The sequence below is a fragment of the Silurus meridionalis genome, chromosome 27 (assembly GCF_014805685.1).
Source record: "Silurus meridionalis isolate SWU-2019-XX chromosome 27, ASM1480568v1, whole genome shotgun sequence".
NCBI lineage: Eukaryota > Metazoa > Chordata > Actinopteri > Siluriformes > Siluridae > Silurus > Silurus meridionalis.
Window position 1 is genome coordinate 15,443,936 of NC_060910.1, and position 120,818 is coordinate 15,564,753.

General features: G+C 39.5%; 5 protein-coding genes and 1 long non-coding RNA gene across 13 annotated transcripts; 4 read left to right on the forward strand and 2 right to left on the reverse strand.

Moving 5' to 3' along the window:
- Positions 1-5,854: 5,854 nt before the first annotated feature.
- Positions 5,855-12,579, forward strand: sra1 (steroid receptor RNA activator 1). The gene is made up of 5 exons (XM_046841138.1): positions 5,855-5,969; positions 6,328-6,453; positions 7,211-7,452; positions 10,733-10,841; positions 11,872-12,579. Exons 1-5 carry the CDS (start codon positions 5,945-5,947, stop codon positions 12,060-12,062), a joined length of 693 nt encoding a protein of 230 aa, XP_046697094.1. The 5' UTR covers positions 5,855-5,944; the 3' UTR covers positions 12,063-12,579.
- Positions 12,580-15,999: 3,420 nt separating this feature from the next.
- LOC124380336 (phosphoserine aminotransferase-like) lies at positions 16,000-24,977 on the forward strand. Of its 4 annotated transcripts, none has more exons than XM_046841210.1 (10): positions 16,000-16,082; positions 16,189-16,255; positions 19,420-19,480; positions 20,071-20,140; positions 20,440-20,645; positions 20,768-20,940; positions 21,030-21,199; positions 22,784-22,912; positions 23,184-23,321; positions 24,839-24,977. In XM_046841210.1, the coding sequence occupies exons 2-10, from the start codon at positions 16,199-16,201 to the stop codon at positions 24,924-24,926; spliced, it is 1,092 nt and encodes a 363-aa protein (XP_046697166.1). In that variant the 5' UTR covers positions 16,000-16,082; positions 16,189-16,198; the 3' UTR covers positions 24,927-24,977. The 4 variants fall into 4 exon arrangements, with proteins under 4 accessions (XP_046697166.1, XP_046697168.1, XP_046697167.1 ...); XM_046841212.1 differs by having other exon boundaries at positions 16,040-16,073; XM_046841211.1 differs by having other exon boundaries at positions 16,044-16,078.
- Positions 24,978-26,743: 1,766 nt separating this feature from the next.
- Positions 26,744-49,351, forward strand: svopa (SV2 related protein a). Of its 3 annotated transcripts, XM_046841519.1 has the most exons (16): positions 26,744-26,925; positions 33,820-33,980; positions 35,661-35,746; positions 36,625-36,723; positions 37,581-37,652; positions 38,442-38,566; positions 38,809-38,872; positions 39,436-39,561; positions 39,649-39,777; positions 41,611-41,684; positions 43,799-43,875; positions 43,982-44,086; positions 44,263-44,374; positions 45,553-45,634; positions 46,025-46,114; positions 47,296-49,351. In XM_046841519.1, exons 1-16 carry the CDS (start codon positions 26,891-26,893, stop codon positions 47,494-47,496), a joined length of 1,638 nt encoding a protein of 545 aa, XP_046697475.1. In that variant the 5' UTR covers positions 26,744-26,890; the 3' UTR covers positions 47,497-49,351. The 3 variants fall into 3 exon arrangements, with proteins under 3 accessions (XP_046697475.1, XP_046697476.1, XP_046697477.1); XM_046841520.1 differs by lacking the exons at positions 26,744-26,925; positions 33,820-33,980 and adding an exon at positions 34,436-34,624; XM_046841521.1 differs by lacking the exons at positions 26,744-26,925; positions 33,820-33,980 and adding an exon at positions 34,665-34,792.
- On the reverse strand, positions 33,226-34,417 carry LOC124380482. The gene is made up of 2 exons (XR_006924681.1): positions 34,096-34,417; positions 33,226-33,974 (listed from the first exon to the last, which is right to left on the reverse strand). It is a non-coding gene; the product is annotated as an uncharacterized LOC124380482 (long non-coding RNA).
- A 2,288-nt stretch (positions 49,352-51,639) lies between the features above and the next one.
- Positions 51,640-65,262, reverse strand: LOC124380481 (D-amino-acid oxidase-like). 2 transcript variants are annotated; one of them, XM_046841523.1, is made up of 11 exons: positions 65,106-65,262; positions 60,469-60,664; positions 59,859-59,973; positions 57,969-58,045; positions 56,640-56,705; positions 56,452-56,506; positions 54,519-54,623; positions 54,341-54,423; positions 53,436-53,553; positions 53,050-53,148; positions 51,640-52,267 (listed from the first exon to the last, which is right to left on the reverse strand). In XM_046841523.1, exons 2-11 carry the CDS (start codon positions 60,660-60,662, stop codon positions 52,145-52,147), a joined length of 1,035 nt encoding a protein of 344 aa, XP_046697479.1. In that variant the 5' UTR covers positions 60,663-60,664; positions 65,106-65,262; the 3' UTR covers positions 51,640-52,144. The 2 variants fall into 2 exon arrangements, with proteins under 2 accessions (XP_046697479.1, XP_046697478.1); XM_046841522.1 differs by lacking the exon at positions 65,106-65,262 and adding an exon at positions 62,794-62,910.
- A 5,254-nt stretch (positions 65,263-70,516) lies between these two features.
- On the forward strand, positions 70,517-111,930 carry ssh1a (slingshot protein phosphatase 1a). 2 transcript variants are annotated; one of them, XM_046841672.1, is made up of 15 exons: positions 70,517-70,932; positions 77,836-77,873; positions 93,205-93,305; positions 97,047-97,111; positions 98,105-98,226; positions 102,003-102,065; positions 102,525-102,590; positions 104,178-104,372; positions 104,765-104,858; positions 105,105-105,233; positions 105,337-105,383; positions 106,307-106,453; positions 107,134-107,334; positions 107,511-108,138; positions 108,342-111,930. In XM_046841672.1, the coding sequence occupies exons 1-15, from the start codon at positions 70,861-70,863 to the stop codon at positions 109,386-109,388; spliced, it is 3,015 nt and encodes a 1,004-aa protein (XP_046697628.1). In that variant the 5' UTR covers positions 70,517-70,860; the 3' UTR covers positions 109,389-111,930. The 2 variants fall into 2 exon arrangements, with proteins under 2 accessions (XP_046697628.1, XP_046697629.1); XM_046841673.1 differs by lacking the exons at positions 70,517-70,932; positions 77,836-77,873 and adding an exon at positions 87,214-88,014.
- Positions 111,931-120,818: the final 8,888 nt, after the last annotated feature.

A 120,818-nucleotide genomic window follows, 5' to 3' on the forward strand; every position in this document is an offset into this window, starting at 1 on the left:
CCAGACTTCAGGCTGTAATTGACTGTAAAGTATTTGCAACCAAGTAATAAAAAAGTGAAAGTTTGATTTATGATTATTATTCTGTCCCATTACTTTTGGTCCCTTAAAAAAGTGGGAGGCACATATGCAAACTGTTGTAATTCCTGCACCAGTCACCTGATTTGGATGTAAATGCCCTCAAATTAAAGCTGACAGTCTGCAGTTAAAGTACAACTTGTTAGTTTAATTTCAATCCATTGTGGTGGTGTATAGAGCCAAAAATGTTAATGCAAATTCATTTAATTCAAATTTCATTTATATTCGCGATCAATCAATTCTCCTTGACCATTTTTATCAAAAATATAAATAAATAAAAAAGAGGCAAAATCAAAACCTTTAATGCAACACACATGTATTCACAACGTTCTTTCTTTACTCAGATTAGAAAATAAATAAATTATAAACTCCCTAAAAAAATTTTTAATCACAAAACATTTGTTTTACTGATGTGTTTTCAGCACACATCCGGCAATTAAAACCGTCTGTGTGGAAGCATAGCAAAATTTCCGTTTGGTGTCCTGATGATTTAAAACACAATACTTACTTTAAAACATTTATGAGAATATTTTGTCTTTATGCTCTAAGTTTAGTTTGGTTGTACTAATAATAAACATACATTGCATAAAGCATACATAGAGCAAAACTCTCTGACCTTTATAAGAAAATCAAGCCATATATCAGGTCAATCTTATGGAAAAATTAGGAAAAAGCTAAATCGAAGAACATGAACTTGGAGTATGACGAGATACAGATTTAAAAAGGCGAATTCCTGTTACAGATTAGTATATGTATGTATTAAGAAATCTGTTTTAAAAATAGTAACATGAGCAAGAACTTTTTGCAGAACAAAACAAAGGAAAAAGGGCATTTCCAGTGATATCAGTGACACATCATAGCATCAGAAAGATTTTGTCTTTTCTCACAAGAAATCCTCGATGGGTTTTACACTATTATGATGATTAACCGATCACTCATAAAAGTAGAATTTCCAGTTAAATAAAATGTTATTTCTCTCATACACTAAAGCTCTGAATACATTTTTTTCTAACATTGTTTGGCTGTGTAATTAAAAAAACAGGCCATAATCTTGCTTGAATTGGCTTTTTAGGTGATGTGGAATTTCTTCCACTTTTCTGCAGGTTCACCAAAACACTAAATGCCCATAAACCCTCCAGAATTGCACTTGCACCTAAGAAAAAAGAAAATAAAAAACGCTATTTAGCAAAAACCCTGACCAAACAAATATTCAGGCAAGTCAATTCAGTCAAGACTTGAAGACTGAACCCGTGTCCTGAACAATAATTTGAAGACTGTTCCATAACTGTGGGACTTCTTTCGGAAAATATTTGCCCTCTGCTGAAGCCTTCACTTTTCAAGGTCCTAACAAAGAGCCTGCACCTTTTGATAACAGCAGACATGGTGGATCGTAACAGGCCCAAAATTTCACTTCAGTACTTCATAGTTTCAACACATTTCATACAACAGCAGTAATATGTTCAAATCTAGTAAAGTCATCATAAATGAAAATTGTGTTATTATTACATATCATTATAATTACATCCTACAGTAACTCCTGAAGAGTAATTACATTCATATTGACAGCTTAATGGCAGATGCCCTCATTCAAGGCGATTTATATTAATCTTACTGAACAACTGAACAGGGTTAAGGGTTAAGGGTGCTTAAGGTCACAACAGTAGCTAAAATTCAAACTCACGACCACCTGATCCAAAATATAACACTTTACACTAATATAACACTGAGCTAAAACTAATAAAGTTCCCAAAAGAAAGAATGGAGCTGCCATCAAGGAGCACTAACTCAACCGGCTCAATAAACATCCGGTAAATTTCCTCCTTCTGTAAAATCTATATAATATAGTCATTCCCGGCAGATTATTGATAAAACTCGCTGCTGTAGCTGACGTGAATGTACGCTGAATACGGAAACGTGGCGAGGTACTAATGCAACGACTGAGGCAGATTTAAAAGAGATGAGGTAATGGTCTGAAATAGCTTCAGACTTTGGAATTATGACTAAACATTTTATTTTGAATCCAAATGTTCAACAAATCAAGAGTGTGTCCACCACTATGAGTGGGTCCTATAACATTGTGGTTCATTCCAACTGAATCTAGAATGGACACAACTGCTGCTCTTAAGGAGTCTTCCTGATTATCAAAACAAATATTAAAGTCACCAACAATTAATGCTTTGTCTAAAGAAGTAGTTAAATTTGTGATGAAATCTGCAATTTCTATGAGAATAGCAGAGTAGGGCCCTGGGGGTCTATAAATAATAATTAATAGAATTGTCTGACTAGACCTACTTTTGGAGGTCGAGTCAGAATAAAATAATCACACTTCCTATTGTACAATCTTTTAATGGAAACTCTTAATCAACTACAAATTTAATACTGTCATACTCATCGTATGAGTATGTCATGCTGGGGAAAACACTGGCAATTCAGCAGACGAGCTTTCTATCTTGGAAAATCTTAAAATGACTTTTAGGTCTGCTACGAAAGTCACTATCGAGGCCCAATTTGTTCCTCTTTTACTCATGAAATCCTTTGTGGAAGTGTGTGATGCAATGCCAAGCACAAGATCCGTAAAACTTTTGCTTATCATCATTTCCGGCTGCTAAACTTTTATTTGTTGAATCGCTTGTGTAAACCGATTGAATAAATAGTCTTGTAGTATGAGAAGTTCATTCAATCCAATATGAATGGGGTTGTAATGAAAAGAGTGTATTGCTAGGAAGTAAACGGATTGTTTGTAAATGGACAGAGGAAGCCATGACAGTGTATTTACTAATATTACGTCCCTAAAATCACAAGTACATTCAGATTTACATTATTTTGTAATACATTAACAAATACTTACAAAAGTGTTGGGACACCTGTCGTCCGCCCACCGCCCCAAAAAAAAAAAAAAAACCTCTTACCACAAATTTGGAGGCACGCGTTTAGATAGGTTACCTTTGGATGAGGTACCAGAAATGTTTCCCTTCCTTTGAACTAGGAGACCCAAAGTTGTGCACAAAGTCAGCTCTGTAAGATATGGGATGGATTGGAAAATCTTAAGTGGCCTGCTATAGAGCTCTGACCTCAAACCCATTGAACACCTTTGGGAACAATTGGTACCCCATTGGTACCCCCAAGGGGTACAGTACCCCTGTTCACCTCACCTACATCAGTACCTGATTTTACTAACTCTCTTGTGGCTGAATGAGCACAAATTTTCACACTCCAAAATCTAGTGAAACATCTTAGGAGAGTGGATTTTCAAAAAGCACATACAAAATACATGATCGAACATTTGAGTCCTTCACAGCCAATTCTGCACTTAGTATAATAATACACAAAATCCTGGTTCATCCTAAAATAAATGATTAATGTATACACTGTGATAGGATTACAAAATATTTTTTGTTGTCAGGATGCCTGCCGCAGCCGACCTCTGCATGACCTGCTTAGCACGCAGAGCATCAATGGATTGTGTTTCGCAACATTCTCAGAGGAAGCAGAGCAGTAGATTGACCCAGCCCTGTGTAATCCTAGCGCAAATATGAACAGAAATGTTACTGCCTCTTTTGTTGAGTAGTAGAAGCATACCCCTTTAATAACATAGGGATTACATGTAGGTCAACAAACACTGCTTTGTCAAATAATTCAGAACATTCTTGGCATGAAGATTCCGGACAGGAAAATAACCAAGGTAGCTGGCATGCCATTCTTTCTTTCGGCTTCTCCCATTAGGGGTCGCCACAGCGGATCATCCACATGTTTGATTTGGCACATGTTTTTACGCTGGATGTCCTTCCTAACGCAACCCTCCCCAGTTATCTGGGCTTGGGACCGGCACAAAGGCTTGTAAGACCCTAATGTCTGGGGTTGGTTCCCTGACCAGGGATCGAACCCAGGCCGCAGCGGTGAGAGCACCACGTCCTAACCACTAGACCACCAGGGAACCTGTAACTGGCATGCCATTAAACTACAAAACAACAACATCAAGAAGAACAAATTAAACACACTATTCGCAAAATGTTTGAACTGTATAAACAGCCCTTGGAAGCCGAATGTACATTTTCAAAAGTAAACCTTTTTTTTCTCAAGGAGAATATTATCATCAGTGGTATGAAAAGCTGCAAGCAATTTGACCTTAGTATGCATTTCTTGTGTATTTCTAGAATCTTGGAGATAAACAAAAGGTTTGATTTTGTCCTATAGTTTGGATATCTGACAGGGATGATTTCGGTATATAATCAGTGATAAGGGAAGAATAGATCACTCTTAGATGTTGCTTTCTTGGAAACAAAAAAACCAAATCTTTTGTTATGACTTGAGCTGAATTAGAAAAAGCTGTACAACAAGTACAACGCTAACACAATATACAGGAAATTCACACCCTCCATTAGGCCAGGTTTCTGTTTCAATAATTTCAGCCTTATTTATTTTTAATAAGCGATATAATTAAATAATTCCAGTAAAACTAGTTTGTACGGTAAGTCCTGATTGACTCTGGGTAGCTCCTGGCAGTCTGACAAATTAAAGTTGTTATTAGTGATATTTAGGGAGGAGTCAAGTCCTCCTCTGTTCCTGTTTGATCACCATCACCACACATCTCAACAACGTTTAGCTGTAATAAATGGACATTCTGTGCCACCCAGGTGAGGATGGGTTCCCTCTTGAGTCTGGTTTCTTTCAAGGTTTCTTTCACATGCCGTCTCGGGGAGATTTTCCTTCGTCACAGTTGCCACCATCAGGGACAAACTTACACATAAGAATCGTATTCATTCTTTATCTTTATCTGTGTAACGCTGCTTAAAGACAATGTCATATATATATATATATATATATAAATAAAACAATGAACATTGTCTCAATGTGTGTGTTTGTGTGTGTGTTTACACAATTGTACCATCATAGGTGTGTGTGAGTTTTTAGGTGTGTGAGTTTTTACACAATCATAGGTGTGTGTGTGTGTGTGTGTGTGTGTGTGTGTGTGTGTGTGTTGACTAATATCCTGATTTGTGAATTGTTTTCCACTATCTTGTCAAGATTTCAGATGTGTTTTACAAAGCACATGCATATATAAATATATATATATGCATGTGCTTTGTAAAACATGATTTGGTCTGATCAATCAAATCCAATCCATCCAAAATCAAACAAATCCATTAAATTCGTCTTATCCATCCAAATGAATCAAATCCAAATTCAAAACTGATCCAAATTCATCCAATATCTGACCAAATCCAAAATCTATCAAATTCATTCACTCCAAAATCTATTAAAATCCATCAAATCCATCAAATCTGAAATCTTGACAAAATGGTGGAAAACAATTCACAAATCAGGATATTAGTCAACATACACACACACACACACACACACACACACACACACACCTATGATTGTGTAAAACTCACACACCTAAAAACTCACCACACACACACCTATGATGGTCCACTTGTGTAAACACACACACACACACACACACACACACACACACACACACACACACACACACACACACACACACACACACACACACCTATGATGGTCCAATTGTGTAAACACACACACACACACACACACACACCTATGGTTGTGTAGAAACTCACACACCTAAAAACTCACACATAGCTATGGTGGTCCTATTTTGTAAAACAAACACACACACACACACACACACACACACACACACCTATGCTGGTCCTATTGTGTAAACACACACACACACACACACACAGCCCTATGATGGTCATTTTCCTGAGCATGTCGGATTGTGACTCTTATTCTGAAAAGCAGACACACCGGATGTTTCCGGATGTTCTCACTTTCAGGGGCTTGTGACGGAATCCGCTTCTCGTCCTGTCTTATGTTTTTGTGATCAGCGGCTATGAGCGACTTTTATATTAAACCAGGTAAAATATATTTTAGGTTGATTGTACTCGAAGCGGGAAAACGCCTTGTAGAAGTGTATATTAAAGCAGTGCGGTTCTTATTTGCTGTTATCAGGTGTTTATAAATTAGCAGTCCACGTAGCGTGTTTTTTCACTTTCTGAGAAATACGCTGTGATTGGGTTATAGTGTTCCCGCCCCTGGGTTCTGATTGGCTGCTGTTCGGTGTTGGGCCCTAAGATTGGCTGTTGGTCCCGTGTACATGTTGCCTGAAGGCGGAAGTGGTTCCATTCAGAAGGAAAAAAGTGCACGGGGTTTAATGAAGTAAACAGTAATTGATTAGTTGTATTTGTTTTTGTTTTTTTTGTGATGGTTGTGTAGGGAACCAGGAGAGAGGATGGAATGACCCTCCGCAGTTTTCATACGGCTTGCAGACCAACACCACCGGGGGACAGAAGCGGAATCTTCTCAACAAGAGAGTTCCTCCACCTCAACTCTCAGCTCAGAGTCAGTCACAGTCAGCACACTCATCCCATTGATCACAGTCAGCAAACTTATCATATTTATCACATTCATCACAGCCCATTCATCCCATATATCACAGTTATCACACTCATCACATTGATCACATCATCACATTTATCACATTGATCACAACCCATTAAACCCATATATCACAGCTCATTCGTCCTATATATCAGTTATCACATTTATCACAGTCCATTCATCCTATATATCAGTTATCACATTTATTAGATTTATCACAGCTCATTCATTCTATATATCAGTTATCACACTCATCACATTTATCACAGCCTATTCATCACATTTATCACATTTATTATAGCTCATTCAGCCTATATCACATTTATCACATCCCATTCATTCTATTTATCACATTTATTACACTCAACACATTTATCACATTTATCACAGCCCATTCATCCCATATATCACATTTATCACAGACTATATCATCCCATTTTTTCATACTTTTCCCTCCCTCTGTCCTTACTTTTGTACAACCACCCTCCTTTCTTCCTTCTTTTTTCCTTTCCTTCCCATCCTTTCTTCCTTCTTTCATTTCCATTTACTTCCATGTTTCCTTATTTCTTTAGCACCTTTCAGCTTTCTTTTTTTCCTGCTGATGTACTTACTAGCCCTAATCTAACACACAGCTATTCCCTTTATTCAATGCTTATTGCTTATCCTGATTGGTAAACTCTTCCAGTACAGTAGATCAGGTCCTGACTTTTGTTTCCAGGTCCCGATTTGGCGTTACCTTCCTCTTCGGCCTCTAATTCAATTCCTCCGAGTCATTCAGCGCCTCCTCCTGTGGCCGGATTCACTCCACCTCCTAAGGGTCACGTTTCTTCCTGCGGTGTAGAGGACTTGCCTTCAAAGTCCCACCCTGACTCGACTGTACAACCGGAGAACGAACCCAACCTTAGCGACGTTCAAGAACCACTTGCCTGGTCGCTGAGTGCGTGTCGGCAAACTGTAAAGGTAACCGCGGAAAATAAAAACGAGCCGTAAAAATTTAGCAAAAAACGCACAATAGCAACGTTGAGCCAAACAAAGACCATTGTAAACATGAGCATTGTACAGTTATGGCATTTGGCAGACGCCAGATTTATCTCATTTATCTCACTTATAAAGGCCCAGCAGTGGCATTGTGGTGGTGCTGGAATATGAACTCATGACCTTCCGATCAGAAGTCCAACATCTTATTCACTAAACTACCACTTCCCTATTTTATCTCTTATCTATATTTTACAGTTTGGTATGCAAAAAAAAAAAAAAAAAAAAAAGACAAAATAATTGGAATTAAAGCAGAGATGTTAAAGCAGTGGTAACCAAACTTGGGGGTACGCATGGTGATGTAGGGGGTATCCGAACAAAAGTCTGAAATGCACCATTAAATTAGTTATACTGCATTTTTATACAATCTCACTTGCAAAAAAAAATTGGTACAATGTGCAAAAAGTAAATAAAATCAGCATGCGCCGATTTGTAAATCGCATAAATACAACAACAACAAAAAATCCCCATAAATGTTTCAACTGAGAATTGATACCATTTGAAGGAAAAAAAAAATAAGGTACACGTACACGTTTACCACTGTGTAGCCTTCGTAGTCTTCTATCCGTATAGAGGATACTAGATTTGAGCTGCTCAGCAGTTCTGGGTGTCCTTTGTCATGACATGACAGACGTGTTTCATGTGTGTTCACAATTCAGTCAAATTCTAAATGTGCTTTTTCCACCCCCTTAAAATAGTACATCTCAGTTTGAACATTTGATATGTTTTCAATGCTTTATTGTGAACAAAATATGGGTTTTATGGAATTTGCTAATCATTGCATTGTTTTTATTTAAATTTTTTCAGTGTCCCAATTTTTTCTGAATTAGGGTACGTCACATTCAACCTGAGCATGGATTTCTCACAAGCACAATATATAGTGTTTATAAATAGTGTGTTCTCTTTGGTGTATAAACAGCAAAATGGTAGTGCAGTAGAAGGTCAAATCCATGACATTCAATCAAATTACCCCAAAACGTGGACGTGTAATGCTGTGCCATTTATCGACAGCAGCACACAGCTGGGGAAACGAAGCAAAACAAGTATTAAAACTTTCGTTTAGTTTAATTCGGGTTTTTTTGGATAGCACATTTAACAATGAACATTGTCCCAAAGCAGCTTTACACAGATAATGTGGTGATTAAAAGTAAATATTTTCTTTATAAGTAAGTTTGTCCCTGATAAGCGAGCCGGTGGCGACTGTGGAGAGGAAAAACTCTCCACAGCATGCCAAAGATGGCATAAGGAAGAAACCTTGAGAGGAACCAGACTCAAGAGGGAACCCATCCTCATCTGGGTTGCACCAAATGTCCATTTATAGCAGATATACGATGTTGCAGGGTACAGTGATGACGATCAGAAGCGAAATGTAGTGGCCTCCAGTCGAAGAGAACACTATCCAGAGGCAGACCTGGACGAAGTGGGAAGATCCACAGAGGGGAGAGGGGCAGGAACAGTGGTCACTGGAACCTCAGGCTGTCACTTGACTGAGAGAGAGAGAGAGAGGTAGAGAGAAGAGGGTGACAGGATATGATGAAGGATATGGATTATTAAGTGTCCCTATTGGTGTATGAAAGTTAATGTCACTGTGCAGTTTGGACTCGGGCAAGGCTCGCTATGGCAGCATAACTAAAAGGGAGAACCAGAAGGTAACACAGACATGAGGGATCTCTGGGATAAGAGACGACCCCCCACACCACCGTCAACAAACCTGAGTGAACGTGTAAATGTGAGGGGACGACAGCATACAAATATACCAGTTCACCAAACACTCTATATCCATGCTCCCTCCAGATCTGCGCCTTTACCTAAAAAAAAACTCCAGATAAAAGACTTGACTAAATAAATATGTTTTTAACCTCGACTTGAACACTGAGACTGTGTCTGAGTCCCGAACACTGATTGGAAGGTTATTCTATAACGGTGGGGCTTTATGAGAGAAAGATCTGCCCCATGCTGTAGTCTTCATTATTTGAGGTAACAACAAATAGCCTGCACCGTTTGATCTAAGTAGGCATGGGAGATCATACTCGTAATTAGTGGTAAGAGTAGGGAGCAGGTTGAGAAGAGCCTGGAGAGGTGGAGGTATGCGCTGGAGAAAAGGGGAACATGTGTGTGAATGAGAGGAAGAGCAGTGGAGGGGTACGTTCAGTTCAGGTACCTGGGGTCAACAGTGCAAAGTAATGGAGAGAGTGTTTGTGAAGTGAAGAAAAGAGTGCAGGCAGGGTGGAGTGGGTGGAGAAGAGTGATAGCAGGAGTGATTTGTGATAGAAGAGTATCTGTTAGAGTGAAAGGGAAAGTTTATAGGACTGTGGTGAGACCTGAGATGATGTATGGTTTAGAGACAGTGGCATTGAGTAAAAGACAGGAGGTGAAGCTGAAGGTAGCAGAGCTGAAGATGTTGAGATGTTTGTTGGGAGTGACGACGATGGACGTTGCATTTAGGACGTTTTGGAGACAAGTTGAGGGAGGTGAGATTAAAATGGTTTGGACATGTGCAGAGGAGGGACATGGGTTGTGGACACCTGACCATAAGATTGGTATGTAATTATTTTGAACATCCTATTCCACATTTAGTCCCCATTTCCTGTTAGAAAAAACTTCACTCTTCTGGTAAGATGGTCTAGATCCCGGAGTGTGTTTTTGGAGATCTGTAAGATTTCATCCAGCCACAAGGGTGTTAGTAAAGTCAGTTCCTGATGTGGGTGAGGTGAGGAGGCATGGGGTGCGATCAGCGTGGAAAAATTCATCCCAAAGTTCAATAAGGTTCAAAGCTCTATCGCAGACTATTCAAGAACTTCCTCCCCTACCCCATGTAAAGTGTGTCTGTTGTAATGTTGTAATTTCACTGCAGTTCTTTGTCTTTTTCTTCTGTTTTTCCTTTTTTTTTTGGGGGGGGGGGGGGGGGGGGTATTTATAAAAAGAAAACTCATGGATCTGGCTTTGTGCGCAGCGGCATTGTCATGTTGGAACAGGTTTGGGTCTTGTAGTTCTAGTGAGAAGAAAAATATATGATAGATCCAAAGATGTCATGTACAACTGCGTGCCTCCAAGTTTGCGGTTGAGGTTGCTCATGTATGTTATACTCTTCCATATCTCCTGCTCCTGAATACTACAGTACAATATTTCTGGATGTTTCTGATTTTTAAAGAGTGAAACTCAAGCCGTATGAAATTCAGCAGCGTTGAATGCTATCGTGTTACAGAAGCAGGTGTGTGATGACGTTGAGAGGCGACTGAAGATATTTGAAGAAATGTGGAGAAGTGGGAAACTCTCTGTGCCGGTTAAATGTCGGATGCACGGACTTTCTCAAGGTGAGTTGTGCCTGAAAAAAAATAAAAAAATAAAAATTTTATTTATATATATATATATATATATATATATATATATATATATATATATATATATATATATATATATATATATATACCATTTATTTCTATCCAACGAACCTGCTGCTGAGCCAAAATCTTTATAATTACACCAGAGAATTAAATAGAATAAAAATATCAAGTTAGTGTTATTATTAAGTCCCTTTAAGTTTGTCCCTAATGAGCAAGGCCACTCTCTGAGATGATATGAGGAAGAAACCTTGAGAGGAACCAGACTCAAAATTAACCATCCCATTTTGCCGTATATATATATATATATATATATATATATATATATATATATATCTCTATATCTCTGTATATATCTGTATATATACAGTATATAATCCTAGTGTACATTCTTGACAGCTTCTGCACATTTATACTGCCTGTAGCCTTTATATTTAGTTGCTGTTCACATAGATAGCTGTTCACAATCACAACATCCCTCCCTCCATCCATCCATCCATCCATCCACAAATCTATCCATTTATACGTCGCTCCAACCATCTATTTGTCTCTCCAGAAATCTATTCATCCACCCTCATATCCCACCCACCTTCCCATCTGTCCACCCATCCACCCTTCTATTCAATACATTCACTTATCCACCCACTTACTCACTAACTCATCTGTCCACTGACCCATCCATCCATCCATCCATCCATCCATCCGTCCATCCACCGTTCCACAATATCCACATATAGTTTCATCATTGAGGTGATCACTGATGGACATTTGAATCGGAAACTGTTCATGGCAGTCGCATCCCTAAACCATTGTAGCCAATTGTTTTTATTTATTACAGTCCAAATCCATCCTCATGATAAAAAGGTTAAACCAACATCAAACCAGAAAGCTTTCTAAAGGAAAAAAATATGTAGTATTGAAGAATAGAAAAATTTGCTCGGAGTTTTTTATATATACGTATGTGTGTGTGTGTGTGTGTGTGTGTGTGTTTTTGTTCTTAAAGAGCTAAGCAATAAGAATTGGGACAAAGCGGATGAGATTCACAGAGCCCTGATGGTCGACTACGTTAATGAAGTGAGCCAGTGGATGGTGGGCATTAAACGTCTTATTGCGGAAACTCGCAACCTGAGTCCAGAGCTGCTGCACACGGAGGCGACGGCTGAAGGGGAAGCCGCCGCCGATCCCACGCAATGAGGCGGTGGTTTTTCCGAGCCGTTCGCATTACAGGACACTACTGGTTAAACACTTTAATTAGTTTTTTTCCAGAGCTGCTTTTGGTTACGGGAGGGAGAACTTGTGTTCATGCTGCAACACTGCAGAGCTCTTTATACTGTAATAATAGTGTTTAATCTTTTTTTTTTTGCTTTTTTTTTTATATTAGTGATTATATGGGCAGGTAGAGAAAAAAAAAAGGACTGAATTAGGGTATCAAATGTGAAGGTTGTTATGGATTTTACAGATATAGCATTATTGTGTAAGTCCAAGCAACCTTTTTGCAATACAGCATTACGAGACAAATGATGAGAAGTTTACCTTTATTTCTATGCAACCATTTCTTTCAACATTTTCCGTTTTTTTTTTTTCTTAAATGTAATTTTACGTTACATTCCCTAACCTGAGTGTTGGGGTGGCACGACTGTTCCTTCAGCATATTTAATCCTTTAATCAACTCGCTGGTTATGTAATATATAATTAAATAACTACACAAAAAGCTGGAGTTCCTGTTTCTCCTTTTGTTTGGGTAAAAAGTATTCTAAATTGATGTGTAAAATCCTATTTGTTTCTAAACCGATGAGCTGACCTGGAAGAAACTATATGGGACATACGAAGAAAAATCTGTGAGAGAAACAAGACTCCCTCTCGAGCAACTCGCCTATCGCAATTGTGTAAGCAGAAAATTCATTAGCGTTTTATATCGAAGTGTCTTTTGTTGAAGGTATCAGGAGGCCACTGATCTTCCGAAGCCATGATAATCTCATGTATCTCACAGTTATCTCATTTATTTTCAATATACTGTTCATGTGGACGTTTCTAGTTGATGAGAACTCCATCCAGAAGGAATGGATCTCAAGAATATACAGTGCATACGGAAAGTATTTACATCACTTCACTTTTGTCATTAATTTCCTCAAAATTCCACAAATACCTCATAATGACAATGTGAAAGAGCCTTCGCTTAATACTTTGTTGAAGCTCCTTTGGCAACAATTACAGCCTCAAGTCTTTTTGAGTACGATGCTACAAGCTTGACACACCGCAGTTTTGACCCCCATTCTTCTTTGCAGAACCTCCATTAGGTTGGATGCACAGCCATTTTTTAGATCTCTCCAGAGATGTTCAATCAGGTTTAAGTCTGGACTCAGACTGGGCCACTCAAGGACATTCACAGAGTCATCCCATAGCCACTCCTTTTGTTATCTTGGCTGTGTGCTTAGGGTCATTGACCAGTTGGAAGATGAACTGTTGCCCCAGTCAGAGGTCCGCTCTGGAGATGGTTTTTATCAAGGATGTCTCTGCAAAGTAATGGAGAGTGTGTTAGAGAAGTGAATATATAGAAGAGTATCTGCGAAAGTAAAAGGAAAAGTTTATAGGACTGTGGTGAGACCTGAGATGTTGTATGGTTTAGAGACAGTGGCATTGAGTAAAAGCAGGAGGCAGAGCTGGAGAGATGGACAGAATTAGAAATGAGTTTATTAGAGGGACAGCGCATGTAGGACGTTTTGGAGACAAGGTGAGGGAGGTGAGATTGAGATGGTTTGGACATGTACAGAGGAGAGACATGAATTATATTGGTAGGAAAATGCTGAGGATGGAGCCACCAGGAAGGAGGAAAAGAGGAAGGCCAAGGAGGAGGTTCATGGATGTGTTGAGGGAAGACATGCAGATAGTTGATGTGAAAGAGGCAGATGTGGAGGACAGGGTGGTATGGAGACGGATGATCCGCTGTGGCAACCCCTAATGGGAGAAGCCGAAAGAAGAAGAAGGACATGTTTTCTTTACTGCCAATAATTAATGCCAATAATTTGACCCTTTTGAATCCACAGGACATGTCTTCCGACATGGTTGTTTAAGAAACAAGAAGCTACTCACTGCATCTGTTAGGGTTCAATAACTTGTTGCCAGCTGAAACATAATCACCCATGCAGTAATTATCTAATGGGAGGCTCTTACACATTTGTTTTGTTAAATCCAGGTGGTGTAGACATGCATATACAATGTCTGTCTTTACACTTTCTTTTATAGTTTTTGAGACACATGCATGTTCCTTTTCTTTTATATCCAGCACAAAGTGTGCAGGAGTGTTTTCTATCATGCAATTGCCTGCCAAGTCACCCCACCTAATTCCTATTAAACTGTGCATCACAAATAAGGATGAACTGGTTCACAAGGTCTGAAAAACAATCACCAACCAGTGAAAAACACGTCCTGCAGGTTCGACAAGAAACATTGCAAATTTTCAAGCTGAATGTTTGAGAATAAACGAAGTGCCTGAAGGCAGAGTGTGTAAAGCAGTTGTTTCAAATAAAAGTTCAATAAAACATCTGTACACTTTGACTTAAAAAAAAATATATATATATATATCTTTTTTTTTATACTGTTAAATGACCTAGTTTGTTGGAACATACAGTACATGTGTCCCTGAAAAACTATAAATGACTGAATACAGTGGGGCAAAAAAGTATTTAGTCAGCCATTAATTGTGCAAGTTCTCCCACTTAAAAAGATGAGAGAGGCCTGTAATTTTCATCATAGGTACACTTCAACTATAAGAGACAAATGAGAAAAAAAAAAATCCAGAAAATCACATTGTCTGATTTTTATTTGCAAATTATGGTGGAAAATAAGTATTTGGTCACCTGGTTACCTGTATTAATGGCACCTGTTTGAACTCGTTATCAGTAAAAAAGACACCTGTCCACAACCTCAAACAGCCAGACTCCAAACTCCACTATGGCCAAGACCAAAGAGCTGTCAAAGCACACCAGAAACAAAATTGTAGACCTGCACCAGGCTGGAAAGACTGAATCTGCAATAGGTAAGCAGCTTGGTGTGAAGAAATCAACTGTGAGAGCAATTATTAGAAAATGAAAGACATACAAGGCCACTGATGATCTTCCTCGATCTGGGGCTCCACTCAAGATCTCACCCCGGGAACCACACAGGGGGATCTAGTGAATGACCTGCAGAGAGCTAGGACCAAAGTAACAAAGGCTACCATCAGTAACACACTACGCCGCCAGGAACTCAAATCCTGCAGTGCCAGACGTGTCGCCCTGCTTAAGTGAGTACATGTCCGGGCCTGTCTGAAGTTTGCTAGAGATCATTTGGATGATTCAGAAGAGGATTGGGAGAATGTCATATGGTCGGATGAAAACAAAATAGAACTTTTTGGTAAAAACTCAACTTGTGTTTAGTCGAGAAAGAATGCTGAGTTGCATCCAAAGAACACCATACCTACTCTGAAGCATGGGGGTGGAAACATCATGCTTTGGGGCTGTTTTTCTGCAAAGGGACCAGGATGAATGATCCGTGGAAAGGAAAGAATGAATGGGGCCATGTATGTTGCCCAGGGACAGCCCCAAAACATTACTGCTCTAGAGGAGATCTGCATGGAGGAATGGGCCAAACTACCAGCAACAGTGTGTAAAAAACCTTGTGGAGACTTACAGAAAATGTTTGATCTCTGTCATTGCCAACAAAGGGTATATAACGAAGTATTGAGATGAACTTTTGTTATTGACCAAATACTTATTTTCCACCATAATTTGCAAATAAAATCTTTAAAAATTAGACAGTGTGATTTTCTGCACAATTGGTGGTTGACTAAATACTTTTTTGCCCCACTCTATATGTAAATGACTATATATTTGTGTATGTATGATTTCTGATTTAACATTAAAAGTGTTTCCTAAATCAAACTGAATTGTAATTACAGGAGTTTTTCCAGGGAGAAAAAATAAATAAATCTTTACAATTTTCAAGATTAATGTTTCTTCATAAGTTATACTGGTAAGACATTTTAAAAGCAAAAACTTGTTAAATAGATCCAAGCAGCTTAGACAGTACATTTTTATCATTTTATGCAAATGACTTGGGATGGTCCCTTTAAAGCAATGACGTAGCAGTGGCATTTATAATTGCCGTGCACATCATTCCACACAGCTCAGTCAGGACGACCAGGGTTCACCTTTTCTACAGCTAATTGTAAGGCAGGTAGTAAATCAAATACTCCAGTGTTCTTTAATCAAGCATACAACAAACAAAGCCACAAATGCATTTAAATCGATGTTAAAATATCTTGAATTCATTTTTTACTCAGATTGCACAGAATGGAAACGAAGAAGGTTCTGTATTTTGCTCCAGGACCAGCGAAACTCGCACGACAGGTAGGTTTCACTCTATGTAGGATTATTTCACATGATTGGGGGAGTTTCGAACTTTGAAACTTGCTGCTGGAATATAAATCCAATTCCAAGTTTGGCATGAAACAAAGTCAAAACATGGAATGGAATTTTTGACATGCATGTGAGAAATACTTTTACAAAAAATGTTCCATAATTGTTACAAGGTAACTTAGAGGTAATCGATACTATTACTAAAAATGGATATATGCAGTATAACATACAAATCTACTGCTTGTTCTTACACTGGTGTGTATACAGAGCCTTCCAAAAGCATGATGAATTGAGGACTTAAGTTATACAATATAGATATAGTTACATTTATAGATTTTCATGCCACACTGATATATTGTTACTATCTTTTGATATTTAAGAAGATTGTACCACTAGTGGGGCTGAATAGTTCAACCTTTGAGAATTTTATTCGATTCTATTCTATTGTACAATTCGCATTGTCCCAAAGCAGCATCACAAAAATATATACCACTACTACGACCATCACAAATTCATCCCTATAAGTTCATTCCTTATGAGCGAGCCAGTAAAAAAAACTTTGTGAGATGGTATGTGGAAAAAACTTTGGGCAGAAACTGATTTAAAAGGAACCCATCATCATCTGAAATTTGATTTGATCTGGGTGGCACTGAATCTATTCATTATAGGGTGGATCTAAAAAAGAGAGTACACACCCTTTTGAAATTAAATAAAAGCATGAAGTAAGAAGAATGTGACCTTAAATGTGATCTTTCCAGGAACAAAAAATAAATATTGAATAATTAGGAACATTTTAAATAACAATAGATAAAACCTACAACATCCTGATTGCACCAGTCTAAAAACCCACCCGAATAATACTCAGTGCAAATCCTTTTTATATTTATTACAGCATCAAGTCTTTGTGAATGAGTCTCTATTGACAAACGTATTTGATACCTGGCTTTTCCAGCCATACGTGATTCTTTCCCAAACTGCTACCACTAACTTGGAGGCACTTTTGAAAGGGTGAAATTTCCCTTCTCTTGAACCCGGAGGCCTAAACCTGTTCCAGCATGATAATCCACATGAAAACAAAGCCAGTTCCACGAAAATATGGTTTAGAAATTCAAATTAAAATGTTATTCTTTGCATACACATAGATACAGAGTACGACATGCAGTGACATTAACTAAACAGTATAAACAATAGAAATATATGAAACTATATGTATTTATATATATAGGAGTATAGTGGTTATTGACAAAGTACAAATTAAAGTGATTTAGTATAATTGTCCTTAAAGTGTCCATGTGCAGTGTGGTGTGATATAAAGTGACACTGTGCTGTGCAAGTCCAGAGTTAAGGTGTCATAGTGCAAAAATGAGAATGCAGAAATGAGTGAAGATGGAAAGAGAGGTCTAGCACTAGATCCTGGGTGTTTCCTGGCTTAGACAACGAATGGCCTGCAGGAAGAAGCTCCTCCTCACTCTTTCTGTGTTTGCTTTCAAGGAGCGGAAGTGCTTCCCTGAACGCAACAGAGAAAAGAGTCCATTGTTGGGATGGCTGAGGTCCTTCACAATCTTCCTGGCCCTGGTCCGGCACCGCGTGCTGTAGATGTCCTGCAGGTTAGGGAGCGGATGGTACGTTCAGCCAAACATGGGTTGGAGTGGAAGATCTCCTGCTATAGAGCTCTGAAATCAAACATATACCATCCACACCTTACCTGACATTATGCACACCCCTGTGACTGAATGAAATCTCACAAATCTCCATAAGCACAGTCCAAGAACACCTTCCCAGAAGAGTGGAGGATATTATATTAAATAGGGACCAAGTGTGACCAAATAGGGATGACCAAAAAGCACTTACCATGCTTATATTCAGATGCTCACAATCTTTAGTATAGAACAAGGGTGGCCAACCCGCGGCTCTTTGGCTGGTTTCATGCGGCTCTTACGTTCATATCGATTTTTGTGTGTTTGATTTTTAATGTGCGTGTTCGCTTTGCTTACGTTCTATACGGTATTTTTAGGACTTAAATGAGCTTGCCCCTACTGGGAAACTTTGCGGTATATCAGACCTTGGCATGAGGCCAATTATAAATTACAGGGATGCACCGAGAATTTTCGGAAAGACCTAAATCACCGAAACAACACGGCAGAAACACAATTGTAATGACGCAATAAAAAAGCGCAGCAGCACACGGTTATCTGGATAAGAGCAACATGTGTGCGGAGAGCGGTTTGCAAAACATGCAATGCTGAAATTTCAAGAGGGGGTGTATCTGCAAGGAGTTTGCTTTTAGATCGTATGTTTCTTTGTATGAATGGTTCATGTATTGCATGTTGCACTCTAGGTGTAAATGTAAGTATGTGTGGTTCAAGTCTCTTGTGCAAAGGTTGTCGGATAACCGTCCACATGCCTCAAAAAAAGGCAGAGATTGACTATAATGCTGCAAGAAGCTTTTAACAAAATTGTGGTCTAAGTATGCAATTATTTAATTGGTCCTGTCTCCTGTATATTGCAGGCTGTGAGAATCTCCCATTTACCTCATAGTCAGTATAAATTGCAGTGGTGTAAACCAGTGGTCCCCAACCCCCGGGCCACAGACCGGCACCGGTCCAGGGGTCAATTGGTACCGGGCCACACAGAAAGAATACATAACTTACATTATTTCTGTTTTATTTATTATCTGATTCTGAATGATGTTTTATTTTGGAAAATTACCGGATTCTCTTACTCTTGATGCATGTCAAGATGCATGTCAAGATCTAACTCGAGTCATATCGGAATTGGTGACATTGAACTTGTAATGGACTTCTATTTCTTTCGCCTTCTCCCATTAGAGGTCGCCACAGCAGATCATCCGTCTCCATACCCCCCCTGTCCTCTAAATCTGCCTCTTTCAACCTAACTACCTGCATGACTTCCCTCACCACAAACCTCCATAAACCTCCTCCTTGGTCTTCCTCTTTTCCTCCTTCCTGGCGGCTCCATCCTCAGCATTCTCCTACCGATATATACGTTTATTATATGAGTTATCTATAAATTGATTCATATATGATCTTCAGGTACATGTTACACCTCTTGAATATTTTATAGTTTCAGCAAGAAATATCTTTATACAGGAGGTAGTGGACTAGTTAATGAAAATTATTTTCACTTTCCTTTAGGTTTTGATGCAAGCCCAGAAGGAACTGCTGGATTACAATGGTCTTGGGATTAGTGTTCTTGGTAGGTAGTGTTTTTGTACCCTGGTTTATGAAAAATGATATTGCTTTTATATATACATATACAGCAATCAGGCATAACATTATGACCACATGCCTAATATTGTGTTGGTCCTCTTTAGCTGCTAAAACAGTCCTGACCCATCGATCATTAACAACATTAACTTCTTAAGCTATTTGAGCTACAGGAGCTCGTCTGTTGGATCAGACCACACGGACCAGACTTCGCTCCCCACATGCATTAATGATCCTCGGCCGCCCATGACCCTGTCACCAGTTCACCATTTCCTTCCTTGGACCACTTTTGATAGATACTGACCACTGCAGACAGGGAACATCCCACAGGAGCTGCAGTTTTGGAGATGCTCTGACTGCGTCTAGCCGCCACAATTTGTCGCTCAAATCCTTCCGCTTGCGCATTTTTCCTGCTTCTAACACATCATCTTTGAGAACAAAATGTTTACTTGCTGCCTAATAAATAAATCCACCCACGAACAAGCGGCATGACGAAGAGATAATCAAAAGTTTTTTACTTCAGTGTTCTTTAATTCACCACTCGTAATGTTATAATGTCATCATTTTTGTTTATCCTAGAAATGAGCCACAGATCACCAGATTTCTTGAAGATAATCAAGTCAACTGAAACTCTACTTCGTCAAATCATGTAAGTCCTTAAACTTTAAGAAATGTCCATTTAGTACATGTGAAATTATCCACATATGCCACAAATAAAGATATTTAACATGCACAAATTCTTGAAAGTCAGCGTATTGACTGATTGCTGAATTGGGTTTTGTTGCATTTAGAGCTGATTTACTGACTTGTTAAAACTTTCCTATACCAGACATGTGATGTATTTTATTTAAATGGGAAATATTTTGAAAGCATTAAGAGTAAATGCTGATTGCAGAGTAACGATACACGAGTTCTAACACCCACAATTATCTTGAACTTTGTGTACAGGAATATTCCTGAAAACTACAAGGTTTTGTTTTTACAAGGCGGTGGTATGGGCCAGTTCAGTGCCATTCCTCTTAATCTGCTCAGTCTGAAGAAAGACAGATGTGCGGATTATATTGTAACAGGTAGCTGGTCTGCAGCAGCTGCCAAAGAGGCTGAGAATTACGGCAAAGTGAATGTGGTGAATCCACAACTGGACGGATACACTGGTAAACAACAGTACCTAGAGCAGCATGTCCTGCACTAACCAATAAGGTTTATTGGAAAATTTAGGTGTCGCTCTCAGCTTTTATTATTGTCAAAATAAAAGAATGTTTTTGCATCATGCTAGGCATCCCGGACAGCAGCAGTTGGTCACTGAACCCTTCAGCGTCCTACGTTTACTTCTGCTGGAACGAAACAATCCACGGCATTGAGTTCGACTTCATTCCTGACACCAAGGATGTGATTCTCATCAGCGATATGTCCTCAAATTTCTTATCGAAACCTGTTGACGTATCGAAGGTGGGAGATGATTTGACACTGTTTCAATTTGAAATATTGCCAGGTTTGTTTTGTCTTCTAAATTTGTATTTGTTTTGTCTTGTTCCAAGTTCGGGCTCATATTTGCAGGTGCACATAAGAATGCAGGGTGTGCAGGAGTCACTATTGTGATTGTCCGCGAGGATCTGTTGGGAAAAGCTTTGAAGGAGTGCCCTTCGATATTAAATTACCAAGTGCAAGCGGAACACAGTTCCCTATACAACACCCCACCTACGTACAGGTAAAACCATCCAGCATTGCTTTGGGACTCCAGCCACATTTTACAAGCTTAACATTTCTCAATGGACCACATTTCTCTAGATTTCTTTAGATTCCTCAAAGCAACCACATCAAAACAATGATTCCTGTCTACAGTGTTCCCAGAATACAGGCTTTAGTTCAAGGCTAGAATCTTCTGCTCTGTTCCAAGCAGTTATTGTTGACAAAGATACAGTAGAGGTACCCCAATACCCAGTAGACACTCTGCTCATCATATATGTATTTCTTAATTCTGAAAAACTTTGTCTGAAGTTTGGTTCATGACAAGGTCACAATGTGGAAGTGTTCAAGTTTTTTTTTTCTTTAATGGAAAAGCAGATTTTGAGATGAATATATCACCTGATCGCAAGCAGTATAAGAATAGTGCATTGGCTTTTATACATAAGCCCAAATATTAAAAACAATTGCCCAGCATTGTTTGTTTCCTGCTGGCAGCATTGAACTCAAAAAGACCTTTGTAAGTGTGCTAACACCAAAATATTATTCATCAACCGCTAATTAATTATTAATTATAGCCAAACAGATTTACTGTCCTCTGAAAATAACTTTTGTCTAAATGAATAGCAAAAAAAGTGAACACAGCCTAAGTGAACATGTCAAAACTGTGTCCAAAGTGTGAATATTTTGTGAGCACCATTGTTATCTAGCACTGCTTTAATCCTCCTGGTCATGGAATTCACCAGAGCTGCATAGGTTGTTGCTGAGATCCTCTTCCACTCCTCCATAATCTCATCACAGAACTGCTGCATGTTAGACACATGCCGCTTTTTTACCTTCCGCTTGAGGTTGCCTAACAGGTGATCAATAGGGTTTAGGTCTAGAGACATACTTGGCCACTCCATGACCTTTTAGCTTCCTCAACAAGGCAGTTGTCATCTTGGCGGTGTGTTTGGGGTCATTATTATATAGGAAAAATGCCGTTTGGTTCAGTTTCTGAAGGGAGGGCATCATGTTCTCAATGTCAGAGTTCATGTTGGAATCCATGTTTCCATCAATGAACCGCAGCTCCCCAGGTACCATCAGCACTCATGCAGCCCCAGACCATGATGCTACCACCATGCTTGTGTATTGCTGCAGGCAAGACAAAATTTTCTTGGTCCTCCTCACCAGGGTGTCACCACACATGCTGGACACCATCTGAGCCAAACAAGTTTATCTTAGTCTCATCAGAGCACAGGATCATGTAATTCATGCTCTTGGACAGAACGTCTTCAGCAAACTGTTTGCAGGCTTACTTGTGAGCAGCTTTAGAAGAGGCTTCCTTCTGGGACGACAGCCTGCAAACCGACTTGTTGCATTGTGCGGCGTACAGTCTGAACACTGACAAGTAGACCTTCCGCTTCTGCAACATCTTAAGCAATGCTGCAGCACTCATGAGTCTGTTTTTTCGTATGGTCGTGTCAAGCAGATAAAAACATGAACATGATAATCAGGATATGTGGCTTTGCATGGTTACATGATGTACAGCTGTTTCTATACATATATAAAGTTGCTACTTGTCCTTCTTTTCCCTTATTAAGCATCTTCTTTTATGTTTCTTTTACAGCATCTACATTACAAACCTGGTTCTTGAGTGGATGAAGAATAATGGGGGTATAGACGGCATGGATAAACTGAGTACGCAGAAATCTGCTTTGATTTACAACATCATCGACAACTCCAATGGATTTTACATGTAAGTAAAACATCATCAAAAAAGTTATTGTGTTTTTCAGGTATCATCGATTATACACAATTGCTGAAAGGTAACACATATAAACCGCCAGTGAACTGACTTGAAATTGCCATGTGTAAATGCTTGGAGATATTTTTTCTTTTATATGGAGCATTAAAAAAATATAATTTTTGAAATTCTTGTAAATAGTATCTAATTTCTATTGCGTCTGAAACACTCAAGCATTCTGATAAAAAGAGAGATCGCATGGCTACTGCATTTCTTTCCACAGATCCTCTGTTGATATACAGTGCCGGAGTCGCATGAACATTCCGTTCCATATTGGAAGCAGCACAGGAGACGAAATGCTGGAGAAATGCTTTCTGGAAGGTGCTTCCAAACTCAGAATGAATTCATTAGAAGGACACAGGTATTATACCACATCCTCTAATGTAATGTAATGTATATTTTAGTGTGTTTATTTAAAAGTTTTTAATTATTAGAATAGATTTAATTGGGGGAAATTATGGGTAAAATTAGTAATCGACTACTTTGTACTACTAATTGATATTTGTATTATATGAAATGCTGACAAGATTGATATAGTATAGAGTTATAGATATATGTCTATGCCTTAGTATTTCTCCAATTTGTTCTTGGATTTCAATTTATATTTCCCACCTGGCCTATTTTTACTGTTCATAGTATTTGCTTGAGCTATTTCTGTTCTCTGATCAAGAGTTTCACCTACGCTTTCGGATTTGTTGGCCACGGATTTATAAAAGACTGGTTTACCTGCATTTGTATCGTTGGTCAGGGATTTTGGAGGATCAGATTCACGTGTTAACCAATTATTCCAAGCAGGTGCTAATAATCATCAATTATTTATGACGGCTGAAACATGGTCATTAACTGAAACAGAAACATCTATGTAGGAGCTTCAGACTGGGTAAGAAACAGCAAAACTTTGCAACTATTATAAGGTTGTGGAAGACAGTTTCATGTCACAGGTCATACAACATTGCAAGACTGAACACAGGCAAAGATTTCTAAGGGTTTCAAGATGTCCTGTTTATTAAAGAAGCATGAAGAAATGTTAAGGACTGTAGATAAAGTGGGGGCCAAGGAAACTGTAGCAAATGAAAGACACATCATGCTTACAGGTACAACCATTATCTGTCTGAAGAAGTCTGGCAAGAAATGAAGGAATTGTGGCCAAAAAGCCAGACTTCCAACATGGAAACCAGGCGAAGCAACTTAACTTTGCACAGAAACATAGGAACTGCTTGCAGAAAATGACAACAGGTTCTCTGGACTGATGTGTCAAAATCTGAAATATATATAATATTTATCTGTAAGAGGAGACAAGTTGTTTGCTGAATTGTTGGAGAGTGGTACAATGAGTGTCTACAGGCAACAGTGGATCATGGTGGAGGTTGCTTGCAGGTTTGAGGCTGCATTTCTGCCAATGGAGTTGGAGATTTACATTGCTGAGGACTACAGATAGATACTTATCCATCATGCAATACCATCAGAAAGGCATCTATTAGGTGTCAAATTTATTCTGCAGCAGGACAATGACCCCAAACATTACATCCAATGGTATTAAGAACTATCTTCAGTGTAGAGGAGAACAATATGTCCTGGAAATGATAGTTTGGCCCCACAGAGTCTTGACCTCAACATCTGTAATTAAATGAAGAGACAGAAGGATTCGAGGCAGCCTGCATCCTCAAAAGATCTGTGCTTATTTCTTAAAGATGTCTGGAATGACCTATCTGCCAAGTTCCTTCAAAAACTCTGAAGGTCCACTGGCTCATATGCTTTTGTGCAATACAGCATAATCACTGCTGTGTTAGATAATCAATCTCTTTCCAATAATCCTTCAAGTCGGGTCATAAATCCCTGACACGCCTTTTAATTGTGTTTGCCTTCTGTTTCTCACAGATTTGTTGGTGGATTACGAGTTTCTCTCTACAACGCCGTGAGTCTGGAAGATACTCAAGCTCTTGCTGCCTACATGAAAGACTTCTGAAGCAGCATTCTTCTAATAATGTGCATCAATAAACTACAAGTAAAATCCTAAGAGTCCTTTTACTCAATTTTCCAAAACATCACGCATTTTGTTTTCTCATAACTGTTTTTTTTTTTTGGGGGGGGGGTTTTTTGTAAAATTTTCATGTCCAAAATTGTATAGATTGCATATTTGAACTGGATTTTTGAAATGAAATCGACTTGCAAAATGTATTTACCGGGTGTGAACTATTTATTCTTTTCATAAATCATTAATGTGCATTATAGGGAAAATCATGTAGGAGCTGATATCAAAATGCTTCAAAACTAGCTCTGTTTACAAGAAAGTATTATCTACATTCACACACTATCACCTTCAAAATAGTCCCCTTGCACATAGCAATAGAGTGCTCCCAGAATTTCAGCACCTTCTGGAATGTGTCCTGGAGGAAACTCATATGTGAGGAGAGCTCGGATGGTCAGAAAATCTGTCTGTCAGTGCTCCCTGTGACTGTGCGTGCAGCCATGTGCTGCCATCTGTAGGTGTGTTACAAAACTAGTCTCAAAACCTTTTGATATCACCTCGTTGGATGTTAAACGACATGTCGAAGTCAGGAGCCAAACATCCCTTTCAAATATTTCAAAATTTGGAACAGGCATGAGGTTGAGTAAAAGTCATGACCAATCTATTCTTTGAAAATGATTTAGAGTGCAATCTGCCTGGTGGCAGCATGTCAAATATGGTATTTGTTTTACAGTAAATAGTTATTGGTATGTTTTCCTGGTAGTTGTCCATGGTGCTAAGAAATATTTTCGCTTCTCCAAATTTTCAAAGAGCTGGTGATTTTAGACAAAACCTTTTAGAGGTCAAAGATTTGCTGAGGTTTGGTCAGCAAACCTCATATCCTCTTGGCTGTCCAACTATATTTTTTTTGATCATGGACGATCTGGCCTACAGTGTTCTCTATGGAATCCAGAATTAACCAAAGAATTTTAAGGCTCACCAGTCCTGTATTTAGTCTGTGCCTTTTAAGGTCCATGTACTGCTTTATGGATTTAAATAAGATTCATTTTCCCTGATGTTTTTAATGCGCATGACACTACATCATAGATTATTTTTCATGATTATATCTTAAGAAGGTGTTTTTTATTGAATATAATTATTTAGCAAAGATTATTCCACTTATTTGGAAAGACTGAGAAAACATCTATAGATGCAGCTAGACATTTGATGATGACTAAATTCTTACATAGGATATATATACACCTAGATCCCTAGATCCCTAGATCCCCCTATATAAACCTAGATCCAGAGTTTTCGAAGATAAAAATTAGAAATTAGACCCAAAAAACAAATTGCGACACTCATTTATATTCACGTGTGTGCTATTTACACTCACCTTATGTCCCGCCCTGTAAGCATTCTGATTGGTCTACTTTTTCTTGACGTATTATAGACGACCTCTGATTGGATATTTCAGTAAAGGTGTCCTGATATATTGCCCGAACATACTGGGAATGATTAAAACTGAAAATGATTTTTTTGATACGTGTTGGTATATACATTTGAGGACAACCTTAGGAGAAAGGGAAGTGTGTTTTCACACGGTTCACAGCTTGTGTGGGTATTGATGTGGAGGAAAATATGTGTTTTTATAATATATTATTGGTTTGATGAGTCCTGCGTATTCGTAGTAATGTTGGGATCTTTTTCTACTTAATTAAACAGAGCTACGATTTAAATAGAAAAAAAAAATAACACAATCAAAACAACACAATAAAAACACCTTAACTCCGCCCAACTCAGCGTTATGGTCCCGCCTCCTTCGTCGCTCCGCCCCCTGTAGTCTGGGTTTTCGTGTAAGCGTTTGCGTGTGTATGTGTGTCGCTGTCCGCCAGCTCGTGGTTCTGAAATCACGGCGCAGCAACAAAAAATATCCCAAAACCATGTAACGGCGATGAAAGACTCAAGCGGACATCTAAATCATGGATGATGATCTGTTCCAACTGAGGCAGCTTCCGTGAGTGTTAAATAAAACATGCATTTCAATTTTATAGTCGTGTTTATTATGAAACCCGGGCCATGCTCCAGGCTACACAGCCTTCTCGCCCTTCGCAGTGTCTTTCTCCATTATGTACGTGGAGCTTCACAATGCTAAATGTAAATGCTAGAGCATAATATGCTTTTATGCTTTTATCATCTTGGTATATGTTTGCCTTTATTTCTATTGAACGACGCAGAGGCGCGTGCGCGTGTGCGCGCGTGTGTGTGTGCGTGCGTGCGTGCGTGTGTACGAAAGCCTGTCCTACACTCCTTTACAGTGTGCATGTGTAAAAAAGAATCCCAACAACAGCCCAGGTTGTTAGGATAGCTGGAGTGAGAGCACAAGTTCAGACTTGATAGTGCCCTCTAATGCAAGGGTTAAAGGCCTTGCTTAAGGGCCACACAGTGCTGGGGTTTGATCCCTGACTTCCCAGTGAATAACCCAATGCCTTAAACATTGAACTATTAAGGCATATATTTTTAACCATAAAATTGCATATATTTTTGGAGTACACTGTAATATGGATGGTATGGATCTTTAGACTTAAGTGTCCTTAAATAATTATTGGCTCAATTGACCTTATGTCATATTGAAGAAAGAATTAAAAAGTTTAAGGTGCCTAATGAATCCAAGGACCACTGCTGTAGGATCTAATCAAATGTATACCACTAGAATGTCCCTTCAAAAGAAACAAACCCCATTGATAGTGGCACAACACTATAATGCTTGGTGTAGAGCTTGTTTCCTCTGTGTGTGTGTGTGTGTGTGTGTGTGTGTGTGTGTGTGTGTGTGTGTGTGTGTGTGTGTGTTTGTGTGTGTGTGTTCTCATCAGGGAAGGGTTACAAGACATTTCCAAGGCATGACATATACCACATAGCTTAGAGACAGAATGATCAACAAGTCACATTACTCAGTACAGAATGTCCCTCAAAGAATATGGGATTCAGTAATATCAGGTACTGATGTAGGTGAGGAAGGAGGTCTGGAGTGCAGTCAGCATCCCAAAGAAGTTCAAAAGGGTTGAGTTCAGAGCTCTATTGCAGGTCTTGCAAAATCTTTTACACACATTCAACCGATGTATATCATCTCTTCATGGAGTTGGCTTTGTGCACAAGGGGCATTGCCATGCTGGAACAGGTTTGGGTCTTCTAGTTCAAGTGAAGGGTAAATTTCAATATAGAGGAATATCATATGGATGGAAAAGTCACTTTCGTGCATCCGAATGCAGATCTTTATTAGTCTTTCCTTCCTATCACTTCTTCTTATTTTATTGCTGAGAGTTTTAAATTCTAATCCTGACAAAGTTATTGTCACTAAAAAAAAAAGACAAGCAGAAACACAAAGTTGGACAAAGCTTTAAAAAAATAATAGGCAAAATGCAGTCGAAATACAGCTTATTTTTTTTAGGCAGATAGTCGCAGTCCTGTCAAACAGCTCATATAAATCCCTTTTATTTGATTAAAGCTACATGTTACTGTTATTATTGATAAAATTATTGCTGATATTTTGGCTTTTAGTCATTCGTTCGAAAAATTGTCAGATATCATCTAGTATTATCATTCCCTACAGCATGTTATACACACAGTTTTTACTTCAACACAAGAGCCATTAGAATTGGCCATTGGATTGGATCTGGATTGAGGCTTGGTTACCCTGGGCACAAGGTGGGACAAATCCTGCCAAATGGAACACTGCTACATTGCTGGGCTCTGTTACAGGTTTATACACACTAAATGGTTTTGGGATGAAATGGGATGAAACAGGAGAACAATGAAATGAAACCAAAGAATTACTACTCAAAATGTTGGTGTTAATGTCTAGGGTAAGGTGATGCATTATGGCAGGTGACAGGTGATACATTAGTGATCACTTTCTTATGCTATGGGGAGGGTGGTGACTTAAAGGTTAAGGCTCTGGGTTACTGAGCAGGAGGTGGGGGTTTCAAGCACTAGTACTGCCAAGCTGACACTATTGGGCCACTGAACTAGGCCCTTACTCTTCTTTGTTCCAAAGCCTGTTATATCATTACTGACCCTCCACTCTAAAAGAAAGAATTTCACTGTGCTGTATTGCATATGTGACAAGAATAAGGCCCGTTCAATGGCAGGGCCATTTCATCTGACTGATCCATTATTATTTTCTAGCATTACACTGCCACTATGAACAGGGCCACACTGGGGACTCACTGGAATAGTATCGTATGCCATGGGCAAATTGGAAGCATGCATTTTACAGATAATCTATATCAGGGAGAAGAGAAGCTGTTGTATTTTCATTTTAGATATAAATATTCCAACTACTTTCACATAACATTGGACACCCCACAGGGTGTTATGTAATAAGATTAGCTTTTGTCAGAGTTCCGGTCAAAGCAGCCATTTTCTTTTTTTTCCAAATGCATAAGCATAGCTAATGTACATGTGGCATTAAAAATTACCCAAAGATCAACAGGAATGTCATGCTTTCAGCTTAGCAATATCTGTAATGCAGGGACAGTGAGAAACTCATTCTTGCTTTTTGTGACAACTAATATAAATGAATGTATTTCTGTCTTATCTGGTCTTATCTAAGAGCCTTAAACTTCTTGAACCCTTTGACAGGCTAATACCATATATTTTTCTCTGATAAAGGTTTTGGAACACCTGAATTTTCCATCCAAACACAACTGTATAGAATGCTTTCGGATGCACTGGCATGAAATTTTCCTTTCACTTGAACTAGGAAACTGAATCCTGTTCCAGCATGACAATGACCCCTTGGAGCTCGATGAAGAAATGTTTTGCATGGGTTGGCATGGAAGGTCTTGAGTGGCCTGGTTTGGAGCTCTGACCTCAACCCTACTGAACAATTGACATACTGACTGCACCCCAGGCCTCCTCACCCCACATTAACATTTGACTTTTCTAACACCCTTGTGGCTGAATGAGCACAGATCTTCACAAACATACATAAAATTGAGTGGAACATCTTCCCAGAAGAGTGAAGGTTATTCTAACAGTAAATGGGGACAACAAATGCCAGAGATTTTTGGTTTGGCTTTATCTTTTGTCTCATTGTGGAACTTAGTTTAATTGGACAAAGTCTGCATGGTTCATCTATTTTCTCCTCCATAAAAAAAATTGTTAAATGAGAAACAAAGAAAATTCATACCTCATTCCTGGTTCCACTACCCCATGAATGCTGTTTCTTACTCCAGTCTTGTTTTGGGCTGTACTGAGATCATTGCTGAAGCTGTATTACAGGGCTGATGAAGGCTTCTGCTTAATTACACTGGCTGTCTCTGCACAAGCTTTTTATTCATCCCTGATAAGCATGAGAGTCTTGATTACAGTAATTAGAAACACTGGTGCTTCCCAGTACTCTCTCTTTGTCTAACAGCTCTCAGATCAGTGCTCGGCAAACTGAGGCCTCATGCTTCACAATGCTGAGTTACAGAAAATAACACCCAGGCCGTCATTTCTTATTCTCAAACAGAGAAACAGAGGATCTGCTTTTTGCAGATCCAGATCTAGAACAGAACAAATGATGAAGATTTTTTTCCCCTGGATATTTCACTTATTTCCATCCCTCTTTATCATGCTCTCTCTGTGTTCACATTTTCTGGGACTTGCATAACATAATGATATGCCAGGTGATCTTGTTATGTGCATTTGGAAAGAATGTCAGCACATAAAGGGGTGACAAAACATGGACTTGCACCCCAAGACATTTCTATTCGTACTCCAGAGACATCCCTACCCACATCTGGACAGAGCAGTTAAAGGTTAACCTTGCTCAGGGTGCCAGTATTGGCATCTTGGTGACACGAGGGCCACATACAGAATGGGCCACACCCAGACTGAGCAGTTAAAAGTGTCACTGGTAGTTTGCTGGCCAGTGGGCCACACCAAGACTGGGCCACATTCAGACTGTGCAGTTAAAGGTTAAGGACCTTGCTCAATGGCCCAGCAATGGCAGTTTGGTGGCAAGTGGGTCACATTTAGACTGGGCCACATCCAGACTGAACAGTTGAAAATGAATGGCCTTGCTCAAGGGCTAGCATTGGCAACTTGGTGGTCAATGGGTCATGTCCAGACTGGAACACATCAAGACTGAGCAATTGAATGCATCATTGGCAGCTTGGTGGCCAGCAGGTCACATCCAGACTGGGCTACATCCAGATTGAGCAATTAAAAATAAGGGCCTTGCTCAAAAATGCAGTTTTGGCAGCTGGGTGGAACACAATCAAACCTGACCACATTCAGATGGAGCAGTTGAAGGTTAAGGACCTTGCTCATGGTCCTAGAATTGGCAGCTTGGTGGACAGTTGGTCACATGCATACTGGAGCACATCCAACAGTTGAAAGTTTCATTGGTAGTTTGTTGGCCAGTGGGCCACATCTAGACTAGACCACATCCAGACTGTTACAGATACCTTTGACCACAAGGGTGATAAAGGACCCCTTTTAAGCTACATTTTCAGGGATCTTAAAATGAGTGTTAAGGTAGCTGTCTCTCTGCACTCTCTTTTTAACACAGTTAAAAAATCCCATTGACCTGTTTTTTTTTACACCAGTGGCATGTGAATTGAACTAGTTGCATTTCAGTGTGTCCCTAAGTGCTTAAATAAGGCAAATTAGACAACGTAAAGTCTTGTGGAAAAATTGCTGACAGAAGCAAAAGCATAACTGTCAATGGAACATTGTGGGTTTTTTTTGGTTTTTTTTATGAATTTTTGGCTCCTGTTCGACAATGGGCTGCTGGCTTCAACCCGGATTTGCATGCAGTGCTGCCTATTTTAAAGCCTACTTGGCACAGCTGCACTCTTAATGATACATGCAGAACACAAGAGACACCGCTGTGAAACTGCAAAGCAAATAGTCAACAAAAGCAGGGCTCAGGCTCTAGCATAGAGTGCTGCTGTCATAAGCGTAGGTATGGGAAGAGTGTGTAGGAGGAACCATGCTGATCTTAAGCAATTTCGGGGCAGCCCACACGGGGAGGAGCCATCTCAGCCTAGGAATACAAGGTGGTATCAAAAAGTTTTGAGCCTAGCTCTTTTTTTTTTTTTTAAGTACCTTATTTATTATTTATCCACATTAACACACTATCACCTTCAAAATAGTCCCCTTGCACAGCAATACAGTGCTCCCAGCGATCCTGCCACTTCTGAAATGTGTCCTGAAACTCTAATTTTTGAAGTGTGTCAAGCACCTTCTGCGAGTCGTGTTGAATCTCTGCACTCGGGTCAAAACGGTGACCTTTGAGCTGGATCTTCATCTTCAGAAAGAGGAGCCAAATCTGACGAGTAGGGTGGTTGTGGTAGTGAGATCGTGTGGATTGTTCTTCAGCGATCATTTTTGCACAAGTTGACAAATGGTTTAGACATTTTTGTGGGTTGAGCTTGTTAAAGGTCTTCCTGATCTCTCATCACCTTCCAGTGATGTTCTTCCGTTCTTGAAGGGCGCATGCCACTCATAAAACCTCAAATGACTCATTGCAGCATCGTTGCATGTCGGACTTATGTTATGTCACACGTCACTGTGGCAGATTTGTCCAATTTTATGCAGAATTTCATGTTTGCTCTTTGTTATAACTTGCTGTCAATGAAAAATTATTTTATAATACCACCTTGTACAGCCATAGGCTAAAATCACCAATCCCTCATCATTATGATGTCTGTAATGAGTGATACTCAAGACCAGACTGAAGAAGGTGTTACTGACTGTGTGGTGTAGCGTTTCCAGAGTCCCCTGGAAGAACCCAGACATGATGTTCTTCACAGCTGGCTCAGTACAGATTCTAAATAGAAGCAAACATATCCAATAGCATATCTGTTCATCTGATAGGGTAGTTCAGGGATTGCGGTCTTCACCCCATTGACCTCTCAGAGTCTTAATGCACAAAGGTCTTTCCACCCCATTAACTGTCATGGTGTGAGCTTCCAGCTTGACCAGTTGGTTGAACCTAGTGATGGGCACATGATCTCCGAAATGCAGAAGGACCTTAAAGTAATTCTCTTGCTTTTGCTACAGAAAAAAGTATCCTGCAACTTCTCTGATGTCTCATTTGCAACCATTAAAACATCTAATAATGCTCCTGATAATGTTCAGCAGGTACGGTTTACACTGCAGCACAAGTACTCCTACAATTGAGCTCTGGTCCTTGATGAGGAACCAGAATGAAAACCAGGAGTCTGGAGTAAAAGTGGTTCCTGAGACATTTTGGCATATTTGACAGAACATGGTCTAACAGTTTTCTTCACGATGGTGGAATTGAAGGTCTAAAATAAACTGCTTTGGTGTAAAAGAAAAGTTTTATTTCTCATAACAGAGTTGCCCAATCTTTTTTCCTATGAAGGGCCAGAAATCATCTATCATGACTATTAAGTGTGGCCTTTGATTTGTTGAAATGAAAACCTGCACCCAGCCCTTATATAGCAAAATTATATTGCAACTTTAGGGTACTTTAGGGTGGTACCAGTGACTCTAATTTGTTTTAGGTTACATCATAACCTTTTGTTGATTATTTTAACCAACTAGAACACCCCCTCCCAAATGTACTTTCAAAATTCATTTCTCTATAACAATTTACTCTTGATTTTAAACAATCTTTTCTTTCTCCTGTTGTCTTGGTAACCCACTAATGACCAGTTCTAAAAGACTTCTGTTGTTTTAGTATTAGGTTTTGTCTGGTCAGCTCGATCCTGCTTGCAGCAAGCGATGACTCATCATCGAACACTGCAGTAATTCTCCCCCAAACAGTGAAAAAAAATAGCAGCCTTATTGTACCCAACATCATCATACTGTCAAGAACTGACTTGAAACCTAATACGTCAGTGTCTACAGTAATATATATATCTGTGTGCGTGGATGTCCTTCTGTCCCACAGCGTAGTGAAGTTCCGGCGTACAGGCGACAGCGCGTATTCGGAGTATGAGTGCGGGACGAGGGATCAGATGGTGCAGGTCGAAGGCGGGAACGCCGACTCAGGGTCTGTGGCTCTGTCTGACGGCGCTCCGGTACCACAAGAGTTTGCCAACCCGACTGACGGTACCACAGTACACACGCCATACATGAAATTAAATACAAAGAGTGCAAAGTGCAAATATATTCAATAGAGTCAGATTTACATAAAAGAGCTTTTGGATAATATTTGAATACTTACTAATAAACCAAGCACCAATAGGGACATCAGACAGCAGTTTATTATCTGCATAGTGATTTTCACAATCTAAAAATCCACTAGTCTGACTCCTGAATTCTGGAGTCCCATTTGTCCATAAACTGTACATTTTTAGATAAGCACAGGGCAGGTTTACATCCTTAAGCACATGTCAACAGTATCCATGTGAGATTATATCCACTGATGCATGGAAAGATTGTACTTGATCCATATGGATCTAACACAAGTCCAACAACATGTGTACATGAGCAATAAAACAAACCGTGAAACACATTCAAGACCTCAGTGAAAAGAAAACAAGAGCTGAGAAGCAAACAAGCCACAGGTGAGACAATTTCAAGGTGCTAATAATAATCAGTGGGCATGACAAAGCAGCAATGAGTCAGCTCCAGCAGGAAGATTGCATTTATCTTCAATATAGAGACTGCTAAACCCAAGATTGTAATTTCATTCTAGTTTAAAAGGATGAAAGTCAAGAATCACTCCGATGGGAACATGTGCTCATCTAAAAGTAACCAATTAGTTCATTCTACCAATCAAGCTATGTTTGGTGTGTTTTTGAAGTACTGCATTATATCTAACATAATGGAGACACTTGAGTGAGAAACTCCATGTCTAAGCTGTCAAGCTCAGCACCCTCGAGTTGTTCTTGGTTGCTTGGGACCTTAAACAGACTTGTGTATGTTTGGAAAAAAATTGACAGAAATGCTAAAAGTCATATAGAAGCAGAGATTTTGAAACTAAATTGTTTGAACCCCAGTGCAAAACTGTGGAAACACTGAGTTTTTTATGGTTTTCTATTTTCTATTTGTTGCTATGTAACAAAGTAAGTGGAAGGCAAAAACACAGAAGAATATGGACAGATGAGTCTAAATTTGACCTTTCTGGTTTTATCAGAAGAACGTCTGTAAGATGGAAAACAGGAGAGTAGATGTTAACAGACTACTCACCCACAGTCAAACATGGAGGTGGAAGCTTGGATACTTATATATACCAACATTGCAACCATACCATACTTCAACACCATGCAATTCTGACTGGACTGTGGCTAATTGGAACCGACTTTACCATACAAGACAATGAGCAAAAGTATTATTTAGAGAGCAAACTGTTGTCTGGAGTGTTATCTATCATGAAAAGACCTGCCTGGCCGCTGCACCTAAATTATAATGAACTGCTTTGGGATGAAGAGGATTACAAGGTCAAAGAGAAATCTCCAACTAGTGAAGAACAGCTTTGGCAAGTCTTACAAGAGGCACAGCAAAGTATTTCAGCTGAATGGATGTAGGGAGGGACGACATGCAGGTAGGCTTGAAAGAGGCTGATGTCGAAGACCGGGTGGTATGGAAACAGCTGATCAGCTGTGGTGACCCCTGATTTATACAGTAGTCGGAACATGCAGGTGTCTCTCAAAAATGCTAAAAGGCTAGGTGTTTTCATACAGTGGGACATTATGGGATCATCATTAATTCTTTATATATTGAGAGACCACAGGTTTTACATTTGCTGGCTGTAGGCTCATTCTTTCTCTCTTTACCTGACTGTAGATACCTTCATGGTGGAAGATGCTGTGGAGGCCATCGGCTTTGGTCAGTTTCAGTGGAAGCTCTCCATCCTTACAGGCCTTTCCTGGGTAAGACTGGCATCCATGGTGCTTTTATGATGTGTACTGTTGAAAATTCTTTCTTACTATTAAAAAAAAATGTACAAACTTATTCTGTTGCAATTCTAGGGCTAACTGTAGTGGGTTGTGTGTAGTCACACAAGGATGTTGTATTTGCCACATTGATTGCAAACATGGTGAACGGACCCTGCTGTTCACTCTCTGTAGGTAGATTAGGCAAGGGTTCATCATGCATACTATTTATCCATCTTTCATCTGTTCAACAATACATCCATCCAGCATCTGTCTAACTATTCATCCTTCCATTCATCCATCCATCTCTATCTAGCTATCTACCTATTGAGGCTGTCTAATAATGTTAAAATTGATACAGAGGAGAAATTTGCTCCAAAGAAAAAAGATTTTATATACGGAAATTCAAAACACTGCTCTAAAACCCTTTAAAACTACATTTAACTCAATGCAGAAATAAATCGCAACTCTAAAAAGTTAAAACTCTCTAGAAAAAATGTTTGGAGTAGTAATAAGTTGATAAGCTGTTTCAAATGGCTCTTTCCTCCTAAAAAGGAATTTTCATTTGAACAGGTGGAGACCTCAAAGTTCTCACTTGGTCATGAAGATCCACTTAGCTTGTAGCTGAACGGTATTGTGGGTAATATTGGAAGCCCTCAGTCAAAGTGAAAATAGCCCAACATCAAGAGAAACTTGCCAGTGAAGAAGAACCTGCGGTGTTTTTTCATCAGTGTTGCTATGGTTACCAAGTGTTAGTGATTGGCAAACAGCCAATTACGTTGCAGCAGCATGAAATCAAGTAGATGCACATCAATAGCTTAATTGAATGCATCAGAATGAGGGATAAATGTCCTTCATGATCTTTGTGTGTGTAGATGGCTGATGCCATGGAGATGATGATCCTCAGTATCTTGGCCCCCCAGCTGCACTGTGAGTGGAGGCTCCCCAACTGGCAGGTGGCGCTGCTCACTTCGGTAATGTTTTATTTCCTTCTATGTACATTTAATTTAGTGGTGGGCCGTGCATTTCACACCAAGGCCTTCAGTGTCCCACTGTACCTAAATTAATCCACCTCTTAATACCATCAAGACACCACGGCTATAGAAATCATCAATATTATAATGGAACGCGGTAAAACAGAGCGCTGCATCACAGACAGGAATCTCATACAGTAATAATTAAGGCCATTACTAAACCAAGAAACCCAACAAACACAATTCAGCAAATCTCCTTTCACTTGTGTGTGTTTGTACAAATTCTACGGGAGGAAAAAAACCCTGCAAATGATAATTGGTTCATTAAAACTGTTATGAACTGTTTTGCCCAAATCTCTCAAAGTCTGTTTTGTAAATGTCCTTGTATTTGTATCTGCCAATAAATCAATTTCTTCTCCTGTCAGTCATTTTTTAATGAAAAAAAAACCCTCTATTAAATCCACACGAATATATTTGAGTTTGTGCAGTTTGCTACAGATGCGGGTTGCGAGCTCTGAATAGTGCCCCCTCTGACCATCCGATTAAAGTACATGAAAATGGCGGTGTGTTTAAATGCCTGCTAGAGGGCCGCAGAGTGACCGGATGGCAATCTGATTGTTAAAAGCAACGGTTTACATAGATTTGGAAAGCCTGCAGTGCCCACAGTGCTGGCCTTATGGCAATACGTGATGTGACTGCTGAAATCTGATTGGATACTTATTAGGTATATATGATGTACGTTGCATACTGCACCAAGGAGCAATGCACCAGAGGGAAACACTATGAAATACAGAGAATAAACAATAAGCAAATCATTTAATATGTATTAAATCTACTTTGCATCTGTCTCTGCCTAGATGGTGTTTATTGGCATGATGATCAGCTCTTCATTATGGGGCAACATATCTGATAAATACGGGCGAAAAACAGTGAGTATGACAAAATCAAAATAATACATTTCTGTTTCAGTGATTATCATCCTCGATTCACAATCAGGTTCTGGGTTCACAGTGATGTCGCCTCGAAGTCGTTGGTATTCGTTTCTTCATGCCTTTGTCCATTTTATGCTTCTAATTTAATTTGGAGCTGAAATCTGGAAGGACAGATTTCTTAGTTGTTGAGTAGCTGCGTGTCAGTCTGGCCGTTGTGTGGTCAAAGTGGTTTAGTCGTGCTGGGTTTGAAGTGTCTAAGGAATTTTTGATTCTCATTAAAGTCATTTCTGAAAAACTGGGATTGAAAAAAATCATGTGAAATTACACATGACGGAGGTTACGGGTTTATACCCGTGTCAGCTGTTGGGAACTGTTTCTTTGCTATTTTGACCCACAGTTAGTAGAGTAAACTGTAAAATTGACCTAAATTCTTCTGAGATCAAGGTGCAAGACAAGAAAACATGGTCACTTAGGAAAACTATGCTGACCCACACAAAATATAAACTATATGGACAAATGTAATGGAACACCAGCCATATGTGGTTCTTACACAAATTGCTACCACAAAGTTAGAGGCAAACAATTGTATAGGATGCATTTAAATTTTACCATCACTTGAACTTGGAGACCTAAACCCGCTCCAGCAGTGGTCCAATGTTCGCCAATAAAGATATGGTTTACATGGGTTGGAATGGAGAATCTCTTGTCAGTTAGATTTCCTATAAAATGATTTGTATATATTTTTATTTTTATATGTCATGAATGAATCTATTTGTGTGTTTTCAGGGTTTGAAGATGAGCGTTCTATGGACTCTGTTCTACGGCATCCTCAGCGCCTTTGCCCCTATTTATGGCTGGATCTTGTTCATCCGAGCTCTGGTCGGTTTCGGTATTGGAGGAGCTCCTCAGTCGTAAGTTTCCATCACACTCATGATGTCAGAACACCTGTGATGCAGCAGCTGGCTTCATAAGGAAGTGCATGCTAGCTTTCACCCTGTTTGATTGTTGGCTTATTCTATTTTTAGAATTGGAAGTACTTGAAAACATTTTGTTCGTATCTAATTCACTTACCAATTTTTGTATCATTTCTTTTTCACTGCTATTATTAATATTTAGAGCAATATAACATTCCTTTTGTGTGTCTCGTTTCCAGGGTGACGCTGTATGCCGAGTTCCTCCCCATGCGCTCCAGAGCTACATGCATTCTACTGATTGAGGTGTCGTTTTATACCGCCCTTATTGTCCCATTAGGATTATTAAATACGTTGTTGACAAATATTTGTGGACACCTGACCATAAGATTTGTTTGTGCTTTTTTCACACACCATTCCACATTTAGTCTCCGTTTCCTGTTATAATATCTCTTCTGGGAAGATGTTTCACCAGATTTTGGAGCGTTCTTGTGGAAATTTCTGCTCATTTAGCCACAAAGGTGTTAGTAAAGTTAGATACTGATATAGGTGTGATGAGGACTCCTGGGGTGCAGTCCTTATCTTCATGTGACTTCATGGAGTTTGCTTTGTGTACAGGAGCATTGTCATGCTGGGACAGGTTTGGATCTCCTAGTTTAAGTGAAGGGAACATGTTATGCTACTGTATCCAGAGACGTCCTTTCCAATTGTGTGCCTCCAACTTTGTGGTCATTGTTTGGTAGAAAAACCACATATGACTGTATCGGTCAGGTGTCCAAATACCTTTGCTCGAATAATGTATGTTATGTGCATTATTTCAAAACTTCAGTATTTGAATTTAAAGTGTGTGTGTATATGTGTGTGTTCAGGTGTTCTGGGCTCTGGGCACAGTGTTTGAGGTGCTGTTGGCGATCCTGGTCATGCCAACATTGGGATGGCGCTGGCTACTCGCTCTGTCCACAATCCCACTCTTCATCTTCGCCATCCTCTGCTTTGTATGTTCTGCTTCAGCGCTACCAAAAACCCACCATTAGGGTTACATCAGGCACCTTATTGTGTGTATGTGTGTGTGTGATCTGCAGTGGCTGCCTGAGAGTGCCCGTTATGATGTTCTATCTGGAAACCAGGAGAAAGCTCTGAACACACTCAAACGCATTGCTGCGGAGAACAAAGTGCCCATGCCCCTGGGCAAACTCATAGTTGCACGCCAGGTAACCAAAATAAATAATTATAAAATTCTACTGTATTCTGGAAAAAATTCTATACCTTTACGATTCTATACCTTTTCTTTTTTTTGTAGTTTTCAGTGTCATGTCCAGTTCTATAAGTCTGTCTTGTTCAATTCAATACTACCATGTCACGTTCAGTTTACAATGCCCTGTTATGTTCAATTCCATTCTGCTTCGTTGCTTTCCACCCGTCATGTTCAGTTCTATATTTGTCATGTTCAATTCTACACTTTCCTGTCATATTCAATACTACACTGCCCTGTTTTTGTTCAATTCCATACTGCTTTGTTGTGTTCAATTCTATGCTGCCCAGTCATGTTCAATTATATCCCCCCTGTCATGTTCAGGTCCAGATTTCTGTCATATTCAATGCTACACTGCCCAGTGATGTTTAATTCCATACTGCTTTGCTGTGTCCAATTCTATACTGTCTCTTATGTTTAATTCTGTATTTCTGGTATGTTAAATTTACACTGCCCTGTCACGTACAATTTTTTTCCATAGTGCAATTTGAAAAATATACTTTTGTCATGTTCAATTCTATAATCCCCCTCATGTTCACATACACTCTTTCCAAGTAACACTGCTCGTATACATTCATTTGAATGGTGTTATAAAGGGGTTTAAACATGTACAGAGAATCCCAGCAAGTATGTACCCAACTTTTTGTGACTACAGCATAATTTCCAAATGTGCTGGTCTGGTCAGTAATGTTTAAAGTTGTTTACTGCCCTGTCATGTTCAATTTTATGCTGCCATTGAATTTCCAATTCTACACTATACTTTCATGGGAAATTCAATTGCATACTGTTTTGTATTCCAGTTCTGCACCATTTACATATATCCAGGTCTGCTCAGTAATGTTTTAAGTTCTTTACTGCCCTGTCATGTTCAATTCTATACTACTCTCAATTCCAATTCTACACTATCCTTTCATCGTAAACTCTATACTGCCCTGTCATCTTTAGTTCTATACTTTCCTGTCATGTGCAATTCTATACTGCCCGCCATGTTCAATTCCATACTGCTCTGTATTTCAATTCACCATTATTTCCATATGTGCTGGTCTGGTCAGTATTGTTTCAAGTTTTATACTGCTCTATCATGTTCAATTCTATGCAGTTCTGCTATTTCCAATTCTACACCATCCTTTTATGTGATATTCTATACCGCCTTGTCATGTTCAGTTGCATACTGTTCTGTATTTCAATTCACAATCATTACTATATGTGCAGGTCTGCTCAGTTATGTTTTAAATTCTATACTACTCTCAATTCCAATTCTACGCTATCCTTTCATTTTAGTTCTTTACTTTCCTGTCATGTTCAATTCCATACTGCCCAGTAATGTTAAATTCTATACTTTCTGTAATGTATGTATAGAAATGAACTGTAATGTTCAGTTCTATATTTCTGTCATGTGCAATTCTATTCTGCCCTGTCATGTTCAATTGCATACTGTTTTGTATTTTAATTCTGCACCATTTCCATATATCCAGGTCTGCTCAGTAATGTTTGAGGTTCTGTACTGCCCTGTCATGTTCAATTCTGTACTGTCCTCCAATTTTCAATTCTACAATGGACTGTCATGTTCAATTCTATACTTTCCAGCCATTTTCTGTTCTATTGTTTTACCTTGTTCAATTCCATAATGTTTGTATTTCAATTCAGCATCATTTCCATATTGAAATGTTTTAAATTCATGTCCGTTTCTTACACTTCCTATTACTTCGTTCTCTGATGTGTGCATGCAGGTGTTTCTGTGCTTCCTCTGTTGTAGATTTGCTTTTTAACCTCCCCTCTCTCTTCTTTTCAGGAGGAAAGGGGGAAGATTAAGGATCTATTCCTGCCTCATTTCCGCTGGACTACAGTTCTTCTCTGGTTCATATGGTATGAAACACAGTGACACACACCTTCACACTAGTTTAATTAGAGTATCAAAGACTCCTTCTCTACAACCAGTCCCTGTATACTTACTGTGATTTCTGTGTTAAGACACTCACTGTCTTTTATTGTTCTTTTCTAAGACAACTAAAGTAAAACTACCATAGTAAGACTGAGGGAGGGGAATCTGAGAAATCATGCACATGGAATTTATTTAGATTTATTTATGTATAATTGCTGTTAAAGCTCATTCTTTTCATTCTAATCATTAAATATTTAGTCATGTTCAATTCAGATTATTTGTAGAGCACTGTTTATCAATGGACTTTTGTCTCAAAGCAAAGAGACCAAGAGATAGAGGTTAAAAGGTTGTATAAATGTAGTGCCTATATGTATGTTTGTTATAAATTATAAGTTGATCCCTAATGAGTGAGCCAGTGGCGACTGTGGCAAGGAAAAACTCTCTAAAATGGCATGACGGAGAAACCTTGAGAGGATCCAGATGCCTTATCTGGGTGGCACACTTCAATCATTGTTAAGGTGTACTGTTCAGTAATGGGTGCTTAAATGCAGAACTGGTCATGAGCCATCGTAGCACACTGCTGATATGAATTCCAGTCCATATCCATCCTCAAAGTTCTTGAGTCGCTCAGGAATTTCATGGCTCCTTTAGGCTTTTCATGTGGAACCAGCCTCAGCTGCACAGAGTGGTCTCCAATTAAAGAGAACTCCATCCAGAGGTCGGGATAAAGAGAGGAAAGGGACAGCAACTGGCACCTAAGGACCATGATTAACTCAAAGGAGAGAGAGAGAGACCCACACCAATCTATTAGTAGAATATTATAATATAGTATAATATCAAACACTGATCTATTAAATTTATCATGAGCCCCAAACCTTTTCAACTACTTGGAAAAAAAATCATGCAAATAAGGTCACGTGATTGACAAGTTCAGTTTTTTTCCATTTATAAATAAAAAGGAACGACTGATTTAGTAAAATGTTGAGTAAAAAGAAAAATAGTCCCCCCCCCTCCATAATTTGTGGTATCGAACTCGTGGTTCAGAAAATTAGCAGGTTCGCATTTAAAGCCTTACTAACAGCAAATTGTGGATTATCTTGAAATTCGTGGGAATCTGCTGAATGGTCAGGAACGTTAGGAATAACATTTTAAACTATGTATTGGTCAAATAGTGTACACTATTATGTTTATAAAGTGACAGAATGTCTAGATAAATTCAATAAGGTACCAAAGGGGCTGCTGGGGCACGTCCAAAATAAGCTGATTTTGGAACGGAACCGCCGCGAGTTCCGGGGACCACTGTATTTGATTTCGAAATGTAGTTAAGTTAAAGTCTTCCCAAAATGGAAATACTTCAGTGAAGTACGGATACGGGAAAAGCTACTTAGAATAACGTTTGCTTCGTTACTGTCCACCATTGGTTCTGGTACATGCATTATTTGAAAAGCCTTTATACAGTATATCGATACTAGGACCATAATTGGCAATGGTGCGATTGGCTGGTCAATGATACAATGGCCAAAGAGCATATTTTATCATTTGCTGTAGAAGATTGTAGGACATTCATCATAATCACACACTCCAATGCTCATGATATCTTTCTCTCTCCGGTGTAATGGTTTAATGATTTTTACAATCACACTCTTGGTGTCCCCTGAATGAGAACAGGATTTCCCTATTAAGTCTGGTTCCTCTGAAGGTTTCTTCCTCTAAGCGAGTGTTCCTTGCCACCAATTGCCCTTCTTGCTCATCGGAAATAAATATACATTTAAATAAGATACGATGGATCTTGATTTATTCCGGATTTTGCAACAGACTGCTTCGGAGTACAAGAAACACAAATATACTTGAAAAATAATGGAATTACACTTGGGCTTTGAGGCAATGTCTATTGTATAAACTGCTATAGAAATTGAATTGAATTTTAATTACTGTGGCAGAACCAGGGTTATTGCGTGATTTTTAGGAAGACGTTGAAAACCTTATTAAAACACCAAAGAACACCTCGATATTTGTAGAAACAATGAGACAGGACTGGCAGAAGGTTTCTGAACCAAAAAAATGGTGTACCCCATTTTTTATTTTTAATATATCTCAGGTTCTCGAATGCATTCTCATACTACGGCCTCGTCCTACTGACCACAGAGCTTTTCCAGGAGGGCGGCGCCTGTGGACGTGAGTCCTGCTTCCTCACGATTGACAGCTTGACAAATACCTTCATATTGTTAAAACTTTGCTAATCCATCAAGCAAAAACAAACTGATCTCTCATCTTCACCTAGGGACTAATGGCAGTAAAACAGAGCCGAACTGTAATCTGGAGTGCAAGTACCTGAACTCGGATGATTACAAAGATTTGCTGTGGACGACGCTTTCAGAATTCCCAGGTTATTTCGCAAATCTCCAGCTGGAATTCATTTATCATTTCTTTCTTTCTGAAACATTTCTCGCCATTTATGATAAACCCTTGTAGTGTCCATGAAAACAGTAGTATATGGCATTGAAGTCATGGTTTCTACCATAGTGCTGTGGTATTCTCTATTCCAACTCTGATATGCTGTAGGTCTACTGGTGACTTTGTGGGCGATCGATAGGCTGGGAAGGAGGAAGACCATGGCTCTGTGTTTCCTCGTCTTTTCGCTCTGCATCGTACCACTCTATGCCTGCGTGGGCAGGTAGATACTGCATGTGTTAATTATATATATATTTTTTTATTTTAGTTTGAAGGATCTCACGCCACGACCCATTACTGGGTTGTAAAGAAATTTCTACCAGGTCACAAAAAGTTCTTGGGACATTTTTTATGTAAATTAAATGGTAAATTGGCAACTGAGCGATTGTTCTGATCGGATTTGATATAATGCATTTCATTCTAATTGTAACCGACTACAACGTACAACAAGACAATGACCCAAAACGTACGTCCAAGCTCCGTAAGCGTATGCCCAGTCACCGCACCTAAATCCTATTGAACTGCTCTGGAATGAACTGGATCACAAGGTCAGAAGGACATCTTCAACTAGTGAAGAACAGCTTTGCCAATTTTTATTTTTTATTTGTATTTTTTTTACAAGAGGCACGGCAAAGTATTTCAGCTGAATGTCAAGGATGCCAAGAGTGTGTAAAGCTGTTATTCATGCTTAGGGAGGATTTTTAAATGAAAATAATGTGAAACATCTGTACATTTTTGTTTGGTCAAAGTCTTCCTACCATTGAATGACCTAGTTTGTTGCAGAGAAACAAAAGAAACATGCATTTGTTTCTGAAAAAAAAGTGTTTCCAAAACTTGGTGTCTCTGATTGGATTGACAAAGATTTGCAATTACAGCCAACAAAGAAATATGTTGTCTGTATAATTAAATGTAAATGGCAGCTGCTAATTTGTTCAATCTCGTATTTGTAAATATTAAATAACAGCCAAAGTTTATCAAAAACACCCTGAATGTATGATCACTCTTTTTTTAATGCCAAGAGTACAACTGAAAATAACTTGCATCATAACCTGGCCAATAAAGGAGGTTTCGTTACTGTACATATTTTACATTTTATTACCAAATTTGACAGGAAATTCAGGAAATTGGCTATTATCACTAAGCTTCTGTGCAGATTTGAAGATATAGTTATACTGCAAAACTGCATGAAATGATGTAAGGGAAGTTTCGCAAGGAACCAGTACCAACAGGAACCATACAGTCTTCTGTGTGTGTTTTCAGATTTCTAGTTGAGAAAATGTAACCAATTTTAGTTGTTTTAATGTAAGTAAACTACATTCTACATACTACAGGACATGCTGTCACAACATTATTGTGTGTGTGTGTGTGTGTGTGTGTGTGTGTGTGTGTGTGTCTCTGCAGGACATCTTTAACAGTGCTGATCTTTATTGCGAGGGCGTTTATTGCCGGAGGTTTCCAAGCAGCTTACGTTTACACACCTGAGGTATGTTTGTCACGTACATACATGCTCACTGACCTTTACTCTGGTTGGGGTGCGCTCAGCTCCGCTGTAAAAGCAGACCGGTTTGAATATGAGTGCAATCCGGCTTTTACAACTACAGACTTTATCAAAGTATAGTAGTTGCAAAAATGGTAAAATCAAAGGTACGATCTAATGAGAGAAACAAAAGCTGTATCCTATCAGACTTAAGATTCTTCTGAGATATGATGGATGCAATACTACTCTATAGGTACTCAAGATTCACATAGGTTTGGCCAAAACTCTGTGATATGTCCACTTTAATATTAATAAATAAATTTGACATGCTGCTAATAACATCATGTTAGACAGTAATGGAAATCAATCTCTTTCTTTTTCTCTTTTTATCTGCAGGTGTATCCAACAGCTACGCGGGCTTTAGGTCTGGGCACGAGCAGTGGCATGGCCCGTGTTGGGGCTCTCATCACACCCTTTGTGGCTCAGGTGCCTTACTATAGTCTCATTTTTCACACAGAGTCAAAATGGTCATAATGCACTATATGGACAAAAGTATTGGAACACCTCACATTCCTATTCAAATGTTGGGTCATGAGGTTCCTCCACCATGGAGGTGTAATTCCAGCTCATCTTCTGCTATAGACTATGCAACTATTGCACCCAAACCTGCTCCAGCATGACAATGCCCCTGTGCACAAAGCCAGCTCCATGAAAATATGCTTTGCTTGAGTGGTAAGTGTGTGGAAGATCTTGAGTGGCTACAGAACAAGGAACCCTATTGGGATGAATTGGAACACTGACTGCAACCCGGGTCTCCTCACCTCACATCAGTACCTGACACCCTTGTGGCTGATAAACACAAATGTCCCCAAGCACACAAATCTAGTGGAACATCTTCCCAGAAGAGTTGTTTTAAGCAAAATGAGGATTACATGTGGAACTAGATGTTCTAAAAGCACATACCAATCTCATGGAAATATTTTTGCCATATATCTCTGATTCAGACGGATTTCTAGCACTTGGCTTAATTTCTGAAGGTGTCCAATCAGGCGAATCAATAATAGTTACAGCATCAGTGCTGTACATACAGTGGTGTGAAAGTGTTTGCCACCTTCCTTTCTTATTTTTTTGGGGATGTGGAAATGCTGTGTAGCAGCAGATGAGCTGGTGTTACATCTACATGCTTGATAAACCCGATAAAATGGCCTGAAATTAGTGAGTATTTGATTATGATAAAAGGCTGCATGCACAGTCACAGGAAGCACTGACCTTCATATGTCAGTGTGCCAAAAAAATCATCCTGTGTACAAAGAGATCTGTGCAACCAGTGCTATCATGTCCAAGTACATTACAACGTCTGCTTTTATGACCACGTGCGTTTCCATTTCTGCTATACTGTCACTAAGCTTTCCTCAGACGTTAGTTTCTCACCAGAAACATGATCTTACTTCCGCACTCACCCTATTTGCCAGATTTGGCTCCTGCGGATTCGCCCTCTTCCCATAGATCAAGATCCAATTAGCCATTTTTGACACCATTGTGAAATTTTTTTAACTCAGATATCACATTCATTTAGAAAATATTTTGTCAATTGTAAAACCTAGAACTGGATAATGTTAGAAAGATGGCTATATAGGGGAGTTAATGTTGTATGTGTGTGTGTTTAGGTAATGCTGGAGTGGTCAGTATATCTGACTCTGTCGGTCTACTGTTGCTGCTGCCTGCTGGCCGCCGTGGCAGCGTGCGCGTTACCCATTGAGACGACGGGTCGAGGCCTCCAGGAGTCCAGCCACAGAGAGTGGGGCCAGGAGATGAAAGGCCGAGACTCCATCCCTCGCTCGAACTCTTCATCCATTTCCCAGCAGTGAGCGAGAAGGACCATGGGTAGGACAGAGGAAGGGAATGAAAAGTGAGATGGAGGAGAAAATCGAGACAGATGATGGAAAAAAAAAAAAAAAGGGGGTGTCATACATAGTGTCAGTTGTACGATTTGAGAGACGGAAATGATCGGGGAAAAGAAATTAGGTTTGGTTTATGATTTCTGTGGTCCCATGTGACTACATTATTGATTCAGTCAGACAAATGCTTGTTGGATGGGCAAAAAAAGGACAGTCTGTATTTGCATTATATACTGGACCAGTGTGTATCCCAGCTGCAAAAAGCAGAGACACACACACACACACACACACACTCATGCACACGCACATCAGGAGCTGGTAAATGACTGTGATCCCACTAATCACCACTGTATTAATTATCTCAGTCTAATTTTTGATAAATTTCACTGTGGATGAGGATCTTTTATTTATTTCAGCTATGAACACTTAGCACTGCTAAGAAATGGTGGCCAGGAGGAGAGCCTATAAGCATGGCACAGACATGGTAATGCTAACAGATCTCTGCTATTTGCTTTTTCTTGGTGATTTCATTAGACTTTGATATTAAAGAGCTTGTATGAGACAAAAAACTAAGTTTCGAAGCAAAAATGAGACCTATTTTCCGAGAGTTGCCTGTTGGCTAAGACGCTAGTTTCGCGCTTGGGCTGGGAGGTTAACGTAGCTAACGAGTAATTGAAGCGTTGAGCTCGTAGTACTGTGTAAAATCACCCTTTCACTCTGCGTCCATAATAGCATGGATAAATATATAATTTATTATTATTTACGATTATATTTATTGAGTCAAAGAAAGTTCTCTTTTCAATCCTTTATAGAAAAATGCTGTTTTGGATATTTTAGTAGTCTAGATCTCTGGTTTTCAAATTGCGCCCAAAAAAAAAAAAAAAATAATTCAACTAGACTTCAATTAATAGAAATAAGTTAATATCGTGGCAACTAATTCTAGCAAAAATATACTATTTAAAGACATCCCTATTAGTTACACTTATATGGGGGAGATAGAATTTGAGTGTCTCCATCAATAAATTCATTCTGATGCTGGTTCATTAGGACACGGACTAAGAATATTATTATTATTCATTTAAGACCCTCTGAAACAAGAAGGTCTTTTAGAAGTGATTTGAAGACTGCTTGTTTTGACATAAAGTGGAGATTCATACCACCTAGGTGCCAGAACAGAGAAGTCTTAAAGCGTGTCTTTTTTGTACATTGAGAGACATTAGGTCAAGCAGTGGTTGGAAATCAGCATTGAGGGGTGAGGCAGAGGGGTGTTGTTACGGTACATTTGAGTAATCTAATGCAGCTGGTGGTGGGAGCTTAGCAGGTGATGTGGTGGTGGGAGAACCTCAGAAACAAGGATTGTGGGGTTGTATAGTGTATCAGTTGCAGAAATTGAATGTCTTTCAGAGGCAGACCTGCCAGATGCAGTAGTGCAATCTTGATATGATGAGGGACCTGTGTGGACACAAATTGACCAATTCCCATGGTGATGATTTAGAAGAAAACCCAATTAGCAGGTTATATTTGCAATGTGAGACGAGAATGAGAGTTGATTGGCAGTGGTTACATCTCAAGGTTGTGCATAGTCGCAGAGTTCCTAAAATTTCAAGAAGGTTTCATTCAGGTTGCCCTCATCTTGGGATTAGACTTGGGGTGACCTCCAGATTTAGTAGCCAGTTTATATGCCCTCATTTGCTTAGAACTACTCATGACAATGGAATTCACTGGTAACCAAGTTTTATTTAAAAATATATTTTGGCATTTGTGTTTCCAGGGCTTGCTTTTTTTGTACTCTATTCGAGGAAATAAAATCTAATTTAAAACCCCATTAATTGGCTTTATCTAGACTTCATCTCAATAATCAGCAGTTCACCCACATGATTGTACTAGTCTTACTATAATTATCATTAACTTATTCATTTGATTTAGCACATTTGGCAGACACCCTTATCCAGAGTGACTCACAACTGTGCAGTTGAGGGTTAAGGGCCTTGCTCAAGGGCCCACTAGTGATAGTTTGGTTGTTCTGGGAATTGATCTTCAGATGCAGAGTCCAATACCTTAACCACTGAGCTACCACCACCAGCATAAGGACGTCAGAGCGCTAAAACACTCCCAACAGCAACCATTTTGAATCAAATTCACAGCAGATTTTAGAAGCCGTGGTTTCAAGAAGGCCGAACGGAAACATTCCAAAAGATGAAATAGGGCTGGATAAAGGCTTGATTTTGTATGCCATATTTTTACCAAGTGTTCATGCACATTACGTTGACAAAGAATTTGCACAGAGCTGAACCGAGCTCCGTTTCCAACAATTCCAAGACGGCAATCCATTTGACAACGGACTGATTAGAATTCTGACACCTGGGAAAAATTATATGCTTTGCTTTTGGCCTTGATGAGCAAATCTATTGGCTCCTTTTCCAAGTCAAAATCACTTTTACAGGCAGAGTGCTTCTAGGGTGGTAATATGTGTAAAAAATTGACACCCAGGAAGTTTCAAAACGGGTCAACAATTGGGTGAAATGAAAACTAGTGACTGGGAAGTGAATGAGTGGTATTATGGAGTCTAACGGCAGCAGTGGATTCTTGTGCGTGTGTGTGTTTAGAGTAAATTAAATGTTATCAATACCCAAAAGAAGGAATTGTGGAGTTTATTTTTTACTATAAAACCCAATGTTTACAGCACTGATCTCTCCACAAAAAAAAAAAAAAAAAAAAAAAGAAATCCCACTTACTCTTCCATTGGTGGTGAAGCAGACAGCAGGGTCCCACACCTCGTTCACAACCAATCATTTTGTGGAGTGGAAATGTGTTGTGCACAGCAAAGGTGGTGGTGTGTTTGTTCTTTTGTTTGGAGTTTAAATGTAAACGTCATGCCATTTGCTGGCATTTTAGAGATTTGCACACACAACACTGTTACTTCAATAATGTAACAGAGAGGATCGCACACAGCTTACGCACAAATAAACCTTTATTAGTCGATTGTACCGTAGGAAATATGGCCTACCTAAACACAGGCAACGGTAAGAACAGCAAAAAAAATTTCAATTATATTTATATGATTTATTTGCATAATATGGACAAAAGTTTGTGGAAACCTGACCACAAAATTTCATATGTGCAAATTTAGTCCCCTTATCAACAACTAATTATTTTGGTAAGATAGAGTTTGGAATGTACTTGTGGAGGTTTGTGCTCATTCATTCATTCATTCATTCATTCATCCATATTAATATCCATTTAAAACTTTCTTTCGGCTTCTTCCATTAGGGGTCGCCACAGCGGATCCTCCGCATGTTTGATTTGGCACGTTTTTATGCTGGATGCCCTTCCTAATGCAACCCTCCCCATTTATCCGGCCTTGGGACCGGCACTGAAAGTGGCAGGGGTTGGGTCCCTGACCGGGGATTTGAACCCGGGCAGCAGCGGTGAGAGCGCGGCATCCTGACCACCAGGGGGCCCATATTAATATCCATATAATGTTAGTAAAATCAGGTACTGATGTAGGTGAGGTAAGGAGGCCTGGGGTGCGGTCAATGTTGCAATTCATCTCAATAGAGTTAAGGTCAGAGTTCAATAGGAGGCCAATCCAACCCATGCGAAGCAAATCTTCATGTTGCTGGGACGTTTGGTTTTCCTAGTTCAAGGGAAAATGTTATACTAGCACATCCAGAGACATCCAAAACAATCGTGTGTCTCCAACTTTCTGGTAACAGGTAGAAGAACCACAACATCTTTCGGCTGGGTCTCCACAGCGGATCATCCATCTCCATATCGCTCAGTCCTCAACATCCGACTCTTTCAAACCAGACGACCTCAGCATTCTTCTACCGATATACCCCATGTCCCTCATTTGCATATGACCAAACCATCTCAATCGCGCCTCCCTCGACTAGTCTCCAAAATGTCCTAGCTGCATGGATGAAAATCGCAGCATCTTTGACTTCAGCTCGGTTTCCTGTCTTTTTGTCAATGCTGTTGTGGAAGAATCACGTATGGCTGGAAAAGTCAGGTGTCCCAATACTTTTGTCCATATAGTGTGTGTGAGAAAAATGTATTTTGAAACAGGAAAGGTGAAAACACACACAGACCAAAATACAACAAAATTAATGCTCTGTTTAATTTGTGTTTTTTTATTATTATAACTTCTTGTTATTTCTATTGTAAGTATTTTGCAAAGAAACTTTGGAGTTGCGTTCCATCTGCGACAAGCTTTATCAGGAGCTTCTCACCTGTACGGTGAAATAAAACGTTTGCGTTCACTGCAATTTAGTTTTGTGCGTGCGTGAGTGTGTGTGTATGCAGATATCCTACAGCACACTGGATCTTTATGTGTATCTACATTAAACACTATTTGAAATAGCCTGTGTGTGTGTGTGTATACATATGTGTGTAATTGTATTCAAAAACTCGTCATATGGTGACATAAATGGTGTTTATGGACAAATAGGTGACCAATGGAGTTTCTTCTTATAGATTAAAGTGACTTCCTGATGATTCACATTGCTTTGAGATCATGATGCAAATTTCCTGAGCAGATTCATATTCCTGATTATAGATCGCTGATTATGCATTAAGTTGCTAGAATGGACACTCGCTCGAACACAGCAGTCGACAATTAGAGGCGGGATTTAGCTCTCGTTTGCCGCTTCAGGACCTCACCGAAGAGACGGGCGGCTTCTTCAGCACAGCCACGGTGGATCGTCAGGCCGTAGCCTCCGTGACCGTAGTTATGGATTACCTGTGAAAGACATCATACGCATCAGGTTGCTTTTTTTTTTTTTTTGAAAATCACGAAATCAGACCCAATATCAACCTAAGGTTCAGCAGTGGATTTACTCAAATAAAATAAAGAACTATATTTTAGTCATTAATGAGTCATATTTGTTTTATCGATTGAGTTATATTTAACGACTGCTATGGAATGCCTTCAAGTCATGTGACTTCCTGGTCAGTTATTCAGCTACAGATAAACGTTTTTTCTGTCTCAAGTTTTTGTGGGGGTTAAAACACAAAATGACTGTTAGACAATGTGTGTGTGTGTATATATATATATATATATATATATATATATATATATATATATATATATATATATATATATATATATAGTACAGACCAAAAGTTTAGACACACCTTCTCATTCAAAGAGTTTTCTTTATTTTCATGACTCTGAAAATTGTAGATTCACACTGAAGGCATCAAAACTATGAATTAACACATGTGGAATTATATACTACATAAAAAAGTGTGAAACAACTGAAAATATGTCATATTGTAGGTTCTTCAAAGTATCCACCTTTTGCTTTGATTACTGCTTTGCACACTCTTGGCATTCTCTTGATGAGCTTCAAGAGGTAGTCACCTGAAATGGTCTTCCAACAGTCTTGAAGGAGTTCCCAGAGATGCTTAGCACTTGTTGGCCCTTTTGCCTTCACTCTGCGGTCCAGCTTACCCCAAACCAATCCAAGTACTTTTCACTATTTCTGCCTCCCAGGTCTAACAGGTGTTATAAAAGCTCACCTCGATCATGTGGGCTCCAGAGCGGATGGTCTCTCTTTCCAGCCTGACTTTGCTGCGGACTGGTCTGAGACCCGTCCAGTCCTCCACTATACGAGCATGCTGACATTAGGGGGAAAAAAGCGTACATAATGGTGTATTAATCCGCTTATTATTCAAATGGTTTTATCATTGTTCAGTTTGAGCTAATGCTTTGAAACTAAACATTTATATCAGAATTTATTGGAATTTGGAAGCAAACTGATTTAAAAAATCTTTACATGGGTTTAAAAATTTGTTTCAAATGTGTCAGTTGGTTATCGAGTCCGGATATGGTGAAATTGCATTAGGATTCGATCTATTTAGAATGTGATAAATGGATAATGATTGTCATAGTATAATTCTCTTACTTTTAAGCTGGGCTCCAGGGCACAGGCTCTCTCCCAAATGCCCTTGTGGTCGAAGGAAGTGTTCTTATCATTCCAGTTTCCCACTTGGAATATCCCCCCAACGGTCACCAGACGACTCCTGAAGAAGTAGGAAGCAGGCTTACATTCAGATGAGTGGACATGGTTAATAAAGTTAAAAATTCTGCTTGATGTGGGCCCAAGAAAAAATGTAGTAGGATCGGATATTTATTAGAAGAAAAGACAAGTACGATCTCAGTTTAGAAATAATTTAGCAACAAAAAGACAAAGAGAACCAATTATATACCTATAAATAGCATAAATATATACTATATATCCGATCAGAGCAATCGTTCATTTATTATTTTCTGTTTGTCTCTCAATGCTGGCTGGAAGATGCCAAAGCAATGTTGAGGGCTTAATTAACTCCAAATATTACACACATGGGGTTTGGAGCATGTTTACTGGGAAGGTTGTAGTTTAGTGGTTAAGGCGTTTGCCTTTGGGTCCAAGGGTCTTGAGTTCAAATCCCAGTCACACCAATCTGCCACTCCTAGGCCCCTGAAAACGAGCCCCTTAACCCAATAGCTGCTCAGTTGTATTAATCAGATGAATGTCAGTCACTCTGGATAAAGATGTCTGCCAAATGCTCAATGTAAATGAGACTCAGGAGGGTGGTTGACCCCCTATTATATTATATATTAGACTTGCAAAGAGAAGTGGTGCTCAGAAGCAGAGTATTTTATTTATTTCTTGTGAACACACAACACAGTTGTTCATGGTTATAGGACATTTTGTTATGGGAGACATAAGTTAGACAACTAGCACTGTGAAAGGTCAATTGCAAAATATCATGCAAAAATATCTCAGTACGTTCCCATGTCAATCCCATTAGATCACTTACTCACCCTGGGATGATATACGGAGTACTGTAAGCCCCTGATGTGAAATTGTGCGTCAGGATGAAGTGCTTGATCCAAGGAGCGTCCACCTAATGGAGCGAAACAGGGCCACATTTTAAATCACAGTTATCAAGACTATATACACAGTTACTCATGAATACTTGCTCAACTATTGACATCTGACCTTGATTATCTGTCCTCGGCCTGGAGTAAGCTCCGGATCGGGTTGGAGGTCACCCGATCGAACGCCTGAGCAGTTGACGATAACGTCGGCTCCACTCTCTGCCAGCTACGACACGTCACAAATATCCAAACCCAGAAGCAAAAAAGCCTTTTTTTTACAAATTACATTCCAGGCAGATGGTATAAGGACAACGCTGATATGCTCAGATGCGCAAAAGATAATACATTACATATAATGCAGAGCAATAAAACCCTCAGCACCAACACACTGAACACCTCAGGCCTGAGCTGACTTATGACTCTGATACAAAGTCCAGGTCAAATCGAAATGATTTATGAGTTATTGTATGGACAGGAAGCGGAGTGGCTCGCAAGATGGTGTTGAGACAATCATCTCAGTGGACCTGAGTCTCAGAGGACTGAAATTTCACCAGTGCACATCAACAAAACAACTGTGCTGAGAGTCTTCTTAGGTTCTTGGCTCCTCTGTCCTCTTACAAAACCTAAAGACATCCGAACTCCCCCCTCCATCCTTACAATCTTCTATAGATGGACAATATAGAAGATTGCGACCAGCTGTCTCATTACCCTGACCCCAAAAGATCACCAGGGTCTCTTGACCAAACATTGACACCTCCTATAACAACCGCTGCACAACACACCTTTCACCTCTATCATAGACCTTGATGGACATTTGGCAAGAGAAAGAGGAGCATCTGAGCCACCACAACCAACAGCACTTTCTCTGACACAGTCAGAATACTGAACACCCCTCTGCATTGTAATGCTTACCTAGTTAAATGCCCAACCTTCTATGACCTAACTTTATTTAGGCACTTTATAGAATGCTGACCCTATTGCTATAATTTACAGTATACAACCCATTTCCTGTGTATTGTTGTATTTTGTCCTGCACTCTTTTACCATGGTCCTGGAGAAAAGATATTTCATTCCAAGCTATACAGAGGAACGCACTTTTTAATGACTTAATTGTCTTGACCTCTGAACAAAAATTGTGTTGAATAAGCAGGGAGGGGTCCTGAATGGGAAATTGAGCTAAAACATATACACTATTTAAGCAAAAGTACTGGGACACCTAACCTTTCCAGCTATATGTGGTCCAGCTCCAAACTGTTACTGCAATGTGGGAGGAACACAATTGTGTAAGATGTCTTTGGATGTGCTTATTATTAGCTTAAGGATACCCAAACATGTTCCCCTAAACACAAAGCCAGCTCCAATACGATCGGGTTTACATGGAATGGTGTGGAAGATCTTGAGTGGCCTGTGATGGAGCTCTGACCCTCAACCCTACTGAGATGAATTAGAACACAGCACACTAGGCTCCCTAACCTGCATCAGTACTTGCCTTTACTAATGCATTTGTGCTAAATGATCAGAACAATCCCACAAGAACACAAAAACCATAAGGGGAGGTGGTAGCTCAGCAGTTAAGGCATTGGATAAGGAAGTCTGCCAAATGCCATAAATGTAAATGTAAAATCTAGTGAAACGTGTTCCCGGAAGAGTGGAAGTTTTTATAACAAATCGGTGTGCCAATCAGAAGGGGAGGTGGTAGCCTAGTAGTTAAGGTATGGACTTTGGATCTGGGGGTTCGGTTTGAGTCTTAGCAATACCAGGCTGCCACCCTTGGACCCTTGAGCAAGGCCATTAACCCCCCATGGGTGCTCAGTTGTGGAAATAGTTAAAGTATTCTGCCATGGACAGTTCCAAGCCCGGCTACAAAAGGAGGAGGGTGGGCATTGGGCTAGCAACAAAACTGCTAGGAAAATGGCAAGTAGGCCATCAGGCCCTTGTCGTCCAATGCGCCTTATGACATGGGAGAACTTAAAAAAAAGAAAAAAAACAAAAACAAGCTGTAACATGTGAAGACATTAAACTATATACATATATAATTATGAAATCAGTCTGACCTCTTGGAATGAGTGGATCTTTTTGTGATGAAACTTCACACCTCTTTGCATCAACCTGAAAAACAAAAGAAAGAATTAAACTCCTTGTTGCTCATGGCTTGTGCCTAGCTGAATAAAAGGGAAACATCGGTGTCAACCTGGTAAAACATTCATTAAGGACATCTCTGAGAATAAGCCTAAGCTCTCACCAGTTCATGAGCCAGGGCAGATACGTCTTCCCTTCCAGCATTATAGCGGTGTTAAACCAACCCATGCTGAGAACAACATAATAGAGAAAATGACATTATGGTGAGCATGGAGAACAGTAAAAGAATACTAAGCACAAAATGCTGAGGGAATAACATATCCATGCATATAAATTAATACTAATATGTAATGATTTTATTTGGAATAATTACTTATGAATATAATGGTAGGTAGGTATATAAAGTAATTACACATCAATTTGTATGAGAATAAAAACAGCTTACTATTGATGCCATTTGGCAGATGCCCTTTTCCAGGGCAACCTTTAGCTATCTCATGTATCCAACTGAGTAGTTGAGGGTTAAATGCCTTGATCAAGGGCCCAGCAGTGGTAGCTTGGGATTTGAACTCATGACCTTGTGAACACAAGTCCAACATTTTAACCACTGAGCTACCACTTGTCAGGTGCTGTAACAGTGTGGGGAAAGGTTTTCTGGGCACAGGATTGAGATCATATAATATACTCATATAATTCAATTAAACCACATCCCAAAGGATTTAGATCTGGTGACTGGTGAGGCTACTGTTGAGCACACATTGTCATGTTCATTAAGCCACGTGAATTTTGCTTTGTATCATGCCAGAATTAATCATTAGACGATGATAAATTGTCGTCAGGAAGGTATGCACATAAACAGCTACAATGTTCCAATAGTTTGTAGCCTTGAATTGATAATTGATTGCTATTAACTTGGTCAAACTGTCCCCCCCAAATAAAATCCCTATAGCATTACCCCACCCCCACCAGCCTGGATTGTTCATACAATGTGGGCACCAAATTCTATGCTGAAATTGAGATTTGTTCAACCAGTTTATTTTCTTTACTAAATTGTCCAGTTTTACTGCTCCTGTGTCCACTGCAGCCTCATCTTTCTCCTCTGGGTTGAAAGTAGAACCTTAAGTAGTCATCTGAGATGCTTTTCTACACACCACTCTTGTTATACACAGTGGTTATCTGATTTGCTGTAGCCTGTTGAACAGCTTTAACCTACTGCTCTCATTGCATTTCTTTAATGCACCATTTTAGACAGTGTTTTAGATGGAAAAAATCCCATGAAATCAGCAGTTATAGAGATACTCAAACCAGCCCTTCAGGTACCAACAATCATGCCATGGGTTGAAACACGGGGATCACATTTTTTAAGAGCACCAAGGTTAACAATGCAGTCAACAATGAGAACAGCAACAGAAGCAGATCAATTATTCAGATCGACGCTTCCAGATTTTAGCGTTTATTTGACTTTTGTAATGTCTTAAAATAATGTGTGTACCTGTATCCAGGAAACATATCGAGCTCACGCTGGGTGAGTTCCCGAAACCCCAACACTATATCCCTAAATGAAGGCTCCTGCAGAGGAAGAGACACTCACATTATTATTCACTTTTGACATACAGTGTATTGGGTAAGTAATTAGACTGTGATTCATTGTTTGTTGTTCCTGTTTGCCAGAATATTGGATATTCAGCGAAACAAAGCCAGTAAAGCTGAAGTACTTTCCGCTTTGTTAATGGTATTAACATCTCTATTAATAGAAGTGTACAGTATATACAGTATAATCCTACCATCTGATGTCACCTAGAAGAGGATGAACTCCCTTTAAGTCTGGTTCATATCAGGATGTATTCCTCATATTGTGTCAGGGAGAAATTATTTCCCATCCACCAGCTCATCAGGGATCTAAATCTACATCTGGACTATGGATTAAAAACATTTTCTACTTGGTAGCTCATACACTATTTTGGACAAATGTTTGTGGACACCAAGATTGGTATGGGGTTTTTGAACATACCATTCCACGTTTGGTCCCCATTTGCTATTATAATATCCTCCACATGTCTGGGAGGATTTTCTAGATTTTGGAGTGTGCTTGTAAAGATTTGTGCTTATTCAGCCACAAGGGTGGTAGTAAAGTCAGGTACTGATGTAGGTCAGTTAAAGAGGCCTGGGGTGCAATCTGCATTCCAATTCATCCCAATGGTGTTCAATAGGGATGCAGTCATAGCTCTTACAATCGTACACACATTTTTAACCCATGTAAAGCAGATTTTCATGGAGCTGACTTTGTGCACAGGGGCATTGTCAAGCTGGAACAAATTTTAGTCTCCTAGTTCAATTCTAAGACAGCCAATACATTTGTGAGCCTCCAAGTTTGCGGTAACAGCTGGAAAAGTCAGGTGTCCCAATACTTTTAATTCATTTTAATAGTGTTCAAGTTATATACATTTCGTGGACACCTGACCTATACTCCAAACCACCAATAATATAGGTCTGGACTCCTAACACCCCCACATTTGCTTCTATATCACCCTCTAATATTCTGGAAAGGATTCTTATAGGATTTTATAATGTGGCTGTAAGGATTTGTAGGTGCATCATTTAAAAAAAAAACCAGCTCCAAACAGCAATGATGCGTGTTGTGGAACGAAGCGGGCACCTGGGCACTTCTTTTTTTAAAGCGCTTTTAAATGAGCAGACGGGGCACAGTCATGAGGTTCTAACTGGTAATGACACTGACATTACCTTTCTTATACCATTCTTGTAGAAGGCTTTTATGAATGGAGTCGTCAACTCTGAGTTCCACAATTTTCTGTTTGACTGTGCCACAGTGTATAAAGTTAGTAAATTACATAACAGTATTGGCACTAATGTGGAACTGATTAGATCTATTAATCAGCCTAAAAACTATACAGCAATATTTACACAGAATGTCCACAGATTTTAAACAGGCCAAGAGCAGGAGGGCAGGTTAACATGCTAAAAATTACATTGATGCATTTTAGAAAGCCAGGAAACAAGTTTTGCATTGAAATGCCTGGAACAATATTAACTGTATTAATATGTGACACGTCTTCTCCAGTTAGAGGGTTTGGGCAAAATTTTATTTTATATTAATATTAAGAATTATCTTATAGATATTTGGCTGAATATTATACATTCATGAAGTTAATATCGGTGTATTTGTTTCCCAATCCAAATGTATAAGTTAGTAAGTTACACTACTGCATATGGACAATAATTGGTGGAAACCTAAGAATTATTTTTGTATGTGAAATTTAAAAAGTTTGAACTTAGATTTATCAATGCTATTTTTATTTTTTATAATTGAACTATTATATCTCTATCTCACAAATAAACAAACAACAGAAAAAAGGTGTTTTACCGGGGCTTGTCGGGTGCACAGGTTGTAGCCAGACTGCAGGAATATTCCCATTTGCACACAGTCAGGAGAGTTGAGGAAACTCAGAAGGTAATCAAATGTTTCTTTGTTCCATTTTCTGGAAGAAAAAAAAAACGGAAGCAAAGAGAATGACATCAAGAGGCTGCATCGCTCGTGAGCACTCACACACTGGGGAAAAATGCTGGAGAAGATACTCCAAAGATGCAAAAAGTGTTGGGAATTGTTTTGATGGAATTGAAAATTGGGTTGGGACTTGATCTGTATGGCAAATATAGTGGACTGTAATTGGCAAAAAAATTGGAGAGGGGGATATAGAAGTAGAAATGGCCCAATTATTATGTATATTTGCTGGTCATAGAACCAAAAATAGAAATAAATAATGACAACTATAAATAAAAAAAAAAAATGCTTTGCGTTTGTTGCTTCTTGGAAGTACCTATTGTTCTTAAGGCTTAATGCTAGTCTGAAACGCTATTCTAAGGACACTAAATGACCATTATCACCTGGAATAAGGTTATTAGATATCTAGCTGAGCAGAAGCTGAGTGTTCAGCCCCCTGCCACATAAAATTTGGTTCATTTCCCGCCCTTACGTCTCCTGGATGTTGCCTTTGTCATATAGGTACGGCTGCCACAGTCCTGCTGCTCCGTCGCTGGTGGTCAGAGGAGTGAAGACGTCAGCGTAGACATCGATATTCAAGGGCCGGGCTTTGTCGTGGTAATGCTCGTAAATGCTCTGGGCTGTGGAAAGGCCGATGACCCCGGCTCCGATGATTGCTACTCGCATGGCTGCAAAGAGACAATATTAAAGCAACATTCGGCTGTATTTCCGTGCATCAGTTTACAAATGTGTGACAATTTATGGATTATAATTTCTTGTAGCATATTTGCTTCCTTTGCAGATTTCACAGTGAGCTATTGTGGTAGGGAGAGTTGCCTCAGCCTTTTAAAAAGGTTGTAATAAATTTATGAGTCACTAAAGAGGTCTATCTATTTGTTGTGCAATGGCAAGCTAAAATGACTGCCACAAACACCTTTCACGGATCCGACCAATGGTACACACTTTTTCACTGAATAGCATACATCACCTGACTGCTTGCTCAATTCATGCTAAGGGGCAAGACCTATTGGCACAATAGAGTTGGCTGATGGAGTCAAATCTCTCCATTCGTTTGGAATAAAGCAAGAAATACACCAGGAATTACGAGCAAAAGCAGCATGGGAAATCAAAGCCTATCTCTTAGCCAGAATGGGGCCCATGTGGCGTTGTTGCTCAATTCTGTACAACGTTGGAAAAATCAGTGGCAGAGGAGTAAACACATATGCTAGGTGATGCGTCCTGTTCTAGTCGACTGACAGGCTCTGCCAGAGAAAACCTCAGCCAGTCACCGAGCCACTTTATACGTTGTGCATGGAAATTAATGCTGACCAGATTTACTGACTCAGTCCTGCATCTGCATGGCCTGCATTACCTCTGACACCCCCCAAAAAGGGGAGGGTCTTAAAGAACCCTGTCAAAGTCTAAAGTTGAACAAAAAACGCTGATGTAGTTGCTGTTCAATGTGCAAAGTTTTAATCCGTAAAACATTTCAGAGTTGTGATCTGCTGGCTCGTTGCTGGTTTGGGGAAGAAGAAATGTACAGTAGAACCACGAAGGGTCTGCACAGCAGGGTCTTAGGGCGTGACTCTCCCTGATTACCTTTAGTGCGAGGCATATGAAGCTGATTTAGTATTCATTCTCCAAAATTCAGAAAACAGTCAATAAATTACGAGTCGGCATGAACAAATAACAGTAAACAACTTGTTTAACCAAATATACAGTTTTTGGCCCAACAACTCACTGTTTGTGACCACTGTGTATGGGATATTCAAGTTTGCCACAGAACCTACATTACACTGGTTAGATGATTATACATTAAACTTTTTGAAAATACAGTACTGTACTGTAAATAGAAAATTGAAAAAAGAAAAAAAAAGAAACAGAAAAAAGAAAGTTCATCAAATCTAATCAAATCAAATTTTATTTGTCACATACACATACATACAAATTTGATTTGATTTGATTAACTTTCTTTTTTCCGTTTTCTATAAGTTCATACAGGTTATACCATAAAAATCTCACTCTGGCAACCCAACTCGTGCCATGTTCACAGCTGGTGGATTTCTCTTACATTAAATCATACAATAAATGAGATAACCCACATAAAAACACCAGATGACCAGTTGCAAGCGAATAAGGGTTAAAACAGCACAGAAAAGTTAATAACTTTCAACTATTCTCTTTTAAACATCTGAAACAAGATGGCAATAAATATAAAATATTTATTTGTTTGATTTTTTCAAAGGGGATTTTTTTTTTTTTTTTTTTACATATCTAATAAATCGCTCTATCTATTCTTTACAGACTCTGTTTTAAATGGACCTTAGCCTCTTGCACTTTTATTACTCATTATATGACACCATAACAGCCATCATGCATTGTGTATTGTTATAACTCACACAAATACAAAGGACCTGCTACAAGCTTATGAATATATATTGAATATTGCATTTATCCTTAAAATACATAGAGCTGTGCAAAACATATATGTTTGATATGACTTCACACACTCATGACACTGAGCAACTGCTTTATGTAACATGGAATATATCCTCAGTTCTGTATTGGTTTTGCTTGTGAAGAATGCGTAATGCTGGCCAATGCAAAACAATGCCAGCTTGATATTAATATTATTATGAATTATTAGTATAATTATTTTGTTGCGCACAAAACCAGAAGTGCATTGTTTCCTAGCACATTTTGAAATGTATGACACAGCCTATTGTCTTCCTCGAAGTTTTTCTTTTCATTTCTCCATGTAAGATAGATTTTATAAGATGTTAAGTTTGCGGTTTAAATTTAAAAGAAATAGACTTACCAGAGCTCGGTTGCGCTTCTTCCTGCAGACGAACTTACAAGCTGCAGCAGTGTTATGTAACACTGTACAAAGTAACACAGTGCTGTGTTGAAAAGCTCCAACCTCTAAACTACACTCCAAATGAACTTTATTGTAATTCCCTAGGCCTGGGCCTAGGGTGCAGTCAGTGTTTCAATTCACTGCAAAGGTTTATTCAAATTTCTATGGAATGAGACTCAAGATCTTCCATTTCAACCCATGCAAACCAAATCTTCATGAAGCTGAATTCAAGTTCAAGTAAAGTGAAAATTTTATTAAATATATTACTTATATACAAATATATTACTTTTTACTCAGCTACCTTTTGTGAAATCAGTCATTCTTAAAAAGTGAGTACACCCCTTACATTTCAGCAACCATTTTAGTATATCTTCTCAAGGGACAATACAATAGAAATAAAACTTGGATATACTGTAGAGCAGTAGTGGGCCGTCAGGGCCAGCAAGGCCTTCTCTGCTGGCCTATACACATCAGAAGCACTGACCTATATTTACAACCTAAATTCTAATATTTGCTCCTTGAAATTGTATTAATTTATTCCCAACAGTTTATTCTCTTCATTTTGTAACATTTCTCTTGGCTGTACTGCTTCCAGTCAGGTATGTGTACGTTAGATATTTGTCCAATCAGATTTCAGCTACTATGTCCTGCCATGTCAATCTAATCTGCCCAGGGCCTTCACAATCAGTAATGCTGGCCATTGTACCTTAGTACCCATATTATAAATTGCTAAAGAAAATAGTTTCTTTAAGCAATCAGATTTAAAATTTGCCTCACAGGGCCAGAATAGCGTCAGCAGTTTTCCGTCCTCTGATTGGTTGGTCAGAGGGAAACCGTTACAGCCAAGTTTGACTGGCAAATCACGTGGGTAGCTCTGCACACATTAATACATCAGAGTTAGACTTTTTATGCCCACAATGGCTGACGGAGAAAGAGAAATTGATTTGGTCTCGAACATTCTTAAAAATCTATTTTTAAGAAAAAGCTAGACATCGTGAGGAGAGGTCGGTCAATCCCGAAGCTAGCTAGCTTGTCTCAGCCCAGGAAGTGGTACCACTGGCTTACAGTTTCTGAGGAGCACTGCAGATTATGAGTCTGCATCTTTGTTGAGTAGGTTGTATTTCATTTTTTTATGTTTTTGTTAAGTTATTAGACAAATGTTGATTCTGAATTGCTCCAGATGATGTAGGTGCACAGTTGCGGCTGTAGTGTAGAGGTTTGGAACTTGCTTTAGTAAAATGGTATTCACCCTCCATATGTAAAATGCCACGCTTTGTTATATTGCCTTTTTGTATTGTTTTGTTGGTTTTTATAATTGCGATGTGACAGTGGTGGTATTAAGGGGTGGATTAAGTCGGGTAAGTCCCCACTGAAGGCCCAGGTTCCAAATGCACGGCCCGCCACCACTTTAGTGCAGTCAATGTACAGCTTGTATGGCAGTACAGATTTACTACTTCTTCACTCGAGTAGACTCTGGCACTGAGTACTTGAAAGTATTGCTTGAGGATGTCCCACAGGTGCTCAATAGGGTTCTGGTCTGGAGACATACTCCATCACCATCAACTTTAGCTTCCTTAGCAAGGCAGTTGTCATCTTGGCAGTGTGTTTGGGGTCATTATTATGTTGGAAAACCACTGTTTAGTCACGTTTCTGAAGGGAGGGCATCATGTTCTGCTTCAGAATGTCACAGTACATGTTGGAAACCATGTTTTCCTTAATTAATCACAACTCTCCAGTACCATTAACACTCATGCAGCCCCAGACCATGATGCTTGCAGACCAGCACAATGCTTGACTGTAGGCAAGACACAATTTTCTTGGTTCTCCTCACCACGGTGTCGCCACACATCTGAGCCAACAAGTATATCTTAGTCTTATAAGAGCACAGGACATAGTTCCAGAAATTCATGGTCTTGGACAGGTCATCTTCAGCAAACTGTTTGTAGGCTTTCTTGTAAGTCAACTTCAAAAGAGGCTTCCTTCTGAGCCATGGCCATGTAAACCGAGTTGTCCCTATGGTCAGCATGACGCTACACACACACACACACACACACACACACACACACACACACACACACACACATTACACTTTCACTTTTCCTCCGTTCTCGCTACAGCGCTGTGGGTGCACACACACGCCAGGTAGCACGCCGCTCGCACTCGCGCGCGCGCGCACACACACACACACGCGAAATGACTTCCTAATTCTTTGTGTACATGTTATTTATGTTTCCTTTTGTTTGTTGTTTGTTGTTTAAGTTCTATGTACTCACCTGTTTGTTGCGTCGGTCTTCCGGGTGAGCTTGAACGGCAGCCAACCGGAGCGCTGAATAGTTAAACCGAAAGTCGGCAAGTTTATTTTGATAGGACATTTTTTTTGTGATTATTATTATTATTGGTATTGTTATAATGTTGTTATTATTATTGTTATTATGTTTATTATTTATTATGATATATATAATGTTATTACGCCATTCTATGACTGGCTACCAAATACCAAACCCCTTTGGGTGAAATGGTTGAGTCCAAGGGGAGGGGCTTACACTATATAAACCAGTCTCCCACTTCAATTTCGGGTGGGAGTTGTAGGAGTGTTGTTTTGTGGAGTTGGAGAGCGGTTGTAATGAATGCACATGAGCAGGTGCTCCTACTTTGTATATAGGTTTCTTAATGTTCCTCAGATTTTCTTTATTTTTGGTTTTTTCCCACTTGTTTTTTTTCTGTGGAGTTGTATATATTTTGGACTTTGCACTTGAGCATGCTGTAAATAAACACCACTTTACACGGACCATCACAGCGAGTATTGCCATAATTTGGGTAGAAGGCGAACCCGTAAGGCCGCTCTACCACAACTGACAAACGAATCTTTCGCTTCTGCAACCTTTAAAGCAATGCTGAAGCACTCGTGTATCCGTTTTTTTAAGCAGTTTCTGCACCTGATGCACAGTACGAGACCTCAACTTCACCGATGGACCCTTGCGAGGTCTGTTCTAAATGAAACCCATCTTGGGAAAGCCTCTTTATGACCCTGGCTACTGTACTGTAACTCAGTTTCAGGATGTTACTGATCTTCTTATAGCCTAGGCCATGTTTGTGGAGAGCAACAATTCTAATCCTGTCCATCGTTGTCACTCCCAATGGAAAACCTCTACATCCTCAGCTCTGCTACCTCCAGCTCCATCTCCTGTCTTTTAGTCAATGCCACTGTCTCTAAACCGTACAACATTGCAGGTCTCACCACAGTCCTATACACTTTTCCTTTAACTCTTGCAGATTCTCTTCTATCACAAATCACTCCTGCCACTCTTCTCCACCCACTCCCCTCTGCCTGCACTCTTTTCTTCACTTCTCTAACACACTCTCCATTACTTTGCACTGTTTATCCCAGGTACCTGAACTCCTCCACCTTCTCCACCTTTTCTCCCTGCAACCGCACCACACCACTGCCCTCCCTCTCATTTACACACCTGTACTCTGTTTTACCCCCACTGGCTTTCCTTCCCCTTCTCCCCAGCGCATATCTCCACCTCTCTAGGCTGCTCCCTACTCTCACCACAAATAACAATATCATCCGCAAACATCATGGTCCATGAAGACTCCTGTTTGACCTCGTCCATCAACCTGTCCATCACCACTGCAAACAGGAAAGGGCTCAGACCCGATCCTTAATGCAATCCAACTACACCTTAAACCAGTCTGTTGTTCCTACTGCACACTTCACTGCTGTCACACTGTCCTCGTACATGTCCTGTACCATCCTCACATACTTCTCTGACACACCTGACTTTCTCATACAGTACCACAACTCCTTTCTCGGCACTCTATCATACGCTTTCTCTAAATCCACAAACACACAATGCAACTCCTTCTGACCTTCTCAGTACTTCTCCATCAACATTCTCAAAGCAAATAATGCGTCTGTGGTGCTCTTCCTCGGCATGAGACCATACTGCTGCTCACAGATAGTCACCTCTTCTCTCAGCCTGGCTTCCATTACTCTTTTTCATAAATTCATGGTGTGACTGATTAACTTTATATCCCTGTAGTTACTGCAGGTCTGCACATCTCCCTTATTCTTAAAGATCGATACCAGAACAATTCTTCTCCATTCCTCAGGCATCCTCTCACCTTCCAAAATCCTGTTAAACAATCTTGTTAAAAACTCCACTGCCATCTCTCCTAAACATTGTCACATGTCATAACAATGTCATCCGGTCCTACCGACTTTCCACTCTTCATCCTCTTAATCACTTCTTAATCATGCCAACTCACTTCCTCCATACTAATCCTATCCACTTCCTGCTTCACCGTCTCCACACCATCCAACCTTCTCGCTCTCATTTTCCACATTCATCAGCTGCTCAAAATACTCCCTCCATCTTCTTAACGCACTCTCCTCACTAGTCAACACATTTCCAATCTCCATCCTTTATTGCTCTAACTTGCAGCACATCCTTCCCAGCTCGGTCCCTCTGCCTGGCCAATCGGTACAAATCCTTTTCTCCTCCCTTAGTGTCCAACTTCTCATACAGCTCCTCATATGCCTTTTCCTTGGTTTTCTCCACATCCATCTTTACCTGCTACCGCATCTCCATGCACTCCTGCCAACTTTTCTCATCACTCTGTCGATCCCAATTCTGTTTCTCCAACCTCTTTCTTCTTATGCTGTCCTGCACTTCCTCAATCCACCACCACGACTCTTTGTCTTCCTTTCTATTTCGAGATGTCAGACAAAGTACCTTTCTAGCTGTCTCCCTTATCACTTCTGCAGTAGTTGCCCAATCATCCAGCACCTCTCTACCACCACCACCATCCCTGAATCTCACACTACAGTCTTCCTCCTTCAGTTTCCACCATCTAATTCTTTTTTCAGTCCTCACTTTCCTCTTCTTCTTCACTTGCAAATCCATCCTACAGACCACCATCCAATGCGGTCTAGCTACATTTTCCCCTGCCAACACCTTACAGTCTCCAATCTCTTTCAGGTTGCATCTCCTGCATAGAACATCCTCCACTCTTATACGTCACCCTATAATCCTCCTTCTTCTTAAAATAAGTACTCACCACTGCCATTTCCATCCTTTTAGCAAAATCTACCACCATCGTCCCTTCCACATTCTTCTCCTTAAAGCCATACCTACCCATCACCTCTGTTCCCTTCTCCTACATGCCCATTAAAGTCTGCCCCAATCACCAATCTCTCTTTCCTAGGTACACCTTCTACCACTCCATCTAACTAACTCCAGAATTTTTCCTTCTTCTCCATCTCACAACCCACTCATGGAGCATAAGCACTGATGACATTTATCATCACCCCTTCAACTTCCAGCTTCATGTTCATCACACTATCAGAAACTCTCTTTACCTCCACTACACTCTTACTGTACTCTTCCTTCAGAATCACCCCTGCACCATTTCTCTTTCCATCCACACCATGATAGAACAGTTTAAACCCCCCCTCCAATTCTCCTGGCTTCCTCCATTTCCACTTGGTCTCCTGAACACACAACATGTCTACCTTTCTCCTTTTCATCATATCAGATACCGCTCTCCATTTACCAGTCATAGTACTAACATTTAATGTACCAACCCTAACCTCCACTTCTCCATTTTCTGCTGTCTCTGTAGACGTCTTCCTCCTCTCCTTCTCCTCCTTTAGCCAACAGTAGCCCAATTTCCACCAGTACCCTGTTGGCTAACAATACCTGTGGCGGTCATTGGTAACCTGGGCCTCGACCGATCCGGTATGAAATTCTGATTCCTAAACCGCATATTTGATTTGCCACGTTTTAAGCTGGATGCCCTTCCTAACGCAACCCTCCCCATTTGTCTGGGCTTGGGGCCGTCACTAAGAGTGCACTGGCATGTGCAACCCTAATGGCTGGGTTGATGTTTTGAGAGCATATGCAGGTCAAATGCAGGTCAATAGCTAAAATTTCACCTGTGAAGAGGTTGGGCCAAATTTTTTAAGTCAGACAACTGGGTTAGACCATCTTTAAAACAGCTGTTAATTTTGGTGGTGTTCCTGATATGCAGTGGTTAGTACCTTTAAATCTAATCTACTCTACTCTAAACTAATCTAATCTAATCTAATCTAGTCTAATCTAAAAGTCGTAGGTTCATTGAACTAACAAAAGGGTCATGGGTGCCAAAGGCTTAATGGTGCAATGAAAGTAGGTAGCCTGGTCTAAGGAATCACATTTTATTTAACAGCATGTAGATGGCAGGGGTGTGTGCACATCACTTAGCAAAAGACATGGCACCGAAGTGTTTTGGTGCCAGGACAGATCCTCAGAGATGTGAACTCCCAAGAACTAAAACTGGAGACCCTCTCTACCTCAGTTCCTTTGATGTAGACTGGGGGTGTCTCCTGCTGTTAGATTTCCAAAAGTCCACAATTAGCTTTTTAGTCTTAATGGCATTGAGGGTCAGGCTGTTGGTGCCACATCATGCTGATTCGTTGTTGTTGCTGATCTGGCCGATCACGATGGTGACATCTGCATACTTAAAGAAAATATTGGCTTATGGTGAACAAGGAGCAGAGTAGTGGTCTTAGAAGATAGCCCTGTGGGATGCCAGTGTTCAGAACGAGGGTTGAGGATACCTTCCATCTGCATGTGGATGTGCAGGTACGCAGGTAAATATACAGTTAGTTGGAGTTGTGGAAACAGGAGCTCCTGAAAAACTCATAAATTATCTCAAGATCATTATGGACTTAACACCAACACCAACTTCAATAATCTGCAGTTGATCAGATGTGTTATGTGTATGCCTGGCTGGAGTGGTATGTCTTTAATCCACATTTAAACTGAGTGTGTCTGAGTCCCCAAATACTGTCAGGAAGGCTATTCAAAAGTTTAGGAGCTAAATGGAAGAATGCTCTACCACATTTAGTTGACTTTGCTATTCTATGAACTACTTGAAGTCTGTAATTTTGAGATTGCAAAAAGCATAATGGATTGCATGTTAGAAGACTGGATGAATAGATAGGAGCCAAACCTTGTAGGGCCTTGTGTGTAATAAGCATTAGTTTGTAGTAGATTTTAAATTTAAAAGGTAGCCGCTGTAGGGATTATAAAAATGAAGGACATTGTGAGGTGACATTTTGGACTAACTGGGAGTTCAAGGTGTTTATGTGGCCTCCAGGTGGTAATCTGGATCGAGTTTAGGGAATGGATAAAGCTATAAGATTGTAAAACGTTTGCCTTAATCAGCCATTGGATTTGATGGGAAGCAGCTCAGTGCCACTTTATGTATTATGCAATATTTGTAATATTTTTTCCAAATGACTTTTGTTGAAATAACAAAAAATTCAGTCCGAATGATGATCAAATATACTGAGAGAGTGTGTGTGCTTGTGTGTGTTGATTTAGTGGCAGTCGGAGATAAAAATACAAATGATGCCTTTATAAACTGGGCTGAGAAGAAATCAGTCCCAGCCTCACGTCTCCATTCGAGGAAATCATGATGTGCATGAAGGCAAATAGTGTCTTTGTATGATGTATTTTTGCTTTCTGTCATCCAAAAATCCCATAGGTAGGGAAAAATATATAGAGTGTGACTGATGAGGTAACAGCCAACAGCAGGACCATCCTCGTGTCCTGATGATGTAGTGTGTGTACGGAGGGAGAGTGTGTGTGAGAGAGAGAGAGAGAGAGAGAGAGAGTGAGTTGAGCTGAGCCGCTCCTAGACTCATCATGATCACTCAGTAGGACTCAGATCCAGCACCCTGACTCAGCTCCAGTTGAGGACCACTTCATGCCATCTAAGGCGGATGCTTTAGAAATCTGATGCCATGCCACCGATTTAAGCAGCTCGCCTTCCGGACCACGACCAAGGCGAGGCTTCATGCCATGCAAAGCGCCACGGTGATCGCATCTCAACCTCCGGAGATGCCGACAGCTCCTTGGGGCCATTTTTACCCGTTGGTGAAGACCTGAATCGTCTATTCGAAACCGTTTTGGACTCGGGTTTGCTTATAGGGATATTTTTTTGGAGGAAGGGGGGATCAGTAGAGGTTTATGCAGCATGGCTTTGGTAACGCTGCAGCGATCTCCGACCCCGAGCACAGCCAGCGCGAGCACGGCCAACGCCGAGACGGTAAGCCGGGAAACAGGAACAGGAAAGGCAGGGTTTTAACGAGACGCGGGGACGTGTAGGAGGCCCGCATGTTTGTGTATATGTGTGTGTGTGTGTGTGTGTGTGAGAGAGAGAGAGAGAGAGAGAGAGAGAACGTGTTCGCGCGAGCGCATATATATATATATATATATATATATATATATATATATATACACACACACATACACGCATATATATACACAAGTGTGTGTGTGTGTGTTTGCCGGTCTGAATCTTACATGTGCTCATTAAATTTTCTTAGAAAAAGCACTAACAGCAGCCTGACAGTGTGCGCATGCGCAGAAAGCCACTCCGTTGTATAGCTGGTTGATCATTGACTAGCCAGCTAGCGTCTGCATTCACACACACCACGCAGTCCCTTCCATTTCCCCTTGAACTAACATGACACTCTATGAATGCCCCAAATTAGTTTGTTAGACAGCCATATTTAACGTTTTATAATGAAAATAAAATGTATACACTCGTTTATTTTTATTCTTCAGCCCTGTAATGTGGGGATGAACTAGCCGGTATGCTAGCTAGCACAGCGCCCTGTATACCTACAGTACCTGCCTGTCAGTCACTCAGCTTAGCTAATGATGGAGCAGAATTGTTATCTATATGCATATGTCTTTAATATAAATATATACAAAACATTTCATTTTGTTTAATAACCCACATGTTCACGTTTCATAGTAATTTATGATCAAGTCCATGCTAGAATAATGGTGTCTGTGCATGTACTATAGAGTACACATTGATGAGAAATGTTTATTTCTTTTTTTTTTTGTTTATCAATAGACATATTCAATATATAAAAACATCTCTATTGTTTATTTTGTCTTTAATAAATGCAGAAAGACATATTCTGTCACTAATCCTGTAATGTAGTAGGTATTATATGAGCTGAAGGCCTCTGAGGTAGCATAAAAAAAGAGAAGAAAACCCCCAAAATAATAAAAAATGTTAGCGTTAACATTTGTGCGAGATCAAAATAAAGAAATAAAATTATATCGTAAGTATATATTTGTAGAACATTTCAAATCCGAGTTTACAGACAGGTATCGTTTCGGACATGAACATTGAACTATAGTATGAAATCTGAGGTAAAATTGTTTTTGAAAAGTATAAACATTATTTATTGTTATATTGCATTATTTAACATTATATATACTTTCATTATTTATTGGATAAAAGTTTGTATGTACTACAAACTATTACATTTGAGGTTAAAGTAGATCAAAGTAGGTATAGCATTGATTATTTTTAGAGATTTGGTTTCTATAGAATTTAATTTAAGGTAGAAAAAGTTTAAGTGCACCTTATATATGAGCTAGATCTGAACTATATTAACAAATTTGATGTGAAATTGTAAATATTAGATGATCTTTAGCTATAGTTTAGCACCTGAGGTCAAATTTGAGTAAAATATTATACTTGAGGAACTTAGACTCGAGTATAAAGTCTGTCTACATTTAACACGACATGTATTTGACTCCTAGCAACGTGAATTCATGTTCACTTTCTAGTTATTTTTTTTTAATTACACAAATCAATGAAAATTGACGAATTGGCTAGTTATAGTCATTTATTTTAATATGCAATTGAATGAATGTCATATTTTGTTGAGCTGACACGATACGTTTTATTTCAGGAACCAAATAGATACATTAAAAAACAAACCCAAAATGACCGAATAGGAAAGAAAACATATTTTGCCTTTTTTTCTATGTTGATCTCGTCACATCGGAAATGTGTGTGTAATAAAATTTCCCAACAATGATAGTGGTCTTTTTTAACAATATATCTTTCATATTTAACTACATATATTGCACAATAAAATAGTTTATATATAGGAATAAGTCTTAATCCAATGCTGTGTAGGATTGCACACCTCCAGTAATTGGTGATGTGATATTTTATAAAAAAAAAAAAAATTGTTATAAGAAATGTACATATATGTTTAATATATTAGATTTATGTCGAAGATTTGTCAGTGCAGAAGGTTTGGTTAGGCTACCATAACTAGATCATGTTATACACATCTTTTTGCGAGTACAATGACCCATTGATTTTGAATGTGCACCTGACATTTTCCTATGCAGTGAACCATTAACCTTATGCGCACGTATTGCACTGATGCCAAGTTGGTTTGAGGATGTATTGCGACCTACGTCAGGGCCGAGAACAATACACGTTTCATCCGATTCATCCGATTCAAACTTTAAACGTGACACCCTTTGATCTGTTTGGATGGTTCTTAGAGGGCATTCGCTTGGAAGGCGATTAATTCTGCCAAAAACGGCAGTGGCATCGCATGACCTTTTGAGGGACGCATAAGAACACCCACAAGCCCGATGCTTTGTTGATATCAGTAACAAGGCAGATGATGTGTCTTAACAATGCTACATGTTCTGTATAGTTATTTTCAACATTTTGCTATGACGTCATTGGAGATTTTGCAGCTTTTTGTCAGTAGAGGGCGCAGGCAACACACGCACACATATATTTATATATATATATATATATATATATATATATATATATATATATATATATATATATATATATATATATATATTATATTATATTATATTATATATATATTTTTAATATACACACACACATGCACCAGTCAAACTAATGTAACAGGTTGTGTAAAAATCGCTGTTCAAGAAGCATTAAAGCAACATGATAATTTCTGTAGGCTTTATGGAAGATTACGCTGCTGCACTAATGACGTCACTGTACCCTAAGGGACTGTAGTACTCTATAAGAGGAGGGGGTGGTAGGTTTTAAGTGGTCTGTCCCTGGTGAGGGTGGGGCTGTTCCATTATCTTACCACTAACACACACACACACACACATTTGGATTTTGCAGAATAACTCGTCCAATAGATGGACACTGAGCTGTGGTGATGTCATCGCTTCACACCATTAGAGCGAAGGAGAGGGATTGAGAAGGAGAGGAAAAGAGAGGCAGCTGATGACCCAATACCTGGTTTAGTGAATTAGGATGGGTCCAAAAAGAAAAAGTCAGAATTGGATTAGAGACAGAGTGTGTGTGTATGTGTGTGTTAGAGCTGGGTGATGTAATGATGTAATGATCATGGGAAATGATGCCACAGCATTATTTCTGCAAGTGCAGCAGTATACCACTATAACACACTCTTCACGGTTTCACTAATAAGCAATGTCAACGTGAATATCTATATTTATTACGTTCACCCCTCAAGTGAGGAGTTAGCCATTTGAAGGTTTAAAGTAGCTTAGCAGAAAAGATGTTAGACTTCTGATTAGAGGGTCATGAGTTCAAATCCCAGTACCACCATGCTGCCACTGCTGAACCTGTGAGCAAGGCCCCTCAATTGATCCGGTGTATAAATGAGGTAATTGTAAGTTGCGCTAAAGGTGTCTGCCAAATGGCTTAAATGTAAATGCTTATTTTCTGTGTGTTTTGTCCTCTTATAGCCTTTCAAATTTCTATCAAATAAAAAGTGAAAGGTTGTACGTGAGGTGTGTAACGGTACACAAAATTCACGGTTCTGAACCTACTTTATTTTTTAAGGCATGGTTCTGTTCACTTTCAGTTAGAGGGAAGAAATGCAAAACAAAAAAAAAGTGCTTGTGTGTTTTTTTTTTTTTTTTTTAAACAATGTTTATTATTAACTTTCGTGATCAGCAGCAGTTTACATTTTTAAAAAACATTTAAAATAAAATGCCTGCTTGGTTGAACTTAGAAATACTTTATTATATTGATTAAATTGAGTACTCAATTAAATAGACAAATTAAATCCATTAAATAAAATAAATGGAACATTTGTATTTAATCGTTTACATTTGTTGGACCTGTTCGGGTAATATAGATGTGTGTGGTTTTTTTTAACATTTAATATTTAATTTTTTAAATATGTTCTTTTACAAATTTACAAACTCACAAGATAGTAATTGATGTATTCATAAATTAATTTAGTCTATCCATCCTTTATTCATTCATTTATTCATTCATTCATTTACTCCCTCGATATGAGGGATCGTCAGGAATTTCTCCTTTTAAGATAAATTAAATTTTGAAGTCCTACATTACACGCAAAAGAACTCGTCGGCGAAGGCACAAAGCGTTAGCGATTTTATGCATGAATTATTTGCGAATATTAATTTCAGCGCCCTCCGTGAGTCCCTATAAGTTTATTAAGTGGCGACAGTAGTGAGGAAAAACTCTGAGATAGTATGAAAAAAAACATTGAGAGGAACCAGACTCAAGAGAACCCATTCTCATTTGGGTGGCCCTGAATGTCCATTAATTATAGTTATATCATTATTGAGGTTAACAAACTCTACACTGATGGACAGTGAAATGCAAATGGAAATTGCAGCCCTGAGCCATTGTAGCAGACTGTTTATATTAATTACAGTCTGAATCTTTCTTCATGGTGCTTGAATTGAACTCTCGTTGATTCTTAGGCTGTTCATGTGGAACCATCCTCAGCTTCACTGGGTGGTCTCCCATTAAAGAGAACTTCATCCAGAAGTAAGGTGTCAGGAGGAATCAGGAGGAGGTTCAGAAAGAGGTCAAATGACTTTAATTGTCCATATTTGAAGGTAGTTTGTATGTAACCCTCTCAGTTAAGGTCAATTGTGGCAGACCAAGGGCGCTAATATTTAGCCTAAACCCGAATAGACAGTTTGTAAATACAGTGTCACACACAGGGCCTTGATCAAGGGCTCAACAGTGGTAGTTAAGGCTTGAACCCCTAATATATTGAGCTATAGACAAGCCATATTTAAAAAAATATCATGCCATGAGGTGGTAGCTCAGTGGTTAAGCTATTGAACTGTGGATCGGAAGGTCACAAGATCAAATCCCAGCACGACCATGCTTTTGAACAATGCAAGCTAGAATCAATTGGATATCAAATCCAAGACATGACTATAGAACCAAGTGATGTTTGAAGGACTGGTTGTCTCCCACAACACCATCGCACTCATTAGTGCAAGTGTTGCTTGTTTGCTAGTCAGTAATAGCAACTGACTCAGCGTTTCGGATCCCATGAGAGTTGCGTGGGGGGGAGGGAACGCCAAAACATTCGGTTTTATTGGTCCCATTTGAAAACCCTTTTGTGGGTTCACCCACCTCGAGGTGATCGAAAATGCAGATCCAAAAACATTATAAGCACATGTGCGGTCTGAGGGACAGGTTTGATTTTGCCACAAGCTGCAAATAAACTGCCAGCTATCTCAAGGTGCGCCCACAAAAGGGTTTTAAAATGGGACAAATAAACCAAATGTACATTTACATCCAGCTAGCTAGCTAGGATAGACATCACATCACATCACATCACATCACATCACATCACATCACATCACATCACATCACATCACATCACATCACATCACATCACATCACATCACATCACATCACATCACATCACATCACATCACATCACATCACATCACATCACATCACATCACATCACATCACATCACATGCCTGAAAGACGATATATACCACGTGCCTCCTTCGAGTCAGCGGTATTCCTGCATGTAGACAGAGCGAGACGAAAGGCTGCGTTGTTGGAAAGCGTCTCCTGAGGGCAGTTTCGGGCTTAAGCCAGTCATTTCCTCTTCAGGTGTGGGGCTGCTGTTCCTACTTGGCCTACCTGAGTATCTCATTGTTCTGTGTCATGGTTTGTAACCTAATCACCGGTGTTCTGCCCTCCACACACAATGAGGAACTATTTTTAAAGCGTTTATTGTTATGATGAAACCTTGTTTGTGCGGCCAGGAACCATGTTCTCCGCCACACCCCTCCGTCCTTTTCAATCCCTGCTTTCAGATTGAGGAATCTATCTTTAGTGTAGTTTGCACTATTAATAAGTAAAAAAAACATTATTAGCCCAACGTTGAAGTTAAAGTGCAGGTAGAATTATAATGCATGCTTTAAATCAGAATTCTGAAAAACATCCGGGTTGCCAAATAGCCACCTTTTTAAATCTGACCAGGTTCAAATTTGCACATGAAAGTGGGAAGGCCAAGATTTGCCAGCCAAGATTTAACCTACTGGCAGAGATGACCCTGCTTTTGGTCAGAAATGGTCTTGCACCAGCCAAAAAACAACCTAAAAGAAGTGACGGGGGAAATGAATGCTAGTTTAATAGTAATTTACTTGAGAAAATAGGTTTCAAGTACAAAAGGTGGCCTGCTGAAGGTGTCTAATTAAGTAATTGCTTTACATATGAGTTGTTACATTGACGTTAAAAATAAAGTATTCTATATGGACGGTCCAAGGTTTGTGGACCCCCATTTCACATTTAGTCCCCATTTGCGGTTTCCTCCAATATTTTGAGAAGATGTTCTAGAGTTTGGGCATTAGTAAAGTCAGGTGCTAATGTGGAGTGAAGAAACCTGGTAACTTTCAATAGGAAAGTCAAGTGTCCCAATCCTTTTGTCCATAAAGTGTATATACTTAAATCATAGCAGTCAAAAAGACGGTTTCTTCTTCCATGTTTCTTAAACTTTCATGGAGCGTTGGTAATTTACTTTGCATGCAATGCTGCCTACAGATTTGTCCTGCCCACAGAAGTCCCCCTGCAGCGTTCTGGAATGCACAAGTGGTTAAAAGTGTCTATGATAATGTGCATCTCATATTTATCAGCACATTCCTGGTTCAGCACCAGTTTTATCTGAGCCTATGTGATCAGATATACATTTGAGATTGTCCTGCTTGTATACTTTCAGTTGTGCTCATGGTATGTAGATTTCTCAAGAAAACAAGCTGGCGATTTTTATATGACAAAATCGCATATTTTTACAATTTCACATTGAACATTGAAATCTTTTTATAAATCCTTAAATGATCTTTTTCATTTCTGGTTTTCTGATTCAGGATTTCGGGAGTGAGGATGACAGAAGGCTGAATCAGAGGTAAGACATCTGAAGTGTGTGTGTGAGTATTGTGCTCGAGTTGTACGAGTAACACCCTTTATTCATGATCGAAACAAAGGTTTGTTTAGCCTTCATGAGGAGTTTCATCAATACTTTCCAAAAATCTTGTTCAATCGTTTTCCAAAAGTTGCTCATCCACACTGAAACTCTGCCATTTCCGCCTGTCATTTATTTACTTTCCGGCTCTTTTTCCACTCTGCGATCTCAAAACGGCATTTTCGAATTTATCCACTTTGGAGACTGAAAATGGCGCCTCAGTGTGGACAGGAAGCCAAAATGGAGGACAAAAACGCTTTTCAAAAGAAATCGCATTAGTGTGCCAGAGCCTTTTAATTGACACCTCATTTAAAAATGTCATTAGTGCCCAAGTTTCTGGGGTCAAACGGAGCATTTCTGTTACAGAAAACATCTGCTTGCACATCCTATTTGGAAGGACCAAAGGTATATGTTCATCAGGTGGCGTATTAACTTTATTTTGTTCAGACTTTTTTGTTCAGAACCATGGGTGGATCTACAGGGGTGGCACGGGGTGGCACGGGGTGGCGAATTCCACACTAAGAAAAAGCATTGCCACCCTATCTGCCACCCCAACACTGGTATCCCAATGTATGAAATACAAATCGAATCAAACGATTTAGAGCAGCAACCCTTCAATTCGATGACATGAAAAACATACCTGTAAATAATGGCAAGAAGTCTCATCTTTCTAGTCCAAACAAACGACTCTGATGAACTGCTTCGTTTTAGCGAATCAGACACATTCATTGCAAACCGCCTGATCATCGCGCATTTGGCATTGTAGTGTTACCAATCAGCAGCGCAACATGTGAAAGGAGTTTCCCAGCTTTGAAGATCATCAAAAATCACCTGAGGTGTCTACAAATGGCGGAAAGTCGGCTGGCTATTTTAAGCATTTTGCAAGAATGCTTGCTTCAGTATTGCCACCCCCTTGCCATCCCATAAATAATTTTCTAGATCCACCACTCTAGCACATCTCACAGAAGCTTGGTCAGATTGAGATCTTTAGGGGAATTCTTAGGCAACAGTTTGAACTCTTTGTGATGTTCCGAAGTCAGTGTTCTGAAGTTCTGAAGTCAGTGCCCGCACTGCAATTAGAAAATGAAATTGGCATGATGGGGTGTACCTTATTCTGCAACAATGTTTAGGTAGCTAGTATGACATATGAAGATTTTCAGTAGAACGTTGCTCAGAGCATCACCCTGCCTTTGTTGACAGTCTATTTCTGATGCTCACATCCCCATTGTAAGAGCTTTTAGTGGTTTGCAGGGGTCAGCATGGCTACTCTGTCCTATCAACAAACTGTAGTGCAGTTTTGAAGAAGCTTGGACCCAGGCGTCCAGCCAGTCACAACTTGCCAAAGTCCTTCAAAACTTAAGACCTGCTCATTTTTCCTGCATTCAACTCATCGAAATTGAAAACTGCCCAACATATCCCACATTTTTCTTTGGTGGTTTTAATGTTTTGGTTGATCTGTATATTTAAAGCATTGTTTGACACAATGACGGTGTACTTTCCTACGTCGTTATTCTCATTGTGTTAACCCATAAACAAAGCTTACCTTTTGATCCTTTTGTCTTTCTTTATTTTTTATTCAATGGAACTTCGATTTCAAAGAAGGTCACATGGGTTCATGCACGTGCATCAGGTGTTTTATTTGTTTTTTGGCAAGTAAATGTCACTCTGGACGAGTTTGCTAAGATGGTACAACATCTCCCGGTGCTGCGAATGTAAGAAAACTAGGGCATACACAAATAACAAGCTATTGCTTGGAGACTCTCAAACAAGTTTCTGGGTCCTTCAGGGGAGCTCTAGCGTAAAAAAAAGATCTTAAATGTGGGTCAGGAACATAAAACATCGCTAGGTGAAAAGGTTTCCGGTTTGCTGATGCAGTTTGAATATTATTTGCTGATGCATTTAGTCTGAAAGTAGGACATATAGAGTATCACATGCTGGTTCTGCTGCAGAGGAAGAGGAAGTCTGTCAAGGATGTGGAAGGTCGATTTCTCTGACTGTGAGCGGATTCCTAGGGGGTAAAGCTAGCAACCCATGGGGATGTACTGTATTATAGACATTATAGATCCTGGGATATTCATCTAAAAACTCAATCTGTATATGGTTCTTTTCCAACCTGGTACTATTTTCCCTTCACTTGAATTACCAGACCCAAACCTGTTCCTGTGCACAAAGCCAGTATCCTTGAAGATGAGCTTTCCATAGATTTGGAGTGGAAGATCTTCCACTATGGAGCTCTGACCTCAACCTTATTAAACACTTTGGGATGAATTGGAACACAGAGTAACTTCTGTACCCTACATCGGCACCTGACTTTACAAACACCCTTGTGGCTGAATGAGCAAAAATCTCCACAAGCACAATCCAAAATCTGGTGGAACATCTTTCCAGAAGAATGAAGCTTTTTATAAAAGGGACAAAATGTGAAATGGATTGTTCAAGAAAGACATAGGAATCTTATTCTCCAAATCGTCTGTATCGTCCCAAAGATATGATCAAATTGTACACTTGTAAAATTTGGACAAAATAAGAAAAAGAAAAGGAATAACGTCCAATAACGTCTATGGAATTCGGAACGATCTTATCAACCTAGAAAGTGACATCAAATCAATTTAGTTGTTAGCTTTCCACTGATAAAAGTCAAATTAAGGATTGTAGGGAATTTTTTCCTACTTGCAGGGGTCAGAAATGTAAGATGTAATACCACAGGGGTTCCAGCGCCCCCTTTCCGAGGTAAATGGAATGCAGCGTACAATCTGATTCTTCTTTTTCCGAGTCTTTAGCTCATTGCTTCATAACGTGTGCTTCCACATTGGAGTTGCTATCATCGACCTACAGTAAATAAGGCCATCTGGCAAAAGCAAAAAGACTGATTGTTCTCCGAGAGCAACCCACGCCCCCGTACCGCTCTTTCTTTCCATCTTCCTCGTTTCTCAGCTTTTTTTTTTCTTCTTCCTTCTTTTCTCAAAAACAGGATGTTGGAAAAGAGGTCAGCGATTCTTGCGCTGCTGAGGCTCAGGACAAAGCCAGCAGTGTCTGACTTCATGTCCTCTCTGACTCTGGGGTAGGGTAGGGATCTGGCCTTGACGGTTATTCACGGTGTATTAGCAGATGTTTACCTCACCAAGAACTTTTTCAGAATACTGATTCAATTACCTTTTTTTCTGGGAGCTTTCGAAATAAAATCTCTTTCGAGCATTCTTTTCGAATTGGAAGGTAGAAGAATGAAACAATTGTGTAAAAGGAAGCCTTTTTCTTTAGCCTTGTGCTGTAGGGTATAAACACACACATACACTCTATAGACAAATGTATCAGGACACCTGACTTTTTCAGCCATGTGTGGCCTTTAACCAAACTGTTACCACAAAGTTTGAGGCGTACAAAATTGAGTACACCCCTAGTACAACATGTCGCTTTACACAATGTACGGCTGATATCTCTTTTTTGTTGGCAGCTATTTAGACAATAATGGCTGTACGTTGAGTTATTTTCAAAGGACATCTGTACTGCTATTCAAGCTGCCCACCGACTACTCTAAAATGCATCCGAGATATATAATATATTAAATAAGATGTAGCGATATAGATATAATTAAATGGCTGCTGAAATGTGAGGGGTGCACTCACTGTTGTGAGTTACTCTATATTTTTATAGTGTCGTATACCTTTTCTTGATTTGGTACCCATTTCTCATTTACTTGCTAAATCTCGAGCCTACACTTCCTGTGAGAAATTTGAAGCCAGCTGCTAAATCTTTTTTTCTCGGCGTTACAAGACACTAAAGCAGAACGCACTGATTAATGTCATCAGCTACAGGTGTGGAATATTACTCCGTTTTGCTAAATAATGTACTGTAATTTATTAAATCATTGACAATCTACAGTATACTACCCCATACTGATCGCTATCTTTTAAGACTGGGTAGGCTAGGCCATGTCAGCACACTTGAATGTAAGTGCTTGGTTTCTTTTCTTTGTTACGTGAGCCGAGACTGGTTAGCTTCACCGTCGGTTGCACCCGCGAGACGATCCTGAGCTCTCGTTTTTGGTTAGCTTCACTAATATTGTCGTTTTGAACAGCAGAACCAATTAGGAAGCTTGTATGACAATCATACAGATTGATGCATAAGAAAGACGCAAGACAATCGTGCCAATACCAGGTTCGAGTGGTAGTGTCGAAATTTGCATTTTCCCCAGTTAGCTTGATGGGTAAATTTGTAAAAAAAACAAAAAAACAAACAAAAACAAAAAAAACCAAGGACAGCAACAATTCAATAATTCAACACAATTCATTCAAGTGGTAAAACATAGAAGGATTTGAAGACCTGAGGTCTGAGGTAGCAATGGTTTCTAGGCTGGTTTAATTCATCCAGGGGACACTTCCCCAAGTCCAGTTATGGATGCTTACATACACACACACACAGGGACCTTCACAGTTTCTTGCTGTTATTAGTCTGAAGAACTCTTCAATTGTCAAGGGTCAAGTGGTTGGCAGCGAGGAATCCTCAGGGATCGGCTCTGCAGACCTGGAGCTGAGAACCTTGGAATTTTTAAGTGGCAGGAAATCGACGTGATTGCGCCGCTCTAATCCTAAAGATAACACCAGGACTCTTTCGAACCGAGAACGGTATCAATGTTCCTTCAGTTCCTCCGCGAGTTGCTTTTCCGCTCTGACATGTGTCTTCTTTTGTTTGTTCCAAAGTTTTGATTGATTTGTTTGGTTAATAAATAGTTACACGAGCCAACTTAAAATACAGTTGGCTTGTGCACGCCTGCAGACGTAGAGATGTCCGTGACTGGTCCCGACCTGCCTTACGTTGAGCTCATCGATCCCCGAAGGTACAGCTCAGGGTTACGCAATGATCAAAATAGATGAACCCTTAAGAATTCCATTGTGCTTACATAGCCTGAAATTGCAAGCGGAACAATCCGGTTATTGTTTAAAAAATCTTAGAGGACATTGTGTTTTGAAGGTAAGTTTGGTATCAAAGAAACTCCCAATCCATGCTCAGAAGATCGTTATGCAAGGATCGTTTGTTTTGGAACTATGTCAGATTATGTGTGAAACGGATGGTGGTGGGTTTATTTTACTTCTCACATGAATAGATATCAGGGAAGGTAAGACTCATTGATTTGTATCGGCATAAAAGTTGACCAAGTGATGTATCGACTTAAAAAATTTGCATCTCGATGCATGGTTTTTAACATATTTGTATCAGAAGACATACTATACTTTTAATATTTAGTAAGTGACCAATCATTTGTGACCAATATTTGATATGTAGACTGATCAAGCATTGTTCTATCAGCACCACTGCTCCTAATCCGAGACCGAGGTTTGTCCTGAGAGTCACATAACATATAGATTAACATGGCAGAGGTAGAGCTGCAACTTCCTGGACACAGAACAGGAAAAGAACATCTGGTTTTACTTTTTTCTTGTTTGTGGCCTGTTTGTGAAAGAACCATGCATTAAAGTCAGAAGGCACTTAAATAAATCTATTGATTTGCTCTCAATTTGAACCAAAGGAGCAAACTATCTGTACCATATTAGATTGCATAACATCAGATTCTTTTTCCATTGCTTCGTATTGCAATGAATCGCATTGTGTTGACTTAAATCAAAATCGGGTCGCACTGCATCGTATCAGAGGTGAATCGCCAAGGTTTTGCACGATTTCCCTATTTGGTTATAGCTAATTTAGTGGAAACGTACCACGTTTACTGGACTCCAGTAGGCTTCTGCGCTATCCTTATACACATGATGTCAGGCTAACTGGTCCTGACTAGTTTAGGACCTTATTCCCCTAACACCCCCAAGCCCCCACCCGCGTGATAGGCTTAATCATTATTATTGTTATACATATATATATAATTTTTTTTTAAATAGCTAGCCATACATGAAAGTATTGGAAGCAAGAATATCTGTTTGGGTTCTCCACGATGATCTCAGTTCGTTTCGAATGGATTTGAGCCTGGCACTGACCTCACCATGTGGGTTACAGCGAGAGTAGCAGCCAAGCACAGCATATCTGTGTTTTTGTTTGGGTGCTCGCTCATATCTGAGTACGTGTGAGTGCTTGAGGACTTTTGGCATTGTGCCCGGATACATTTCGTGCAGATGTTGCATCATAGGTGTTCTGTGTTTTTGATTAAATTAATGCAGGCTTTATAAGCATAAGCAAATTCTTTCCAAAACATTGAAAATAGTAAACAAACCTTCGACAGGCTTTTACTTCTATATAATAACAGAAAACTGGCTAGCAGAATGTAGAGAAAAGATACAAAAAGATACAGCTTGAGCTATCTAGTCTTGTAAATTTAATCTTGAATTTAAATCTCATTGCCCCAGAAATTGTGGAATTGCATAACTAATTTGTTCGGTTGATTTTCCAAAAAAACTTATAGAGAATTGTTTTTATGGAGTTTTATGCAGATATAATGAAATTTATTATTAAAAATATAATTATTAATTATAAAATAAAGTAAAATGTTAATAGGGTGGCGTCCATTTTTTTCCAGTTCTTTTCGTTTACTGCAGGTTTTGGAACGTAACCACTGGGATAAACGGGGAATTACTGTCAATGGTGCTAGCTTGCATTTAGCATATTTGATTTTCTGGCTGGCTATAAATCCCCATAGAAAGATTACAGTCTTGAAAATTCCTGAAATTTTGCATACCTAAGTGTGTTTGATTTTTCTCGCCTCTATAACATCTATAAAGTGTTTTTTCCCTAGTGATGATGACCATGTTGTCCTTTTTATCTATTTGTAGATATCTTCGGGAACAGTGGCAAATTTTATAATATATTCTAAATGCTACCATATTGTGTAGCGCTGATACTGGAGACTCCTTCCAGAAACTTCTCCTTTGCAACTAAATCAGTTCAAGTCTCTTTTTTTTTTCTCAATGGTTACAATGGAAACTTCTGCCTTACTGTCAGAACCTCTGATCCAACACTATCGGTGAAAAAAGCATCATTGAGCTCTCATTCTTCTCAGTTCTGGGTCGAATTACTGACACTGTCCCCTCGGCTCTGCACACGAGGTAAAAAAAAAAAAATCACTGTGGATGAAAAAATCTGCTTTCATTGTCTTGGAAGATTTTCCATCTATCACTCTTAGAACATCGCCTGATTGGGCAGACAGGGAGAGATAGCACAGTGTTTTTCCTTCCCTCCATCGATCAGCACTGGTGCTGCGTTGCGTAAGGCCGGTCCCTAGAGAGGAGGATGCTGTGTGTGCAGTAATGTGTGTGGGGTAATGAGTAAGATTTCCCTTTACTGAGTGTGTGTGTGCGTGTGTGTGTGCGTGCAGGACAGGGTTGTTGTCAGAGGTGGGAAGTAATCAAGTAGATTTTTCTGGAATCAGTACATCACTAATTTATTTTTCAAACGGCGTACCACAGACATAGGCTAGTTTACAAAGCTCAGCAATTAGCAAGGCAGAAGACAATTAGATGTTTAGCTAACGTAGATGAGACGGAGGGTGTCGGTGATGTAAACATGCCTGAGATCAGAGACGTTCCTGATCACCTGATCATCATCTTCTTTTCCCTGCTGTATATGGTGGATGTTCAGCCTTGATACATTAATTCGATATCAAAATTTTACGTCCTTTTGTATTATGATATTAATATGATCTGAGGTCCAGTTACCAGCAAGACACTAAAACAGTGAAGGAGAGAAGGATGTGTGTACTTTTGCAATCTCTGGCTGTTGTGTTAGTCATGAGTCGCTTTACTGAATTCCAGCAGGCTGGGCTAATCTGAATCTCCAGTCCACACACACACACACACACACACACACACACACACACACACACACACACACACAATCACAGAAACCCAATAACGTGTAGATGCTGTCCAGACTCTTTCAAGTGACATCTGAGGATTGAACTTACTGACTTCAATGATGTCATTGTTTGTTACTAAAAGTCTGTAATACAGCACTTAGCTATCCATATTGCCATACAACAACACATTAGCTTTGCCAATTAGCCTTGTGATTTAGCAAAACACAGGACTGGATTGACCACACTGGTGCGTTCTCTGGCTAATATATTTACCAGTTTGATATGTGTCTATTTTGAACATCCCGTTCCACATTTAGTCCCATTTTTCACTTTTCTGGGAAGATGTTCCACTGGATTTAGGTGTGTGTTTGTGGAGATTTGTGCTTGATAAATAGAAAACTGTCAACATTTCAGAATGTTGTTATTCTGGCTTGTATTTACACTTTATGGACAAAAGTTATTTTTCAGCCATATTTGGTTCTTTTCCAAATTCCTACCACAAAGTTAAATAAACACAAGGAGATCCAAACCTCATCCAGCATGACAATGCATGTGCATGTGAAGATATATAGGTTGGAGTGGAAGATCTCCTGCTATAGAGTTCTGACCTCAACTTTATTGAACACCTTTGGGATACATTTTTTATGTCAACTGACGCCCTCATGCCTCCAAAATCTAGATCATCTTCCCAGAAGAGTGGGGCTTCTTATAACAGCAAATAAATGTGGACTAAATGTGGAAAGTACTGGCACTATTATAGCATATTTCTTTTTGGTTTGGAACGGATTCTGATTTAAAAGCGACACCTGAAAGGTGATCTGTAGCGCTCACGCTCTCTCGAACGCTGCGATCCTGTCAGAACTCGCGTGCTGAGTGTCTGCCCTTAGGTTACAACAAGCAAGGAACGCTCATGGTAAACAAGAGCAGTCATAGTTCCTCATTCACATATATGAAAATCAATAGAAAATAGTCTATATATTGACTACTTTCCATACTATATATATAGTACAGAAAAGCAGTCTCTGGATTATGAAGAATCTCTGTGTCTCTCTCTCTCTCTCTCCTCTCTTTCATACACACACTTTCACCCCAGATCTGTCATGCAAAACCTTATAGGCCTTGTGTTGCCTTTCCTGCAGTCCTCTCCGTTCTGTTATGTCTTCCAGTCCTTCTCCGTCTTCTCGTAACTCCCTTCCCAAATTGCATATTCCTGTACGATCTACAGAAATAAAACTCTTTTCTATAGGAGCCTGTTTTGTTTCTCTAATCATACAAAAGTCAACAAGCATTTACAAATACGGTTTTTCGTTCTAAAACGCAAGATTTTTTTTTCCTGAACCTTCAATCTGTTTGCAGATTACGCCGAATGCTATCAGCAGGTACTGTACACGTGCTTCATGTTTTCCTTCATCTCTCTCTCCACTCTGTTTCCCTTCAGTGCGTGAAATCAACTTGATATCTCAATTAATATCTCCATGTGTGTGAGTGTGAGTGTGTGTATGCAGCAGGACAGAGCTTTCACCTCTGCAAGCAAATAAGGTGAGCTTTTCTATTCAGTACTGGAAATCTCCTCCCATGTCTTTGTGTCTAAATAGGATTTACTAGCACCTGTAGTCTGGAGACGAAAAGCAGGAGCTGGGCATCTCTTGTCCTCATTTTTCTTTTTTTTTCTTTTCGTCTGGGTGAATTCGAGCTTGGGAGCGTGCTTGATTTTTGTATTTTTTTTTTCTCTCCGCATGCTCTTCTCTTTGTGCGTGCTACGGTAAATCCAGGAAGTCTGTGTTTTTGGACTACTATTGGATTTTCTTTGCATTGCCAGATCAGCACTTAGTGTTCCACACACACACACACACACACATGGCCCACCTCAGGCTTAAGGGGTGGAGATTCCAGCAGTCAGTCAGGCTGAGGAAAGCGAAGCAGGTTTATCTTCCTGTCGTGCTATCTGCAGAGAGAGAGAGGGAGGGAGGGAGGAAGGAGTGACAACACATTCCCAGCCTACAAGGAACTTGCTCAAGCAGGAGAGCATTCATTCTGCCAGGATCCACTCGTCCACTCTCACACATACACTCTCTCTTCTCTCAGACACACTCACACACACACACACACACACACACTGTCTTTGTTGCTCGTATCCGTCTCTCTCGCTGTGTTGTGGGCCGTGTGTTTGGAGCTGCGGCGGTCCAGCAGGATGCACCTGCCGCTGGACTGGCACCGCCGGCTGACGCTGAGCACCATGCTGCCCTACTTCGTGGAGAACGCTGTGCTCACGCAGCACGAGATCTACCGCATGTGAGTCTACAGACACTCGAGGGACCATATGGAGCTCCTTCCTTTCATAGGATTTTCTTCTTAGACCATAAGATTTTAGTGTGTTTTGCGCTTCTTTTCGAACCTCCAGTTTTAAATTTAGTCCTCATTTCCACTTAGAATAACCCCCACTGTCCGGGGAAGATGTTTTAGACTTTCGAGTGTGCTCGTGGAGATTCGTGCTCATTCGTCCACTCGGTAAACTCAGCATGAAAGATTTATCTCGATGGTGTTTAATAGGGATCAGAACTCTATAGCAAGAGATCTTCCATTTCAACCCATGTAAAGCATATCTTCATGGTGTTGGATTGTTGGCACCCGCATCCATTCTATACAATTGCGTGCCTCCAACTGTGTGGTAACTGTTTGGTGAAGAACTGGAAATGGCTGGAAAAGCCAGGTGTCCTAATACGTATGTCCGAATAGTGTAGATGAAAGTGTGTAGCTACTCGTTGCTTTACACGAGCAATTACATCCACTATAGACTAGTTTTTTAGGGTGGTTCTGGCAAATCCATTAATCTTATTCCACCGTTTTGGACTAAGATCAAGTGTATATCATGAAATGTAACAGTTAATTAATAAGATGCGATACAGAAAATTGCTTTAATTAAAAATGTTTGGAACAGCACAAGCCTCTAATCAGTGCACTTGTTAAACTAAAAGCCTAAACTACAGAGAGTTGAAGGTTCACCAACAATACAGTTCCAAACAAAGTCGGGTGTTTTTAACGTCAGCCAGTTTTAGTTCTTTCGTTGTGTTCCGTATTGTTGACTCTAGTCAGATCAATCAGTTGACCTCTAGTTGAGAGCGACCAATTTTAAGCTGTGTAAAGAAACATTTTATTTAATCCCCGGCCACAAAGTTTTTCACAAATTGAAATTAATGTTTAGGAGGCCTGTGGGTCTTCAGTGCTCAGTGCTCGCTGATATGAATTGCTCTCGGAAATTGCTCCACGTTTTACGTTGTGCCGTGCCGGATCGAATGATTGCGTGCAGATCTTTTTTTTTTTATCAAAAACATGGGTTTACATACAACATACAAAACATCGGCGCACACTGCGAGGAAAGTGTTTCAGAGCGGGGCGTGCTTTGTGAGCGAGAATGAGGGCATTGTGAGTATCAAAAAGCGCTTATTGTGCACAGACTTTAATTGCTGCAATTGTGCGGTCTTGATACGGGAGGGGTGAGGGGGGACAGGGATTTGGATTTACAGGACGTCTGGTAAAAGGTGGGTGATGGTGGGCGTGGCAAGATAATTGACTTGCAGTATCACTTGCGTAATGAAAGTTGTGAAACAGGGTTCCCTTAGCAAAGTCACAGGAAAGCCTCAGCTCAGGTACCTGTAAAAGCTTTTTGGTACAAGTGTCAGCAAGCACACACACACGTTTCTGTTTTGTGTTTGTGTGTGTGTGTGTGTGTGTGTGTGTGTGTGTGTGTGTGTGTGTGTGTGTGTGTGAATGTCCTGTTTATGCGCTCCAGTTGGCCCGAGTAAGGGAAAAAAAAAACGTCGTTCTTCTGTGGTTTGAATGAAATCTACGGCGCATCAGAACCATGAAGATGGATTTGGACTGTAGTTAATGTGACTCTGGACTACAATCACCATGAGCAGCTTACACTCAAGCGATCAGCCGATAATCTCAACGATGATGAAAGTTTAAATGAATGGAAATTCTGTGTCTCTCAGGTGCCCTTTTGAGTCTGGTTTCTTTCAGGGTTTCTTTTTAGATAAATTTATTATATACGTAGGTTTTTGTATATAGTACAATTCGCCGGTAAATTGAGAAGTCGCCTCGGGTATTTTTGTGAGAACGAGTGTGAGCGTTAGAAAGCAATTTACATCGGAATCGACCAAAGTGCGATATAATCCAGTGTGTGTTTCGCATTGTTGTTGTTGTTGACTCACAAGGTCAAATACTATGTTAAGAGAAATTAACAATAATGAGTATTATTATCCATGTTTCGGTCCTCAATTTGGGCATGTCAGTTCCTGCAAGCTAGGTCTTTCTGATTTTAAGACGATTAAGGGTGATGGTTTGTACAGTAAGCACTTTCTTAATGACTTGTTTAGCCAGCAAATAGCTGCTATCGAACAAATGGATTAAAAAAACAAACAAAAGAAGTTTATAGGCAGTAAACTTTTACATTCCAACATCGTAACTTTTTATATCTGTAAAACTGCTTTGAGGCGATGTTGTCCCATCACACATTGTTAAAAGCGCTGGACAAATACACCTGGATTGAATTGAATTAAATTGAATCAGTGCTATCGGCCCTCTTTCTCATACAAGAGCTCAGAAGAGAGCCTGATTCGCTGTGATCGACAGGTCAAAGGGAACAGAGCATCTCTCCCATTCAAAGACAGTTTTGCTTTCAGCTTCTGGTCATCTCTTGATGAAGGCTTTTCCTGCTCCTCATATTTCTACCCAATCATTTTTGCCAAGGTGGTTTTAGCTCCGCCCCATTCTCAGGAGTGTTTTCTAGTCTTTGGTCTCCAAACAGATTAATTTCCTTTTCCGGTCTGGACTCGGTGCCTTAGTGGACCTCATACGATTTTTCTGTTACTTCCAGTGCAACGAACTTCCTATAAGAACGCCCGGGTGACGACGTGCTGCATGGCACACGTCGCCTCGTTTTGCCTCGCCTCGAGTCACAATGACTGTGCAGTATCGTCCACAGAGACCAACCTGAGCATGCAAACATGATCGTATGGAAAACAACAGATTCTCATCCTGTGAGACCCAAAACAGTTTCAGCATCACAATGCTGCTGTGAACAAATAACAAGATCCATGAAGATATGCTTTCCATGGGTCGGAGGGGACGATGTTCTTTTAAAGAGCTCTGCCCTCAACCCTATTAAACACCTATGGAATGAATGTGAATGCACCCCAACAACCTCACCTACTCCAGTACATGACTTTACTAACACCCTTGTGGCTGAATGAGTCTCACAGAAATCTCCACACAGACACTCCAAAATCTACAACATCCTTCTACAAGAGTGAAGGTTTTCCAAAAGTGTTTAATAGGGTTGAGGGCAGAGCTCTATGAAAGAACATCATCCCCTCCAACCCATGGAAAGCATATCTTCATGGATCTTGTTATACAAGGATCTGGGGACTGAATGTTGAATGGGATGTTCGAAAAGAAGCACAGATCAATCTTATAACGCTTATGCTGTTCTAAGAAATGATCTTGTGAACTTTTGTCAATGGGATGCATGACTATCACGTGAGCAGAACATCAGAGCGAACAATAGTGGCTGCAATTTCTTCCTGATGCTGTAGTTCCCCCTTTTCTCCCCCAGCTGTGGTCGTGACCCTTTGCTGAGTCACGCTGTTCCATTTTTTACACCATTGTCTCTCTCTGACTTGACCGCACTGGACGACCTGAGAAAAAAGCAGCACAGAGACGAAAAGACCCGACAGAAGCTGCTTTGTCCAAAGAATTGTGTCAAACCCTCCTCCTCCTCCTCCTCATCCTCTTGTTCCTCCTTCTCTCCCTTTATCTCTCTCTCATTCCGTTTTTGTCTCTCAATCTCTTTCCTCCAGCTCTGAAGACACAAACTTGAGCAAAGTTGGCGGATTACAGGCGCTTTTGTCTCTTTCCTTTTGTTCCTTCTCCCATTTCAACTCCCTCTTTCCTTTTCACGCATAGCATTCGCGTGACGTTTCTCTGAGAACGCCGTCGCTATGCGAGGAGCGACGAAGGGAAGGGGGAAAAAACGAGGCAGAAAATGAACAAGAGTGACAAGAAAGCACACCACACAGATAGGAAGAGAGGGCGCAAATGACAAGCCGAACAGATTGTGCTCGCAGCCAAGGGTGTTATTATCCGAACGGTTTTGATGAGAGGTGCCATTGTTTACCGATCACGACGACGAAGATGTACGAAGATGTACGAAGTCCTGCCAGACTTTCCTCAGTGCAGACGTTGCATTTAAAGAGCGCAATCATGTGATCACGTGGGTGGTCAGACATCGAGCTTGTTGATTCCCAAACCTTTTTGATATGGACATTCATTGGACAATGGAATGGACAAGCCTCGATTGCTTGACATTTGGGACATTTGGCCGACACTTTTATCTAGAACAACTTAAATTTTTCGTCTCCTATATGCAACTGAGCAGCTATGGGGTTAAGGGCCTTGTTTAGGGGCCCACGAGGGGTAAATTGGTGTGGCTGGGATTTGTACACATGACTTTTTGGATCCAACGTCCAATGCCTTAATCAATGACATCTGTACATAAAACAAATACAACTTGAATGGTCCAATGTTTGTGGCTTAGCTTGATATGTTTTATATCTTGTCATGAGCAAATTGAAAACTGTTGAACTTGCACTATATTGCCAAAAGTTAAATTGGTATGTGCTTCTTTTTGAACATCCCATTCTACATTTAGTCCCCTTTCACTGTTAGAATAACCTCCACTCCTCTGGGAAGATGCTCCACTAGAATCTCCGCATTTAGACAATTAGCAGTCAGGAAATGATGTAGCTGAGGTCAGGTTATAATTCATCCCAAAGGTGCTCAATATGGTTGAGGTTAGAGTTCTATAGCAGGATATCGTCTACTCCAAACCCCATGTAAAGCATATCTTCATGGAGCTGGCTTTGTGCCCCTTTGTGTCATGCTGGAACAGGTTTGGATCTCCAAGTTCAAGTGAAGGGAAAATTTCTTGCTAGCGCATCCAAATACGTCCTAAACATTTGTGTGCCTCCAACTATGAGGTAGCAGTTTGGGGAAGAGATCTCAACCTTCATTAAGCCATGTATAAATTAGTGCTTTCCCTTCACATACTAACATACCAAGATGGCCTCCTCACATGTTACAGGTTAAACCCTCAGCTATAGCCAAATTAATCAACGTCTCACTTCAAGACGCAGGGATTTGCATCACGCCAGATTGTGCTTGATATCCAGCCTGCTTTACAAGCACTAATTAAACCTAATATTTGGTCTTTCAGCGCTGACTCAGTCCTGGATTTCCCCTTTTTCTTTTTATAGCTCGATAGACCATTTTTAAGCACTAAAATTGGTGTGACTTTTCCAAGCTTTTTGTTTGTTCTGCGAAGAAGACTGAGGCAAAATAGTGTCAAAGTGTCACTTGGATTCAAAGGAATAGTGTCACTTGGATTCGTAACGTTTCTGTTTGTGTGTGTTTTTGTCGCAGTCTAAGCGAGAGCTTCTTGATGGTGAAGGGAGCTGCGTTGTTCCTGCAGCAGGGCAGCAGTGCACAGGGTCCGAGGACTCAGTCCCACCACAAACATGCAGGTGAGAACATGCATACACACACCACAAGGTGCTAAACACTTCCCGTCCAATCGGAATCGAGAATTCAACATCCAAATAACGTGAACGTATTCATGAACGTGCAAATGAAATGGAAATAAAGTTTTTGCTTGAGCACAGAATAGCTGCACAGCCTACACACACACACACACACACACACACACACACACACACACACACACACACACACACACACACACATATATTTAGACATGCTAGCAGACTGAAAATAGACCTGGACTACAATGCGAATATGAATTAGTAATGAAAGAATCAGTAACTCATCTGAAAGCATAGTTTCCACTAAGTATATACGCTACTGGAGCAAAGGTATTGGGACACCAGGCTTTCCCAGCAATATGAGGTTCTTCTCCAAAGTTGGAGACACACAACTCTATATGATGTCTTTAGATGCGGAAGAAAGAAATCTTCCCTTCATTTGAAGTACCCAAACCTGATCCAGCATGACAATGCCCTAGTGCACAAAGCCAGCTCCATGAAGATGCCTTACGTTAATTGGAGTGGAAGATCTCCTGGTCATAGAGCTGTGACCCCAACTCTACTAGGATGAATTACATCAGTACCTGATTAAATACACACTCCAAACTATAGAACATCTTCCCAGGAGAATGGAGGTTAATATTACTGCAAATTGGGACTATATGTGGAATGAGATGTTAAAAAAAAAAAACACGGTCAGGCATCCACAAACATTTGTCCATATAGTGTGTAGCGAGGAGAGAGCGTTCAGAGACGTAAATTCAAAATGTTAGTCTTTTATAGTGTTGGCGTGTGTTTTTTCCCGTTAGTCTGTGTGTCTGGACTAGTTGTATGTGTGTGTGGGTCCTAAGATTGTGTGAGGACAGTAGATGCTGACCTGGAGGTCTATATTTATGATGGTCATGTATACATTGCTGGTTAAGTGCATCCATGTGCATGTATGTGTGACTTATTTGGGATTATCCATTTAATTCCAAAGTTTATTTTCAGTCTGTAGATTCATGACTTAAGATTCACAAGAACACTCTAAAATTGGCTCTGATGTCTCTCCACTGCGTTCTATAAAATGTTTGGAGGTTAAAATGGCATGCCAAAAAAAGATCACTGTATCACCATGGCAGTGCATTGTGGGTAAATAAGCCTCGCAGCACTTTTTTCTGAATTTCCTCGAAGACGTTTTTGTCCTTTATGTCCCCTACCTGATCTAAAGGTCGTCTCTCTGTGTAACGTGTCGTCCAGTCGAAAGCCCGAGACGCAAACATAATGCTCGTTCTATTTTTAGAGAGGAAGACGAGGGAAATGGGGACGAGGGGCAGAAATAGAAGAAGTTGGATGGCAATCTGTTTTTACGTGCGGGACATAGTTACAATCGGGGTTTCCTTCAGGAATGTATTAAATGGTGGACCACAAGTTTGTTCGCACTATGAGCACATTTAATTATTATTATTATTAAACCTAAAAAACATACACAACAATGCCAGGGGTATAAAAAAGAAACTAAAGTTAGAGCAGTGTCCTTGTCCTGGAAATACGATTCGTTTTGCGAATGCATGGAAACGATAAAGAACCCATAGCACTAGCGTTAGCTGCTAACCAGGAAGTGGGTACTCTATTTTTAGAAAAATTTATATTAAATGTATAAAACACACACACACACACACACACACACACACACACACACACTTACATACACTTCTTTATTACCCAAACGTGGTCCAACAAATATTAACTATTTAATTACATTTTCCATGTATTTGAATTGATTTAACAAATTTAATTTGTGCCATTTAATTAATTACTTAGTTTAATCTATATAATAAAATTTGTATTGCATTATTTAGATTTATTCTATAAAATTATTTATAAAATATTATTTTATAATATATAGTATATAACCAAGCAGGCATTTTATTTAAAATGATTGAAAACATTTAAACTCTTCAAATGTGGATGTTGACAAATGTGATTAATAATTAACTGCGTTTATAAAAAGATTTTGCATTTCTTCCCCTTAACGAAATTGTACTTAGAAAAACGTGACCTAAAAAACAACGTACGTACCGAATTAGGAATTTTATCCCTTTATATATATATATATATATATATATATATATATATATATATATATATATATATATATATATATATATATGATAGATTTATTTATTTATTTATTTATTTAGGGCTGTCAAAATGATTGTGTTTTGAATAAAGCATTCAGAATATTCAGGTAGTCAGCTGACCTCATGTAAATCATATCTTACTATGTTACATATAATAGTGATGTAGGTGAGGAGGCCTGGGCTGAAGTCGGCATTATAATTACTCTCAAAGATGTTCAATACGTTTAAGGTCAGAGATCTGAAGAAAGAGATCTTCTTCTCCATCCCAAGTAAAGCATATCTTCATGGAGGTTTGGGTCTCCTAGGTCAAGTGAAGGCAAAAATGTAATGCTAATGAAAATGGTGTATAATGTGAAGGTCATTTTCCACATTGAAGCCAATACTGAAAACTTATTCCTTGTCATAAGATGTCCCCCTTTTTTAAATAATCACAGAGATCATAAGCTTGTTTGATTCAGATCTGCTTTATCTAATAAAAAAAAGTGTAGGTGGGTAAATAGACGAGTTGAATGGAACAGTACAGCCAATGTAAGCCACTTGAGATCTTTCTCTACAACCCATGTATTTGAAGAGTTGGAACAGATTTGAGTCTCCAAGTTCAAGTAAATGGAAAATGTCATTCCACCACATCCAAAGACCTCTTATACAGTTGTGTGTCTCCAAGTTTGTGGTAACAGTTTGGAGAAGAACCACATATGGCTGGAAAAGTCAGGTATCCCAATACTTTTGTCCATACAGTGCCTTTGTCCACCTTCTCATTTTTTCTCTCTCATTCTCTATGGTTCTAATCGACATTCCATGACATCCTCCATGCTTTAACTTCTTGTTGCTGTAGAAATGGATGCACATCCGGAAGACCACCTTAATACAGTGTAAACCTTGAATCATGTTCGAGCATGAATGAAGAATTCGCCAGAGAACAACCTGTCAACCAATCAGAAAGTGTAATTCTTCATTGAACAACCGAGTGAGAATAAAGAATTCACCAGAGAACAAGCTGTCAACCAATCAGAATGACGAATTAACCAGAGAACAACTGTTAACAAGTGAGAATAAAGAATTTTTTAGAGAACAACCCGTCGACCAATCAGAATAAAGAATTCACCAGAGAACACCTGTTGACCAGTTAGAATGAAGAATACTCCAGAGAACAACCCGTCAACCAATCAGAAAGAAGAATTCACCAGATAACAACTGTTAACCAGTTAGAATGAAGAATTCACCAGAGAACAAATGTTGGCCAGTGAGAATGAAGAATTCTCCAGAGAACAAGCCAGCGAGCATTGTGGCCTATTCATTGGTTGAGTTATATATTGATAAACAGTCTGTAAAGTATCCATTAGCCTTCCTTGAGAACAGAATACTGGCGTAGTTCGTAAAGATGATGTGCGGTATCTTCACAGTGAATGTGTGTGATGGGAGTGTGTTGGCTTTAAGTACTTGTGTGGTGTAACACTGTACATAAAGTTTAGATGCGTCCTCCAAACGCTCGCTCCATCTCGTCCTCTTTACTCATCGCCAAGTGAACCATTACTGCTTCCTGAATGTGCCGAGTCATCAGGTGATGTGTCTCAACAACATCTTTCTCTCTCTTCAATAGGAGATTTACCTCAGCACCTACAGGTTATGATCAACATCCTTCGCTCTGAGGACCGAATCAAACTGGTGAGTGTACACACACACACACACACACACACACACACACACACACACACACTCATGTCTGAATGTGTTTTATTGACTGCTGAAGGCTGTTTGCTGTTTCGTGGCGTTCATTAAGCCGATGAGATCATTGCTTGTGTGTGTGTGTGTGTGTGTGTGTGTGTGTGTGTGTGTGTTTAATGTGACACACTTTTGTGAACCTGTGCCATCTATTTATGCTTGCTTCATGAAACGTGTGTGTGTGTGTGTGTGTGTGTGTGTGTGTGTGTGTGTGTGTGTGTGTGTGTGTGTGTGTGTGTGTGTGTCTGTTTCCATGTAACATTCTTTCCAAATGAACCAGTGTAAAATTTTCATGTGTGTGTTTCAGTGTAACACTCTTTCCACATGAAGCTGTGTCAACCTTTCAACATTTCTTGAAGTGTGTGTTTCTATGTAGTGTGTGTGTGTTTTTTTTTCATGTAACACACGTTCCAGTCAACTTTTCAAACGTTTCTTGAAGTGTGTGGGTGTGTTTTTCATGTTACACACTTTCCACATACAGCTGTGTCAACTTTTTAAACGTTTCTTGAAGTGTGTGTTTCTATGTAGTGTGTGTGTGTGTGTGTGTGTGTGTGTGTGTGTGTGTGTATAAAACAGGTGTCTGTGGATATAGCTTTTGGAGATGTGGACAAAATGGTATCTTCCAAAATGGATAATGATTTGGTTTCTCACATGATTATCTAACACCTAATCGATCTTCAAAGGATCAATCAGTGCTGTTAAAATCCAAAGAGTTCTCACATAAAGTTTTAGTGTCCTAATCGAGGTGTAAATAATTCATAATGTCTTGCTGAATCTCCCGGTGTGTGAGCAACAGTGCTTACAAGTACGCAACTGCACCATCACATCGTTTATTGTCCACATATCGCTACTGGGATGTTTGATTTTTACTGACATACAGTAAGTGAATGTTTTTCATTAGTTGTGTGTGTGTGTGTGTGTGTGTGTGTGTGTCAGGCGGTGCGGTTGGAAAGCGCTTGGTCAGAACGGGTGAGGTACATGGTGGTGGTTTACACAAGCGGCAGACAGGACACGGAGGAAAACATTCTGCTGGGGATGGACTTCAGTGATAAAGACAGGTAATCACACACACACACACACACACACACACACACACACACACACACACACACACTCTACAGGTATACACTACACACTACACAAAATATATACACTAAATGGTAGTATTGGGACACCTGTGTGTAAGGTTGGTCTGTGCTTCTTTTTAAACATCCAGTTTCACAAGTAGTCCCCATTCGCTGTTATAATAAGCTGCACTCTTTTTGGAAGATGTTCCACCAGATTTTGGAGTGGAGATATGTGCTCGGTCAGCCACTTAGTAATTTCAAGTACTGATGTAGGTGAGGTGAGGTGAGGATGCCTGGGGTAAGGAAAGATTTCCTGCTCCCTGGGAACAGTTGGGAGAAGAACCACATATGGCTGGAATAATAGATAGATCGATAGATATCAAATAAATGGACAAGAAATCCATAATTAAACACTTACTCATTACCATCTGCAACCTGTTCAGAGATGCTGCTTGACCACACCCGAATATTTTTTGTCACTCTGTTCCTCAGTATTGTGTTGAGATTTTGAGATAATTGTACGACACGACTTCTAAAAAATAATAATTAATAAATAAATTGATTACAGCAGTAGATTACAAAATTAATATTTGAATGAATTGTTGATCTCAACTTTTTCTAACTCAACCAAGTCTGAAGCCTAAAAGTAGCAACAAACTAATAATGTACTACAATTTAGAAGGCATTAGCTACCCAAATAAAAAATATATCCTTGTTAGTGAAACAACTTTTGCCTTGCTAGCAAAACAACTTTACTTTTGCTAGCAAAACAACTTTTCCCTTGCTTGCAAAACAACTTCACATTTGCTAGCAAAACAAATTTTTCCTTAATAGTGAAACAACTTCACTTTTGCTAGCAAGACAATGTTTTCCTTGCTAGCAAAACAACTTTTCCCTTGCTTGCAAAACAACTTCACTTTTGCTAGCGAAACAACTTTTTCCTTGCTAGCAAAAGAACTTTTCTCTCACTAGAAAAAAAAAAAACAGTACCAGTGCTAGAAAATTTTTTTTTACCCTTGCTAGCAAAACAACATTACCCTCGCTAGCAAAACAACTTTCACCTCACTAGCAGATCTCGAAGCCCCACATCTCAGATAAGGTGTATCTTAGGGTCTGACTGAAATCCGTATGTTAAACCTGGTGGGTAGAGGTTGGATTTGTTTTGCTGCTAGTTCCTCAGAAATATCGTAGATAGTGTAAAGGCACTCAGACTCTGAGTCAGCGCGATGAGCCGCTTGAGGCAACGACACGAAACAGCTGCAATAACACATCAGTACCAAAACTTTACATGATTCACTGTCCTGAGTGAAGAGAAGCATAAGAGGAATGAGTGCAGCTCTTTTGGACCGGTTTCCTCAAATGTAACACTAATTTATTCAGCATTCCAGTTTTTGTCTTGAAGACGTCAACATGAGTGAGTCAAAGATATAGTGCTTCACCAGGACATGTTGGAAGTAAAATTAGTTTTTTAATTTAGCTATAATGCTAATGTAGCAAGTAAGCCCCTAGCACATGCTATTAAAGGTGACTAATCGTTTTTTTTTTGTTTGTTTGTTTGTTTTTTTATTGCATAGCATCTGCGCCATCTATACTCTATACTATACAACATATACTGGATAGAAAAATATCAAAACACTTCAATCCCTTCACATTAGAACTTCACATCTTCCCCTCAGAGTCACATGTTGGCTTTGCACAGAACCAAATGTTTCCCAACCATGGTTGATTATTATTATTATATCCATTTATATACAGTATATTAATATATAAATGTAGAGATATTCGTTGTAATACATTGGATGAATAAATGTGATGACGTTCTAATGGTTACTAATGACGTTCTAATGTAAAAAAGTTATCTTTTGAAAGTGTGAATAAAAATGCTGAATTGTTTTTGGTTGGTTTTATTGAACATGTTTAAATCTAATGACTGGATTTTGGGGTTTTATTAAGTATGCAAACGAATGTATAATTCATTCCACTATTTGCATTAAGAATAATCACCATCAATATAATAATCATAATACTGTAAGCATCGATATAATAATCATTAGCAATATAACAATATTTATCATAATCATAAATATAAATATAAAAATTATAATCATATCAATATTATCATCAATATAATAATCGTCATAATCATTAATATCTCTATAATGATAGCAATTAAATTATCAATCTAAATATAATAGTAGTAGTAATAATCACAATAATCAATATAATCATCATTAATATTAATATAATATGAATCAAGATGATAATAATTATAGTAATAATTTGTAATAATAATAATAATAATATTCACCATGATCAGTATAATAATTATAGTAATAGTTTGTGGTTGTAATAATTATATCATCAATTCAATAATAATCAAATTAGCAATATAATAATAGTTTTAATAATCTGTATTAGTGTCAATATAATTATCATCATTAATATCAATATAATTATTATTATAGGCAAAATTAGTAATATTAATCATAATACTCATACTTAATATAATCTAATAATAACCACCGTCATTGTCATTATCATCAATATAATAATCATAATCCTTTAATATCATTTAAATTAAACGAGAAATCATGATTATCAATATAATTATTATAGCAATAATTAGTAATAATAATAATAATCAGCCTCATCATAAATATAAATATAATACTGCTGCTAATCATCGTTAATATCATCAATATATTCATAATAATGGTATTTACGATAGCATTCTAAAATAATGTAATAATAACAATTTGTATAATAGCAATTTGAATAATAGCAATAACAATAAATAACTAATGAATATAATTTTATAAATAAAGATACTATTTGTTTTTACTGTTAAAAAATAAATAAATCCGCTGCAGTCTAAAAAGGCCCATGAATCATCAAACCCACTTTTTGTAAACAGCTGTGTTGAATTGCTCCGTGTCTCCTACGGCTGTCTTCAGGTTTCCGAAAGCAGTGATCGTGACACACCGAGCTCTAAACACGATCACAATGACATCACAGAGCGGAGTACAGAACCGAAGCTGAATCACTCGGCTAGGAGGCGTAGCCCAGACACCAGATATTCCAATTGATAATATAATCCAGTATAATGTGTACAAAATCGGGATTCGGGTTTAAAAATGCTTTTGACATCAAACGACTGATATTTTACCGAGTAAATACTCTTAATGGACAAAAGTATTGGAACACCTGAGTGTTGGAAAATCTTCAAAGAAGAATGGAGGTTATTATGACAGGAAATGGGGACTAAATGTGAAATGGGATGTCCAATTTCACATTTAGTCCCCATTTCCTGTCATAATAACCTCCATTCAATTTTCTAGGTCTCGGGTCAGAATCAACTGATGCTCAATTATGCTTCCACAGACTTTCATACATACATACAGTATAGTTATATAGTATAGTTCTTTTATATAATACATTCATACCACCTAGTGATACCAAAATCCTTTTGAAATCCCTTTTTAAATGTAAAAATTGGCTACCCAGCTTAGTTTATTTCAAATTTTCAGGGCATTCCTGGAGACAGTGCAATTCTATTGAACTTCAAATAAGTCATGGTTCTTTTTTGTCCTTGAGCTTCCTGATTCGTTAATCTTGTAAAAGTACTGTATCTATACTTGGGTGTCCACAATCTTTTGTCCATATACTCTGTATAAGGAGGGTAACACTTTTTTCTAAATTTTAGTCAGTCCTGAAATCTTGGGGTAACCATGTGTTCTGTTTTTTTCCCTTTGCCCCCACAATAAAAGTTGCTCCATAGGGATGGTTCTGCCTCTTTGGAGTGACACAAAGATCCATCTAGATGGAGACGGGTGAGTGAGACCCCTACTGGTCAAAACACGCACATGCAGCCTCACTGTGTTAATATTGCAGTTCATCACCGAATTAATTTCAGAAATCGTTGGTCTGCAATTTATAGATTTGTTTATAGATGCTTGACATTTGTAGCATCGCAGTGATTTTTGAAAGAAATTAAGCAACAGGGTTTGTGCAGCAGATTCCAATTCAGAGCTCTGGTTAATAATAATAATAATAATAATAATAATAATAATAATAATGGTTAGAAATGCTTATTGTGATGTGTCTTACTCGTCTAGCATTTATGGTGGAAAAAGTCATCATTATTTGGTATGAAAGTATTTTAAAAAGTGTTACTCATGCTGATCTACAGTAGCACATGTACTCCACTATTAAAGAGAATGTTAAATGCGAAGCTAAACAGGAAGTTGAAAAAAAAAAGATTCGTTTGTTCTCTGCGTTCTCGTGTGCAGGGGTTTCAGCGTGACGACGGCAGGACGCACTCGCATCTTTAAACCTGTGTCAGTTCAGGCCATGTGGTAAGACGTATATAAACACACACACACACACAAAATTATATTTTTGCTGATCGTTAGAGGTAAGCTACAGAAGCCCTAAAAGGCTATGCTAATATTTTTTTCTGGTTTTTCACGTTATCACAAATATTCTTGCGATCTTGAATAACAAACACTGTTTCCTCGTGATCAGTACTTCATTTTACCATGTATTTGGTGTAATAGCATGTTCTAAAGGCAGCGTCATTGAAATATCATTGATGATCGCATTCACGATTACGTTGATCAGGAACTCCCTCAAACTTAAATAGCTCGCTATCTGTCAGTGATTGACCTCTTATACATAAGGTCCCCTCTGTGACACCACCTCTCTCTAAGTCCAGAGATAAAGCCCATACTTGGTTTTATAATATTTGTAACTTTGATAGAGATTTCAGACACCAACTCGTACTCTGTGATATACACCAGAAACATTCACAAAGGGATGATTTCCTGATTCCATTTTCAAAGAAGTCCATTACAATTGTGTGCCTCCAAGTTTGTGGTAAATGTTTAGGGAAGAACCACATATTGCTGGACAAGTCGGGTGTCCCAGTATTATTCACGCTGTATTAGCAAATTGTTGTGGTATTAAAAGAAATCATTCACATTAAGACGAATAATCAACAGAAGGGTCGATGTACTCCAAGCCAGCATGAAGTGGACCTACTGTACCTTCACTGAAGATGACCAGATTAATGTTAATGTAATAACTATATCATAATAATTATGAACTATTATATTATCAAATGTAAAGTTCTTCCTTCAGACCTTACATGCTAAACTAGTAGCTATAAGCCTCCCTTACTTGTTAGCTGCATTCACTTTTTTTAGGCTAGTACAAAGCTTGGATCTTAAGGTAGGAACAGAGTAGGTATATATGTGCAAATATTCAAAAAAGATCAACAGGAGATTCGAAAACTGGTCCTATTATAGATCAGCATTATTTCTCCTCAGAATCCATGGGCATATTTATTTGAATTAAAAAAAAGTGGATTTTACCGATAGCTTGGTTCGATCATACTTGCCGATAACCGATAAAATCTAACGAATACTGGTTTTAAAAACAAAAAACAAAAAAAACATCACTTCATAGGAAATAAAAAATAAAAAAACAGTACTAACAATATCTCTAATAAACAGCAAGTGGCATCAGTGATTTAACTCTAGAGGTCACTACGCGACCCAGAAAAACTATCTATATGGATTTTTGTCGATTGTTCCGGCAATCAATAATGAATTGGTCAACCTCTAGTGCATTTCACAGAGTGCATTCACCTTAGTGACTTCTGGATGATTTTCACTTACATTTTGTCATCCAAGAAATGAACAGAACGTTGTTCGTGTTATCTAAATCATCAGGTGACTCGCTTGTCATCTGACTTGCTCACGTTGTAGAACGGAATACATAAACAAAAGCACTCAGTAAGAAGTTTAGTGTGCTAACCTGAGAGTCAAGGAATTTAAGTTTGTATTTAATAATGGTAAAACATATATCAAAAAGAATGCGTATAATAAAAGTGTAGTCAGGTGCAGGTATGCAGTTATTTACTCCCGACCCTGTTTTATTAGGTCGGCTTTGCAGGTGCTGCACAAAGCGTGCGAGGTGTCACGGCGCTATAACTACTTCCCTGGCGGAATCGCGCTCATCTGGACGGGCTACTATGAGAGCTGCATCTCCTCTGAGCAGAGCTGCATCAATGAATGGAACGCCATGCAGGACCTGGAGACGTTGCGGCCCGACTCCCCTGCTATGTTCGGAGACAAGTGAGTTATTAGTTCTAACTTGATCAGGGCCGGTGCAGGTGTTTAATCAAGGCTTCTGGTTGGATTAAATGGAAAAACCTGAACCCAAACCTCACTATACCTCTATATACAATATTATAACTAAAATGTCTCATATGCGATATCAGCGATGGGAAGGTCTAATTTATTTTTTGCATCTTCGGCACCGACATTACACATGACATGCTACAGGGTACCTGAATAAGTGTAACGCTGTCAAAATAGATCCGGGATCAGTTGTTCTTTAACCTGATGCAAGCGCTTGATACAAAATAGCTTCATTCTACGGATATCCGAAAAGTTTGCAGTGATTTTTGTTGTCACACCAAAGTGTATCCGTGATGAGATAATAATTCATGTGGTGTTCTCTCCAGGCCGACTGAGAGAGAGCGAACCGAATGCCTTATCAAAACCAAACTCAGGAGCATCATGATGCTGCAGGACCTGGAGAATGTGACATCTAAGGAGGTGAAAAGTCTGGGTGTCTTCTCAAATACCTTCCGACCGAATAGAAATTACCCATCAGAACTAAACAATCAAAAACTGACCTAATAGAACTCATCTATTATAAACCCGCTGACCACTCAGAACCGATCAATTTGAACTCATCAAATATTACTGACAAATCAGAACTGTCCTATTAGAACTCATCCATCAGAATTAGACTTGACCAATCGGAATTTCAATTTGTTTTTTGTTTACACCTCTTATTAGATCCGAACTGAGCTCGAGCAGCACATGAACTGCAACCTGAAGGAGTACAAAGAGTTTATTGACAACGAGATACTGCTGATCCTGGGTCAGATGGATAAAGCCACACTCATATTTGATCACCTCTACCTGGTTAGTGGACAAATTAAAAGTTTACAGAACAGTAAGTGATAAAGGATAGTACAAATAACAGTAATGCTGGCGGTGTTAAACAGCTGTGGGTGTTTTTTTTTAGGGATCTGAATGGAACGCTTCTAATCTAGAGGAGCTACAGGAGACTGGGTGAGTTCAACTGCATGGATGTTTTGAGAAGCGGTTTGAAGCAGTGTTAGAGTTTATCCGCTTTCAGGGAGCACCAGCTCATTTCTGCATTCCCTTCCTTGTATTTATTGCTTTATTTGTTTATCGCTATGCCTTCACTCCTGTCTCGTCATTGGTCCTTGTGTTCCAGTTGTTTCCAATTCTGAGCTGTTCCCACTTGTGGTTATTAGTTTATGTATCAAATACCCATTTGTTTGTGTTCAGTTTTCGGAAAAGTGTTCTATCATATAGTATAAGTGCAGACGATAGCACTTATAGCATAGGTATATGCAATGGTCAGCCATGATACAGATCCCCTGTAAAAGAGGCTTAAGAGCCTTGCCCAAAGGCCCAAGAGTGGCAGCTTGGCGATACATGGACTTGAATTTTCAAACCTCCCAATAAGTAACTCAGAGCCTAACCCTAACCCTAAACAACTACTTCCCCCAAAAGGACAATTTAACCAACCACAATGACAAAAGAAACCAAGGAACCAATATCATAACCTGAGACTAAATGAACAATCAACAGTGACTTTGTATTTGGCAGATAACGCACTACTTCGCGGAGACATAGTGGAAAAACAAGGAGGTATTAATACACAGACTGAAGTGGAAGTGGAAACTGTGAATGGGTAAACACAAGGACCAATGTTGGGATGGGGTGGAGACATGAAAAACAAACACACGTGGCAATAAATACAAGGGCAGAAATGCGGAAGCGCACTAGAGATGCAAGCCAGCTTGCTTTTTTCACTTAGCACAAGAGGATTTATTTTCTGTTGATCTGTATTTTCTGTATATTTTTAGATTCCCCTAATAACACAGCATATATACAATATGATAAATCATGACGTACACTGAACGGTACACCCCTAATTAACACCATAACTTTTTGTTTGTTAGGGTGGGCTACATTCTAAATGTCACCCGGGAGATCGACAACTTTTTCCCGGGGACTTTTTGTTACCACAATGTGCGTGTGTACGACGAAGAGACCACGGACCTGCTGGCTCACTGGAACGACACGTACAACTTCATCGTTAGGGCTAAGTACGACACATGCTATTCAATTCAATATTCAAATAAATTTACTTAAGTGCCTTCTGATTTCTAACGCATAGCTCTTTCACAAACAGGCTTTGTAATAAAAAAAAAAGATTAAACAAAAAAAACTTTTTCTGTTCTGTCTCAAGGAAGACACAGTTCTACCTCTGCCATGTTAATCTGTATTCTGTGTGACTCTCAGGACACGCCTCGGTTCTCTGTAGTGTTGTATTCATGTAGAAGTAGTGGTGCTGAGAGAGCGTGCGTGCAAAAGCGTTTAGCGAGAAGAAATTAATCTACATATAAAATATTGGTCACAAATTATTGTTCACTTTCTAAATAATAAAAGTATAGAATATCTAGTAATGATTCGACATAAATAAATTGGTATTTACCCATGCAAATATGTTAAAAACGATGTAAGCATACAGGAGTATGTGACTATGGTTACAATTATGTGCAAGGCAGAACCATTTGTGCGACTTACAGTGATCCCATTTATACACCTGAGCAGTAGTGGTTTGGGCCCTTGCTTAAGTGCCTAGCAGTGGAAGCTTAGTAGTGGTGCGATTTGAACCCCCAACCTTCCGATCAAAAGTCCAACATCTTAATCACTGAGCAGCCACTTCCATGGTTTGGATGCAAATTTTTTGATTCCATCCATTCTCGCCTGTTTGACTTACCAGGAAGAATCAATCCAAATGTCTGGTCCACTGTAAGATGGGTGTCAGCCGCTCAGCCTCCACAGTCATAGCCTACGCTATGAAAGAGTACGGCTGGACCTTGGATAAGGCCTACAACTTTGTCAAACAGAAACGCAGCATCACCCGGCCCAACGATAGCTTCATGAGGCAGTTGGCCGAATACGAGGGCATTCTAGATGCAAGGTATGCATTTTCCCCTGCAGAGGAGGTCTGCTTTATAGTATACTAAGATATTTATTGTAAATTCAGTTTTTCAGACAAACACGTGTCACTTGAGTTTGAAAGATTTCCATGCATTATAATTTGCAGCATTAATCACTAAATATTCATGCTGCTATACTTTTAAAACTACTCTACAGCAAGCAACGTCACAATAGGCTCTGGCATCCAGACTCTGAGTGTGATCACCCGGATTGTCAGCGTCCCACAGCACCCTGCTGCACTGACCCCTTATCCCCAGGGGCCGGTCCTTCCTGCTGCGAGGCTGCTGCTCAATCTTCACCCCTTGCTTTGGAACTTGACCCTTCCAACCCCCAAAATTTCAACTACTACTTCCGACGTCTGTCAGACTCTGCGTTGGACAGCGAGCCGTCGACGCCAGTGCGTATGCCGCCACCTCTGCTGGACGTGGATCGCGTCTACATTGAGATCGAGGATGTAGAGCGTGATGCCCTGCTGGACGATGAGGCGTTTGAAACCCCCCGTTTTGCTGCACCTGCTGGAGAGGGCACTGCAGCACAGACGTGCACCCGTGGTGCTGAACCTCTGGAGGAGCTGCGGTTGCGCCTTGAATTCAGCACTGTTGAAGAGGAAGATGAGGAGGAGGCAAAGAAAGAACAAGAGGAGATGCAGGCACTGGCTGAGGGGGGTAGAAGAGAGAGAGAAGGAGTAGGGGAGGAGAGTGGCATTGATCTGGGTAAATTGAATCACCTGTGCAACGAGAACTCCAACAACAACAACCACCTTCGAACACAAAACAGTCTAGCTGTGAGTAAAGCTTTGCTAACTTGTTTGATTTGGTGTTGCTTAAGTCCTGACTATGGCTCTTAGAAAGCAATTCTGCCAAATTTTCTGTTATTATAAAAGCTACTGTATAAGTTTTGTTTAGATTGCTTGATAACTTTGTATACATGATGTTTGGCTTAAACCTTTTCGTCAGTAATTTTCTGTTGTCTGCCTTTTCTGTATAGGAGAGTACCCTTAAAAAACAGACATCTAAATCCAGACCAGTATTCAGTTCCTCCTTAACACCAAGTACTGTCTTTGATGTTGGTGGATCTGTATTTGGCCCCTTAACACTCTGTGGTGTGCCTAGCATCTCTGTCGATGTGCCAACTTGCACCAATGTTGCCATCATGGCCATCACACCCACACGACTGTGGCCCTGTGGCCCAAACTGCAAGTGTCCCAAGTGCAGCAAGACAGCTACAGATTTGTGCCTAGCCTCAGTTTCCCAACCCTCGGATCATAAGGACAAGTCTAGAAGCCAGCCACAGAAACCAGATCATCAAAAAACAAAAAAGGATACAGCACTGGGGCTAGTGTTGAAAGAAAATGATGGTGCAGCAGGCAAGGACAAGGTAGAAGAAAGGTTACCAGGCCTACCTAGAGACGGGAACTCTCAGCAAAAGCAGGAGGCACTAGACCAGCTACAAAGGTCTGGCCTGGTCCGGCGCCGAGCTGAGAGGCTGGAGAAACTTTCAGGCATGTTCCAGGAACGGTTCCGCGAACACGTTGCTGCACAACACTCTGCCGAGACACCAGAGCGTTCTTCAGCGGCTATAGACCCTTTGTCTGGAATATCAGACTTTTGGACATCAGTACCACCTGCAGTTGAAGACACGGGAGCACTGACGCTAGTCTCATCCCCGCACGGCTCCACGCTGACACGTAGCTCAAGCAGCGACAGCATCCGCAGCATTCGTGGAAAGCCTGGTCTGGTGCGCCAGCGAGCACAGGAAATTGAAGCAAGGATGCGTCTGGCCGGGCTTACAGTACCTTCCCGTCTAAAGCGCTCCAACTCGTTAGCCAAGCTCGGAAGCCTCACCTTCTCCACAGAGGACCTGTGCTCCTCAGCATGCTCTTCTGATGCTGGCACTCTTCTTCTTCTCACACTTTCCCCAGAGCCAGAGGGCACCATCAGTCCAGAATGGGATCATGACAATCTCTGCTCTGCCACTACAGCCATGGAGCTCTTCCGTCCAGGAGCAGCAGGAATACCTGAGCCCAGAAGCTGACAGTAAGGAAGGGGGATTTGTGCAAGGTTATGTTGTACTTGGACAAAGACACCCTTCCTGAAATCCTCCCTCTCTTGAACAGGAGGATTGGCCATTCGCAAATCAGTACCCAGGTTGGATGTTAGGGTTTGCAGTCAAAAAAAGATCTCTTTAATGGGTGGATCAGGAATGGATTTGCTAAAGTGTCTATGACCTGTGTGCAAGGACTGTGCTTGATCCATAATAAATGTAGAGTTCGGGGGAAAAACAGGGTTTGCATCACAAAAAACTGCTGTCCCAAAAGCATTGACCACTGGTAGTCCAAAAAACGGCATCAACAGGGAGCATCGCGGTGAGGTTCTGAACAGTTGCACGGAAGGACTATGCAGTAGACAAATGAACAAATCGAGTTTGAACAGACCTTTTGAATGCTGTGAATATAAAAAAAATGCTCCTCAAGGAAACAGGATATCCAAATATCTTGAGATGGCTCAAGTGGTTTTAAGCTTTTGTTGCATGGAATTCACGCTGAAGATGTGTCATAAGAACTACTTGTACGCCGAGTGCTCTTTAGCCAAGCATCCAAGGGAACCATTGCTTTGGTTCTCCTTCCTGCTAAGCAGCCATATTTCACAAGAAATTGCTACCTTGTTTGTTTGTCTACAAGTCTGGTCTGGTGTGAATCCCATCTTACTTGTCCATTTAAATGACACTTATGGATTCTTCTGAACAGCCTAAGGAAAGGAAATTTCCAACTCCCTGCTAGTTACTTGGTGTGTGCTGAGAAGTTCAAGGGACGAACACAATTCTGTTTCAATCTTCCTCTGCTGTTCACTCTGCTATGTATATCAACAAATTTTGCTGGAGATACTTAGCTGTATTTTGCTTTGGTCTGAATTTCACGGTTCATTTTTGTTAACTCTGGGCACATGATGGTAGTTAGGACCTCTTTGAAATATGACCTTGAAAACACTAAGATGTGTTTTGGTCCAGACCCTCCTTTTTCTTGATTGCTTTAATATGGAATTTATCGCTGTAGCACCTTAGGGATCTGTCCAAAAAAATTTTATTTAGTAAAAGCGATGTATCTGGGGGCTACGTAATTCACTTCCCCAGTAGTCATTTACCCCAGCTTTTGGTTGGATGATAAGATTCGAATCCTGGTTGTTTTATACCACAAGAGCTATAATTTCCAGCGGTATAGAACTCTACAAGGGCAGCTCTTGTCAACCCTTAACTTGGCACACACTCTGTGTGTTCTACAGGTGTACTGGGTTATAGCACAAAAAAACATTTTAATAATTCCTTAAAAATTCATAAAGAAGCATATGACGAACCAGCAATGCCATATCAGTGGATGCAAAACATCCTAGAAACCCAGCACGAGGGCGTGTTTGGAACATCGGGGCGCCAGATGAGATTCCTGAGTACTCTGCGTTCATGCTAGCTAGCGAAAAAAAAACAGCAGCAGGCATCTGTTTCATTTTGCCACACAGGGTGTACGGTTGTCACCAATTCCAGCAATAAGAGCCAGGGGATATAGGTGGCATTTGAATTAAGTTTTCAATTCAGTACAATTTTTGCAATGCTAATTTCTTCTCACCATGGGTTGCCAATTTACGCCCTTTCCATACTTCAGTTCCTGTTTTCATTTACTTCTAAATTGTTTGCCAAAAGAGTCTCCTCTTGGTGCAGTATTTCTATGAGTACTACATTTTACTACCAATTTCCAAGAAATTTCTTGTCTTCCTGTAACACAAGTTTCCCAAAGTCATCTTTTCAGTCTTCTTATGTCAGCAACTTGCTTTTTTAAAATTTATTTATTTATAGTTGTATTTAACTAAATTAAAGTTAATGCAAAAAAAAAGCTCCATTCAACCTACGACAAATTCTTTTCTTGACAGCTGTATAACCATATCGATTATTTATCGATTTTTGTTGACTAGCAGCTGTAGGTTGTGGTGTATAATATAATGTAAGCTCCAGCGAAACAGCTTTTACTATGGAAACTTATCAGAACAGTCGAATAAATATAAAGCTGTGATTTGCCTTGAGACAGGCTGCACTTGCATAATATCAGTCTACACCATCCGATCATCGGAATTTCAACATACAACAATGGCCAATATTGCATACACGAGCAAAGCCAGCTGCTAGCATTAACCCAGAGTACAGATCGAAAGATTCTCTCCTCTGGAAGCTTCCTGATGTGACCACGTTCTAGTGACGGATCGCCTTCTATAGAACGAACCGCATCGAGATCGAAACCTGAGGTCTGTTTTTTTCCTGCTGAACAAATATGAATGGGATTATTATTATTTTTCTTTTTTTTTTCAGAATATGATTACATCTTGGTGTGTTTATGAAATATGTTTCAGACCTGAAAAAACAATCACAGATACACAAACACAACCATGTGTATTTGTGTATTGTGAGTGTGTGTGTGCCATGTGTGTGTATTATTGCATTCCAACATGACAGAGTTTGGGAGTTCGAGATCTTGTGACGTATGTCAATGTGAGCTGTCGAACAATTTGTGAGAAAAATGTGAACGATCACAAGATTTTCATTGTCTCGTTAACTCTCTCTCTCACACACACACACACACACACACACACACACACACAAACTCTGTACATGTACTCGATGTTCAAGCACACTCACACAGCAATCACAGCTACTCTCACACACAATCATGCTTACATCCAGTTTGTTCCATTTTCAAACCAGCCACATTGAAATACTTGAGTTATTTATTATGCAAATTTTTTTTCATTATTATTTTATAAGCCTGACAAATGCTGTTCTATTGTTCCCGAGCGCGTGTTCATGACTGCGTCCTGTATATACCTTCGCATGCGAGCGCAAGTGACGTCCCACACAACCGTGCGATTACTGTGAACTATTTATCAGACAGAGAGAGAGAGGGAAAAAAAATCCCTTTAGAGTGTGTGTGAGCGCAAGTTAGTATTTATCCATGAGCGGGCTCATACGATACACACCCACACACACCAATGCACACGCTCCAGGCGAATGCACATGCATCCCAATGCACTGTATGGTCTCGTAGGTGACAGAACAGACGGTACTTGCGTCCTCATGACAACTCTGAAAGGGAGAATCTTTTTTTATTAGGATTTTTGTTTTTTTGTTTTTTTTATGGAAAAAAGCCACTACTGTACATGTGCACATTAAGCTGAATACTTGCTTCCAAAAATACCTGATGTACTGTTAATAGAAAAAAAAGGAAATCGAAAAAGGTTAGAGGAAATGACTGATATTTTATCTCAAATCCCCATGTTTATATATATATATATATATATATATATATATATATATATATATATATATATATATATATATATATATATTATTTGTGTGAGAAAGAGAGAGAGAGAGAGAGAGAGAGAGAGAGAGATAGAGGGAATTTTAATGTATATTTGTTTTTATCGCAAATGTGGTTTGTATCGTCGTGCAATTTTCGGATTACTCGTGTTAGTGAGGAACTGTACTGACAGACGGTGCTTGGCCCCCTTTTATTACTCTTCACTACATAAAGAGGCACAAGCACATTAGTTACTGCCTGTGATTTTAAAAGAATCTCTACACTGATCATTATTATTAGTATTATTTTGCCCATGACGCTTCACGTGACATTTTGTTCCACCATAGTTGGGTAAAAGTTTAGCCAATGTTAGGCCACACACATTGAACAGTGTCTCAAAAAATACAACACCTAAAGGAACACGGAATAAAAAATGAACATGTCGTACTGAAATGACACTACATGGACAAAAGTTCCTCGACACCTGACCTGTTTTAGTAATCCCATATTACTGTTATGAGAATCACCACTATTCTAGGAAGATGATCAAGATTTTTTAGTGTGCTTTTTACGCTTTGTGCTCATTCAGCCATTTAGTAAGGGCAGGTACTGATGCAGGGGGGGGTGAAAATTTCATCCAAAAATATTGTTGAGGTCAGAGCTCTATAGCAGGAGATGATCTTCTCCAAGCCGTGTCAAGCATATCTTCAAAACACTGGCTTTGTGCACAGGGGCATTGTCATGCTGGACCCATGGGTCATGTGACTTATACGATTTAAAGCAGGGTAGCCGTAGAACTAGTAGGGACAAATCTAACTCTAGGTCTGCGCATTGACTTGACACTACGCAGTATAGGGTGTTCAGACAAGCAAACTTTGGGAGACGCCAAAAAGCGCGCCTTTCGGACATTTTCCGCAACCCGTGGGAGTATTTCATGAACGATTCAAAACGTGACCTACAACGTATCAATGCTGACATGCTGAAGAGATATTCACCAAACAACCCCGAGTGGCACAGTTTTTGGCAGTTGTGCTTTTTCACTGTACGACGTACACTACCTTGAGATTTCATCAGGAACGAGCCAATTCATCTTTCCAAACCAAGCACTTTACAGATCTTTCCTCACATATTTGACCCGTTCGTATTTACATCTTGCCAATCCTGTTCCACTGAGCCACTGAACATCCATCACCCATGTTTCAAGCCATTGGCGTTTTTGCTTCGGATGCCATTTAACGTCCCCAGGAGTTGCCGGTTCGTGTCTTTCCCAACAGTGTTGCGTTATTAATGTCGAAGTGCCTTACAGTGAAACACCAGAGGCATGGTTCGCTTGGTATCTTCTCTCCTCCTATTATGCCAACAATTGTGTTTTGTGTTTTTCCCTCAGAAGAGCATAAAGAAATGATCGGCAACCTTCTTGCGAACAAATGTCATGGTCGAGTTTTCCCCTCTCTGAACAGAACACTCTTCTTCTTTTTTTTTTTTTTGTTTTTTTTTTTTGGCCCAGCCATAACCAAATTTGAGTTCTATGCCAGTCGGTCAGTATATTTGTTTCATGAGGAAGCTAGTTTCGCCTGCTCAATGCTTGATGCCACTTTTACCGCACCTTTAGGAAGAATGGTTCGAGGGAAGTTCATCACTACACGAATCGTACGTGACGTCGTGACGTATCTGGGCCGCACCACCGAAGCAGCCATATCGATGTGGCCCTTGACGCAAATACGGAGAGGTCGTGATGTGTACGCAATTATCTTATGCCACTACTGTTCATTTCGGGTTTCTATTTAAGTATGCAGTCGATTTTATAATTTTTCTTTTTTTTTTTGTTTTTTTGTACCACAGGATTTTTTTCGCTGTAGTTCTGGCGCATATTGCACTTTTTACATTTTAAATTTTTTTTGGGTGGAAATGATGTACTGTGTGTATATTATGGAAATAAACTTTTTTTTTTGCCATTCAGTTCTGTTCAGGCTACTGTGTTATTGTACTCCTGTGGCATTTCAGTCCATGTGTTTTTTTGTTGTTTTTTTTTCTCCAAGATGCAGACACAAAGTGAAAAATGACGACAGCGTTTTAGTGCCACGTAAAATTTTGTATTTATTTTTGAACATTACGTGATTGAAGTCGTAGCAATACGAGAATAACGTCAAAATGACAAGAATAAAGTAGCAGCAGTATGAGAATAAGTCGAACTGAATATTTCTTCAGGGTTGATTTCTTTGATCATCATTCGCATAGTCTCTTGAGGAACAATGTATCCTTTTTAAATAGCACTTATATAGCTGTAACCATCGATATCATCTGAAAGAGGCCATTTCCTCAATGTCTGGTTGATTTTTTTTTCTTCTGAATTAATAAGGTTTCCTACATAAACGCTGTAATGTGCATTTATTAATTACAACTTCATGCTGATGTGCCAAAAGACAATTTTTTTCCCTTTATTGCTAAATTCTAACCTAAAGTAGGATTTAACCAAATCCTCCACATCTGTTTTCTGGAAAACAGTGAAACGTTTCTCTCCATTCTCTGATTTCTCACAAAATATAGTATTACCACATTGCTACGACTTTATTCTCAACACATTTTTACTTTATTCTCGTAAATTCGACATTATTCTCGAAATATTTCGACTTTATTCTTGTATTGCTACGACTTTATTCTCGTAATCTTAGATTTTTATTAATTTTTTTTTCTAACGTGCCACTAAAATACTATTGTAGTAAAACAGAGACAAAATATCTCAATAATGTGTAATAGATTTGCAGAATAATATATATTTCTTTTATGAATTTAATTCAGATTCAATCATAGGCTACATGCTTTTACTGTATATGTGCTGCACAGTGTTACGTGGCACATGTTGCTTGGCTCCCTTTTTAGTGCGCATCATTGTATAGAGAGAGCTGCTCGGCAAAAACGTATTAAACTGGTCACGACTTCGAAAACCGCCATATGCATTCGTTGGAAGTGTTTCTGTATAGGAATCGCACACCAGCGTTTACTCTAAAAGGTTCCAGACCAGACAGACATTTAGGAAAGCATTTGTTGTTTTTTTTTGGATTTGTGAGTCTTTTAGACTTTCAGTTGTGTTCCGGATTCCTAGGAATTGGGCTGAATTAAGGTATAAATATTAAAGTATGAACCAATATCTGATGTGTGAAGCTTCAGATTTGAGTATAAAAATCTGCCTGGCAAGCGACCACACGAGTCTTAGTTTTGAACTGGATAGTCATACCATATACCACGATATGACCAATTGTCTTGGATGTCTTTCATTCACAACTTTAATTATTCACAAGTGGAAAACTTTCCTAGAGGGTTACCATAGTCCAGACCTCAAAGACCTGATCTGTGTATAAACAAATGGCCACAAACCTCAATGAACTGAAGCAACACTGTAAAGAAGAGTGATGCAAAATTCCTCCACAATGATATGAGACACTGATAAAGTTACACAGAACATAATTACTCATAGCTTCTCCATTTTGGCTTGATTTTTGCCAAATAAATAATGACGTGTTGGTGTACATCTGATTCGAAGACCTGCAAAAAAACGGATGATTTTTGTTATGTCCTGATAAGTAAAAAACAGCAAAATCAAAATGGTTGTATTTTCTTTTACACATAACTACATGTTTGGAAGCACACTTTTTATGAGAGAAAAGTCTGGCTTGACTTTACTGCTTTAATGATGGCTGGAAAGGCCGCTTTTCTCCTCTCCGATTGGCTAAACGAGTTGGCATGCTTGGCACGGCAGTGTGGCTGAGCTCAGCTCATGCAGCCACTGGCCGCTGGCATTAATTAGCATGACATCAGTGTGGAAAAGCTTGTTTTTCCACATAATAACTGTGTTCAGGGAAGAGAAATGAACACTGACTGCATGGAATGTACGAATAGTAGGCAATGTCTCAGTTGAGCTCGGGCAGAATTGTCTCATGGACAATCAGGCGTTCTGAAATGTGCTGTGCTTTTTGTTACACCCCAAGAACTGGCCGGAACACCGGGAAAGCGTTCTGCTTCCGTGGAGATAGTCCGAGAATCTGCTGGAAAACAGGAAGTAAGAGTGTGCAATGTCATGGTTGGCACCATGGAGCAGGACAACGCGGTAAAGCAAGGAATCAAGTTCAACACAAATACAGTGCCGCCTGAGTTAATATTCCCTGAAGGTCATCACGTTGAAATGATGTCATTTTCTTTTCAAACCTCTCAGTGAAACAAACAGATACAGTTTTTGTGATGCTTCTAGTAGAGGTGGGTATGAGTGCATTCGATCCTGATAATATGAGTAAGGATTGAACATACTAATGTTTTTTTGTCTTTCTCTACATATATTTTTTTTTCTTTCTCTAAAAACAAAGAGCTTCAACACAAACTCCACTGTTCTTGAAGACGTGACTGTAAACATTTAATTTGCTACAATGAGCCAGTTGAACTTGTGATGGTGGTTAAATAAATTCTCTTCCAAGTACCTTCATCTCGTATTAATATAGACCTGAGATGTGCCGTGCACTGGGCGTTCTATTATAGAAAATGAATCAACATCCCAACAACCAATCGGTTTCCAGAATTCAACACCACCAGCGCCGTGGTGTTTCCATTTTTATTTACCCTTTGCTTTTCAGTAAGTTTATGTTACTATTATTTGTCTCTTGTTATTCTTTCTGTAATGTCTATAGACTTGGTGTCCTCCGGTGCCTGCAGGTTTTTTACTTGTCTCAAGAGAAACACATCCTGTTTGGCCGTCGCCATGGAGGCTGAGAAGAAAAACAGGGAGATTTTACTCTTTTTTTTTTTTTTTTTTAACTGCCTCACAGTGTCACTATCTTTCTCCTTTTCTGTTCTGCTTTTCTTTTCACACTACCAGGCCTCTCTCCTCCCACACATACACACATTCCATTTCTCTGTAGTGGGCTTAAACAGATTTAGGACTGTCGACTAAAGACCCAGACTAAAGATGCCGTACAATACACTTGTCTTCCAAACTCTCTCTTTTTCTCTCACTCCATTGGCAGCCTCATTGTTTAATCTAGAGTGCACTGTTCTCTGTCCTGTGACAAAAAAATGGACCTGGAGCAGGTTCAAAGGCCATTGACCTTCATAGCCATAATAAGGATCTAGCCATAATAAACGTATTCGTTCACCACAGCACGGTCATGTGTGTAAACGGATTAGCAGGGGATGGAACGATTTTCGGTTTTCCGTTATGTTCAACCAGGAATAGAAATTCCATGTTGATTTAATAACCTTAATGTGAGGGTACTTCTATAGCCTTTGGGGTGAAGGGGGGTTAAGTATGGGGGTTTGGCGTCGTAATTTGGTGACATCATATGATAGCAATGGGCTTAATCAGATCCAAATATTTGTACAGTAGAAAAGAGCGCATGTGCCTCAACACTTGAACCAAATCTCTGAAAGATTTTATATACAGTATTCTGTATATACAAGAAAAATTAAGACCAAGCTATTCTTGGGCATAAAGGTGAACTATGAGTGAAGCTTTCTTCTTGGTTATAAAGGAATGAGCTCAATGGTTAAGGCTCAGAAGGTCGAAGGTTCAGAGATTTGATTAGAAGGTCAAGCTGCTACTTTTGGGTACTTGAGCAAGGCCCTTAACACTTTCTGCTCCAGGGGTGCCGTATCATGGCGGACCTTGGGTTAGTAAGAAAGAAGATACCTCTCTCTAACCTGTTACTTTCATTCTAGAGTCGTTATTCGAGTTACTATCGCCTGTTGCATGAAAGAAGCCATTTCTAAAATACTCACCCCAACCAGCTAAACACTGACAGATGACAGACCGGTGACAAACCTCTCTGCCTTGGGTACTGGACCACCGCAAAACTACACCTACCCAGATGTTATCTGAACAATGGATCATTCTCACATGGAACAGGAATGTTGTTGATGTAGTAAAACCTGAAAATAATGAAGGTCTATTAATACAAATTGAACAGTCTCATGTCTAAGACATTGGCTTGAACCTCTAACAATATCTATACTGCTCATAGTTTGTGTTTCTTTACTTCACCAAACCTCTTTTTCTGATGCTGTGGAGGATCCAACATTGATCCGCCAAAGATCTGCCTGACTGGATTCAGTCAGTAATCTCACATGGATCTTTGTAGTTTACAGGAAATAATGGCTGCCCTGTTCCACTCATCTCAGGAATCATATTCATAAACTTCTTATAGTAATTCTGCAGTTGCAATTTTTTTTATGTAAGGATTTATAAATCACACTATCATGTTTCATTTGGATTTAATTCACTTAAATTCTTTTTTTTGTGTTTAATCTTTTCCACAAAAAATTGGTGTGGGTGCAGGTTTTCATTCCAACCAATCAACTGAACTTGTATATAAGAGTTTATTTCTATCGAGCAAGCCAGTGGCGACTGTGGCAAGGAAAAAGTTTGATAGGAATTAGACTTAAAAGAGAGCCCATCCTCATCTGAGTGGCACCGAATGTCCATTCATTACAGTTTTGTAGTCATTGTTCAGGTGTTCTGTTCAGTAATGGGGCTACAATGCAACCTGTGGCCCTGAGTCATTGTTTCAGACTGTTGATATTATTTACAGTCCTTAAAGTTCTGGAGTTGATCAGTAAATTCATAGACTGCTAATGAAAGTATGAGGATGGCTTCTCTTTTTTTTTAGTTTATCTCAAGGTTTGCCCATCCGTTTTCTTTAAAAAAAAAAAATTAACTTCTTAAAGGGGTTTTTAATGCAGTTTTAGATATACAGTATATTAGTTTGTTGCTTGGATGATGAATGGATAAATGCCTTTATAGGAAACCATGGGAAATCAATTATTAATTATATTTCAAAAAATGTAATTATGGGCTAATTATATACCTTAAATCTTTATGAAAAAAAGACACTATATGGACAAATGTTTGCTTTTTGAACATCCCATTCCACATCTAGTCCCCATTTCCTGTTCTAGTAACCCCAAATCTTCTGTGAAGATGTTCTGCTAGATTTCGGAGTGTGCTTGTGGAGCTTATTCAGCCACGAGGGTGTTAGTAAAGTCAGGTACTGATGTAGGTGAGGTGAGGAGACCTGGGGTGCAGTCAATGTTCCAATTCATCTCCCAAGGTGTTCAATAGGGTTGAGGTCATCTCTGGCGTCTGACTGCCGTTGAAAGTGACCGTTGGGTCTCGGCTCTGTCCGGCTCTTGTCTCCGGGATGAATTCACAGTGGAAGAGGAGTAACTTATCTCATTAAGTAAAAGTGGGCCGTGTCATCGCAGCAAAGGAGAGCACTAAAGAGCCCTTTCGAATGCACAGTTTTGAAGAAGAGTACTAGGGACTCGGACCACCAACAAAGAGTCGTCTTGTCCTCTGAGAGAGCAGATCTGTTATAAATCCATGGTGCTCAGTGGTAAGTGACACACACACACACACACTTATACCATTCACACACACATTTTTAAAGGGCAACATTAAATTATTTAGATATCAATTCAAGTTTACTTTTTAACTTTGTTTCAATGTGAGAGAAAGATTAGCTCGCTTACAGTTGTTTTCATTCCCAAATTGTGGTGTGGAAGTAGAAAATCATGCAGGCACAAGACGATCAGGTGATTCCCCTTAAGTCGAGGTGAAGAGAACAGGACAATGGAGTGCGTTGTGGTATATCTGGATAAGAAATTGGTCTTGCAGACTATTTGCCTTTAGTACATTTTCTCAGAATACATGAAATGAAGGCATACGAAGATAACTGCGCGTTTTCAAACTGACTGAATGAGTTTTGGGCTTCAGGGAATAACTACAGCTCATAAAAACTTGTAAACATGCTAGCCCTGCTAATAATAAATGAATGCTTCAGTTAGCGTGACGCAAACGAGCTTGCTGCCCAGACTGCGCTAAGTCGACTACTAAGAATTAACTTTTCATTTGTATGAAGTCAGAATGAACTTAAAAAAAAATGGATGCTGCTACTTTTTTCCAACATTAGGAAATGCATATTTTCTACAGTATTTAAACTGCACAGTTTCTTTTTTTTATTTTTATTAAGCCTTAACTTACTATATTTAGTAAATTTTTTCACCTAGTCTTTTAACTACATGCATGGTCCTTTTGTTTATATTCAACTAACCTGTGCAAAAGGAAATTTTTGGCTCTAAAAGAA

Excerpts from the sequence above, each read along its gene's own strand:
- LOC124380481 (XM_046841523.1), bottom strand. The coding sequence starts at position 60,662 with ATGCGAGTAGCAATCATCGGAGCCGGGGTCATCGGCCTTTCCACAGCC. Across the intron at positions 59,974-60,468 it reads AAAGGCAACATCCAGGAGAC|AAAATGGAACAAAGAAACAT; the intron begins GTAAGGGCGGGA and ends TTTTTCTTCCAG. Across the intron at positions 53,149-53,435 it reads CCCTGGAGCCCAGCTTAAAA|CATGCTCGTATAGTGGAGGA; the intron begins GTAAGAGAATTA and ends CCCTAATGTCAG.
- ssh1a (XM_046841672.1), top strand. The coding sequence starts at position 70,861 with ATGGCTTTGGTAACGCTGCAGCGATCTCCGACCCCGAGCACAGCCAGC. Across the intron at positions 70,933-77,835 it reads GCACGGCCAACGCCGAGACG|GATTTCGGGAGTGAGGATGA; the intron begins GTAAGCCGGGAA and ends TTTCTGATTCAG. Across the intron at positions 104,859-105,104 it reads AGAATGTGACATCTAAGGAG|ATCCGAACTGAGCTCGAGCA; the intron begins GTGAAAAGTCTG and ends ACCTCTTATTAG.
- LOC124380336 (XM_046841210.1), top strand. The coding sequence starts at position 16,199 with ATGGAAACGAAGAAGGTTCTGTATTTTGCTCCAGGACCAGCGAAACTC. Across the intron at positions 20,646-20,767 it reads ACAACTGGACGGATACACTG|GCATCCCGGACAGCAGCAGT; the intron begins GTAAACAACAGT and ends GCATCATGCTAG. Across the intron at positions 21,200-22,783 it reads AACACCCCACCTACGTACAG|CATCTACATTACAAACCTGG; the intron begins GTAAAACCATCC and ends TTTCTTTTACAG.
- sra1 (XM_046841138.1), top strand. The coding sequence starts at position 5,945 with ATGAGCGACTTTTATATTAAACCAG. Across the intron at positions 7,453-10,732 it reads CGTGTCGGCAAACTGTAAAG|AAGCAGGTGTGTGATGACGT; the intron begins GTAACCGCGGAA and ends ATCGTGTTACAG. Across the intron at positions 10,842-11,871 it reads GATGCACGGACTTTCTCAAG|AGCTAAGCAATAAGAATTGG; the intron begins GTGAGTTGTGCC and ends TTGTTCTTAAAG.
- svopa (XM_046841519.1), top strand. The coding sequence starts at position 26,891 with ATGGATGATGATCTGTTCCAACTGAGGCAGCTTCC. Across the intron at positions 33,981-35,660 it reads GTTTGCCAACCCGACTGACG|ATACCTTCATGGTGGAAGAT; the intron begins GTACCACAGTAC and ends ACCTGACTGTAG. Across the intron at positions 45,635-46,024 it reads CTTACGTTTACACACCTGAG|GTGTATCCAACAGCTACGCG; the intron begins GTATGTTTGTCA and ends TTTTATCTGCAG.